Here is a 128,561-nt window from a genome sequence, read left to right on the forward strand (position 1 = left end):
TCTATAAACTCAGGGTGGAAAATAAATGCATCATTGAGCAGCAAGACCTGGACCTCCAGGAGGGGCAGGCAAATGCAGAGGGCAGTGCTTGGCTCTGTGTCAAGCGGGCCTGCCGTGACCTCAGCCGGGGTCCCTGCCTCCTGCCTCAGTCTGCTCCTCCAGGAAGTGGGCTGAACGCTAGTGTCTGTTATGCAGGGAGGTTGTAAGCCGTTTTTTTTTGGTTGTTGTTGGATTTTTTGCGGTACACAGGCCTCTCACTGTCATGGCCTCTTCCGTTGCAGAGCACAGGCTCTGGACACACAGGCTCAGTGACCATGGCTCACGGTCCTAGCTGCTCCGCGGCATGTGGGATCTTCCCGGACCGGGGCACGAACCCGCGTCCCCTGCATCGGCAGGCGAACTCTCAACCACTGCGCCACCAGGGAAGCCCTGTAAGCCGTTTTGAGGTCACACAAGGAACGGGCCTACCGTGGTGTTTGGCATGTGAGGCTCGCAATACTTACTAATTACCAAAATAAGGAAGCAAGAGAGAACCTAAAGTGAAATACGGTAGCGTAAACCTCCGCGATGTTAGTTTCTTCCTCTCTCTGGATCGTCAGCCCTTAACTTGGTTCCATGTCCCCCGCCCTCACCGCCACCAGCTCCCATCGCCCCGTCCTACACGGCAGGAAAGTCTGCCCTGTCTGGTTGGGTTTTAGCTTGTCCTTCACCCCAGCCAGACGCTTGCTGCAAAACACAGCTTCCACAGTGATGCCCGCCCCAGCGGCCCTGACTGCTGCAGCCCCACCTGGTCAGCATCAAGACCAGGTGTAAATGGATTTGTATGTTTCGTTCTCTAATCAACTGGTCTCACTCTCTGCCAGTAGGTAATTGCTTTCAGTGCTTCATTTCCCGCCAAGTCCCCAGTTTAAAAGGCCTCCCTGGGGCCTGGGATCTTTGCCAGAGAACCACACAGACAGGCCTTCGAATTCGCCTCACAAAACCTAACCAAAAATTCCTGCTGGTGGGGGTCTGTGTGTCTGCTGGAGCACAGCCCTGCATGAGCTGGGAACATGGCAGCTTCTAGAAAGAATGGCATCAGCTGGAGGGGCCGTCGCGTTGCCTGCATTAAAACCTTACAGCAGTTTTTATCATAAATGGGGGTTGAATTTTGTCAAAAGCTTTTTCTGCATCTACTGAGATTATCGTATGGTTTTTTATCCTTCAATTTGTTAGTATGGTGTATCACATTGATTGATCCAGATATACTGCAGAATCCTAAAGTAGGCATAGAGGGAAACTACCTCAACATAATAAAGGCCATATATAACAAACCCACAGCCAACATCGTCCTCAATGGTGAAAAACCGAAACCATTTCCTCTAAGATCAGGAACGAGACAAGGTTGCTCACTCTCACCACTATTATTTAACATAGTTTTGGAAGTTTTTGCTATGGCAATCAGAGAAGAAAAAGAAATAAAAGGAATCCAAATCTGAAAAGAAGTAAAATGGTCACTGTTTGCAGATGACATGATACTATACATAGAGAATCCTAAAGATGCTATCAGAAAACTACTAGAGCTAATCAGTGAATTTGGTAGAGTAGCAGGATACAAAATTAATGCACAGAAATCTCTTGCATTCCTATACACTTATGATAAAAAATCTGAAAGGGAAATTAAGGAAACACTCCCATTTACCATTGCAACAAAAAGAATACAATACCTAGGAATAAACCTACCTAAGGAGGCAAAAGACCTGTATGCAGAAAACTATAAGACACTGATGAAAGAAATTAAAGATGATACAGAGAGATATACCATGTTCTTGGATTGGAAGAATCAATATTGTGAAAACGACTATACTACCCAAAGCAATCTACAGATTCAATGCAATCCCTATGAAACTACCAATGGCATTTTTCACAGAACTAGAACAAAAAATTTCACAATTTGTATGGAAACATAAAAGACCCCAAATAGCCAAAGCAGTCTTGAGAAAGAAAAACAGAGCTGGAGGAATCAGGCTCCCTGACTTCAGAGTACACAACAAAGCTACAGTAATCAAGACAGTATGGTACTGGCACAAAACCAGAAATATAGATCAATGGAACAGGATAAAAATCCCAGAGATAAACCCATGCACATATGGTCGCCCTATCTTTGATAAAGGAGGTAAGAGTATACAATGGTGAAAAGACAGCCTCTTCAATAAGTGGTGCTGGGAAAACTGGACCGCTATATGTAAAAGAATGAAATTAGAACATTTCCTAACACTATACACAAAATAAACTCAAAATGGATTAAAGACCTAAATGTAAGGCTAGACACTATAAAACTCTTAGAGGAAAACATAGGCAGATCACTTCATGACATAAATCACAGCAAGATCTTTTTTGACCCACCTCCTAGAGAAAGGGAAAATAAAAACAAAAATAAACAAATGGGACCTAATGAAACTTAAAAGCTTTTGCATAGCAAAGGAAACCATAAACAAAATGAAAAACAACACTCAGAATGGGAGAAAATATTTGCAAATGAAGCAACTGACAAAGGATTAATCTTCAAAATATATAAGCAGCTCATGCAGCTCAATATCAAAAAAAAAAAAACAACCAACCAACCCAATCCAAAGACGGGCAGAAGACCTAAATAGACATTTCTCCAAAGAAGATATACAGATTGCCAACAAACACATGAAAGGATGCTCAATGTCACTAATCATTAGAGAAATGCAAATCAAAACTACAATGAGGTATCACCTCACACCAGTCAGAATGGCCATCACCAAAAAATCTACAAACAAGAAATGCTGGAGAGGGTGTGGAGAAAAGGGAACCCTCTTGCACTGCTGGTGGGAATGTAAATTGATACAAACACTATGGAGAAGTGTATAGAGGTCCCTTAAAAAACTAAAAATAGAACTACCACATGACCCAGCAATCCCACTACTGGGCATATACGCTGAGAAAACCATAATTCAAAAAGAGTCATGTACCACAATGTTCATTGCAGCTCTATTTACAATAGCCAGGACATGGAAGCAACCAAAGTGTCCATCGACAGATGAATGGATAAAGAAGATGTGGCACATATATACAATGGAGTATTACTCATCCATAAAAAGGAATGAAATTGAGTTATTTGTAGTGAGGTGAATGCACCTAGAGTCTGTCATACTGAGTGAAGTAAATTAGAAAGAGAAAAACAAATACCGTATGCTAACACATATATATGGAATCTAAAAAAAAAATGGCTCTGATGAACCCAGGGGCAGGACAGGAATAAAGGCACAGACGTAGAGAATGGACTTGAGGACACGGGGTGGGGGAAGGGTAAGCTGGGACAAAGTGAGAGAGTGGCATGGACATATATACACTACCAAATGTAAAATAGATAGCTAGTGGGAAGCAGCCGCATAGCACAGGGAGATTGACTCCGTGCTTTGTGTCCACCTAGAGGTGTGCGATAGGGAGGGTTGGAGGGAGATGCAAGAAGGAGGGGATATAAGGATATATGTATACGTATAGCTGATTCACTTTGTTATATAGCAGAAACTAACACAACGTTGTAAAGCAATTATACTCCAATAAAGATGTTTAAGAAAAAAGACCTTACGGCAGGAGAAGTGAGGAAGCAGCCGCTCGGAACTCGCTGAGTCCAGGGGCAGGGGGTGTATGGAAACCCTCTGCACCTTCCCCTCAATTTCGCTGTGAATCTAAAGCTGTTCTAAAATATAAAGTCTATTTAAAAGGGGAAGAAAGGCTGGAGATGGATGGTGATAATTGAAGTAGAACAACGTGAATGTATTTAATGCCACTGAACTGTACCCTTAAAATGTTTGAGAGGGAACTCATACAACTCAATAGCAAAAAAACCAGACAATCTGATTTTTAAAATGGGCAGAGGACCTGAATAGACATTTTTCCAATGAAGACATACAGATATCCAACAGGTGTAAAAAAGGTGCTCAATATCACTAATCATCAGGGAAATGCAAATCAAATTCACAATGATATCACCTCACACCTGTCAGAATGGGGATCATCAAAGAGACAAGGGAGAACAAGCATTGGTGAGGATGTGTAGAAAAGCGAACCTTGTACGCTGTTGCTGGGAATGTAAATTGGTTCATCCACTATGGAGAACGGTATGGAGTTCCCTCAAAAAACTAAATACAGCACCATACGTACCAGCAATCCCACTTCTGGGTATTTCTCCCAAGGAAAGGAAAACACGACCTTGAAAAGATACACGCACCCCCATGTTCATTGCAACATTCAAGACGTGGAAACAATCTAAGCGTCCGTCAGTGGATGAATGGAGGAAGAAACGTATCTATCCTTCTATCTATAGATATGTACAGAGATGGTACCCAACTCTACTTAAAAGTTTTTGACTTTACGATGTTGCAATAGCCATAGGTATTGAGCACAAACCGTACCTCGTATTTTGAACTGTAGTCTTTTCCCAGGCGAATGATAAGCTGTCCGATAACCTCTTATGACCCCCGGCATCACCAATTAGTCACTAAGAATAACTATTTCGTCCTAATGATGACAGCATCTGTGAGAATAAAGGAGTTAAGGCATCAGACTGAATTGTGGTTTTAAAAATCTGTTTGACGAGAAGAATTCTAACGGGATTGGCAAATCACAGTTTTCCTGGCAGGTGAGGGACATGTGTTGACTCTGAAACAGGGAGAGAAGAGTGTGTGAAGAAGTGAGATAATGGATAGTGCGTGTGAGAGTGACTGGGAGTGTGTCTGTGTGTGTACATGTTAGTGTGTGCATGAGAGTGTGTGTGTGTGTGTGAGTGTGTGTGGCGGAGATAGTCCAAAGCACAGCCCAACGATGAGTGAACAGGAGGGACTGATTTTTTTTTAACTTTTATTTTATATTGGGATAGAGGTGATTAACAATGTTGTGTTAGTTTCAGGTGTATAGCAAAGTGATTCAGTTATACATATACATGTATCTATTCTTTTTCAGATTCGTTTGCCATTTAGGTTATTACAGAATATTGAGCAGAGTCCCCTGTGCTACATAACCAACAAGGAGGGACTGATTTTTTTTTAATTTTTATTTTTTAAAATTTATTGGAATAGAGTTGATTTACAATGTTGTGTTAGTTTCAGTTATACGGCAAAATGAATCAGTTATACATAAACATATATCTGCTCTTTTTTAGATTCTTTTCCCATATAGGTCATTACAGATTATTGAGTAGAGTTCCCTGTGCTATGCAGCAAGTCCTTCTTAGTTATCTATTTTGTATATAGTAGTGTGTATGTATCAATCCCAATCTAAGGAGGGACTGGTTTTTGAAGGAAGACGGAGTGACTAGATCTGCAGAATTTCACTACACTGGGACTGAGGGGGCAGGGCATGTGCTAACAGCCCACAGATATGGGAAAGGTGTAGCAAGCGGGAGGCATCGCTGTACAAGGAGCTGGAAGCAGGAGTAAGGAGTGTCCTCAAGGAGAAAACTTCCTGCCAGCATCACACCTGCCCACTGGCCGGCATGTGGGCTGCAGAGGAAGACAGGGCTGGAGACCATGTGCTCATCCCAGCACTACCCAGGGCCGTGGTGGTCCCGCTTCTCTCCTGAGGCCAAGAACACAGGGTGAGAGGGATGGGACTGAGGGATGCCGGGGCCGTGCGGGCGCTCATGAAGTGGGCGCTGGTGACCCCAGAGTCCACCCTCCGGAGCCAACAGAGACTGGAGCTGACCTTCCGGAGGACCCCAGCCTGTGACTGAACCTGAACCTGGCCACACGGGTCCTGGAGGCTCAACGGTCCCCAGGGGAGAGACAGCTGGGAGGGAAGAGACCCCACAGACCTCCCTGCTCCACCCACCTGCCACTGAACTCGGGGTGGTCCCTTCCCGAAGCAAAACTAGGTGAACTTCAGCCAAGTCCGCCAGTCATTTGTACCATTTACATCTCACCTCAGAGCCAATGTGGAAAATTACTAGGCTGGAGAAAAATTTCCTATATTACTGCTTTTGTGTTTGATAGAGAAGACCAGGGTGTGCACATAATAGCGATCGTGGGGAGACCACTGCTTCACCTGAGAACTAGGTCATCACTACCCACTAACACCCATCCCACTGCCCCCCACCCACACAGGACTCCACTCACAAATGCTGGGTTTATCATTCTCTTGCTTTGCATCTGTTTCTAGTTTCACGAGCTAAAGTCATTTCTAAGGAAAAAGCATTGTTTATAAATGGCAAGTTGACTAGTAACTATACGTGATGATTTGTGAAAAGGATGACATACCCTAGAGCCCTTGGTCCTGGGGTGAGTGAGGTCTTTAAGGAAGATACACCACAGCCAAGAGGTGGAAACAACTCAAGCGTCCACCAAACGATGGGCAGATGAACGAATATGGTCTATCCATACACTACAATATTAATGAGGCTTAAAGAGGAAGAAGATTCTCACCCACGCTACAACACGGATGAACCTCGAGGGCATTAAGCTAAATGAAATAAGCCAGACAGAAAAGGACAAATACTGTATGATGCTACTTATGAGAGGTCCCGAGAGGAATCAGATGCACAGGGACAGGAAGCAGAGTGGTGGGGGCCAGGGGCTGGGGGAGGGGGAGGGCAGTTCGTGTTTCATGGGGACAGAGATTCTGTTCGGGAAGATGAAAAAGTTCTGGAGAGGGATGGTGGTGGTGATGGTCACACAACAATGTGAATCTAACTGATGCCACTGAGCTGTACACTTAGAAATGGTTAAAAGAGTGAATCTTATGTTATGTATGTCTTACCATAATTTATTTCAAGTAAGTAAGGAAAGAAAGGTACATGGTTACTGGTCTTTGGGGAAGGCCTCCTCCCATTCCCAGAGCAGGTACCACAGGCGGAAGGCTGTGCAAAGTTCAAAGTGGTACCAGCCCCAGCTCACCGCACACCACCCTCTACCTGGCTCTGGGTACCACGCCTCCCCCGGGCGGGTGTATGCCCTGTGGTCCCTCCCCTCCCAACCCCCTTCCTCCCTACTGAGCCATTCCTCCCCGCCCCGGGAAACGGAGCAAAGAGGGGGACACTGGAAGCTTTATTCAGGGTATGCACTAGATGCCAGCCGGCTCTGCACACCGCTGCCTGAGGTCTGTGCAACAGTGGTTTCTGAGTCCTTTCTACCACCCTCTCCGGACAAATGCTTTTAGGTATATGGTTGGATGTGAGTTGGGGTAAAAACTGGGAAATTGTTTCACCTGTTACCCTCCCTTTACACTAAAATGCAAAGGGCTTTGGCAGCTCCAAGAGTTGGTAACAGTGTGATTCTGTGCAAGGTCTTTAATCTCTCACAGCTTCTCTGATGTCATTTACTTAAAACAGTGGGGGGAGGGGGAAATGAGGTGCTGGCCAAGGGGTACAAAGTTTCAGTTATGCAGGGGGAAGGAGTTATGCAGGGGGAAGGAGTTCTTGAGATCCTCCAGCATGGTGACAATGGTTAGGATGGACCTTACATCATCTCACCTCACGCGCACACACACACGGTAACTATGCAGAGGTGATGGATAAATTATTTAGCCAATTTCGAACGTTTTCAAAATTCATACATATGTCAAAACATCAAGTTGTACACCTTAAATATTCACAATTTTTATATGTAAATGACATGTCAATAGAGTTCTTTAACAATAAAGTAATAAAATAAAAACGATGGGGGAAAGAGTAACAAATACTAAGGTAATTGAATGAGATAACCTATACCACTTGCGGGGAGCGCTAAAGAAATGAGTTTTTAAAAAAGTTTCTGCTGTTGTGTGAAGTCCAGTCTATCCTCTGTACGCTGGCTTATATCATAAGAAAATATGATCTCCTTTGGGTCAAAACAGCAGCATCAAAAGGCACATCAAGATGGTCCTGGAAGCAACATGGCAGGGTCTCTATAGCACTCAAGACACCAGGAGACCTGCTTCCAAGAGAGCTGGACCCCAGCCTTGTCTCAGCTTCCATCAGCTTCTCTCTGAGAAAGTTTCCTGCACGGAGCAACATTCCTGTCACCCTCCAGGATGGCACTATCTCTCTGATCTTCCTCTAGACCATCTTTCCATAACAGTTGCATCTCCTCCGGAGCCACCTCATAAAAAAATGTTGTGGCCTTTGGTGCCTTCCTTGGGAGACAAGTAGTCTGGAAGCAGTTTGACAAGCCTCTTCCGACACTTAGAGAACCTTGCCAGACACCTTTGGGGGACCCCGTAAGGGGTTCCATTTTTCTTCATCCAGACAGAATTATTTAAGGTGGTGAGTGGAGAACTTGAGGAAAGAACATCTCTGCTGAAGCTGGCTGGTCCAGAGTGGGCAGGCAACTCAGTGGCCAAAAGACAGTTCACTCTTGTCCACAGGTGCCCAGCAAGGACTTCCTCCGTGCTGACGAAGAGAAAGAAATCATCTGATGGTAAGGAAGTATCAGGCACAACAGAGAAATTGCTTAAGAAATGCCAACTGGATGGATGGATGGATGGATGGATGGATGGATGGATGGGTGGATGGATGGATGGATGGATGGATGGATGGATGGATAAACTGATGGATGGATGGATGGATGGATGAGTGGATGAGTGGATGAATGTCAGGTGAACATATCAATAGACTCACATCATTAGCAACTTCCCAAAGCAGAGACAGTATGGCTTTCCACCCCAAATCCTCTCCTAGTGTTTGCTCAGTTATTAGCACATGACGCAGGTGGAAAGAGCAGACATCTGGCTTCATAATCTTCTCTTTCAACTTTTCTCTCCACGTGGACACAGATAAGAACAGGCAAGGCTGAGTCTCCTCAGTTTGCTTTAGACGACGAAAAAGAAATGGACGCATCGTGATCACTTCTGTCTCCAGGTATGGAACCACTTCACAGCCTGTACAAAGCACGCTTGCGATCTGGGGGCAGGGGGGCTACTTCCAAGGGGTTTCCTGCTACACGTTGGCAAATTCTGGTCTAGCACAAGGATCCTGTGTTCACAGAAAAAGTCATAACTGGGTGATAAAGCGTTCTGTTCTCTGCGATTTATAGGAAAGGATTCAACACGCCAGCTGGAAGTTCAAGCAGTTCTACTGCCTGTCCTAATGTAATTTCTTCTCAGGCTGTATCAAATGCTTTTAAAAATGAAGTTTTATGATTATTGGTACTCGTAATAACTGGCACAATTACATGTTTCCTGAGATAAACACTTAATAGATACTGAAAAATTTAGAGTTACCATATTGAGTGATTTCTGCTTTTTTCTCTAGATGAGAGCAGGTGGAAGAGTCCCCAGACACATTTGAGGGCTACAACAGATCCCTGCTGCACTGAATCACTGATATCCAGCACTTAATATACTAGACATGTACCACAATGTCCATTGCAGCTCTATTTACAATAGCCAGGACATGGAAGCAACCTAAGTGCCCATCGACAGCTGAATGGATAAAGAAGATGTGGCACATATATACAGTGGGATATTACTCAGCCATAAAAAGGAACGAAATTGAGTTATTTGTAATGAGGTAGATGGACCTAGAGTCTGTCATACAGAGTGAGGTTAAGTTAGAAAGAGAAAAACAAATACCGTATGCTAACACATATATATGGAATCTAAAAAACAAAGAAAAAAAACAGGTTCTGAAGAACCTAAGGGCAGGACAGGAATAAAGATGCAGACGTAGAGAATGGACTCGAGGACACTCAAGTGTATGGGGAGGGGGAAGGGTAAGCTGGGACGAAGTGAGAGAGTGGCATGGACATATACACACTACCAAACGTAAAATCAATAGCTAGTGGGAAGCAGCCGCATAGCACAGGGAGATCAGCTCAGTGCTTTGTGACCACCTAGAGGGGTGGGATAGGGAGGGTGGGAGGGAGACGCAAGAGGGAGGGGATATGGAGATATATGTATATGTATAGCTGATTCACTTTGTTATACAGCAGAGACTAACACACCACTGTAAAGCAATTATACTCCAATAAAGATGTTAAAAAAATATACTAGACATGCAACCAAAATATTGTATAAAGATAAAATACTATTTGTAACAAGGTAATATTGATTCTTTAGCAAACTTATGTCTAAAGGCATCCTTTATATCTTTTAAGCGGGCTGGCTAGTATTTTGAAAGCAAACAATAATTTTCTAATTTATCAGTTTTACTTCATCTAGAAAACTATGTATGTTCGAATCCTGTCCCCTCATAGATATTGGTCTGCCCAGCCAGCTTGCATGTTTATCTGCGTTTGGAAACTTCACCTGCAAGTAGGGTTAACTGCGTTTGGCAGTCGGTTTTTTCTTTGGTCCAACAACTTTGCTACGTATAAGAATGGTTGATCAGACCCAAGGGAACCTCAACTTCTCCACCTAATTTTATTCTGAGTTAGAATTCCTCATTAAATCAGTTAAACCTCCCACCCCAAACCTGTATGCATTTCCTAGGGCTCCCATAACCAAGAACCACAGACTGGGGGCTTAAACAGGAGAAATGTAGTGTCTCTCAGCTCTGGAGGCTGGACATCCAAACTCAAGGTGTCAGCAGGGCCACGTCCCCTCTGAAACCCCTCCTGAAGGTTTGCTGGTGAGCTCTGGCGTCCCTTGGCTTGTGGATGCCAGTCTCCAACCCTCCGGCTTCACGTGGAGGATCGTGTGTGTCTCCTGTCTGTCTTCACTTCACCCTCCTGCTGCACGTGTTTATCATTATGTACGTGAAATACAATTAGGACTTACATATTTTTCATATATAACATGCATCTAATGTTGCAGAGACTTTTCTGGAAGTCTCCAGGAAACAGACTTCCTCCTCCTGGACCCATACGGACCATGTTGTCTGGTGCTGACCTGTCTTACTGGAAAAATGACTATACGCCTTTGACCTCTAGTTATGAACGTTCTACAAGCTTTTGCTCTTACGGTTTCCACAACCCTCTTAACCTGAGCCCTTCCCCTCCCACATACTCATATTCAACTAATATCTATGCATCGAGCATTGTATAACAAAATGTCACTTCCCTCGGTTTTATTGTTAGATGGTTTAATCACCTCCTTTACCGATGAATACACGGGAGCTGAAAAAGAAGAATTTCTCAAGATCATACAGTTTGTAAGTAACCGTTAGGATTTAAGACTGGATTTGCTGGATCCAGCCCTCTTTCAACGAGCGGCCTGTGCGAAGGCCATTCCTGTTCATACCCTGGGCAGCAGCCCCTGTAGGAATAACGTTAAGGACGCTTCCCAACTTGAGGCAGATGGCTGTGGCTTGGGGAAAACTCTCGTTATATCAGGTGGACTTTCGTGTCTGCAATGGGGTCAATGCCTTCTAGCGGTCGGACTCCAGGGAAATGAGCTAGGAAATGCTTCTGTCCATTGTGAGGTGCAAAGGATTCCGCGACCGTGATGTGATCTCTCCCATTAAATGCGGTTTTTCCATGCGGAAGGAAAGCCATCACCTAGTCACAGGCCTGGTCAGTGGCCGGTGGGAACTGTCCTCACAGCACTGCAGATGGAAAATTGGCCTGCATCATTCTGTCCAGTCCCGGGAAGGGCATTCTCCAATGATTCCATGAGCTGGAGCAATGGAGCAATGGCTTCTCCCCGGCCCCCAGGGAGGGCCTGAAATTTAATGGCTCATGCAGTTGTAAATTTCCTTCAGTTCATTGGCTCATTTAAGTTTGGGGAGAGCTTTTTTTTTACTTTTTTTTCATGAAAAACCAAACCAAAAAAGAAAAATAACACGGTTGTTTTTTTTAGCCTAAAGATGATAGCTTCCCAGTCACCGAAAAACACACCAGCTTAAAATTTACTTTGATTTCCATGAACTTCTTTTAATGTTATACTGTCTTCAGGTCATAATTGCAAACATTTATCAAGCACTTATATGCCAGCCCTGATGCACCGTTTCATCTGATTCTCCCAACAATCCAATGGGGAAGGAACTGTTATCTTCTGCGGTTGCAAATGAGGAAACCAGGCCTCAGAGAGACTCTTCCCCGGAGCCACTCAGTAAGGGCAGGGGGCCCAGGCTTATATGACCACCGGACACTAGACATGGGAGCAAAAGCCCGCACTTCATGACCCTCCTGTCTACGCCAGCTTCATTCAATCTGGAAAGGAACGCATTTCAATAGTAACCCCAAGAATTAGGATCTGTTGCAGATTAGACATGGGGCCCTAAGTATTTTAATAACATTCCACAATGCATTTCTTCCCAAGACCTTCTTCAGACCTTGCCATGTGCATTTAGGGGCAGGATTTTCCACTAGTCTGTGGAAGGGGAATTACCGAGGGGTGTTTCCTCTGTGTCTCCTGGCCTCTGAAATCCCCGAGCACCGCAGGCCTCTGAGGCCAGGCTCTCTGTGATTCCCCTCTCTGCAGCTCTTGGAAGCTGTCCCCTTGCTCTATGCTTGCAGTGAATATCTTTCCTCTGGTGTCCAAAGAGAAAGCAGATATCCCTACTTATAGGTATTCTGCACAGAGGGAAAACCAGTCTCCCCAGCACGTGTTAGCTGGGCCTCCACCACTTACCAGCAACAGCAGCTCTCCTCCTGGGAGAAGGAAGCCCCCAGCCACCCAAAGGTGGGGTTGTATCCTAACTGAAGTGCGGGGCCCGCGTTACTGGTGTGTGAGACTGTGAAAGTGGGAGGTTCCGGCCCAAGGTATGTGGTCCACAGTACACAGGGGAACTTCTGTCCTCGGCGTTTATCATATGAGCCATTTCCCCTCCTCCACGGGCCGCATTCCTACATCCAAAGGCCACCTGTGTCAGAATCGCCCGACAGGTGGTGATCAGAGTGAATTTCTGGGCTTATCTCAGACCTGCTGACCCCGTCTCTGGAGGATGGGCCTGGGAGCTTAAGGACCAGACCTCCCGGGTCCCACCCCACCTCTCCCCACACTGCGAGGCAGGGGTGACTGCTAAGGGCTGGGGAGCTGTCCTGCCAGAAGGTCAGTTCTGTCCTCCCAGCAACTGGGAGGCAGGAGGGAGACGGCGAAAGGACCAGGTCACCCTTGGGGCAAGCGAGGGCCCAGGAGAGAACCCAAGACCTGGGGCGGCTACAGGGTCGCTCCGTGTTAACGGGATGGCCTCTTGTTGTCACTGCTGTTGTTTTGTCCTCTGCAGCTTCGTATTTACCTAACGACTTGGATTCGGGCAGACCTTCCGCCTCGAGGGGCTGAACAGTCGTCTCTCCGCTCGCCACTAGATGGCGCCCCACCCCGGTCTCTGCCCCTCGCCCGCCGGGAGCTGCGGGCCAGCGCCCACCCTGGCTGGGAAGGCAGGTTAGAGGAGAGAAACGGGCAGGGGAGTGAAATCCAGGAGAGAATTTCGAAAGCATCCAGGAAAAAAAGAGACAAAGGCAAATGTGCTGCATCTGGAAGCCCGTCTGGGAAAGAGTATGGAGCCAAAATAATTCCTGGGTCACAGAGGCCGGGATGCTCTCTCCATGGGAAGCATCGTCTCAGGCCCCCAAAGGTGAAAATCTTACATGAAACGGGGGCCCCCCACCGCCAGGAAGCCGCGGGGCCGCCCACGGGCCTCCCTGACTCCCTGTCTCCACCGCAGTTGCGTTCTCCCGGGCTCCGCTCGGAAGCAGGCGGTTGGTTTTGTTTTCCCATCAGCCTGGTCCTTCTAGCCGCTCCATCCCTCTCAGGAAACCAGAGCTGTCGGTGCCTCTGCGTCCACAGGACAGGCTCCGGCCTCCAGTGTTCACCAGGCTGGTTGCGAATCCCTTAGCACCTAGGGCAGGCTCATCCTCTGATGCAGAAAGCTACCACCTTTGTGGCCCGTCCTGTGGAAACTGCCTTTCCGGGCCGTGACTTTTGAGTAGGGCCCTTGGGAGCGGCAGGCGGCAGGGGAACTGGCTCAGGCAGCTGTGACTCCTGCATCCGGTGCCGTCAGCGCCCGCAGGATGCTGCCCTCCCAGGAGAGACAGGAAGGCCTGGGCAGAGGTCTGAAGAAGCAACATTCCCAGCTTCCCTGAACTTCACCTTGATCACCTTTGAGAGTGGTCTTCTTATCACGGAGGGGATAGAGGCTTTTCCTCGCCTCCTAAAACATCACCAGTTTGTTTGCTTCTGCCTCTGAAGTAAAATGAACAGAAACAATGAGGCTCTAAGTTTATATAACATCACCTCCTAAGTTGCTCCAGGCTCTCGGGCGGGATCCCTAGTCCTGGCGACTCATTAATTCACTTCGTGTTAATGGAAATCCTTCCAAGGCCTGTGCCCCATGCAGAGAGGAAAACTGCTTCCCCCCAGGGGTCCCCGTAGACCATCTCAGTCAGCCTGGGCTGCTGTAACAAAATGCAACAACGCACGTTTGTTTCTCCGGGTTCTGGAGGATGGAAGTCTGAGATCAGGTGTCTGGTGAAGGCCTGCTTCCTGGTTCACAGACGGCCGCCTTCTCGCTGTACCCTCACATGGTAGAGAGCGCGCCTGCTCCGGTCTCTTCCTTTAAAGGCACTAATTCCATCTTGAGAGCCCACCCTCTTGACCTCATCTAACCTAATTACCTCCCAAAGGCCCCACCTCCAAATACCATCACATTTCGGGGGGTAGGGGTTTAACATATGAATTTTGGGGGGGACACAAACATTCAGTCCAGAGCAACCTGGACCTGGTTTAACAAGGAGGGATAGTTTTAAGAGGTTTAACAAGGAGGGATAGTTTTAAGAAGGTACTAGTCAACTCAACTTGGGGGAGACAAACCCCTGAGTTGGGTTTTGAGAGACGTGTAGGAGTTTGCCAAGGATATTACAGACCAGGGGACAGGGGATCCCATCCAAGGGTGTAAGTAGTATCAATCTCTCTCAATTGTTCAAAGAGTGAAACAATGAACAAATCCATCCAATAAGTCACTCCTCCAAAAAGCATTTGCCTCAACTCCTCTGGGTGTCCCTCAGAGACCAGCACAGAAGTCAGTCCTTGGAGAACCTCCAGACTGACTGTTCCCCTATAATGGACCTTAAGAGATCTCATGACTGAGAGTTGCTGAGTTGCTTTTAGAATGTCAACAATAAGAAGTTCATAGATCTCAGCAATTTTAGGATGGAAGGGAGACGGAAAAGCCTCAAGGGCATCTCAGTTCACTTCTGTCTAGACAGTTTCTGTGTATTCTTGACCCACCTGAGAGAGTATTCCGGCCCCAGAAGAAGTGGAGCTGGGAGTGGAGCGGCAGAGGGGAGCCCATTGCATTTCTGATGGACCAGGTGTTTCTCAGGTGTCAGTGTCTTCTGCTGGACAGGGAGTCTCTGAGCCCAGCGATGATGTGTTGTTGATCTCTGTGTGCGTTTGCTTGGCTGCCACAACGAAGTACCACAGTCTGGATGACTTAAACAACAGAAATGTACTTCCTCACAGCTCTGGAGGCTGCACGTCCAAGATCAAGGTGTTGGCAGGGAGGGTTTCTCCTGAGTCCTTGGCTTACAGACGTCCGTCTTCTTGCTGTGTCTTCACCTGGCCTCTCCTCTGTGCACATGCATCCCTCTTCTTATAGGAACGCCAGTCCTCTGGGATTAGGGCTCCACCCTAATGACCTCACGCTACCGTAATCACCGCTTTTAAGACCTTATCTCCATTCTGAGGTCCTGGGGGTTAGGCTTAAACATACAAATCCGGGGGGACACAGTTCAGCCCATAACAGTCCCCATGATCCACAATCAAGCACAGACACACGGACAGCCGGCACACCTGTGACGGCGGAGGGGACGGACACATATTCGTTCATTCACGCTGCAGGTCGCTTTGCTTCCACTGGATGCCGATAGGCCCCAGAAAAGAGGGCTGACAGGTCAACAGTGGATTTGCACAGACTGGACACCCCAGGCGTTTTGAGAGCTGGGCTGGGCTGGGCATTTGGGCAGGGTCGAGTGCACGGGAGGGGAGAGTCAGGAGTGCCTCTGGGCCTCTGCAGACGCTCCTTCTTGGGGAAATGCCTACCTGGTGTCCAAAGAGCTGCTTCTCCCCAGGTTTCACCTCGAGCATCCGCACGGAGTGGCACCACCGGGCAGACAGATGCCCAGCGAGCGTGCATGTGGATCTGCTCACCGCCCCCACCCACCCAAGTCGATTCTTCGGCCCTGGTGTCACCTTACTGTCCTCACTTGCTTTCCTCTCTGTACATGCAAACCTCCCCCCGCCCTGCCCCCCAACACACACCCCCATGCACAGCAGGAGCTTGTCCGAAGAAAGCAAACCAAAGCACAGAAAAGCTGAGAAACCCTGAAGGAGAATGTGCACATCGCAGCCTGTCCTCTCTGGGTTTCTGGATGAGTTGGTACAATGAGGTCATGGTGGTCCAAGCCACAGCTCCCCTGAAGGGAGACACTTTGTGAACAGGAAGGACAATGAGAAAGCAGGATGTCTGACATCAGGAAGAATCAGACCCTCGTCAAAGCTGATTTCAGTCCTGCCGGGCAGGTCCATCCTGGAGAAAGGGGAAGAACGCAATCAGAACTGCTCCACTGGGCTTCCCTGGTGGCTCAGGGATTAAGAGTCCGCCTGCCAATGCAGGGGACACGGGTTCGAGCCCTGGTCCGGGAAGATCCCACATGCCGCGGAGCGGCTAAGCCCGTGCGCCACAACAACTAAGCCTGCGCTCTAGAGCCCGCGAGCCACAGCTCCTGAGCCCGCAAGCCACAACTACTGAAGCCCACGCACCTAGAGCCCGTGCTCCGCAACAAGAGAAGCCACCGCGATGAGAAGCCCGCGCACGGCAACAAAGAGCAGCCCCTGCTCGCCACAACTAGAGAAAGCCGGCACGCAGCAACGAAGACCCAACGCAGCGAAAAATAAATAAAAAAACCAAAAAAACAAAACTGCTCCACAATAGCACGTGGGCTATGACCCAGGTCACCTGCCCAGGCTCGCTCTATGGGCAGAGTGCAGTCCACAGCCAAAGAGCTTCTCAATTAGGCATCGGTTGGGATGACTTTTCTAGAAAACTGACCTTTTCTCGAGTCTAAAGTGAAAGTGACCTTGCGGATGATCTCAAGCCACCAACTTTCCCATGGACGAGGGCAACAGCCCAGAGCCACGGGTGCCGGGCCAAGCAGAGCAAAGGCCAGGGCCACACCAGAGCTGCTTCTCCTCATTTCCAGCCGGTGATGGTTCTGGAGGCCTCACAACGGAGCTTCATCAGAGGCTTTGGGGGTGGGGGGAAGCCCTGGTGTTGGGGTCAGACACACCGATTTGGACCTGGCTCAGCCCCTGACTCTTTCAGGAACTTTGCATAAGTTATTTAATCTGTGTGAGCTTCACTTGCCTCAGCTGTTAAAACAGGGCAAACTTCTGTGTCACTGGGGTTTTGTAAGGAATGAGTGGGACAGTGCACAATTAAGTCCCCAGCGCGGCACTGCTGTGTCCCAGGCGTGAGCCGTACATCCTCTCCGTCCCCGCAGCCCCACGTGGTGTCACCGCTACACATGCTGTCCCCACCGGCAGGCCCGGGCCCGACCTCACGTGCTCCCCTTGCCGGAAACGACCTTCCCTTTCCACCTCTCTGCCTCCTAGGGCTTTTCATCTATGACCAGGTCTACAGCCTCGGGCGTGTCCCTTCCCAGCTCTGAGACTTAGTTTTCTCATCTGTAAAGTGGGAACAGTGATGCCTGCTTTATAAAACGGTGAGGATGAAACATGTCAAACAACAGACGTGCGGCTGGCACTCGAGATACGACAGACGCGAGTCGTTTTTGCTGTAATTCCTCGAGTTTAGCTCAAGACCCGGCTGCTCTGCCAGGCCTAAGTGCCCCCTGGAAATGAGAAACAGTTGACACCTCACAGGTCTCGGGTCATTTCCAGGGCTGGTCATGTGTCACCCCTGGGCTGTGTGGTGACGGCACCCGTGGGCCAGAGGTGGCCCAGCGGGACCCGGGAGGACCGAGTGTGACCCTCACTGCTGAGCTGTCGCGGCCGCCGGCCGCCAGCCCGCTCTCCAGCAGTGTCACCAGAGGCGTCACTGTCCCTTCCAGTGAGGCTGGAGTCTCGTGAGGGGCCACCACCCTGTCCCTCCTGTTATTCAGGAACGTGCCTAACACCTGCTCAGCTGCAAATTGGCAGGAGTCTTGCCTGAGGTCCTCCCTCGGGGGGGCGGGGGGACGCGGGCGAGGTCCAGGCTGAGGGCCGCGGAGAATTAGGCGGAACGCACCGTCTCCCCCGCCTTGCTCTCTCCCCATGGAGACGGAGGCGGGGCCCCAGCCTCGGGCCAGGGGCCCGGGGTCCTGCCGCGGAGCGAGGCGCCCCGGGGGGCTCCACGCCTCTGGTCGCTCGGTGCAAAGCGGGGACCGAGGCGCGAGCGCGGGAAGGGCCGGGCTTTGGGCTCAGCGCCCGAACGTTCCCCATCGCTCCTGGGGTGGCCTCGGGCCACACTGCGCCTGGGGGCCGAGCCCTCCCGCCGGGAACACAGGACCTCACCCGCCGCCCGCCGGGGCCGCCGAGGAGAGCCGGCCGGCCCGGCTGCCACCCTGGCGTCCAGGACCCTCGGGCTGAGCGGCTGCCGGCCAGGGCGGCCCGGGGCCGAGGCGACGGCGGCGCCCCACGCCGAGGGGCCCGGAGCCGGCAGACGGAGCCCGAGGGTGCCCCCGGCCCAGGCCCGAGCAGGGCCACAGGTGGGGGTCGTGCTGGGACGCCCTCGCTGTGCCCCTCACCCTGCCACCTGGGTCCAGGAGGACCACTGCCCCGGGACGGCTGTCCCTCGGCCGCTGCGGCATCTGGGGAGACCCGATCGCGGCCCCCCTGCCGGCCAGGCTGAGGCCTCTGTGCCCTCGTCACCGTCCCCGTGGCACACGGGGCGCAGGACAGTCAGGGACGCGGGGTCCAGGGCCCCCGGAGGAGGTGAGCCGGGGAAGGGTCTCACCCACGTGGCCTCCGGCTCTCACCTGAGAGGCACCTCCACTCCGTCTGCCCGGCTCGGAGGCCGCCCCGTGGGGTCCCCGAAGCCTTGGCGGCCAAGTCTATCCACTGGCCGCAGGAGATCACCCCTATCCTAACAGGACCCCAGGTGCTGTCCAAGGCACCCCGACCAAGGCACGGGGCCGCCGCCATTCCTGCCCCGACGTCAGCGTGAATGAGGATGAGGCAAATGCCTCCCCCGAGGCTCCTGCCGGCAAGTGGCCACCAAGGTGGGGGTAGAACAATCATGGAAAAGGGGCTGGAATACAAAGGCCCGAGGGCGGGGTTCCTGCTCACCCTGTCTACACTTGATGCCCGCCTTTTACCCCAAAGTCCGTGAACCTAGAGGAACCCACCACTACCCACAGGGTATCTGGAAGTAGGCTTCAAAGTAACTTGTATCGTGAAAATCTAAGCTATTGTGCAATACTGTCTATGAACTAGGCCATTTCTTTTCTTACATGTTCACGGTTCCAAAAGAAATTATTGGTGACTTCTTTTACCCTGTAAACCCCTGCCCTCCCAGAGGCAGGGGAGGTGTTTTTCCAGCTGGCCTTGTCTCTGCAGACCTGTTTCATCCTCTATGGACATAAGAGCAAATGTCAGGCGTCTCTTAGGACCCAGCTCTGCTTTTGGATGAGATTTTTCAAAGGTAATAAATATTCATTCTTATGACTAGGACATTTTAGGGACCCCTATCTACTTCCCAAGGTTACTGTGAGAATTTAAGTAGAATGTATGAAAAGCACTTAGCACGTTGTCTATCAGATGGTAAATAACGGAGCTATTCTAATTATTATGATGGGGCTTTTATTTGAATATGGGTGTGGCTGATAATTTCAGAATTTTGTCAGCTGTGAAACCCTTTATTGATTAAACATTTTTGCCCTAGTTTAGCGAAGACAGATGCACATGGCATGACTATACATATAAATGTAATATGTTTTAGGAAAGAAAGATTTCTACGAGGTAAGAGAGACAGTAACAGGGCATGGATGGATCTCAGAGAACACAAGAAGTCATGTAGCAAAGTCAGCCGTCTCTGGGACGAAGTGGACATATATACACTACCATGTGTAAAATAGATAGCTAGTGGGAAGCAGCCGCATAGCACAGGGAGATCAGCTCAGTGCTTTGTGACCACCTAGAGGGGTGGGATAGGGAGGGTGGGAGGGAGACGCAAGAGGGAGGGGATATGGAGATATATGTATATGTATAGCTGATTCACTTTGTTATACAGCAGAGACTAACACACCACTGTAAAGCAATTATGCTCCAATAAAGATGTAAAAAAAAAAAAAACAAAGTCAGCTGTCTCCAAATTAACTAGGAGGCTTCAGGACAGAGGTTGGTTAAAGAGTTTATTATGCCATTGAATAGATCACCAGTTCAAAAAGTGTGAAAGGACTCTTCAGAGAAGGTCCCCAAGATTCTGGATTCAACATTAAAGATGTGAAGAGAGGTAATTCAGTATTGCCTGAGAATCCTGACCATCAATTGTAAATCATATTTTTTTATACATGTGCACATATATACACACATACATCTCATTAATATGAACTCAGGTTTCTACATCCTATACATTCTTCTGAACATATTATACTCCTAATAAAGTCCCACCAACATTGATGATTACAGTTCAAACTGGCTCTGGTTGGTATCACCACTCGCCCCTCTGCCTGTGAGATCTGAATCCAGTCCCCATGCTTCCTTGGTCGTCACAGTCATTCCTGTAAAGTGAGCCAGAGTGCTTGACTCTCTCTCTCTCCTTGGCTTTTCCAACTCAAGCTTCCCTATTGTATCACTTCCTTGAGCTATTTAGAAACTGATCTGATATTGGAACTATTAGTCTTAACCTACAGTGGAACATTATTCAGGAGATTACAAGATTGTTCTAACAACTCAGGGGGAATTATCTTGTTTCCAATACGCTGCTGGAAATTAACTGCAACCTTCTTAAAAAGTCTCATTCTTTTGCTGTCAGCATTTTGAATGTGTCTTCTGAGGCCATTATAAACACACTGCCTTTCAACACAATTTATCCCAAGTAATTCCCTCTGGGAAGAATGAAAGGAGCAGACGGAAGTGACAAGATTTTAGCTCTTCATTAGAAGCCGACGCAACAGCACACACCTATTTCCAATAACTACTTGGAAACACTGTACCACATAACATTAACCGATGACATTCATTTAGATACGCCAGATAGAGGATTTTTCAATCCCTGCAGATTTTAAGACTTTACTGATGAGTAATGATGAAAAAGTGTTGACATTTAACTAGTCATCATGATACCATATGGAATCATGTTCAGATAACATTGCTAAACAAAATAACCTATGTGCCTAGTATTGATAAAATTTAACATTTTTTAATTTGGAAAAACTTATAGATTAAAAAAAAAAAATCCCCCTCTCCCTGCACAGAAAATGGTTTGATGTAGCATCCGCTCTAAGCCCAACCCATAATGAACACATTTCAACATTGTCCTGTTTGCCTCAGATTGTTGTTCCTTGGTTGTGCTTTACTGTCTTGAACATCAATTCCTGGATGGTCCTTCCAAATAGTAACTTCCCTATCACTTATTTTTCTTTTTCTTCTTATTTATTTTTTTCTTGGCGGTACGCGGGCCTCTCACTGTTGTGGCCTCTCCCGTTGTGGAGCACAGGCTCCGGACGCACAGGCTCAGCGGCCATGGCTCACGGGCCCAGCTGCTCCGCGGCACGTGGGATCTTCCCGGACCAGGGCACGAACCTGTGTCCCCTGCATCGGCAGACGGACTCTCAACCACTACGCCACCAGGGAAGCCCACTATCACTTACTGAATGTTGGTTATACCATTTACTTTTAAAAAAGAATTTGTTGACTTCAGACTATAAAATTACGATACAATTGCTTTAAAAAACCTTCAGTTGATATTCAATCTGATGTCACGATGATTAACCATAAACTGTCGAGCCTCGGATGTGTACCTATTGAGTGAGTTTAGCAAACCTTGCTGGGTACCTAACGTGCTGGAAACTGGGGTGGGGTCTCAGGACCCACAAGCCCCGGCCTCTGTCATCTTGTCCAAAAGAAACCAACGCCAGACACATACGCACGTTAGAGTGAGGCCGGCAGTCAGTAATAAAATATATCTGGAAAAAAAGTGCCACAATTGATAAAGGTAGAGGACCAGCAGGTAACCAGAGTGAGCGCAGGAAGAAGAGTGTCAAAGACAACCTCAGAGCCAGGAGGTACCCGAGAAAAGGACACATGGAGGTACCCGAGAAAAGGACACTCTGTACTGGATTTATTTCTGATCTAAAATCCTTTATTTATCTCAACTTCTAGAAAGAGAATGGGGAAGGAATACAGAGACCAAAAAAAAAAAAAAAAAAAGAATAAAGACATTAGTGCACAAGAAGAGAGGGATACACTTTTGGGTTGACCTTTTCTATATCCTTTATTTCGTTTCACAATGTGAAGTTTGTGTCTGTCACAGGCCAAATTAGACCAACATACCAAAAACCTGAAACAAGAATGCTATTAGTTCTAGTATAAGGCAGAGCCAGTTATGGACATATATATGGACAAAGAATTCGAGGTAGTTTACAATAAAAGGCACAGGTACACCAGACTTGTATGTAGTTTAGCTACCAATTTAATACTGGGATTCCTGGGCGGAAGGGTGGCTGCCAACCTCATGGCTCTGAATTTTAAGAACACTAGTAATAACAACAGCTAACATCGAGCGCTTAGAACATGACAGGTGTACTTTATCATCCAGGAACTTCATTAATCATTAATTATTCATTAATCCTCACAACCACTCTATGAGGTAGGGACCATTCTCATCATAGCCATTTTATAAGTGAGGAAACGGGGGCACAGAGACTAGGCAGCGGACCAAGGTCGCCCAGCTGGTGCGGAGCTGGAAGGTTCAAACCCCAGAGGCCTGGCTCCGGAGTCCATGCTCTTACAACGGCCTCTCCACTCACTCCCCCCCACCCCCACTCCTCCCCAAATCTCACCAAACAAAAAGCATTAAAAGACAGAATGGATGATAAAGAGCTACACAAAGCCACTCTCTGAAGAGACACGAAGTGTGTAACTGACAGCGTTGGGTGCTGTGACCCCCCCGAGGTGCCAGCATCCTCAAGATCCCCGAGGTCAGAGCAGCAACGGAGCACAGGCTCCGGACGCGCAGGCACAGCGGCCATGGCTCACGGGCCCAGCCGCTCCGCGGCATGTGGGATCTTCCGGGGCTGGGGCACGAACCCGCGTCCCCTGCATCGGCAGGCGGACTCTCAACCACTGCGCCACCAGGGAAGCCCGCAGCAACCGCTTTTACTCTTCCTGGTTCCAGGTGAGTTGCCTCTCGGAAGAACATGCCAGCAATGGATGGCGTCACCAACAGCTGTCATCCGTGTAGGTCCTCGGAGCACCATCGTGCTCTGCGAAAACCTGAACGAGGGGCGTGGCAGGGTGGCCGTGTCCAGTAGTATCACCTACTTCCTAAGATGTCTTTGGCTTTGCCGGATTCTTCACCATCTCTCCTTGCACCCTAAGTAGGCTCCTTTGGAAAGAGCTGTGTCAGCTCAGCCCTCGCAGGTGCTCCGTGATAGTTTGTGAGGTGAATGTGCAATGCTGGCTGCAGCTGTAGAAAATCTGGGGAACAGCAATCACACCCCCGAAATCTTTAAGTGACAGTAACTGTGCTGCTAGCTCTTGAGATCGCCTTTCAGCTAGAAGGTCAAACTGTAACCACCACCACCAAGAATAAAATCAAATCAGCCAAAGCAGGCACGGGACAAAGCCCCGTAGATATTCTTCAGACACCTTCCAGGGTTCCAGAATGTTCTCCGTCAGCTCCCCACACCCCATACACAGCAGCTCGACAGGGAAATGCTCCTTTACTTCTAGTTCTCTTCAGCGGGTCCTCAATTTGAAACTGCTCTTTCTTCTAAGTTGGGTTCTTTCTTTCATCATCCTGGTTTCCATTATACACAGCAAGAAATGATCTCCAAATGTGCTTACTGGTATTCCCCATTCTGAGCAGTGATAAGACACTGGGATGGGGTGGGGAGTGGGAAAAACACAACTTTCTCTGGCACCTTCCCCGAAACGAACTTCCAAAGACCTCGTAAAAGATGGAGACCGTTGTGAACAAATGAAAACTGGCTAATTGTCCTGTGATGCAGATGGAAAGTAACTCCAGGATGCATGGACCGAACACAACATAAACATGATCCTGAATGACTCAAAAATGTTTAGTGATAAATATTTCTATGTGCATCAGAAAATAATTATTTAGTCACACATTATACAGCAAGTAAAGCTGAAATAATTTAGAAGAATTATAATCATCTCACTCATGAACTTTACGTAAGAATGTATTTTTTTTTGGCTGCGCTGTGTAGCAATGCGGGATCTTAGCTCCCTGAACAGGGATTGAACCCGGGCCCCCTGTAGTGGAAGCACAGTCTTAACCACTGAACCGCCAGAGAAGTCCCTGTAAGAATGCATTTTTACAACTATTATCCCATTTGACTCTTACTAAACTCTGTAAGTATTCTCTTCATTTATAGATAAAGGAGGGCTCGAACAGGGAAGGTAATTTTTCTAACATTATAAACATGTAGTGATAAAGCCTAGATTATTGTACAGTTTGTGATTTCCCTTAGTAAGGGGACTTAGGTGGGATCATTTCAAACATTACGCTCCTCTGTGCCACTGTAAGGAAAGCCCTCTGAACCTGCTGTTACACCTCACCTTTACCAACGTGGGAAGGATGCTGTGCTACCAACCTGAAGGACAGGCACCTCCTTGGCTCTCAGGACCAACGTGGAGTCTGTTTGGAGAGACCATGAGACTTCCCTATGAAAATATGGAGAATCTTTCCTTTTATGATCTCTGGATTATTTGATCTAGATTTAAAACAAAACCTGTTATCTTTAAATAACTATGATCATAGTTACGACCATCCACCTTTAAAGGCACTTAAGTAGCTTGAAGTACTGTGTTACATCGTCACTAAGCAGAAAAGAATGGGAGCACTTTTTTCTGCCCGAATTATTAGTTATGTGACTTTGTATTATTTTATTCAAACTCTGAGCTTCAGTTTTCTCATCTGTAAAACCGGAGGCAGGAGGAACCTTCCAAGAACAAGACTTATTTAGCACCGGCTACATTCCACGCACTACACATCGTGCTTCAGATGCACTGACTTACTGAGTCCTCAGCAACTCTTTGAGGTAAACACGATTAGTATCGCTGTTTTACAGATGAAAAAATCGGGTCACAGAAACTTTAACTTGCCCAAGGTCAGATATCAAGTGGTAAAACCAGGACCCAAAACCTGGCAGTCCGCCTACAGACTTGTTACTCTCAAAGGCCAACAGATCCCCACTGCTCGAGATCTATTATGAGGATTAGAGATCATGCCTGTGGGTAAGCACAGCGCCCAACGCACAGTAAGCACTCAACAAGTCTTGGCAAGTATAAAAGCAAAATGAGCTTTTAAAACAATATACAGTATTCTATCGCTACAGGTGTCAATAAAACATACTTACATATCACATATACATGAAGTAACTGTAACCAAATATATCCTTTACCATCCCATATATCACCAGATAACTTTTGAGATTTATATTTTCCTTTTTGTTGAAACAAGGAAACACCAATAAGCCCAAGAATATAAGTCAGAATTTATTCTGAACATACCATAAGGAGACAAGACTGTTAGTAAATATTCTCTCCTGCTGGACACGCGGAAAACATCCACAGCAACTTCTTCCACTTTTTCAGATGTAAAGATTCATAAAACTAAAATGTTAGAACATGTCTCTCTTACATATTCACATATAAGATCATGAATTGTCACTAATTTGGATGAATGACTGACCCGTCTCGTCCCCATCAGTGAACATTTATTGAGAGTTTGCCGCCCACATCAGATTTTCTCCCACACGGTAGAAGGTACTGAGCTTTCTATCTAGAGTGGCCTTCTGAAAAAGTTTTTTGTTTTTTTTTTCTTTCTACTCAGGATAGAAACCAGGAATCTGTCTCTTTGACCTCAGGCATGAATGAGGTCAAAAATGACCCCCCAGTTGGTAGAAGTAATGGATTTACTTTATCATCCACAAATTGGAAAAGGTGTCAATGAAATCTTAGGGATAATGTCAAATCATAACTACTCTAAACGGACATAAATTAGCGACTGCAAACATGGCACTCCAAAATATCTGAATGAAAAGTTTTAGATTCCGTCAATGCAGATTTTACCTATATAACATCAATTATCTGAATATTTCCAATTATCAGTTTGGCCAAGTACCAATTTTCAGTCTAATGCTTAGGTGTTAGGTTAAGTTAGTGTGTTTATAATGCCAGTTATACCAAATGGTAACATAATATTCCAAGTTAGCTAATCTTCAATCTAAAAATATGTGTAATTCATAATAAAAACACGTCCCTACCCAAAAAAGAAAACCTACTTATAAGCAAAGATGACATCTGGAACAGGGGCCAAGGAAACCTCTTCCCCACCTGACGCTTCAAGAACAAATATGATTAAGGTTACAGTTTAATTTTATTTGATGGGCAAATTTTTTATATTATTTCTTTGTTTTAATGGTCAATTTATTCGGATCATTTTATTGACATGGACCTATTCAGTGAACACTAAGTATAAACCACATAATATTACTAAGGAAACGATAAAGTTTACATAATCTGGCTATAAAGGAGAACTGTACCATTCTAAATGAGAAAAAAAATCACACGGAAATGATACATATGAAAGAAATCACTGGTATGTGTGATGTAAGGATTAGTCAGATTCACACTGGACTCACCAACCTGGCTAATTTTAGGCATCTGACATGTTTCTGTGAGGTATCCTAATTACTACCGAATTGTTAAGTAATTAATATTTGCCATACATCTTATAAAGTATATGGATGAGTTAACCAAATATACTGCTTCACAATTTTGAAGATTTTAATGTATTAAAAAAACACTTGCCCAATACTTAAGAAAAATTATTATAGTTTTATATATTCAGAACACAAGGCCAGCCATGAAGCCTATTTTATGGAATAAGAGACTGTTGGTGAATTTTGGGGTCACAAAATAGCACAGACATTAGAGACAGTGAAAGATTTTATTTTTTCTTTTACTTTCATCCCAACACACCCTTCTGCGAAAAACATAAAAGCATGCACATTGATTGCATTCTTTTAAAGATAAACCAAGTACCAACTAAGCTGTAAATCAACAGTAGCACAAACAAAAGCTTAAATGATATTATGTGAAAAGATTTACAGGCATACAGGGCTCTTAATTTCATAAAATAATTCAAGTCATATCAATACATGTTAAAAAGAAGCTTCTAATTTTCCAAATATTTTGATACAAAAAAAATTTTAAACAAATATTTTATAGACCTTTTGCGAGAATATAAGGATAGTTACAAGAAACATGCTGTTCAAGTGATCTTATGCAGGTCACCTGGCCTTCTTCAAATCAGTTATAATCAGCATGATTCCAATGGTATTGCTTCTTAAAATTTAAATTGAGAACATATCCATGACATTCAAAGTAAGTTACACAACTTACATTTATTGTGATCTAATTAGAAATAGTTTCTAAGTTTAGAACTGTTAAAAAGAGTATTTAACGAAGACATGGGGTTGATCTAAATTGCACTTTACAGGGTAAGAGAAAATTGCAGTTTGGCATGAGAACAAGTTTTACCTGCACCCCCATTCATAATGAAGCCAACTGTGTCCTGTGGGAATGTGTGTATCAATACATACACACATACTAACATACACAAACCAATTCACACCACCCAACTCTTCAGAGGGGTTACTTGAAATGGCTTACTCTGGTTCTGGAAAATCAGACCAAATTTCCCTTAATTTGTGTTTCCATTTTGTTTATCATGATTTAAATGGTGATAAAAATCCATTACTCGGAAGCAGAACTGGTATCTTAAATGACCAGCAGGCAATCAAGCTTGAATTGTAACATTAAAAATAGAGCAGATCACACTTTAAGAAAGGTCCTCTTCTAGGGGAGTTATCGTTCCATGACTGAAAATTGTGTGATTTGGTTCCTGAAACAAAGCTCTTCTTTTCAGGTGATACAGATGAATTGTGTGGCCCCATTAATACCAATGGGAATGAAACAAATTCACTCCGTCCTGATGGATTAAGCCTGTACTTCACTGGCTTGAGGAAGGTGATTTCTTGACATAAGACGAACGCAAAATGCCTTTGCTGTGGATGGTGGGCTGCTCACGAGAGCTTACAAGGCTCAACTCCGCATCAGGACCAACGCTGGCTGGCGACACAGCGCTTTCCCGTGAGCCCCTGGGCCAGCCCTGAGCAGCACCCCTGCCAGTGATCCAAAGGAAAAGAACACGAATACAGTGGAAACCGACCACGATGACATAAACAAAATGATTTGGGGATTAAACAGTTTGCTAAACCCAAGAGTAACAGGCAAAAGGCACATGCTAATAAACCTAGTCAGGTGTTTGAGAGCTCCCACCATCTCAAATATCTATGGACTCAGGTCCAACAAAGGTTCACACTGATTATTTCGATATAAAAAATAACAGGAAATCTTAAGGTTTTCAAGTACTTATGGCACAAATGTCATGAAGTGCTAGGAGCTTAGCTTAAATCTTCAAAAAGCTGAGCAATTTAAAGTTCTGCTACAATGAATCAGGATCACAATTTTAACTTAAACTTAATTCTCGTATTTCTATACATTATTCTTTTGTATAGAGTACAGGGTGTGCAAATGAAGCTGTTTCAGTAAATACCAGAGATGCTAATCACTTTGCCAACATAAAGTGAACTCGGCTAACAACACAATACAATACAAGTCCTCGCTAACCAGAGCTCCCCTCACCAGCATTCCTCAGCCTCTCCTCGTGTCCTTCTCCATACTTAACTACAATTTCTTTCATCGACTTGGAGAAATTAAACACAAGGCAGAATATTACACAGCTGCAAGACACTAAATATTTCCGTGATAAGAGTTTGGACCAGTCAAGTTGTAAAAAACTGAAGATAACAAATACAGTGACATGTACTGCAAATTAATGTTCATGAATGCAGCTATCGGAATTACAAAACAGTAACAAAATAGATAATCCTAACAGTCTTCTGGAGTTGACATTAGTTCATAGGAAATGCCAACTATAACATAAACTCTGTTTATCTTTTCCCTTTCCAGCAGCTTCTGGACTAAAGTTGTAAAACCATGTATGTTTGCCCAAGACCAACTGCATATCGGCTTTAGTCAGAAATTCTGTTTCATCCAATGTTCAATCAACAAGGCTTTATTTACACTTCTTATTAAATTCAGGAACAATCGGATGTAATGTGCAGCCGCCAGTAATAAACAACGTAGCACATCCCACTGCCTGGAGACAGCTACGCGTTTACGCTTTAATACTAACCCACAAGCAGCCAATTAAGGTTCCATAAATCCACGTTTTTACATATAGTTTCCTTCCAGCCTCGGTCATAAGCATTCCAGCAGTCAAACCACTTAAGATCAAGAATGATGGTAAGGTCTTCTTGAGACTTAGTTTAGAATTAACACTTTCTCCGGGAAATTTGTTTCTTCTTTCTGGATCCAGTGAATCATAAAATTCTATAAGCAATCTATGGCCAGAATGAAAAAAAAAGGAGTGTTAACTTTCAGGTTTAGCCATTTCAATATTGTAATTCAACAAATATTTATTGGCTGCCTATTATATGCTGGAGAAGTTATAGGTCCTTATAGGAAACACCCAGAGAGTTGGTTTAATTGGAGTTTCTAGACACTAAAAATATCTTTAATATGCTCTATGATTAATGTATAGGAATTATATGTAATATGTAAAGACAGATGGTTTCAAGTAACTTTATGGGGATGTTTTTTAAACTTTAGATCTTTAAAACTTCACAGGGACCTGACACGCACGCGGGCTATTTCTCTGCCTCCCCCGTCTTTACCCCTCCAGACACTCCTCAGCGCAGCTCCTATTCTACCACAAGTCAGAGAAAAGACCAGCAGCTCTTATAGATGGAGAGTTACCCCCCCAGCGCCCCTATTCGCATGGAATTACAACGGCAGGTAAAAGAAGGAAAAGTAGCATAGCTAATGCAGTTTCCTTATTTTAAAAATGTAAAGTTATAATAGCAGAATACACTCAACATAAAAATCTGAAACACAAAGTACAAAAAGGGAAAGTCTTTCTGTTGCCTTTCAACTCACACTCCCTAGAGAAAATCACTGTTTTAAAACGTCCAGACTCATTCTAAATATACATATAAACACCTATAACACAAAATACATAGGATATTAATCATATTGTTCAGGGGTTTTTTTCTGATAACAGATTTTCATGTCAAAACACATAAATCGTACTTTTAAAATTTCTTCCATATCCAAAGTGGGTAGCGCTGATTAATTGGTTTAACACATTGTCATGCACAATTGAGAGTCAATGAAATACAGAAATTTGTTTATAAACTTCATATAGTTTCATTTTCAACACAGTACATTTTTAATAGCTTTCACTTGTTAAAGTTAATCTAGGAGGGTTAATTAGGAAATATTTTACTGCCATACAACAAGGAGAGGAGAAACAATGGCAGTTTCCTGAGAAGAAGCATTTTAGGAGACTAAAACACAGGTAAAATTTCTGAACATAAACAGAATTTTGGAAGTATTTTTTTCTTGCGGCTGCATTGGGTCTTTGTAGCTGCACGCGGGCTTTCTCTAGTTGCAGCGAGCGGGGGCTACTCTTCGTTGCAATGCATGGGCTTCTCATTGCGGTGGCTTCTCTTGTTGGGGAGTATGGGCTCTAGGTGCGTGGGCTTCAGTAGCTGTGGCTCGTGGGCTCAGTAGTTGTGGCTTGCAGGATCTAGAGCGCAGGCTCAGTAGTTGTGGCGCACGGGCTTAGTTGCTCCGCGGCATGTGGGATCTTCTCAGAACAGGGCTCAAACCCGAGTCCCCTGCATTAGCAGGCGGATTCTTAACCACTGCGCCACCAGGGAAGCCCTGGAAGTATTTTCTAAAGCCTTTAAAAACCATTCTTTTCAATGTGGTCTTAATAAATTTAAATGGTGCATCCTATAACTCACAGAGCCATTTCTTTCAGAAAGAGGAAAAAAACTATAGATGTTTAAAACACATCTTTCAAAAAACAAAAAGGATAAAATTTCCACTGAAAACAAAACGAATAGTAAATAAATAATATATGCTGAAATTTTCATCCACGGAAATTCAATTTCTAAGTATTATATCTAAACCTAAGAACCCAGTTTTTATCTTCCTGAAAAGAGAAGAAAATTCTAAAATTTCTACCTTTAGAAATCTGTGTAAATCACAGGGAGACTAACAGGCGCACCCTCATCTGAACTCGAGCTCCACCTTCGCCAGAGGCATCCAGAGGCCCCGCCTGGAACTTAACTCACAGCAACTCTCAGCCAGGGGCCAACACTGCACTAGCTCCCAAGTCATGTTATTGGTGGGAGAAACTCAAGGCCAACCCCAGAAACGGTTTAGGCCCCAAAATACTAAAAGCAAAAGGACACTTATTTCGTGAAAACGTCAGCTGCCCCTTCTTCTTCCAACAAATACACTGGAGTCAGTTCCACATACACGTGAGACACCATCCTCCACCCCACAGCCCGATTCTCTACACACCGCCGGCCTGCCCTCAGCACGCACACACTCCCCTGGACCCGGGAGGGCGGGCCTGGGGCAGCTCAACAGTACAAAGCTTTCTGTGTGTCTCTCTCTTCTTTAAAAAATTTTATATCTTTATACACAAATTACTGAAATGCAGTAAATAACAAAGGACAGCCCCCATAACAAGATCTTTCACAGTGACCTGTAACAGTCAAGTTTAAAACATGGACAGAGGAGGCATGGAATGAGACCTGACTTGAGTTCATGAAAGGCTTTCTTAAGATAATAAAACTGTTTACATTCGCCTCACGCTGTTTACTATAGTGACTGTTGAGCCACTGTTTCTGAAGGGCTAGAACTGTCGTTACTCACTTGTCTTTTATTTCAAAACGTTCGTGAAGCCATCTTTTCATGTATACTTGTTCTTCTGGGACATCTTTTTTGTCTATACGATCGATGTGAATATGAATTTTTGGACATTCTTTGCAGAGAAATTCTAACAAGAAACAAAAATATTTCATTTTTATTATTTTAGAATTCACAGTTACATAAAACGATAAAAAGGAGCTTTAAAAAAGTTTAAAAACAATGAAGACCAGATTTTTTCTTTAGCCAAAAAAAAAAAAGAAGAAGAAAACAAAGATCATAAACTGGTGGTTTTGGGTTTCAAGCTGAAGTAGTAATAACTTCCAAGTCTTCCACAGTTAACTAGGTCATGAGTTAAATCAACCAAATTTGACTTTCCATACAACAACCTTTAGGGTCAGGAGGCTGGCCTCTACCAGAAGCACGGACCCACCCTCCGAAGGGATCCCCAGATGCCAACCACCATCAGACCCACCAATCCCCTTCACGGGGCCACCAGCCTCCGGTCCCAAGCCTAGGGCTTGTCGTGCGTCCCCGCTGCTCCCACTGGGCGGTGAGCCCCACAGGGCAGGGATGGGTGTCGCTGGCAGCACTGGGCGCACAGGGGCACTTAACCCCTCAGTCCTAGTGCTGGGCTGGCCCGGGCCCTGCCTCCACGGCTCCACAGTCCTCCCCGCTCCTGTGACTTGCCAGTGGTTTCTACTCACTGGTACTCCTTGCTTTCCTGATCCTTGCTGTATTTTAACGTATTCTACGTGGTTCGGGAACCAAATTTCTTTCCGTGGAATAGCTATGAGCCCTTCAATAATTACAGCTCCCAAAACATGCTAATTTGAAAAAAGCAGATGGTCCTTTTTGCAGCCCACATGGCACAAGGGATAAGGTCAGGATTTATTCCAAGATAAGACAGAACTTTGAGTCCGGAAATACCCTTTTCTGCAGGTGGCTTTCTGTGGAGACATGAGCATATTAACATACTTAAATTCCTGGAGAACAAGGAAATATTGCTACGAGATTTAAGAGAAGACTATGTTCCCTGGGTGGGTCGCAAGTAGGAGGCCGAGACCTTTTATCTCAAGCCGATATGTGTCCAAAGACGTGTTCTGAGAAGCGGTGACTAGTGTGCTGCAGAGTTTGCGGAAGACTTTAAGCTAACCCTTAAAGAAGGTTCCGCCTCTGGACCACACACACCTCTTTCTGCTAAGTGCTCGCTACAACTGCTCTGAGTAACATGCTGCTGCACTTAGGTCGTCAAAAATTCTCTCATTTTTTCTACACTTTTAGGAGTGAATTGGCTTTGATGATAAATGTGCAAAAACACTGCCACAGGGAAGATTTTACTTTTTCAATATTTTTCTCTTAATTTTCCTCAAGTTCCATTTCCCTTTAAATCAAAGACTGGCTTAAGAAGTGCCTTCAGGAGCAGAACTGGGCATGGGCCAAGAGCACAGCCAGTGAGCCAGCGGCCTGGGTTCTGAGCCCTCCACCAGCCCTGCGCATACCTGTCAGCCTCTCTGTGCCTGTTTCCACGTCCGTACGAGGGAGGTGACAGCAGCAGCCCCTGCCTGAGAGGTTGTCATGAGCTATGTTATTATGAAGGGAAACAAGACGTAGCCGACCACGGAAAGCCACCTCCTCTGATTCCTCTTTGCAACGTGAGGGTGTTGGGAGCACGTGGGACAGGACCCCACACACGCGTACGCTGCAGGTGACTGACCAGAATCTGTTGGCTGCACGTGACTTCTCACCTCACCTTCCTATTTCTATTTCTGATACATAAAAACGCAGATGCCGACACCAACTTTCCTACCTTCACTTAATTACCTACGCCTGCCCCTCAACACTTCTGTTAATTAAGTGGTCATCCAACTGACACTGCGTTTATCCTTGATATTCCAAGTCCTGTGCACAGACGTACAGAGTCCGCAAGGAAACGAAACCGACTGCACTTCCAGCATCAGGAACGAATGCTTGTGAACTCAAGTGTTTGGGACATGTCAGCAAGGCCTCTAGTAAGATGCTGGCGTGAGGAAAGGGCCCTGAAGTTCGCATGGGTGCTTTTAGGTTTTCCCGCCTAAAATGTACACGGTACTGTGGTATTTACACCACGCTTTCGTGCACGTCACTTCATTGGACCTTCGTGCACCTCTCTAGGCAAGGACTGCTGTCTCCCCGTGGGGATGAATGAACCAAGGCCCAGTGTCGTCAGCAGTGGAGACAGGCTGGCCCAGTCCCTGTGGTCAGGCGTCCAGATACAGACCATACAAGCACCAGATCAACTCTCAGCGCACCCAGGAGGTTCTCCCACCAAAGGTAAGAAATGAATAACGAATACTTTCCTCGATAGTCAATAAAGCTTTTGTGTCTATAATAGTAAAAACGCTTTTAGTTGGGGCACATTTCATAGGGCATGAGCAACAATTATCCATAATATTTAGGGAATGTAGGAAAGTACTCAAATTAAGGTGTAATTGTTTTCTAACTATAGCTTTTCCAGCAGGTCCCTAGAGTATATTGATACGCTAGGGCCAAACAGAAAGTCTTCCAAGTATCCGCACATGTCACAAGGTCTAGTCTCTCAGAGACCGAGTCCCGAGTGCTCTGTGCCTGGAGAGCCTAGCGAGAAAGGCAGAGCACAGACAGTGTGTGCGGGCTGAGCTGTGCGCCTCTGCACACTGGGCCCGCAGGTGGTGCCCATACTGCTTACCGTCCGCCTTACAACCTGCCCCCTTCCCTCTGAAAACAAAAACAAAAACCCAATATGACCTAAATCCAACAAAAACTGGATAGATACATTGTTGTATATTCACACCAATGAACACTACGTAGCCTTATACAAAAATTACATAAGTGTATATACTGACATGTAAAGATGTTCATGACACACTATTAAGGGGGAAAAAAGCAGGATATGAAGATATATATACATATATAAAATCTCATTTAAAAGAATACATAAAGGCACATCACGCCAACATACAGACATTACAGAAAAGAAGACTTTGAGGGAAACATCTGAACTGTTGTCTGGGGCTGCATCTGGACAGGTGAGTTTGTAGAGTTTTTTCCCTTCTTTCCCTCTGAATATGTTTTCTTTTTGTATAAGAAAATATTAAGACAAAAAAGTTACCTAGAACCATATAAAACGCTTAAACAGAATATCAATTGTTGTCCTTTAGCTCACAATTTCTTCTAGTACACCACCCATTTTAAAAACAGGATTTATAAATCAATTACAATCAAACTGCCCTGTCTCACCTCTGCCCAATGGACGCTGTCCACGAAAGCGCTCAGACTTTGCTGAAAAGACCGGATGAACCACAAGAGGACGCCCAGATGGCTCTGAGCCATACCCACATTCTAATGAAACAGACCACGAAACGGGAAGGACACGGTTCGCTACCTGCCGTCGCCCTCTCTGACACGAGGCCTCATGAGACCCACGCTACCAGACGCTGGCCACTGCAAGGACCCCTGCAGGGCCACCAGCACGCAGCTTCAGCCCCGCTGCAGCGAGCCTGTCAGCAGTCTGCAGTGCAGCTGAGGCCACCCAGGTAACTCTGATGGAACCTCGATCCTCCTACAGGGCTTTGAGAAACACCGGTCTACGGCATATCTATGAACAATCTAGCAACTTTATGGAAAAAAATTTTTAATTGGGCTATCAAATATGAATATTAAATAACAGCCCACTGTGTATGGAGATAACATTTAATACTTATTCAACTCAGCCACAAGGTACCTACAATATTCCAAGTTATGGAATTTTATACTTAACCCTACTTACATCTAAATTTAAAGTGAATCTTAATTTATACTAGACTAAGTAGAGCAGCGTATCAATCAGTTTACGTAATAATGAGAGTTTTTCAAGCTACAGGTCTCAACTCACAATCAAAATCAACACACAACAGATGTCATCTCTTACGTGCACAGGTATATTTGTAGAATAATGTCTCAGCAGTGGGAATGTAAATGCTTTTGTAACTTTGATAGACATTGTCTGGCCAACTTCTACAGAGGTTGTACTGTATTGTACTCCTATCAGCAAAGTATGAAAGTCTCTGAGATACTTTAATCTCACCCACAGGGCCCGTTATCTAACCTGTTAATGGGGATTTTTGCCAGTCTGATAGTAAAAAAATGGTATCTCATTATACGTTTTAATTTTTCTTATTATGAATGAGATTGAACAATTTTTTTCTGTGAACTGTCTGTTCTTGTCCTTTACCCATTTTTCTACTGAGTTACTACTGATAATATCAATTTATAGGAACACTTTGTACATTAAGGAAATCAGCCTTTTTCTCTGCAACCCTCCGCTTGTCTTTTGCTTTTACTCTGCTGTAGTCTTCCTTGCGGAAATATTTACTCTTAATTGACGAAATGACACATTTTGTTTTCCACATGGCTTCTGAGTGTGACAGCTAGGAAAGCCAGCCTTTTCAAAAACAGAGACCCTCCGTCATGAATACACAAAGCCCCGTCGGCTACGGTGCAGAGCAAGTGGAGCAACGGGATGGGGCGCCGGGTCTGGAGCCCGGGAGACACAGCTGAAAATGGTTTGCCTCCAAAGGTACTTCTGATCTACCTGGGTGGGGGCAGATTAGCCACATGCCAAGTGCTAACCTTACGTGCACTTTGTGCCACGGGAGTGGAGAGCAAGAGGAAGCTTCGTGAGCTAGCAAGCAGAGGAGCGAGGGAAGCCTTCGTGGGGACAAGGCTGCAGACTTGGATGAGAGCAACAGAGGGGAAGGTGGCCTGGCCAACACACGGCCCTCGGTCAGAGCCCGCATGGAGGTGCAGGAGGGTTTCAGTGACAGCGAGGAAAGCGGTCCCACCCAGCGAGCAGCACAGAGTAGGAGGAAACGATGTGAAGGAGGGGCTTAGGGACCAGGATGCTGAGTCCCGGGACGCCAGCGCTGATCCTGTGGGCGCGGCCCAGCCCACGAGTTCCTAGGACTGGATGGTGACATGACAAAGCAGCATTTTTAAAAGGTTATTACGGGAATTAGATCTGGTTTTCATAAACAATAAAAATGTGTTTAATCTTACTTTTTGAACAACGTTTGATAAACGGATGGCAATACTGCTGAATAACTAAATGCACTGTCCTCAAATGTAGAACTGGGTGAATGACTCCTTCCATGGTTAAAAAAGAAAGAAAAGTATTATATGTTGCCTTTTCTGTAAGAGGGATGGACAGTAAATTTGTACACACGATACACAAGAAAGGAAGAAAAGTGGTTACCGCTGCGGAGGGGAAGGGGGAGACCAGGTGGATGGGGACAGGGTAGAAACAGGCCGTTTCACTGTACACTTTATATACTTTTGATTTTTAAACTGTATGATGTATAATATATGCCAAAGAATTACACTTAAAATCAAATTTAAAAAGCGTGAGCTTCCGGCTTTACTCGGAGTTGAAGGCGGTCACGAGAGCGGTCGGTCGGTCTTGCTTTAGGTGCAGCCGCCCCAGGTCTGACCTCCTCCCGCCACCATCAAATTTGCCACCTTTTAGTCCCTTCCTGCCTCAGCCGTCTGTCCTCTCTCCCAACGTCTGGGAGCTGCCCTCTGTGCCCCTGAACACGTTCTGAACAGTCGCCTTCAAGAGCTGCTACGGAGAGAAGCACGTGACAAGCAAGCTAGCCGCATGGCTGCCAGCTGCCAAGGCGAAGCGTGAGGCCCCAGCCTGACACCCCGAGGAGGGGATGGCGGCTCCACACGCGTCCTGTGCCCACCCCACGTCCCAACGGCGACAGCAATCACGAGTGTCTGTGGGTATGTCTAACTAAAACATTCTGCTTGCTTACAATTCTAGTTTTTTCTGGTTATTCTGACATAAACAGTAGCTCAAAGGTCCCTAATACCTAGCACACGGCTGAAAAAAAAGAAAAAGTCACATAACTGTCAGTGACACTAGATGTCACCGATGTTATATGAAAAACACATACAAAGATAGACACTGAGCATCAGTGCACACCTCGGCGCTGCTAGGTTGCACTCTCCCGCCTCGCTCCTTCCTTAGCTTCACCTCGGCGCTGCTAGGTTCCACTCTCCTGCCTCACTCCTTCCTTAGATTTATGTAACTTTTCCATTTCTTGGTGTAAACCTTGGGAGGAAAGAGGCTGAGTTAATGATATTGGGCAAGTTCAAGGACTAACAGGACAGCCAAGAAGTACCAAACTTAGCAGGACTAATGAAATTTCAACTGTTACAGATTAATAAAAAATATGTGAGAAATACAAGTATATATACTTGGAAACCATATCAGTGTAATGTAGTAGAACACACCTACCTTTTTAAAAAATAAACTCTATCTGGGTAAACATACATGACTCACTCGAAACCAACTTACCAGCCATGGACGGCGCTTCTTTCCGCTGCCCTTTATCATCCACAGTCCCCTCAAAAGCCACTGTAACATCATAAATTGCATCTAAGTAATTCTTCATAGAATCAAAAGCAACATGAGTTGCCTTTATTCTTGGTGTCAGCACATGTTTTAATACTGGAAGGCCTAGAAAAGAAGTTGATTCAGTGTGGCCATACATCAGTCACAAAACACCTTGGAAATAGAACATAACATCTAAATTGGTTTTAAGTTTCCACTAATAGACCAGCATATACTTTCGGTTAAATCTCATACCTACAGGACGTTAAGAAAGTTTAGACAGCACTCTCACATGACTTTCTCAATTTAAATCAACATTCATTTAATACACATTTATTAAACATCTACATGTATAAGACCCGGTGGGAAGCTGTTGGAAAACCTGCCCTCAAGAAGCTTATGGCCTCTCAGAAACCCTTTGATTTGGAAAACTCTGACAAGAGTAAACATATGATCCTCATTTCTGGCAACAGAATAAAGGTGGTAGCACCTTGCCCATGGTCACTCAAGACTCAGGAACAATTCCCTAATTTCTGACTCCAAGTCCCTGATTCTTTCAGTTCTATTTCTACTCAAATAGAGATGCGGTGGGAACCTAAATGACCCCCACTGTGTACAATATTTGAACTAAGAGCTGATGTGGTCTATATAACATGAAATACTGGCCTGACTTTTGGGGTAACCAAAGAATCTAATTCCTCGGTAAACTTTTTAAAAAATCTGAACTCTAATTCACATACCATAAAATTCACCATTGTAAAGCATACAATTCAATGGTTTTTAGTTTATTCAAAGAGCTATACAACCCTCACCACTAACAAATCCCAGACCATTTTCACCACTCCGAAAACACCTTTCAGCCACGGCAGACACTGCACACTATCCTCCCCGGCACACACCCACCCCACTACCACAAATCTACTCTCAGTCTCTATGGATTTCCCGATTATGAACGTTTCACGTAAATGAAATCACAGCATGTGGACGTGTGTGTCCGGCACATACATCAGTACTTCATTACTTTTTCTGGCTGAATAATGTTCCATCATATGGATATGCCACATTTTGTAAATCCACTGACCAGCTGACAGACATGTGGGTTGTTTTCACCCTCTGGCTGTTGTGAGCAATGCAGCTATGAACACTCATATAAACTGCATATGAATGCTGCACATGGACAAGTCCTGGTAGGAACATACGATTTCAATTCTCTTGAGTATATTATTTATATATATACACACACATATACTTTTATTTTTTTTAATTTTTATTGGACTATAGTTGATCCACAGTGTTGTGTTAGTTTCAGGGGTCCAGCAAACTGAATCAGTTATATACCACACCTACTTTCAAAAGCTTCTTTAAGTGAGACAATATTGCAATTTATATAGAATAATTCATCACACATTCATTAGTGTGCCTGCTAATGCTAAGAATTTGTTCCTTTCCCCTTCCTATTTCCTACTGTCCCCCTTTTCCTGGATTAGAATATTTATTGACAATTTAACAGAAAAGTGTAGCTCTCCGAAGAAGTGACATGAAAATAGACTAGAAAAAAACCTGATTTGGGTTTTCTACGGCTTCTCTCCAGGGAAAATTAGCTGCATAAGAAAGAACAGCTATAGTATGTTGGGATCTTCCCGCAGAAGAATTTTTAAAATGCAGAGTGGTGTGGGAAAGACAAAGATTCCCACAACCACATGTCTGACTTGAGTCCCTAGGGCAGAAACAGTTTAATTTATTCACAAACTTATAACAAAAATCTGAATAGTATACCAGGCTGGGAAACATTGGTTTGTCAATTAAATTAGTTAATACTTCCTTCTTTGCTATTGGAACTCACCCAGTTTTATTACGTCCATAGTTCTACAGAATCACACTGTGGTATTCAGTAAGAACAATTATTAGAATCTAAGTTAAGTCAGTAAGAAGATAAGAAGACAGAAAAGTAATACTTCCCTAAAAATGAGTTATAGTGAAGGTTTGGAAAAATCAACTTTGTGGCAGATGAATAAGAAATACCTATCACTAGTATGTAGACAAAGTGAAGGCAAAGTCTTCTCACTGAGGAATGTACTAGGGGCCGCTCCAAACCTTGGGTCATTATTATAAAACCAATTTCATAGGGACTTCCCTGGTGGCGCAGTGGTTAAGAATCAGCCTGCCAATGCAGGGGACACGGGTTCCAGCCCTGGTCCGGGAAGATCCCACATGCCAAGGAGCAACTGAGCCCATGCGTCACAACTACTGAGCCTGCGCTCTAGAGCATGTGAGCCACAACTACTGAGCCCGCGTGCCACAACTACTGAAGCCCACGTGCCTAGAGCCCGTGCTCCGCAGCAAGAGAAGCCACCGCAGTGAGAAGCCCGCGCACCGCAACGAAGGGTAGCCCCCGCTCGCCACAGCTAGAGAAAATCCGCGCATAGCAATGAAGACCCAACACGACCAAAAATAAATAAATAAAAAATAAAACCAATTTCATAATAACACTATAGAGACCAATTAGAGTTTCAGTACAGAGAGAGCCAGATAACAGGCATTTGTAAGTAACTGCTTGGGCTCGAGCTCACCACACTGAGGACTGCCTCTGCCTCTACGGAAAAGAAAACCCCTGAGCCCTAAATAGGAAAATGGTAGCTAATTAAATTGTTTCTGGTCAATATCTAGCCTGTTTCAGTATCTGCTGTGCCTTGTTTCCATCTCTAGATCTCCTGAACTTCTAGTTGGTACTAACGATACTCTACCTTACCTTTTGACCAAGCTTCTCCCCGAGGGCCATTATAGTGATGCTTGGTATAACTGAAATTGTGTTGTTAGTATTATATATTGGAAACATAAATGAATGATACTCATTGGACAGAAAATCTTTATTGATCCATGCAGGGGATTCTACATTTTATATATATATATATCTCTCTATATATAATATATATATACATGCACACACACATACGTATTATCATCTCACTTTACTCCCACAAATTAAGTAACCAAGGTTCAGAGGGATAAAATCATTTGCTCAAAGTCACACAGCTCACAAGACTTTATAATGTCTTGTTCAGTACTTTCTTATTCAGTAATTATTAACAAGATACTACTCTAAAACTATAAACATGTAGGTTAGAGGTTAATGAGACAATAAAATAAATAGCTATAGTACATGGTAGAATGTCTTAAGAGATTAAAAATATCCTCAGAATATAAAAATATTACACTTAAAGATACTGTCACTCATAACTTACTGGTAAAGGCTTCAGGAAAAACAGCACGTTGGAGCGAGGCCAGGATGGAGGCTAGTAGGGTAGAAAGTGGGGGAAAGCCTAGCGGATGAATGAAGGAAGAGAGGCAGGATGTGGAAGGTCTGTGGAGCACATGTCCAGAGCCAGTAAGGAGTTAAGACTGCTAAGTGCACCGGGCGACACTGCTGAAGGCTTTAGAACGATGGGCGGATGTACTTATGTTGGTCTGTGGGACTCCATGGATTTTAGGCCAAAGGAGAAATAATATCTAGGTGCTAAGAAGCACGGTTTAGGTTTCAGAAATAGTTTAGGACATCAGGTCATAGACAATGAGGTCCTGAATTAGGACTGAAGTAGTGCAACTGGAAAGAGAAAATGTAGTCATGTGATGTTCAAAAAACCAAATATACATCGATTCAGCAAAAATTAAATGTGGCAGTTAAAATAAAAAAACGGAGTAAAAAGTAACGAGGCTTCTGCCCTAGCAGACGTGGACGAGGCTGGGCCATCAATAGGAAGAGATGGGCATGAGGAAGCGCGGCGGAGGGTGTGTGTGTGTCAGCGTGTGTGCGGATACCCATCGTGCAGAAAGAGCACAAGTGGCAGAGCACGAGGCGGCTAACAAGGAAAAGGTGAGTCAAGTTGGGGCGCTGAAGCTGAAGTTGGAGAGAACCCTCTACAAGTAGTTGAAAATGTGGTCTATAAAATGGCAGAAGTAAACATTTGGGAATCATCTGACTAGACATGCCAACTGAAGTAACGGCAGTGACTGAGAATACTAAAGGGAGAGATGACAAGGCGGGCATAAGTAATGACTTTGTATGTTACGTGCACATTAACAAATACGACAAGTGACCAAAGTGACGTGACAGTCCGTTGAGTCAGAGCTCACTGGGATTAGCTTCTGGAGGCTGGGTGGAGTAAATGTGAGCATGCATGGGGCCCACACTTCTCTAGCGCCAAAGAAAAGGACAGAGACAACAGCAAAGCCTAGGTGGGGTATATGTGCACACTCTCACACACACACGATCCATCCACGTGAGAAACAGGCTGTGCTTGTGAACCGGGGGAACAGTGTGGAGGTAAGGCGAGCAAAAGGCAACTGCTGAAGCAGCAACATTAAGATTTTGAAACAGAGATAAATATGACTGTATGATACAATCTTGTCAGAGAAACATAACTTCTTCAAGGCAGAGAAACCCTGAGATGTGAGGGGGGAAATCTGAAACACAGAACAGATAGTCAAAAAGAGAAAAATAAAGAATCGCTAAACACAGCGTAATTGGCTCAGCTGAGATTTGATGGTGTGGATTGGTTGCAGACGGCAATCAGCATGGATTTTTATCACGTTCCCAGTTGCTGAGAAGGTAGAAAAGGCCAGGTTACTGACAGCTAAGGACTGTCAAAAGGCCAGGGGACGGGAAGTACAAGGTGGGGGGAGCAGAGTGCAGGGCCAGGAGACACAGGAGAGCTCCCGAAGGCCTTCAGAGTTACAGCAGGGCCAAGGAAAGACAGGTCAGAATTAAGCCAAAAAAGAAAAAGGTTCAGAGGAAGGAACAGCAAGGAGGAGGTAGAGGCAGAACCAGCTACATAATCTGCAGGACCCAGTGCAGTTTCAAGACTATAAACGCAGAGCATTAAACCATCACTGGATCCTGTGCAAGAAAACGGACTTTCACTGAGAGCCTACGAACAGAACTAGTTATGCCCACACTGATTTCAGCCTGTAAGACCCATTTCACACTCCCGGCTGCCGGCACTGTAAGAGGACACATCTGTGGGAATTTGTTACAGCACCACGGGAAACAAGTATGTCGTCTTAGCACCCAGCAGAAAGAGAAGTGTGTCTTTTCCACCAAACCTGGGCCCATACTGGGCAGTAACTTTCTTTTTTAATGTTTGCCAGGTTGGCCTTCAAAAGCTGGTCTCACAATGCGTATTTAATTTGTATTACTTTGATTATTAGGGAGGAAGGACATTTGTTCACTGGTGTGGATCATTCATATCCCTTAAATTTCCTATTCATGTCCTTTTCCCCATTATTTCATTTGTCTTTTTCTTACTAATTAGCAAGATCTCTTTCTATACTAAGTTTATTAATATGCCATATATTACAAATATTATTGCCATTTGCCACTTAAATTTGTTTATATGATGTTCCAGATATACTAATAACTTCTACTGAGTGAAGTCTACCAAAAAAAATCCTTTTGCTTTTATGTTTTGAAAGGACCCTTAAACCTATACAATAGGCAGTGTTATTCAAAGGATGAAAGCTGAATTCCACAAATCCTAAAGAGTTTTAAAACTACAAAGATCTTGATCAATAATATAACTTGCTCAATAACATGAAAATTCTAGGTATCCGTTTTGCCATTATAGGTGTGTCACTAAAATTTCTGTCTTCTACTACTAGAGTTCTAAAAGTTTATGTCTATCATCCTGCTGGCTGCTGTGGTAAAAACCACTTCTGAGCTCACTTTAATAGCTGCAGGGGGAAGATTAAGATACATAAGATGCCAATTTTCCTAGCAAAATATCTAAAACGCTTCTAAGGAAAATGAGTTCAAATGAAACACCTCACATAACTGAGAAAGATTTAAATTAGGAAAGCAGTACCTGAAGTTTACAGGACCCAGATGGAAAGCCCCTTCCCTATTCCCCATGTCTGTTCCCTACAATGGGTAAGTAACTGCTATTATTTTTTTCTTTTTCTTAATGAAACAAGAATAAAATGAAAGTTTACCAATAAATAATAGATCTACATGTTCTAGTTAAAACACCAGAATCTGACCCAACTAGCCTGTTGAGCACACAGCTAATCTCACTTGGACCAGTGGTTCTAAAACTTTGGGATGCCTCAGGGTCATCTGCAAGGCTGAGCCTCAGCCCCAGAGCTTCTGAGGCAGTGGGTCTGGGGTGGATCCTGAGAATGTGGATTTCACGCCAGTTTCTGGACAGTGCTGATGTTGCTGGTTCCGGCACCAATCTGAGAACTGCTGACTGAGAGTTCAGACCAGGCTTGAGTGGATCAAGAATTCGCAAACGGGCAGCTGAAAGGACTGTGAAAAGGCAGGAGGAGTAAACAGCAATATTTATTCTGGTAAAATTTTTAAGTAGGGCTTCCCTGGTGGCGCAGTGGTTGACAGTCTGCCTGCCGATGCAGGGGACACGGGTTCGTGCCCCGATCCGGGAAGATCCCACATGCCGCGGAGCGGCTGGGCCCGTGAGCCATGGCCGCTGAGTCTGCGCGTCCGGAGCCTGTGCTCCGCAACGGGAGAGGCCACAACAGTGAGAGGCCTGCGTACCGCAAAAAAAAAAAAAAAAAAAAAAAAAAAAAAAATTTAAGTAAATGGTATGGAAATGACCTCAAAGAGGCAAACCAAAGCTCTCAAAATCCCTGAATGTTTGCGATGGCCAAAGCCCCACAGGAATGTTGTGACAGGTGACCTGGTCTCCCCACCCCCCACCCCACCGAGTTCTTCCAGATCTACAAGCACTGCTCCCTGCTGCCGCCGTTCCCCTGAGACTGCGACCTGAGCGGGTGCCAGCGGGAGCCACGCTACAGAAAAAGGAAGCAAGAGGCCAGAGGATCGAGAAGTGAAATAACTACGGCTGCGATTTAGACGGTGGAGGAGGATGGTGACTATATCACTACAAATATAATTTGAAAGCCTTCTCAAGTCCCTTTGTTCACTCCTGTCCTTTTCCAAAATGACCAGCATACAAGAACAAAACATTCTAGACTGGGAATATAAGGTTCGAGTGTGGTTTTCCAATATAATTCTTTTCTGTTTGTATATCCCGAACCATCTATGATCTCTGACTCAACAGTAACTGAGATCCATGAGATTTACTTTGTGGCCTTTCTAGGAACAAGAGCATTCTACAAATCGCTGCAAGGATTAACAGATGCGCAACGACACAAAACAGCAATAACGCTCAACAACGGGCCGAAAATGAACTTCCTCGGGACGTCAGAAGAGGAAGAGGTCACTGTGTGATAGGCTGTTGGATTTAAATTAAAATAATCTATTTGGTTACTTAACAAAATAAACAATTTAGAAACACAAAAAGATCATTTTTACCTGCCATATTATTTTCTTTATATTTATTTAATACTATTATACTGTATAGTACTCTTTTATACTATTTTATTTACATTTCTATAATACTGTTATACCATATAATTCTATTATATTTACATATTATGTTGAAGCTTTCCTTACTAAATGTTTTACCATAGTTTTCTGAAATGACAAGTTCTACGTTAGCATTTCTGAAAAAACAACTCTCTTTTCCCTAAATGTAGGGGATTGAGGGACTGCTCAATTCCCAAAATTGAGCAGCCTTCAATATATACCTTGCTTAGTAGTTTCTTGAAGACTCTACCGATATTTCAAACTTCTCAAAATCTTAATTTTTGTCCCGGAGAGGTTGGTTGTAGTTAAACAAAATCTTGACTAATTTATTTGGAAATATGAGTAAGTCTTTTTTAAAGGAATGACTAACATTTAGTTTCAAGTGAGAATGGAATTTAGAGATCATTAATCTGACAACCTTTGAAGTGGACAATATTAAAAATTCATGACGCTCTAACACAGACATACCTTAAACAACAACTCTAATAATAAATGAACATATTTTGTGGTTAATATTTTTTTGAAGCAACATATACTTCTAGGAAATAGTGTTATCCAGGGGCTTGAAATATTTAGGGTTTATAAGACAGACAAACAGACACACCCACACCCACCACTCCTCCCTCTTAAACCGGCCATCACCGTCAGTGGTATATGGTATAATGACTTAAACATGTAAACAAGTATCAAATTTTAAAAATCTAAATTAAAAAGGTTCATTTTGCTTTGTTTTTCTATTTGTTTATCAAGTCAGATTCAAATGAAGGTGTACTTTAGGAGCAAAATTAATAATGTTTTGAAGCAAAACATATCACAGACTAACAAGTCCTACTAAGTTTCAATTTTCCTGAAGAAAAATTAGCTTAACAGCTGGATAAACAAGTTCATTTGTTTTTATTTTCAAGCAATGTCATTTAGTTGTGACCTAAGAGGAAAGAAAACAGGAAACACTTTTTCTACCTATACTGTTCACAAATCAATTTCCTTTATGTGTGGTGGGAAATAATTACCTTTATAGTTACAAGAAAATATATTTCTAATAGATAGCAAGTTTTCCCAGTTACAAAATTTAAAGAAAGAATACTTAGCAGTTAAAAATTATATCCATGAGACAAATTATTCATTCTTTTCCCCCTTTTGGTAACTTTGAGAAAGATCTACAACTCATAGAAAAATGACAGATCAATAATGGTCAGTTACTGGTGACTAGGGTACTATTAGATTTAAAAAGCTACAGTATATATCATTATTATGCTATTTTAAGAATTACTTAAAAGTACTTGTTTTAGGGCTTCCCTGGTGGCACAGCGGTTGAGAGTCCGCCTGCCGATGCAGGGGACACGGGTTTATGCCCTGGTCCGGGAGGATCCCACATGCCGTGTGGCGGCTGGGCCTGTGAGCCATGGCCATGGCCGCTGAGCCTGCGCATCCGGAGCCTGTGCTCCGCAACGGGAGAGGCCACAACAGTGAGAGGCCCGCATACAGCAAAAAAAAAAAAGTACTTGTTTTAGCATTACAAAATTAGTGTGCATTTTTAAAAATAAGTAACTTTTAGTAGCTATATATGAGCTATTAAATTTATAAGGTAATAATATTTATATAATGTATTTATATACATTGTTTTTAAAATGATAAATTAAGAAATATTAGTATTAAATGTAATTACATATAGAAAAATAATTTAAGGCCCTGTTATGGACTGAATTGTCTGTCCCTGTCCCCACCCCACCCCTGCCCCACTAATTCATTTTGAAGCCCTAACCCCAAAGGGTCTTTAGGGAGGTAATTCAGGTTAAATGAGGTTATAAAGGTGGGGCTCTAGTCCAACAGGACTGATGTCCTTATAAAAAGAGGAAGAGATGCCTGAGACCGCGCTCTGTGAGCGAGCCCACAGAGGAAAGGTCATGTGAGGACACAGCAAGACGGTGGCTGCCCCCAAGCCAGGAAGAGAGGCCTCAAGAGAAACCAGCCCTGCTGGTACCTTGATCTTGGACATCCAGCCTCCAGAACTGGGAGAAAATAAATGTCTGCTGTTTAAGCCACTCAGTCTGTGGTGGCTTGTTACGGCAGCCCGAGGTGACTAACACAGGCCCTAAAAGCTGGACTGAAACGACAAATCTGCGTAAACATAACACAGTAAATAAATCTATTTGCAAATAACCATTTGTCTTACCCAACTGAAAAAAGTACACCAATATTTAAATAGGAATACACACACACACACACGTAAATTGTACAAAAGAAATCATTAGTCCTTCAAAGCCAAAACACACAATAATTCTATGTTATTCTCCACACAGACAGTAATCTGGGATTATACTCATTCCATCATGCAAACTTATTATACCTCAACAACAACTAGTGATCTGACCCGTGACAAGATACAATAAAATGTCCAGGGCTAATTCTGACTTGCTTAATATATTTAATGAATTAGTCCATCACACATTATAAAAGGGTTGTAAGAGGCGAAGGTGTTGAAAACAGCGAACTAGTTTCTGGACATCTGGTTACTACTGTGAGGACCTCAACTGCCCCTGCAGAGCCGCGCTCAGGCCTTTTTGCCAGTAGCGGGAACCCCCCCAGGCTCTCACTCTGCCCTACGCCCCACACACTGACTGTGCATTGAGACAGCAGAGAGCTCTCAGCGCTCCTGGGCTCGTGCCACCCTTTCCTACTGAAAGGCAGCCTCCCCACGACCAACGCCTCTTCCAGCGAGGCTCTTTACAGCCGCCCAGATGCTTCCTCTCCCAGGAAGCCTCACCGAACCCGCATCTGGAACTGAGTTAACCTCAAGTGCACTCTGCTCATCGGTGTCTCATCACAGTCTAGCGCGATGTCACTATTTACGCAAAACTCCTACTTGAGCACCACTGAGGTCGGCAGCCTCTAGCACGGCCCTCTTTGCAGTCACACCCCTGTACAGTCTCCCCTGGGGTGTGGGCTGGACCCAGTGAACTGTTTCTAACGAAGAGTATATGGCAAAAGCGACGGGGTGTCACTTCTGAGGTTAGGTTCTGAGAAGACCATGCTTGTCTCGCTCACCCTCCCCTATGCTCCCACTGTCACTACCTCTCCGTCTTCCTGCCCCTGCCCCTCCCTGATCCAGCGCTCTAGAGGAGCAAGCTGTCCTGTTGTGAGGAGCTCTGTGAAGAGGCTCAAGTGTCAAGAAACGGACCTGCAGCCAACAGCCACGGAGGGCCCGAGGCCTGTTGACAGCCGTGTGATGAGCGCGGGGGCAGCTCCTCCCCAGGGAAGCCAGGATGTGACCACGGCCCCGGCGAACACCTTGACTGCAGCCTCAGACCGACCCTGAGCGCGAAGCCACCAGCTAAACACATCTGACCCACAGAGACCGTGAGATAATAAATGTTTGTCCTTTTAAGCCATTAAGGTACGGAATAATATGTTTCACCTCAACAGATCACAAATACAATCATGTTTATCTCTCCTATTAAATTATAAACTCCTAGAAGACATTATGGCTAGTTGTACCACCTTAGCAGAATGGGTTACATGTTAGAAATCAAAAATGAAATCAGCACAGTCTGTGAGGACTTAAAGCACTCTAGGTCAACTTCTCCAGAGTTCAGCTCTCCGTTCAACTCATTGAAAACACGTGTTCCAAGATGCAGTTGATTATTTAATGACAACAAAATGCATCAGATTTTACAAGACACATGAAAAGTAACAGGAAAAAAATCCCCAAATATTAAGTTTATTGTTTCCCTTTCATCTCATCTAACATAAAATTGTAATTCCTAAACAGAATTAAAGTGGATATAAGAGGTGACACACAAGTGTAACTGAAAATTTATATAGTTTATGGCCTTCATAACTCAAGTTTTTATGAAGAGTCTCAAACTAATTCATCTATAAACTATTTTAAGCTTCAAAGAGTAAAATATATATTTTGTTAAAGTCAGGGCTCAGCAACCTAGAATCATTAGAGAAGGAATAATTCAGGAGAGCCGCAATTTTCTGAAACCATAAAAATTTACTTCATGAAAACCCCAAATTTTGTGTAACCATTTTAGATCATTGTTTTCTTATACAAATCTAGAAAACAGTTCCTTAAACAAAATAAGACATTTTCACAACAGTACTTTTCTGAGACTAATACACAAACGTGAACTATAACTCCCTAAGGAAAGGATATAAAATGCAACCTTTTCTAAACCCGTTTGGACATGAAACCCTTTTTTTCCCCAAAATATCTTGTGGGCTCAGTTATAGAACATGCTTTTAGAAAAATGGAATTAAGACTGTGATTTCTTAAATAAAACATAATGAACTAATTACAAAGAATACTGTTCAATGACTTCCATTCAACTCTGCAGTGACGTCCAGACCATGAAGCCTAAAATTCGCCGCCTTCCGTGACTGATACTCACGCCAGCCTGACGCACTGAACTCACACAGCTCTCCTTCACTCATCTTTTGCTTGAAGACATCAAACTCTTTGCTCTTAACTCCATGTCTTTGCTATTGTTATTTCTTATACCTAGAATTCCCTCCCTTCCCCACACGTGTCGGCCCTAATTCTACATTTCCGACGTCACCTCCTCTTGGCAGTCAGCCAGACACCCTGTGTGTTACTAGTTCTCTTTTCCTTCAACTCCCACGGAGTGTTATCTGTACTTCTCACATCTTATCTCTTTGTACATCATATACGTGTGTTCTTATCTATCCTCGATTGGATAAGGACTCATATCTGCTTTGTAATAAATATTTCTTAAAGGAATGTGGTTACAAGACATAGCCTTGCTTGCCTTTTACATAATAGCTCCAAATGGTAATGATTGGAGTTCTTACATCCAATTTTATTAGCCCTTCTGTTTTATCCCTCAGGATCGGCTATCAATTTTTGCCATTATTAATAGATTTACCTATGGTGGTACCTCTCCTCCATTTTCTAAGTTAGCAGTAATGACTTAGTAAATATATATTACATACCAGGCTTTCTATAAACATTATGTCACTGAATCTCACAAAAGCCCTATGAAGGAGATATTATGATTCCTGATTTACAAATAAGGAAATAGACCAAAAAAATAAAGTAACCTGCCTAAGGTTATATGAATTAATATGTGCTTGGGAATGCAGCCCAAAGCTAGTGGTAATGTTCATCTAAGACTAAATACTAGTTCAAGAGGGATACGTGTATATTCTGTAAAGAAAAGCGGAAGGAACCTTGAAGAGAGAGGCCCAGCTGATAGAGCGTATGAGTGGAAAGGTAAATACTGTATTTGACACACCAAGTTTGGGACATGCCTTTGAGTCAGTCAGGTGAAGCTCTCCGCTGGGCCACTGTGAATACAGGTCTTGAGTCAGGCAGAGAGGTGCGGATGGGAGAAAGCTTTTTGTGAGTCATCTGCAGTGAAATAAATGGTGGCGACAGCTCTGGATTTTAGATGAAGGCCACCATGAAAAACACAGAAAGTGAAATAAATGAAAAAGACCAAAGTCAGACACCAGAAATAACATGAAACAGGAAAGAATGAAGCAGAAGAGGAGGCTAGAAAGGAGACTAAGCGGGAAGCACCAGAGGGTAGGAGGAAAATGGAGACTAGCCAGATGGAAGTCTAGGGGGAGAATTCCGTCTCAGATCATGATGAGTTGACTCAAACCAGCTAGAATTAAACATGCATTTCCTCTGATGCACCAGCCACATTTCGAATGATCACTACCACATGGGTCAGAGCAGACACAGAACAGTACCACCCTTGCAGCAGGCTCTCATAACCTCAGAGGCCCTGGCAGAACGCTGCAACAAGGCATCTGTTCAGGTAGCGCTGCTGATCAAAGTAGGCAGACCACGTGCTAATCCACGGTCAATCTTTAGAGACCCTTTGAGAACAGAGCCAATTTGGTTAAACTGTATAGCTTATTGGTGTATCAGTTATCCAATTTTCTAAAATATGATGTTAAGAACATTCTCATTATTGGGGACATTAATAGCTTTTAAGAACTGTGAACTAACTGTGTGTAATATTCTCCAGTAGGAACTTCACATATCTTCTACTTTAATTCTTACACAGACTTAGGCATACCCCTTGGTATCCACAGGAGATTGCTTCTAAGACTAGCCCCAATCCCAACTCCACCCCTTGGATACCAAAATCCACAGATGCTCAAGCCCCTTCTATAAAATGGCTTAGTATTTGCACATATCCTCCTGTATGCTCTAAATCAGCCCTGGATTTCTTCTAATAACCGATACAACACAAATGCTACGTAAATAGTTGTAAGTGCAACGTAAATGCTTTGTAAATAGTTGCCAGCATGGCAATTTCAAGTTTTGCTTTTTGGAACTTCCTGAAAAAAATGTATTTCAGATATTTTCCATCTGTGGTTGATTGGATCCATGGATGCAGAATCCACAGATCTTTTTTAAGAGACGAGCAAACTCATGCTCAGTCACACCAGGCAGCTTGCAGCCACACTGCTAATAAATGTCAGAATCTGGATTCCAATCTAAGTCTGTCAACCTACAAAATAGAAACTCTGTCCATCACACAGAACCCAGACTGCAGAAAAAGGTTCCATCTAAATAATCATGTGCCCAGATAGATTTTGCCTAAATCCACGGCACCAAAATACGTACTGTAGGAAGCACTTGAATTTAATCTCTCAGACATATGGAATAACATACATATGAATTAATGAGAAGAAACTTCATTTCCTAAGAAATAATACAGACATTCATTCAAGGAATAAAAACATTCATTCATTTCATCTGTCGTAAAACATAAATATCTTCTCTAGGAACAAAAATTTAAAAGGTCATTATCTTTAGAAATTTTATTTTCAAATACAGGTAATGTTTTACTTACCTTCTTGAGCAGCAAATGTCTGACTAGCTGAAATGACCTTTGTTAGTTCTGGATTATACCTTGTTCCCTCTGGAAAAATCACAAGATACATCTGTGAAGCCATAAAGAAAATTTGGTTTGTTTTATGTGAGTGTTTTTATTGTTGCTGTTAACTTATCAATGCTAACCCTATTAATCCTAAGAGTATTTCCCATGGTGGGGAAAAAAAAAAGTATATTCAATTACCTATGACCTTCATCTCAAGCAGAACAACTAAAATGCACAAATTCAATTAAGTCTTAATATTAACATAGACTATATGTGAAATACAGTCCTACATTCATTTGTAGGTCAGTCATTAAGAATCCAACATTTCTAATTACATGCAAATATTCACTAATTTAAAAACTGGCCATAAATGACTCATACAAAGCCTCAATTCATCAATGAAAGAGGTTTTTTCCCCTAAGATTCTGCAAAATGACTTTTGAAAAGGTGTACATTTTAGGGCTTCCCTGGTGGCGCAGTGGTTAAGAATCTGCCTGCCGATGCACGGGACATGGGTTCAAGCCCTGGTCCAGGAAGATCCCACATGCCGCGGAGCAACTAAGCCCGTGTGCCACAACTACTGAGCCTGCACTCTAGAGCCCCCGAGCAACAACTACTGAGCCCGTGCGTGCGCCACAACTACTGAAGCCCATGCGCCTAGAGCCCATGCTCTGCAACAAGAGAAGCCACCGCGATGAGAAGCTTGCACACCGCAACGAAGAGTAGCCCCTGCTCGCCGCAACTAGAGAAAAGCCCACACGTGGCAATGAACATCCAGAGCAGCCAAAATAAATAAATAAAATGAATAAATAAATAAAAAGAAAACGTGTAAATTTTAGACATCAGGGTCCCTAAGTACATCTCATTTGAGGGATGAGATATATAGTTATATACATAACTATATAAATTTCCACAATATAAAAGGTAATAGATGTTCATATTTCAAAAGATTCACACAGTATTCTTATTTTATAAGACTCCCTTAATGAATTTAAATGACTCAATTTACAAGTGGCCTCATAAATTAAAACAATGCAATTATAAATGAGTTATAAATCAAGCTGGATGTTTACTAAGTAATCAATTAGTCTAAACTTAAGGAGCTCATGAGAGAAAAGTATGCTCATTTTATCCATCCTTACCAGATCCCAGGTAAGACCATCTACCTAGATGTCCAGCACAGAAATATTCTTTTATCTGAATGATCTATGATTTTCACATAGATATAAATGAACCTATGTGAAAATCTGAATTTTTTCATTAGATAAACATATGATCATTCTCTTCCAAAGTTTAACCTGAAAAGCTGGTATAATGGTGGCTCTGCCATTTTGTGTTTTCAACTTCCATGCAAATGCAGAAGCTTTTTATCCATCTGCATATATAATTTTTAGAAGCTACTATCTTTGCCTAACTTAGAAATTAATAGGTTGTGTTTGGTTATCTTCTCAGAGTGGTCAAAAAATGTAGAAAACTGGGTAAAAAAATTTTTTTAATTAAGAATTCCTTATTATGTTCCAGGAGCCAGAAGGAAAAACCAGAAGAAAAATACTAAAATTAGTTCCCAAAACCACAAATTCATTCTCATGAGAAAACATTTTAAATTAGTGAAGTTTGTATTCAAAGCCATGAAAGCAATTAGTGAAGGTTATTAGCTTTTCACTCAATCATTTATAAATAAAACAATTCATGATTGGAATGGTTAATAACTCATGTGGTATTATTTTCTGTCTCTCAGATGTTTTACTTAAAAAACACTGACGGGGGCTTCCCTGGTGGCGCAGTGGTTGGGAGTCCGCCTGCTGATGCAGGGGACACGGGTTCGTGCCCCAGTCCGGGAAGATCCCACATGCCGTGGAGCGGCTGGGCCCGTGAGCCATGGCCGCTGAGCCTGCGCGTCTGGAGCCTGTGCTCCGCAGCAGGACAGGCCACAGCAGTGAGAGGCCCGCGTACCGCAAAAAAAAACAACAACAAAACACTGACGGTTAGCAAGAAAGTAAGAAGGAACTATTCATGCAGGGTTCATTCAAGAAATATTTCTTGTACACCTATTATGTGCCAGGTGCTATATACAGAGTAACAAAACAATACGGTCTTTGGAGACAAGTGAGAAAAAAGTACACTAAACAAATACAAATATATAATTACACACTATGTGACTACGAAGAAAAAGAACAAGGTGATATGAAAGAAAATGACACGAGGGAAACTAGAATGGATGATGGGTCTAAGGCCTAAAGAATGATAAAAGAACAGGTGCTTTCCCCAGCAGACAAGGAACAAGGCAAGGACGCCCACCCTCACCAGTTCTATTCAAGGCTGCTCAGCAGCGGTAAAAAGAAACAAGCTATTGACTGGAGGATACATACAATGACTGGAGGAATCTCAAAATGATTATGCTAAGTGGAAGAAGCCAAACTCACTCCCAAACAAAGAGTACAAACTGTATGATTCCATTTATATAAAATTCTAAAAAGTACAAACTAATCCATAGTGACAGAAAGCAGCTCAGTGACTGCCTTGAGACGGAACAGGCACAAAGAGGCACAAGGACACCTTTGGAGCTTGTGGATATGGGCAGTATCTCGACTGTGGCAATGGTTTGTATACAGACACCAAAACTCATCAAATTCTGCACAGTAACCGTCTGAAGCCTACTGCACGTCAATCACACCTCACCAACAGTACTTCAGTAAAAGAGAGCGAGGGAGCCACCAGACAGAAGACGCACTGTGTGCAGACTCTCAGGTGGGGAAGAGCTGGGGCGCTGCAGGACTAGGAAAAAGCCAATGTAACTCAATGTGGAAGTGGAAGAATGGCATGAAGCAAAATTAGACCACACAAGTTGTACAGATTTTCTAGGCGCAGGATGGGAAGAGGAGCAAGCAGGGAGCGACTGCTAAGAGGCACAGGCTCCTTGGGGTGATGAAGATGTTCTGGAATTACATAGTGGTGACGGCTGCACAACTTGGCCAACACGTGGAAAACCACTGAATGACGTGCTTTAGGATGGTGAACTTCACAGTATGTGAATTACATCTCAATAAACAAATAAACAGGCCAAAGCCCATTACTATCTTCCATAAGTCAGCGAATGGGTTCCAAACTTTAAAAGAAACTAATCATTACACAGAATAAAAGTTACATTAAAAAAGTAAAATGTGACAGTCACACAATGAATTATTATTAAATTATTAAGGTCACTGGCTAAACAATGAATAAAGCTATTTTATGGCCATTACGCCACAGAGTAGGTGGTCTTCTATGGAAAATTGTATTTACAAAGACTGTCACTAGAGAAAGCACAGAGCACTATGAATAACTGACTTCAATCCCGACTCTCCCCTCACAGGCCCTGTGGCCCTGGATGACCTCCTCCTCTCTGCACCTAAGTTTCCTCATCTATAAAATGAAGCAACAGTGGCACCTACGCCTCACTGGGATGTTACAACGACAGAAGGTGGTAAGTCGACACGCCGCCGGGACCTGCCATGTCCAAGGCCTGGAGCTGCCGTGACCGTGGCGTCAGTCATTACCACTGCGGACACGCCCCATGAGGGCGTGATTTCCGCAGGCTTCTGGAGCAGCCCTCCCTCTGCAGCGAGATGCCCAGGCGGACCACCGCGGCACCCGCCGGGCAACCTGCTCATCTGACGACAGGCCCGTCAAGACCTTCGACGTGCTCAGCGGAGGAAAGATCCTCGTCGCCGACCTCAGGCGTCATGAGGGTCCTGTGTGGCGAGTGGCCTGGGCCCACCCCATGCATGGCAATGTCCTGGCATCCTGCTCCTACGACCGGAAAGAGGAAAATGGCACCTGGGAGAAGACGCATGAGCTCACGGGACACGACTCCTCAGTAAACTCTGTGTGCTGGGCCCCCCATGACTACGGCCCGATCCTAGCCTGTGGGAGCTCGGATGGGGCCATTTCTCTGCTGACTTACACCAGGTTGGGCCGGTGGCAAGTGAAGAAGACCAACAGTGCTCACACTATTGGCTGCAATGCCGTCTGCTGGGCCCCTGCTGTCAGACCTGGAAGCCTCACAGACCAGCCATCTGGGCAGAAGCCCAACTACATCAAGAAGTTTGCATTAGCTGGCTGTGACAACCTCATCAAACCGTGGACGGAGGAGGAGGGCGGCAGTGGAAGGAAGGGCAGAAGTTGGAAGCGCACACTGACTGGGTTTGAGATGTGGCCTGGGCCCCCTCCATCGGCCTGCCCACCAGCACCATTGCCAGCTGCTCCCAGGATAGTCCAGTGTTCATCTGGGCCTGTGATGGTGCCTCGGGCAGTGCGTGGTCCCCCAAACTGCTGCACAAGTTCAGTGATGTTGTATGGCACGGGAGCCAGCCCATCACAGCCAACATCCTGGCCGCCTCAAGGGGAGACAACAGGGTGACCCTGTGGAAGGAGTCGGTCGACGGGCAGTGGGTGTGCATCAGTGATGTCAACAAGGGCCAGGGCGCTGTGTCCACTTCAGTCACAGAGGGTCAGCAGGACGAGCAGTGGCCAGACAGGCAGGGCCTGGTCTCCACCTGCTGCCTCCAGGGCTGCCCCGTCCTGGGCCGACTGACCACACAGCTGGGAGGAAGAACGCCCCGCTCCCACAAGGTCACTTGCCTGGGAGTCATAACAAATGCAACCAGATTTATCATCTGCCTTAACATGGTTTGACATGGTTTGTAATTTACTGTCCAGCTGAACACACACTTGCTCTGAGGGAAAAACGACAATTAACCTTCAGCTCTATTATTTTAAGATATTTTTGGTCATTTTTATGTACCTTTCAGGTTCAGGCATCATTTGGGGGGTGACTGTTTCCAGAGTAATTAAACTCATTGTTTCTTAAGAAAAAAAAAAAAAAAGGTGGTAAGTCATATAATCTACTCAATACGGTGCCTGGTGCAAAATAACGTTGCAATTTGCTGTTACAGTGAAAACAGATCTGCTTTAGAAATCTGCAATGGTGCATCTGGTGGGAAGAAGAACAACGTGACATGAGTAGCTAATCACCCTGACCGAGGGGACCTGCCTTCCCTGCCACCAGCTTGGTGTGTTGCCTTCTCAATAACTCCCTCCAAAGGCCATGAGACAAAGCAGTTCTGCTTCTCTCAGGAATGAGAGCCCAGGACAACAGAGGTGTTCTCATCTGATAACTTCTTTGCTACGGCTTTCAAATTGCTGACCAAAAGGCTGCTCCCTTCTTTAGTTCCCCTGGAAATAGAGAAGGTGACAGCAGAGGAAGTGGAGGGACTAAAAGTAGAGCACTAGGGCAAGAGAAGAATGGCCACAGGGACTGACATTTCTGGACCTGCTTCTCAATTAAGGAAAATATAAGTGAAATCCCTGCTCAAGGACAGGGAAGCAATGAGGAGGACAGGAAAAAACTGACAAACTGTCACAAACCAATCAAATTATGCAAAGGATTTTTGCTACTGTTCATATAACTCTTTTATTCTGCTAAATTTTCATTTGGAAGGAACCAGAGTCTGTTTTTCTTTAGTGATGAACTTCCACATAAGAAAAATCTATATTCAAGATGTGACATACCACTTTAAACACACGCACTTTGGCCCCTACTGGAAAATTAGCAGGCTATATTTCACATTAACAGTCTACTCGAAAAGAAAAGAGCTATTTAAGAGTTTAAAATATATTCAAATTGTAACCAACTATTGAACTGATGATTTTCTACTAAAAACAGCCTTTTCTCCATGCTTAGGAAAAGTTAATTTACTTTTTAAGTGAACCTCAGTTTCTCACTCCCAAATGAAGACTCAGGGTTGCTATGAGGATTAAAGGAAATATGTGAGAATATCAAGCCCTGTGTGGCAGCTCTTCAAACATATTGTTTCCTCTCCCGCTGGTTTTTAAAAATTCTACTAGTTTACTGAAGAGTTCCAAAGCAGGCGCATTTATACAGAAATAATATCTCAGAACGTAATAAGTTTTGATTAGCTAGACATCTTTTAATTACTTGCTTTCTCTTTAAATAAAAAGCTATTTCATACTGAGATGCACAGAATATAAATAAGATGGTTCCTCTCTGCCTTCTGTCTCCCAAATTAAACCAATCTAGCACAGTATAACTTCTTTACAAAGTTTTCTACATTTATAATCAGAAACATTCAACCCATTAAAAATTCCATTGCACATTTACAGAGGAAAGAATACAAAAATGTGGAAGATACAAAGTATCTCTTTCCTCAAAGAGTATATTATTTAATTATGCAAGTGCCCTATGTATGATCAGAAAACAGTGATAAAATCACACAGATGCACACGGGCGTGGCAGGCAGAATAACAGCCCCTCCCCCAAACGTCCAGCTCCTAATGCTCGGAACCTGTGAATAGGGCAGGTTACGGCAAAGGGGGATTTAAGACTACCAGCCACTGGACCTCAGGGTAAGGGCTGATCGCAGAACGCCAGGTGGGGGGGTGGGGGCAATGCGATCACGTGATAACAAGGACAGGAAAGAGGGAGGCAGAAGAGTCAGAACCACAGACATGGCCAGCACGAAGGAGACAGACCGGCCACTGCTGGCCTTGCAGACAGAAAGAAGTCGTGAGCTAGGAGGGCAGTAAACCTCCAGAAACTGGAAAAGGCAAGAGAATGGATTCTCCCTCGGAATCTCCCTAAGGACCTCAGTGCACTGCCACCTTGACTTTAGTCCAGTGAGACCCATTTTGAACTGCTGGCCTCCAGAATGATTTAGATAATAAATTAGTATTATTTTGTTTTCTGGCTTTATTGAGGTATGATTGACAAATAAAAACTGTATATATTTAAGGTGTACAATGCGATGCCTTACTATACGTGTACAGCACATAGTTACCGTATTCTTTTTATGGTAGAACACTTAAAATCTACTCTTTCAGCAAATTTCAAGTACGCAATATGTTAGTATTAAGTATAGTCACCATACTGTACACTACATCTCCAGAATTTATTCATCTTGTAACTGAATCTCCCCATTTCCCCCAACTCCCAGCCCTGGGAACTACCACTCTACCCTCTGGTTCTATGAATTCAGCCTTTTTAGATTCCACATATAAGTGAGACCATGCAGTGTTTGTCTTTCTGTGTCAAGCGTATTTCACTTAGCATAATGCCCTTGAGGTTCATCCATGTTGTTGCAAAGAACAGGATTTCCTTCTTTTTTAAGGCTGAAAAAATTCCATTTTGTGTGTGTGTGTGTCTGTGTACACCACATTTTCTTTATCTATTCATCTGTCAACGCACACTTAGGTTGTTTCCATATCTTGGCTGCTGTGAATGAACATGGGAATGCAGATGTCTCCTCAAGATAGTAATTTTATTTTTTTGGATATATACCCAGGAGTGGGATTGCTCGATCATACGGTAGTTCTTTTTTAATCTTTTGAGGTACCTCCATTCTGTTTTCCATAATGGCTGTACCACTATGGAATTCTTATATTCCCACCAACATTGGCTAACTTTTCTATATCTTTACAAACACTTCCATCTTCTGACTTTGTGATAACAGCCATCCTAACAGGTGTGAGGTGATAACTCACTGTGGTTGTGACTGGCATTTTCCTGATGATAAGCGATGCTGAGCACCTTTCATGCACCTGTTGGCTATTTGTATGTCTTCTTTGGAGAAATGTCTTTTCAAGTCCCTTGCCCATTTTCAATTGAGTTATTTGTTTTTTTGCTAGTGAGTTGCATGAGTTCCTCAAATATTTTGGAAATTAACACCTTATTGGATAGGATATGTGGTTTGCAAGTATTCTCTCCCATTCTGTAGGCTGCTTTTTCATTTTGTTGATTATTTCCTTTGCTGTGCAGAAACTTTTTAGTTTGATGTAGTCCCATTTGTTTATCTTTGTTTTTGTTATCTGTGCTTTTGCTGTTATATCCAATATTTGTGTTATTTTAAGCTGGTAAGTTTGTGGTACTTTGTTACAGCAGCAATAGGAAAATACAATAAGCATAATTTTCAAACATGTTATTTAATCTTATCTACCAAATTAAGTAAATATTAACAAATTTACCATATAAGGAAACTAAAGCTTAGAGAAGTTAAGTGATGTACAAAGTAACAAAGTTTAAATGGCAGATCTGGAATTTAAACTCAAATCTGATATCAAAGCCAATACTCTTATGCACTAGGTTGCCTCACATTTGAAAAGGAACTTGAGTTAAATTTGGGAAGAAACAAAGCACAAGATTCCATATTTGTGCTGTAAACTGCATGGCTCCAATGCTGACTAAGTGACTTCTATAGATGAAGTAGTTATTTTTGTCATAAATGTTTCATTTGTACCCCCAACTGATAAGTACCTTATAAAAATATTGTCTCAGCAATATTTATTGAGAAGATGTATTTCTTAGTAATTGATAATTCAGACATATTTTTGGAAACAAAATTCTGCAGTCTCTCAAATAATACTAGTAGTGAATAATAAGAGCTAATTTAATGATTAACCATAGATTTCTTTGAGGAAAATTAAGCCATATGGAAGTTGACTTGATAAATATATTCCACCCTGTCAATTATGTGATTAACTTTCAGAAACAGAAGAGCATAATGAAGAGTCTGAGATTATGTATGTTTCATAGCCTTTAATATTAAAAAATGAAGGGCTTCCCTGGTGGCGCAGTGGTTGAGAGTCCGCCTGCCGATGCAGGGGACACGGGTTCGTGCCCCGGTCCGGGAAGATCCCACATACCGCGGAGCGGCTGGGCCCGTGAGCCATGGCCTCTGAGCCTGCGCGTCCGGAGCCTGTGCTCCGCAACAGGAGAGGCCACAACAGTGAGAGGCCCGCGTACCGCAAAAAAAAAAAAAAAAAAAAAAAAGACGATTCATCCAGATTCTAAGAAACCGGCCTCAGACCTGTAGTGACCTGAAGTGACAGCGGCTCACAGCACTGCCTCACGAGCCTGCCATTCAGCATCACTGCATGAACATCAAAACACTAGACTCTTGCCCTTGAAAAACAGAAAAGTTCTCCGGTGGCCCAAGATTAGGTTATTTGAACTGACTTTCCTACTGAAAACAACTTAAAAAGCTGGATATAACATCATCTTAAAAGTATCCAAGAGCTGACAAGATGGTAAGACCAAGATTAAAGCAAACACAGTAAGGCAGAAGTAAGCCCAGAAAAGAACTTTCGTTCTAAGAGATTCAAAAGGTGAGGGGAACCGAAATCAAAGGCCACAGACCTCCTGTTGGAAACAGTGAGAGTGAACCAGAAGTGGAGGGAACGCCACGGGCTTCACTCCTGGTGCAAAAGTAAAGCAGGTAATCCAGGCCTCACGTGCACTTGCCACCTTGGTTGCGTCACCTGGGTGGTCCAGTCAGCCTCAAGCTCAGCGTTTGGTCTGGGTGGGCCCGGACGGGAGTCGAGGGGCCCAGCTAAAACAAATGCCACCGTTCTCTGGGGGAAGGCAGTTTCATCTTACGCTTGAGCTGATTTCTGCCAATAATTTTCCAGGTACAATCAGGAGCAGACAAAGATCACCAAGCACACAAGGAAAGAAGGCACCATGAGCAAGAGAAGACGCGGAAGGTGGAGAGAGGGGGCAACTGGGCGGGGGGAGGAGAGCGGGAAGGAAAGAAGAAAGAAGAAAAGAACCGGTAACTGGGAGCTAAGCCCCTGAGCACCGGGACAGAAAAGCATGCCATGCACTGGGGAATAAAGCTCAGGAGGTCACTGCAGTCATGGTGCTCTGTCCTCGGAGAGCGCCGGGGAAAAGCTATAGGGCAGCAATCGGCATTCTTCAAAGAGAATATTGAGATTCCTTCTGGGCGGAGCAAGGTTTTATAAGTAACATTTACACTCAATGATTCTTCATTTGTAGATGTTCATACTTTTCCTGACTTTTCAAATAACTCAACAGATACAAGAAATCCAAATTTATACCGACAGAAAACAGCTGTTCTAAAACTCCATGTGACTGAAGAAGCGGAGTTGGAGGAGCTCTGAAGTGCCTGAAGCTAAGGTTACAAGCGCAGTTCTGTTTTCTATTTATAGACTGAAGACAGCAAATGTTGTTACTCCTCTTTAAGGTCAATACTGACAACTACCAGCAAAGGATCCAATCGCCTGCCGCAATCTTTCTGGTGGCCAAAAATAACTGCTTACCTATATTTAGAGGGTTTTTGTTGCCTTGAAAACTCTGAATTATTTATTACACACAGGATACTATATTTTCAAAACAATTCTTAAATGCTAATTTAATGTTTAAGTTAAAGAATGAGAGATGATAAGAAAATTAATGAAAATGAGCGTAATCTTACTGGAGCTCCTGCATTGATGTAGCTCTGCAGCTTTTTTCTCATCTCCTTTTCATTGAATTTGGCACTTCTCTTTACATAGATCCCTCCATGCTGCCACATAAAAAAGAAAAAAAAGGAAAAAAAGAGGGGAAAAACGTATTTACTATTAAAATATCCAACGGCCAGTCATCAAAAGGGTTAACTTTATTCCCAAAGAGTGAAGAATAAAATTACATTTTAGGAATTAAATTATATTTAATACATTCATCTGTTAGCATCTAGAGAACACTAGCTGAAAATTTTCCTACGTTTTTAATACAATTCAAATAAAACTGTGTGCGACATTTTACTGGAAAACACATGAATATTTAGTTCTCTTGGCAGTTAAAAATGCTTTCTTTCTTAAAAATACATTTTTTTAAAATCAAAAATTCAATCAGATGGATCTTAGCTCTCAATTTCTCCAATGACTTATTATGGAATAACTAAAAATTCTCCTTTCAACAAATACTATCTTCGAAATTTTAGAAACTGACCCTGCTACATATTTATGTCGTACTGTCATTGACCGAATTCTGTTCTCCCCCCCGAGATTCTTATGTTAAAGCCCTAACCCCCAATGTGACTGTATTTGGAGATGGGGCTTTTAGGAAAATAAATGAGGTCATAAGAGTGGGCCCTGATCCAACAGGAATGGAGCCTTATAAGGAGAGATTAGGACACAGACAAGTGCATGCAAAGGAGAGACACAGGGAGAAGGCAGCTGTCTACAAGCCAAAGAAAGAGACCTCAAGAGAAACCAACCCTGCTGACACCAGGACTTGATCTTGGACTTCCAGCCTCCAGAACTGTGAGCAAATAAATTTCTGTTGTTTAAGCCACAAAGTGTGATACTTTATTATGAGAGCCCTAGCAGGCTAATACAGGCACCTTCATAAAAATTAAGGTAACCTTAATTAAACCTCATAAGTGCACTTCATTGAAACTTTGCATCAGGTCAGCTATTTTTTTGTACTCCTTTCTACTAATTTGAACGCATCTGTAAAATTAACCGACTGGATGAATTTGATTTTGTCTTAATCAAGAATATGAGTCAAAGGAAATAAAGAGAAGCAAGGAGGGGATAGGATAAAGAGGAGAGGAAGGATGGTCTTAGATTCTGGTCATGGTTCCTTCCACATATGAACTGGCTTGCCTGAGTACAGAGAAGAAACTCAAAATGCTCTACAGAATGTATGTCACTATTTACCCAAACTAAGAGGACTGATGAGAATAAATTCATTCTTCACTAACTCTTTAGAATTAAAGCCAAAGAATGCATATATTGCAGTGTGAAACTTTCCCAAGCTTTCAATGCCATGACATCTGTTCTTCACATACTATTTCTTCCCAGTCATTTAATTTGCTTATTGAAGTTTTTTTTTTTTTTTTAGAGAACTAGGAGCATCTTTTGTTCTTTTTTTTAATATATATATTTATTTATTTATTTTTGGCTGTGTTGGGTCTTCATTGCTGCATGCAGGCTTTCTCTAGTTGCGGTGAGCGGGGGCTACTCTTCGCTGCGGTGCGCAGGCTTCTCATTGCAGTGCCTTCTCTTGTTGCGGAGCACAGGCTCTAGGCGCACAGGCTTCAGTAGTTGTGGCTCGTGGGCTCAGTAGTTGTGGCGCATGGGCTTAGTTGCTCCGCGGCATGTGGGATCTTCCCAGACCAGAGATCAAACCCATGTCCCCTGCACTGGCAGGCGGATTCCCAACCACTGCGCCACCAGGGAAGTCCCTTAAAGTCTGTTTTAATTAAAAAACATCTGAGTTCTTTCCCAGGTATATGGAAGCCACGGAAGTGAAGACCAGGTATCTTTCCTTAGGAACTCCCTGATTAGTGAGGAAGCAAAATATGTATACGTGTGTGATATAAAGAAAATTGATAAGTGTTATAATAAAGATAGCCAGAAACGAAAGCAGAGTGGAGGAAAGAGAGTGGAGGTCAATCACAGCTGTCATACATATCTCTAGTTATACTCACAGGGCTTAAATGAGCAAAAGCTCGCTATTGCCCTTTTTATTTATTTATTTTTTAATTTAACCCAACAGTAAGGTTCCCAAAACACCTGCTTTTGGTTGGGATGAGGGAGCAAAGAGATCTCTGTTCTGAATGCTACAGTTAATCTGCACCTTATAATGCTCACAAGTTGGCAGTTTGGAAATATTTAGTTTTCTGAATGTCTATATATTAATATGCATTTTTCTACACATATAAAATACTTAATATTTTATAAATACAATAATTATAAGAAATATAAAACTGGAGAGTCTGTTTCCTCGTATTTTGCTTGTAAATAACTATTTTTGAATAGCATTATTTCTGTTTCATACAAACTGTAAAAAAAAAATCCTTTTAAAAGAAAATTTTACTTCGTGGCATAAATTCCACTACTTATTAATCTATTCCCGTTTATACATGCACCCAGTAGTTTAAAATACTTTTTGTCAAAATATATATGAATTTTATTTCCCTTTAAAAGACTCAGGAAAAGAGGAAAGGAGACGGGCAGTAAGTACACTAACCTCCAACACCACAGGGTCACTGATCATGGGACTTGGGGCAGCACGGATCGGTGGTACCACTGTCTTGTGTCCAGCGGATGACTTTCAGATTTATATATTTTCAGAGCTCACCATAACTTTAGCTTTTCTTCTTTAATCGATTATTAAAGTCTTATTAACAAGTCTGTCTTCCATACAAATTTCATTCTTAATATTTAGAAAATTACATATCAAATAATATATTCAGAAAAGGCATAGAAAAATGCTAGTAATCCCCTTCTGAATATCAAAGAGCCTGTTATATAGTTCCATGACCTGATGGTTATTATGTAATTTTAAAGGATTTGCATAAAGTAACATATATTGAATATTTATTATGTACTTGACACTCATGCTAGGCACTTTACATATATAGCTCACTGTTTTTTTATATCCTACAGATAATTACTTTTTAGTTTCTTAAGGTAAGTGTCCATCAAGTTCTAGGTCTTTAAATTTTTCTATTTATTTGGTTTTTGTACATTGGCATTTTTTTCTATTTAATTTAACAATCTGGGTAACATATATATATATATAAACACACACCATTAAAAATGCCAGACAAAATCATGTTAATTTAGAATAAGCTATTAAACCCATAAAAATAAACCAAAAAACCTCATACATTCATATTAAATGTATGTAAAATTTTAAAATCTAAAATTTTCATAAGCTACATATATGTAAAGAAAGAAGCATGGGAAAGTTACCTGAGAAAAATAACACCCATACAATGGAAGCCATTTGAGCCCATCTTTCAGCACATAGCGCACGTGTCCGAGAGCGTTCTGCCTGATGGCCAACATATCAGCAACGATCCAGTCAACTGCAAAGACAGAATCAATTAGTGCATAAGCGGCCCTGGCTGAACGCCAGCATCCCCTCCACAGAAACACAAAATGCCTCTTCACAAGACTGTATGAGGATATGCTTTGAAAAATATTAGGGTTGGAATTGTTAAATTACTTTAAAACAACCTCAGACATTTGCAAAATATAAATTCTGTGGAGTTTTTTAGTTGGTTTTTGTTTTTTTTGTTTTTACGGTTCTTGAAAAGCTTCTCGTCTCAGGGATAAAATGCAAAAGTCACAAACCATCAGAGTAATCCAAAAGCAGCATGAACAAAATAAAATAGGCTTCTCTCATTCTTGACGTCTAGAAAACATGAAATTATAAGCAAAAAAATGGCTAAATGAAGCTGTCATGTGCAAGTAAATATTCTGTATATACCAATATGTTCAACAAGAGGCAAGGACATTTTATCTTTTTTTTTTTTTTTTGCGGTACGCGGGCCTCTCACTGCCGTGGCCTCTCCTGTTGCGGAGCACAGGCTCCGGACGCGCAGGCTCAGCGGCCATGGCTCACGGGCCCAGCCGCTCCGCGGCATGTGGGATCTTCCCGGACCGGGGCACGAATCTGTGTCCCCTGCATCAGCAGGCGGACTCCCAACCACTGCGCCACCAGGGAAGCCCGGACATTTTATCTTGACCAATGACTTTCAGGACACAATAATAGGTTATAATGGAATTCAAAACAAAGATCTCTCAAAGCTTACAACTATGCTGGGCACATATGTGTTCTTTACATAATCAAAGGACACGTAGCCAGGCTGCTAATGACTCTAATTCCATAGATATGTTATGACTAAAAGTTCAAAAAAAACAAAAATAAGAAGGCACAAGTGAGGTGCCAACAAAGAACTCAAAAAACCTATAGGAAGAAACAGGTTGTTAATTGATCTTTCAAGCAGAGCAAATTCTGAACAGAAGTAGCCCTTCCTTGGGACTAGCCTTCCTGCCAAAGCAAAGAAGCGGAGACCAGCAAACTGTACAGAAGATGGCAAACAGAAGAGATGATTTAAAGAGATCAAGAGGAAATAAAATGAAGTTAAGCCAGCAAATGGTAAAGGGTCTGGAGGACCAGAGAGATCTGGATTTGAAAATAAATGGCTGCCAACTACCCTCTTTCTTCATAAGAATGAAAATGATAAAAATGAAATGTGAGGGCTTCCCTGGTGGCGCAGTGGTTGAGAGTCCGCCTGCCAATGCAGGGGATACGGGTTCGTGCCACGGTCCGGGAAGATCCCACATGCCGTGGAGCGGCTGGGCCCGTGAGCCATGGCCGCTGGGCCTGCGCGTCCGGCGCCTGTGCTCCGCAACGGGAGGGCCCACAGCAGTGAGAGGCCCGCATACGACAAAAAAAAAAAAAAAAAGAGAAATGTGAGGGAGACTTTTCTCGTATCTACAGATGAACTGGAAGATGGGATACTTGAAAAAAAATTAATAAGAATCTGTGAAAGGATTCAGTCATCGGATCACAAGTGTATTCAGGGCCAGGGAAATGAAAACAAAAGGAGCAAATTCGAGAGGAAATTTTTTTTTTTTTAATAAAAACCCGGTAGGAAATAAAAACCAAGATTTTGTTATATTGTTACTCCGTTAACAATAAAATTTCAACCAAAAGGGACAGTTTTCCACAGGATTACAGGAAGATTAACTCTTAGCTGTGTGATATTCTTTAGGCAATGCACCATACTGGACAGAATATCCTAAAGAAGTATATTAGCCAAGTTAAACATTAAAAATTATCCTTTTGCAAAAATGTTTTATCAATTATTATAAATCTTTCTTTTTAATCTTTTTTATCATTCATAATTAACTCTTTCTTGATGATTTAAGAGGTACAATGATTACATCTGTAATTCCTATTATGGCTCCTTTAAATAGAGTGATGCAAAGATTTTCCCCTGTAGTAAATGATCCCCAGCAGTGGTGTCTACCAGTTGGTGACGCCTACTCTATGGAACTATCAATTATCACTTTTCTCTAAAGTATGTACCTCCCTATTGAAGCCCTCTCCCTATCCCCTTCCCTGTAATTCAGATCAATTAAACAGTCACTGATAAACACATTTCTTTCCAACCATGTCTTGGGAACTAAATAATCAAGCTAATGTTATAACTATACCTAATGTAAAAGTAAACAGACTCAGAATAAATTCAGAGAACTTAGCGTATGGTTTCCAGGCTACAGTATATTCTGGAACATATTTGGGATACAAGGCTAAAAACAAGATTTGGTATCTTTTCCTGAAACAATCATTTTTTAAAATGTGGAAGAATTTGAAAATTCATTTTTATATTAAAACACACATGGTTATATGGTAGGCTAGGATACATCTTCCAATAACTTTTAAGAGAAAGTGTAAAATTTACAAAGTATGTCATGTTGTAACGGACTGTCCTGGCTATACCCTTAGATTTCTGAAATATTTAGTGGAAAAATTTTAAGAACTAATTTAGCAGTCAAGAGACACAAGCTTTGTGCCATCATTTTTTGCTACTCAATTATCTTTTTTACTTTTTTAAATTCTCAACTAGGTTTCAGATAGGAGACACTAGACTACAGCTGAGTTACTGACGGCTGAGATGCTAATGTATTACCTTTATAATAACTATTCACACATTTTGTGTTCTGGCATGAGATCAAGAAATGCAGCTGCGTAAGAATTCTTCTATGGTGATCCGGCCCAAGCCGTTGTTCCCATTAACTGGGAAGTGAGGAGGGGAGGGCAGTGAGGAGAGGCAGCAAGAGAAGATGACAGCTTTTTCATCTGTGTTATCAGGTGACAACAGCTCCCAACGCATAAGGGCATAGCGCGGTCTGAAGGAGATCCTGCATGTGAGCACTCGCCCAACACGGATCCGGCGTGCCCTCGGGATTAGCTGTCATCATCACCACCCCTACTGTTCGCTGCCCGTGTGAGCCGGGCTCTCTGTGAGATTACGAGCTAGCCTATGGAAACTGCCTAAAAGCCTTGACCAGTAGATGACTCACACCTGACCAATAAGGCTCAGGGAGGCTAAGTCATTTGCCCACAGTCACACAGCCTATTGCAGAACAGCTTATGAATTGGGCTCTGACTCCACAGCCCAGGCCTCCCCATACATGTTGTTAGTCAAGACAAATGTCACCTAAACCAAGAAAAGGGAACCTTCGTGAGATTAAAAAGGTACAGAGTGTCCAAAGCAGAGAGCTAAAGAAGGCCGAGAGGAAGGAATAGTGGTCACTGCAGCCTTGCTGACTCTGGAGATAAATAAGTTAACAGAGACTAAGAATGCAGAGACAGCAAGGGCACATCAAGTGAAAACAGGGGACCAGAGGGGCGAATTCAAATGCCAATTCTTTGGCTGCCCGGCCAGGGAAAGACTCTTGTATTCTGGCAGGCCTCGCAGAGGGAGAGCAAGGAAGCCTAAGCTGAACAGCAGTCCTTGACGTGTTCTTTCTCCTACTGACATTTTCAGATTACTCGGTTGTGGTTTTTAATACCTCAAAAGGGTTTTAAAAGCGGTACCTAGACATAGCAGGCCAACGAGCCATGTCCCTGGATAAGCTTTAGGGACCTCTGGAACCTCAAACTCTAGGCAAAGTTTTATGTGCCCATTTTTCTGGGAAAAGGCTACGTATCTTCTATCATATTCTAACGGAAGCCTATAATTCTAAAGTAATTTAAAGTCACTATCTAGTTATGTTCCTAAATTATGGATTTTTTAAAGCATTCAAAAAGCAACCTTCTTAACCCCTAATGACGGACTGGTATGGGGCTGGTACTAAAAGTCCAGGCACTCAGAGGTCGGGTGAGAGGACGGGAATGCAGACTGGTTCTCTGTGATGAGACAGGTAACGTTTTCACGTCAGCCGTGGGCTGCCTAAGGAGCTCACACTTCCCATTTTACCCTTCCAGGTCCAAGCACAGAATCGTGAAAACTCTGTGTCCTTCCAAATGTTTTCCCAGAAGTCCTCACTCTGAAGTAATGGATATAAAGGCCAACACATAGTAAGCAGACAAATGACAGCAGTGGCTATAATTTTTGTATTATTATTTTTATTGCTACTACTCCCACCTCCAGGAATGTTCAGGGAGTACTTATTCCACAGGTTTGTGCTAGTACCAAAGCTCTGTTAGCAGAACACTATTTCCATTGAAACCTGGAAAAAGGAAAGTTGGCATGGAACCTGAACAAGGAATTTTAAGAGAGAATTCTTTAAACAGAAAGAAAACTCTAAATGAAATTAACCAGGGGCTCAATATAAAGGAAATTGGGCTATCATGAGCCACTCCCTGCCCTAGACCCACAAATCCTTTTTATTTGGATATTGGAACCCTGGTAGACATATGCCATCAGCAGCAGAACAGGAATAGCAAGACTGTGTTAGCAGTAAAAAGCCCGATATGACTGGAGAAACAGTCAAAATAAAGAGGAAGTCAGGCTGCTTTATAGGTCAGAGTTAGAAGTAGACCCTGACCACAGGGCTGGTTGCTTTGCTAAAGTCAAATGTAATTAAATCAAATAGTCTTAGCAGTCATGGTAATAAAGCCAGGGAAATACAGATACATCAAATTCCTATTCACCCTTCAGAGCATCAGCTCTTGACCTAGAAAACTGAGTGTAATCAGTAACAAGGTAAGTTGAGAAAGATGCACCTCAACTTCTTTACCTTTCTTTACCTTCCAGAAGGTATATGTAGTAATAAAAGTAACCGTGAAGAAACACAGCTGACAGGAGGAAGATAAAGGACAGCCACAGGCATTAGTGATTTCTCAATCAGGTGTTATCATTCATTAGCTTGTTTTTAGCTTTGAACTTCCGGGTAATACATTTTTTAAAGTAATAAAAATAGAATTTAGGAAGTGTGTATCAAAAGCAGTTACAGCTTTGAAAAAATATGAAGTGGAATGTTTCTTGGACTGAATTATTTGGAGAACTGAAAAGTACCTTAACCACTGTTAATTTCTTAGTTTGGTTACTGTATAAGATGCCGTCATTGGGACAGACTTGGTGGAGTCAATGGACTCTACATAGTATTTTTGTAAATCCTTATGAATCTACAATTATTTCAATATAAAAAGTGTTCTTTTTAAGTACCTTGAGCTAATTTAACGTATATACTGCGCTACACTGGAGAGCAGAGTCTTCTGTGATTCCTCTGATAGAAGAGCAAGATATAATTAAACCCAAACATTTGAAGAAGCAAAAGGAACTGCAGGCATTAGTAATTAATACTGTGTTTAAGGAAATGAGTACTCACAAATCAGTACAACCTTTCTGCAGCTTAACAATCAAAAATATAAAATGTTTATACAGTATGATCCACAAATTCCACTTCCAAGAACAAAACTTAAAAACGAAGAATATTCAAAGAAAGAGAAAAAAAGGAAAGAAAATAGCTTATATACACCCAGCAGAGGGAAAAGGAAAATTCATAGCTTTCACATTCCTGATTTTCCAAAAAACTAAAATCACAAAAATACGAGGTCACATATAATATCTGCATTGAAAATTCATGTTTTACCAACAACAACAAATCCATTTAAAAATATCAGAACATTACTTTGAATTACTTTCCTACTGTGCGTAGAGAAACCTGTTTCATGCAAATGAAATACAAACCTGTGCTTTGATGATTTGCCAAATATATTATATTTTCTTTGTTTTTTGGCAAATCTCCATACAGCAATATCTAAAAGATAAAATAAAGAGAGACATTACTTTGATATTTTAAAACATGTACTACTGTAACATACAAAATATGACAATGTCAAAAAATTGACAAATACGTGATGTCATGAATAGTCCCACCCATGATTAACAACTATTAGACTTCTCTTAGGAGTCTCAGAGGCCATAAACAGCACATGTCCATAAAGCAGTTGAGCGCAGGGCAGGTTAATGGTCATAAAGTAAAGCAATGATCAGTATCCTCCTGAGTTTTTACTGACTGCTCACAACATCTGAAACACTGTTCATAAGGTACGGCGTCCTTCAAAGAGTCTACAGTGCAGTGGAAGAGACAGGCGTGCATACAATAACTGTGATGAGACATAATGCAGATATTATGAAAATACAGTCTATTTTAAAGAACTGTCAACTGCAGGCAGTAGTAGCATTCATTAGGTGTGGTTTCAGCAGAGAAGGTTCATGAAGAGAGGAACAAAGGAATGGAAGCAGCAGCATCTGAGGCCAGTAAGGGTGCACCTGGCAGGGTGCCGGCACACCCAGGCTGCACCTAGAGACGGTGAGGGGTGCAGGCGGACCGGAGGAGATCTGAACCAGAACGTACAGTCTTCTGAATACCAAGCTAAAGATGAAAATTTTATTCTGTAAGTAATGGGGAAACTTGGTCCCATGACTGGGACTCTTTACATCTCTACACAGAGCACAGGGAGTTCAGGATCAGTGGCTTCTAGGAAGGGGAAGCTGCACAACAGGGCGGGGTGTACACAGCAGGCTGCAACTCCAGCTGTCGTGCTTCCTTTCTTTAGCTGGGTGGTGGGTACACAGGTGCTCCTTATGAGTCTTTCTGTAGTTCTGTCTCAAATATTTCATAATAAATTATTTAAAGAAATTGGAAGTACATTTTTAAAGACTTCAAACGAAATCACTCCTAACAGTGGTATTTTTTTATTCAGGGCGTTTTTGTTTCTGTATCTTGTCATCACAGATTATTCAAGATTATGAATTAGCTACAGATCTATCTTTTTAGATAGCCACAGAGATTATCTTTTGATCACACCATTACTCATCTATATCTTAACAACAGAACAAAGAAAAAGACATTAAGCCAACCTCTCTGTAGATAAACGGAGTTAGATGACAAAGTTCTGGAGACCAGGGACTCAGACTGAGATTTCTTATATCTTCCCCAGAAAACTATACAGTGCGATGCAGGTAATATGAGTTTAGATTTCTCCTCAATAGTTTTTCATTAAGAAAGCTTATCAGTGCCAAAACAAAAGGACGAAATCAATCACTTGATCCACGCAGGGTTAAAAGTGGAGTCCTGGTGTGTGAGCAATGCCCCTTCCTACCAACGAGCCAGAATTGCTTTGAGACCATTGGGTGGCACGCACTGGGTTTAAAGTACTGCAGCTACACGACAGAGTATTTCTGGCTTGACTTCCGTGGATGAGACATTCACAATGGAAGGCTGTGGTTTAACGGATTCAATCTGAATACCACTCTTTGGAGACCTGTCTGCCCCCAGGCTGAAGACAGAACTTGAACCACTAGGAGACTCTCCCTTTTCTTGCTCTGAGCTTCATTTAGAGACTACAGCCCTTTCAGGTAAATGGCATACAAGCTATTAAAAGGCATTTTTTTTAGTTTCATTGTGGTAATCATTTCATAATGCATACGTATATCAAAACATCACATTGAACACCTAAATATGTATAATTTTATATTTTTGAAAAATAAACCAAAAATTTAAACAATGGGTGAGCTCCCAGGCCGATCCCCTGCCCTCCAAAGTGCCCTCCAGGCTGCGTGGGTCCTGGGGGCACAGGATGGAGGCCGGGCAGATCAGGAGAGGCAGGTGGAAGGGGCCCCCCCAGACCGCAGGAGCCGGAGAGGAGAGGAGGGTGTTTGCCCCGCCCACTGGAGCCCAGAAAGCCTGCTGGGCTCCCAGGTGAGATCCCCTGCCCTCTGAGACCAGGGATGGGGGGCACGCCTGGGCCCCTTTGTTCCTTGAGCTCAAGCCCCACTGCCCACAGCCCCCAGGGCCTTTTCCAGCCCTGTGGGTCCTGAGCATTGACCCCGCCCACCACCCAAAGCTTGCCCCTGCTTAGGCCCCGCCCTCCACAGCCAAGGCCTCCCCCCGCCCCCTTTTTTTCTTTTCCCTCCTCCTCTTTTTTACTATTGTGGTACTAATGTACCTTCCGGTTGTCGATTCAGCTATATTTTTATTTTTATATTCTTCCTAACATACCTGTTAGTTTCCTAGTCTAATTTTATTTTTTACTTTGCTATTTTTTTATTGTTTTTTTTGTTTTTTGGGTTTTTTTGCTGCCTCAGATGCCTTGCGGGATCTTGGTTCACGAGCCCCTTGTCGGACCAGAGCTCCTGCAGTGGGAGCTCCGAGTCTGAACCACTGGACTAACAGAGAACCTCAGACGCCAGGGAATATTCATCAGAGTGAGGTCTCATGGAGGTCCTCATCTCAGCACCAAGACCCAGCCCTACCCAACAGCCTACAAACCCCAGTGTAGGAAACCTCAGGCCAAACAACCAGTAAGACAGGAACACAGCCCCACTCATTAAAAAAAAAAAAGAGAGAGATGGCAAAAAAAATATGTCACAGATGAAGGAGCAGGGTAAAAACCTACAAGACCAAATAAAGGAAGAGGAAATAGGCAATCTACATGAAAAAGAATTCAGAGTAATGATAGTAAAGATGATCCAGAATCTCAGAAATAGAATGGAGGCATGGATTGAGAAAATATAAGAAATGTTTATCAAAGATCTAGAAGAACTAAAGAACAAAAAAACAGATATGAAGAACACAATAACTGAAATGAAAAATACACTAGAAAGAATCAGTAACAGAATAACTGAAACAGAAGACAAATAAGCGAGCTGGAAGACAGAATGGTGGAAATAACTGCCGAGGAGCAGAATAAAGAAAAAAGAATGAAAAGAATTGAGGACAGTCTCAGAGACCCATGGGACAACACTAAATGTGCCAACATTCGAATTATAGGGGTCCCAGAAGAAGAAGAGAAAAAGAAAGGATCTGAGAAAATATTTGAAGACATTATAGTTGAAAACGTCCCTAACGTGGGAAAGGAAATAGTCACCCAAGGCCAGGAAGCACAGAGAGTCCCATACAGGATAAACCCTAGGAAAAACACACCAAGACACATATTAATCAAAATAACAAAAATTAAATTCCAAGAAAAAATATTAAAAGCAGCAAGGGAAAGACAAAAAATACCATACAAAGGAATCCCCATAAGGTTATCAGCTGATTTTTCAGTGGAAACTCTGCAGGCCAGAAGGGAGTGGCAGGATACACTTAAGGTGATGAAAGAGAAAAACCTACAACCAAGATTACTCTACCCAGCAAGGATCTCATTCATACTCGATGGAGGAGTCAAAAGCTTTTCAGACAAGCAAAAACTAAGAGAATTCAGCACCACCAAACCAGCTTTACAAGAAATGCTAAAGAAACTTCTCTAAGCCGGGAAACACAAGAGAAGAAAAAGACCCACAAAAACAAACCCAAAACAACTAAGAAAATGGTAATAGGAATACACATATTGATAATAACCTTGAATGTAAATGGACTAAATACCCCAACCAAAAGACACAGACTGGCTGAATGGTTACAAAAACAAGACCCATCTATATGCTGTGTACAAGAGACCCACTTCAGACCTAGGGACACATACAGACTGAAAGTGAGGGGATGGAAAAAGATATTCCATGCAAATGGAAATCAAAAGAAAACTGGAATAGCAATAGTCATATCAGATAAAACAGACTTTAAAATAAAGACTGTTACAAGAGGTAAGGAGGGACACTATATAATGATCAAAGGATCAACCCAAGAAGAAGATATAACAATTATAAATGTTTATGCACCCAACATAGGAGCACCTCAATACATAAGGCGAATGCTAACAATCATGAAAGAAGAAATCGACAGTAACACAATAATAGTAGGGGACTTTAACACCCCACTTACACCAACGGACAGATCATACAAACAGAAAATAAATAAAGAAACACAAGCTTTAAATGACACAATAGACCAGATAGATCTAATTGATATTTATAGAACATTCCACCCAAAAGTGGCAGAATACACTTTCTTCTCAAGTGCACATGGAACATTCTCCAGGATAGATCACATCCTGGGTCATAAATCAAGCCTTAGAAAATTTAAGAAAATTGAAATCATATCAAGCATCTTTTCTGACCACAATGCTATGAAACTGGAAATCAGTTTACAGGAAAAAAACTGTAAAAAACCACAAATACATGGAGGCTAAACAGTGCGCTACTAAATAACCAAGAGATCACTGAAGAAATCAAAGAAGAAATTAAAAAATACATAGAAACAAATGACAATGAAACCACGACAACCCAAAACTGATGGGACACAGCAAAAGCAGTTCTAACAGGGAAGTTTATAGCAATACAATCTCACCTCAAGAAACAAGAAAAGTCTCAAAGAAACAATCTAACCCTACATTTAAAACAACTAGAGGGGACTTCCGGGAAGATGGCGGAAGAGTAAGACGCGGAGATCACCTTCCTCCCCACAGATACACCAGAAATACATCTACGCGTGGAACAACTCCTACGGAGCACCTATTGAACGCTGGCAGAAGACCTCAGACCTCCCAAAAGGCAAGGAACCCCCCACGTACCTGGTTAGGGCAAAAGAAAAAACTAAACAGAGACAAAAGGATAGGGACGGGTCCTGCACCAGCGGGAAAGAGCTGTGAAGGAGGAAAAGTGTCCACACACTAGGAAGCCCCTTCGCGGGTGGAGACTTCGGGAGGCGGAGTGGGGAGCTTGGGAGCCGCGGAGGAGAGCACAGCAACAGGGGTGCGGAGGGCAAAGCGGACAGATTCCAGCGCAGAGGATCGGGCCGACCGGCACTCACCAGCCGAGAGGCTTGTCTGCTCCCCCGCCGGGGCGGGCGGGACTGGGAGCTGAGGCTCCAGCTTTTGTCGGAGCGCCGGGAGAGGACTGAGGTTGGCGGCGTGAACACAGCCTGCAGGGCGTTGGTGCGCCGCGGCTGGCCGGAGAGAGTCCGGGGAGGGGTCTGGACCTGACGAAGAGGCAAGAGACTTTTACGTCCCTCTTTGTTTCCTGGTGCACGAGGAGAGGGGATTAAGAACGCTGCTTGAGAGAGCTCCGGGGACGGGCGCGAGCCGCGGCTAAAAGTGCGGAGCCCAGAGACAGACATGAGACGCTAAGGCCGCTGCTGCCGCCACAGGAGGCCTGTGTGCGAACACAGGTCACTAGCCACACGCCCTTCCGGGGAGCCTGTGCAGCCCGCCACTGCCAGGGTCCCAGGATCCAGGGACAACTCCCCCGGGAGAACGCACTGCGCGCCTCAGGCTGCAACGTCATGCCGGCCTCTGCCGCGGCAGGCCCGCCCCGCACTCCGTGCCCCTCCCTCCCCCCCGGCCTGAGTGAGCCGGAGCCCCCGAGTCAGCGGCTCCTTTAACCCCGTCCTGTCTGAGCAAAGAACAGACGCCCTCCGGCGACCTACACGCACAGGCGGGGCCAAATCCAAAGCTGAGCCCCTGGGAACTGTGAGAACAAAGAAGAGAAAGGGAAATCTCTCCCAGCAGCCTGAGGAGCAGCGGATTAAAGCTCCACAATCAACTTGATGTACCTGCATCTGTGGAATACCTGAATAGACAACGAATCATCCCAAATTAAGGAGCCCTGTGGATGAAAGGCTCTTGGTGCTGCAGCCAGGAGTCAGTGCTGTGCCTCTGAGGTGGGAGAGCCAACTTCAGGACACTGGTCCACAAGAGGCCTCCCAGCTGCACATAATATCAAACAGCAAAAATCTCCGAGAGATCTCCATCTCAAGGCCAGCACCCAGCTTCACTCAACGACCAGCAAGCTACAGTGCTGGACATCCTATGCCAAACAACTACCAAGACAGGAACACAACCCCACCCATTAGCAGAGAGGCTGCCCAAAATCATAATAAGTCTACAGACACCCCAAAACACACCACCAGACGTGGACCTGCCCACCAGAAAGACAAGATCCAGCCTCATCCACCAGAACACAGGCACTAGTACCCTCCACCAGGAAGCCTACACAACCCACTGAACCAACCTTAGCCACTGGGGACAGACACAAAAAACAACAGGAACTACGAACCTTCAGCCTGCAAAAAAGGAGACCCCAAACACAGTAAGATAAGCAAAATGAAAAGACAGAAAAACACACAGCAGATGAAGGAGCAAGATAAAAACCCACCAGACCTAACAAATGAAGAGGAAATAGGCAGTCTACCTGAAAAAGAATTCAGAATAATGATAGTAAGGTTGATCCGAAATCTTGGAGATAGAATGGACAATAGAATGGACAAAATGCAAGAATCAGTTAACAAGGACCTAGAAGAACTAAAGATGAAACAAGCAACGATGAACAACACAATAAATGAAATTAAAAGTACTCTAGATGGGATCAATAGCAGAATAACTGAGGCAGAAGAACGGATAAGTGACCTGGAAGATAAAATAGTGGAAATAACTACTGCAGAGCAGAATAAAGAAAAAAGAATGAAAAGAACTGAGGACAGTCTCAGAGACCTCTGGGACAACATTAAACGCACTAACATTCGAATTATAGGGGTTCCAGAAAGAGAAGAGAAAAAGAAAGGGACTGAGAAAATATTTGAAGAGATTATAGTTGAAAACTTCCCTAATATGGGAAAGGAAATAGTTAATCAAGTCCAGGAAGCACAGAGAGTCCCATACAGGATAAATCCAAGGAGAAATACGCCAAGACACATATTAATCAAACTGTCAAAAATTAAATACAAAGAAAGCATATTAAAAGCAGCAAGGGAAAAACAACAAATAACACATAAGGGAATCCCCATAAGGTTAACAGCTGATCTTTCAGCAGAAACTCTGCAAGCCAGAAGGGAGTGGCAGGACATATTGAAAGTGTTGAAGGAGAAAAACCTGCAACCAAGATTACTCTACCCAGCAAGGATCTCATTCAGATTTGATGGAGAAATTAAAACCTTTACAGACAAGCAAAAGCTGAGAGAGTTCAGCACCACCAAACCAGCTCTACAACAACTGCTAAAGGAACTTCTCTAGGCAAGAAACACAAAAGAAGGAAAAGACCTACAATAACAAACCCAAAACAGTTAAGAAAATGGGAATGGGAACACACACATCGATAATTACCTTAAATGTAAATGGACTAAATGCTCCCACCAAAAGACACAGATTGGCTGAATGGATACAAAAACAAGACCCATATATTTGCTGTCTACAACAGACCCACTTCAGACCTAGAGACACATACAGACTGAAAGTAAGGGGATGGAAAAAGGTATTTCATGCAAATGGAAACCAAAAGAAAGCTGGAGTAGCAATTCTCATATCAGACAAAATAGACTTTAAAACAAAGACTATTAGAAGAGACAAAGAAGGACACTACATAATGATCAAGGGATCGATCCAAGAGGAAGATATAACAATTGTAAATATTTATGCACCCAACATAGGTGCACCTCAATACATAAGGCAAATACTGACAACCATAAAAGGGGAAATCAACAGTAACACATTCATAGTAGGGGACTTTAACACCCCACTTTCACCAATGGACAGATCATCCAAAATGAAAATAAATAAGGAAACACAAGCTTTAAATGATACATTAAACGAGATGGAGTTAATTGATATTTATAGGACATTCCATCCAAAAACAACAGAATACACATTTTTCTCAAGTGCTCATGGAACATTTTCCAGGATAGATCATATCTTGGGTCACAAATCAAGCCTGGGTAAATTTAAGAAAATTGAAATTGTATCAAGTATCTTTTCCGACCACAACGCTATGAGACTCGATATCAATTACAGGAGAAGATCTGTAAAAAATACAAACACATGGAGGCTAAACAATACACTACTTAATAACGAAGTGATCACTGAAGAAATCAAAGAGGAAATCAAAAAATACCTAGAAACAAATGACAATGGAGACACGACGACTCAAAATCTATGGGATGCAGCAAAAGCAGTTCTAAGAGGGAAGTTTATAGCAATACAATCTTACCTTAAGAAACAGGAAACATCTCGAATAAACAACCTAACCTTGCACCTAAAGCAATTAGAGAAAGAAGAACAAAAAAACCCCAAAGTTAGCAGGAGGAAAGAAATCATAAATATCAGATCAGAAATAAATGAAAAAGAAATGAAGGAAACGATAGCAAAGATCAATAAAACTAAAAGCTGGTTCTTTGAAAGGATAAACAAAATTGATAAACCATTAGCCAGACTCATCAAGAAAAAAAGGGAGAAGACTCAAATCAATAGAATTAGAAATGAAAAAGGAGAAGTAACAACTGACACTGCAGAAATACAAAAGATCATGAGAGACTACTACAAGCAACTCTATGCCAATAAAATGGACAACCTGGAAGAAATGGACAAATTCTTAGAAAGGCACAACCTGCCAAGACTGAATCAGGAAGAAATAGAAAATATGAACAGACCAATCACAAGCACTGAAATTGAAACTGTGATTAAAAATCTTCCAACAAGCAAAAGCCCAGGACCAGATGGCTTCACAGGCGAATTCTATCAAACATTTAGAGAAGAGCTATCACCTATCCTTCTCAGACTCTTCCAAAATATAGCAGAGGGAGGAACACTCCCCAACTCATTCTACGAGGCCACCATCACCCTGATACCAAAACCAGACAAGGATGTCACAAAGAAAGAAAACTACAGGCCAATATCACTGATGAACATAGATGCAAAGATCCTCAACAAAATACTAGCAAACAGAATCCAACAGCACATTAAACGGGTCATACACCATGATCAAGTGGGGTTTATTCCAGGAATGCAAGGATTCTTCAATATACGCAAATTAATCAACGTGATACACCATATTAACAAATTGAAGGAGAAAAACGATATGATCATCTCAATAGATGCAGAGAAAGCTTTTGACAAAATTCAACACCCATTTATGATAAAAACCCTGCAGAAAGTAGGCATAGAGGGAACTTTCCTCAACATAATAAAGGCCATATATGACAAACCCACAGCCAACATCGTCCTCAATGGTGAAAAACTGAAAGCATTTCCACTAAGATCAGGAACAAGACAAGGTTGCCCACTCTCACCACTCTTATTCAACATAGTTTTGGAAGTTTTAGCCACAGCAATCAGAGAAGAAAAGGAAATAAAAGGAATCCAAATCGGAAAAGAAGAAGTAAAGCTGTCACTGTTTGCAGATGACATGATACTATACATAGAGAATCCTAAAGATGCTACCAGAAAACTACTAGAGCTAATCAATGAATTTGGTAAAGTAGCAGGATACAAAATTAATGCACAGAAATCTCTGGCATTCCTATACACTAAGGATGAAAAATCTGAAAGTGAAATCAAGAAAACACTCCCATTTACCATTGCAACAAAAAGAATAAAATACCTAGGAATAAACCTACCTAAGGAGACAAAAGACCTGTATGCAGAAAATTATAAGACACTGATGAAAGAAATTAAAGATGATACAAATAGATGGAGAGATATACCATGTTCTTGGATTGGAAGAATCAACATTGTGAAAATGACTCTACTACCCAAAGCAATCTACAGATTCAATGCAATCCCTATGAAACTACCACTGGCATTTTTCACAGAACTAGAACAAAAAATCTCACAATTTGTATGGAAACACAAAAGACCCCGAATAGCCAAAGCAATCTTGAGAACGAAAAATGGAGCTGGAGGAATCAGGCTTCCTGACTTCAGACTATACTACAAAGCTACAGTAATCAAGACAGTATGGTACTGGCACAAAAACAGAAATATAGATCAATGGAACAGGATAGAAAGCCCAGAGATAAACCCACGCACATATGGTCACCTTATCTTTGACAAAGGAGGCAGAAATGTACAGTGGAGAAAGGACAGCCTATTCAATAAGTGGTGCTGGGAAAACTGGACAGCTACATGTAAAAGTATGAGATTAGATCACTCCCTAACACCATACACAAAAATAAGCTCAAAATGGATTAAAGACCTAAATGTAAGGCCAGAAACTATCAAACTCTTAGAGGAAAACATAGGCAGAACACTCTATGACATAAATCACAGCAAGGTCCTTTTTGACACACCTCCTAGAGAAATGGAAATAAAAACAAAAGTAAACAAATGGGACCTAATGAAACTTAAAAGCTTTTGCACAGCAAAGGAAACCATAAAGAAGACCAAAAGACAACCCTCAGAATGGGAGAAAATATTTGCAAATGAAGCAACTGACAAAGGATTAATCTCCAAAATTTATAAGCAGCTCATGCAGCTTAATAACAAAAAACCAAACAACCCAATCCAAAAATGGGCAGAAGACCTAAATAGACATTTCTCCAAAGAAGATATACAGAGTGCCAACAAACACATGAAAGAATGCTCAACATCACTAATCATGAGAGAAATGCAAATCAAAACTACAATGAGATATCATCTCACACCAGTCAGAATGGCCATCATCAAAAAATCTAGAAACAATAAATGCTGGAGAGGGTGTGGAGAAAAGGGAACCCTCTTACACTGTTGGTGGGAATGTAAATTGATACAGCCACTGTGGAGAACAGTATGGAGATTCCTTAAAAAGCTACAAATAGAACTACCATATGACCCAGCAATCCCACTACTGGGCATATACCCTGAGAAAACCATAATTCAAAAAGAGTCATGTACCAAAATGTTCATTGCAGCTCTATTTACAATAGCCCAGAGATGGAAACAACCTAAGTGTCCATCGTCGGATGAATGGATAAAGAAGATGTGGCACATATATACAATGGAATATTACTCAGCCATAAAAAGAGACGAAATTGAGCTATTTGTAATGAGGTGGATAGACCTAGAGTCTGTCATACAGAGTGAAGTAAGTCAGAAAGAGAGAGACAAATAGCATATGCTAACACATATATATGGAATTTAAGAAAAAAAAAATGTCATGAAAAACCTACGGGTGAAACAGGAATAAAGACACAGACTTACTAGAGAATCGACTTGAGGCTATGGGGAGGGGGAAGGGTAAACGGTGACAAAGCGATAAAGAGGCATGGACATATATACACTACCAAACGTAAGGTAGATAGCTAGTGGGAAGCAGCCGCATAGCACAGGGAGATCAGCTCGATGCTTTGTGACCGCCTGGAGGGGTGGGATAGGGAGGGTGGGAGGGAGGGAGATGCAAGCGGGAAGAGATATGGGAACATATGTATATATAGAACTGATTCATTTTGTTGTGAAGCTGAAACTAACATACCATTGTAAAGCAAATTATACTCCAATAAAGATGTTTAAAAAAAAAAAAACAACTAGAAAAAGAAGAACAAAGAAAACCCAAAGTCAGTAGAAGGAAAGAAATCATAAAGATCAGAGCAGAAATAAATGAAATAGAAATGAAGAAAACAATAGCAAAGATCAATAAAAGCTGGTTATTTGAGAAGATAAAGCCAGACTCATCAAGAAAAAAGGGAGACGATGCAAATCAATCAAATTAGAAATGAAAACGGAGAAATCACACTTGACACTGCAGAAATACAAAGGATTATACGAGACTGCTACAAACAACTATATACCAATAAAATGGACAACCATGAAGAAATGCACAAATTCTTGGAAAGGCACAACTTTCCAAGACTGAACCAGGAAGAATTAGAAAATATAAACAGACCTATCACAAGTAATGAAATTCAAACCATAATTAAAAATCTTCCAACAAACAGAAGTCCAGGACCAGATGGCTTCACAGGTGAATTCTATCAAACACTTAGAGAAGAGCTAACACCTATCCTTCTCAAACTCTCCCAAAAAATTGCAAAGGGAGAAACACTCCCAAATTCATTCTACGAAGCCACCATCACCCTGCTACCAAAACCAGAAAAAGATATCACAAAAAAAGAAAATTATAGACCAATATCACTGATGAACATAGATGCAAAAATCCTGAACAAAATACTAGCAAACAGAATCCAACAGCACACTGTAAGGATCATACACCATGATCAAGTGTGATTTATCCCAGGGATGCAAGGATTCTTCAATATATGCAAATCAATCAATGTGATACACCATATTAACAAATCAAGGAATAAAAACCATATGATCATCTCAATAAATGCAGAAAAAACTTCTGACAAAATTCAACACCCATTTATGAAACAAACTCTCCAGAAAATGGGCATAGACGGAACCTACCTCAACATAATAAAGGCCATATATGACAAACCCACAGGAAGCATCATACTCAATGGTGAAAAACTGAAAGCATTTCCACTAAGATCAGGAACATGACAAGGATGTCCACTCTCACCACTCTTATTCAACATAGTTTTGGAAGTCCTAACCACAGCAATCAGAGAAGAAAAAGAAATAAAAGGAATACAAATTGGAAAAGAAGAAGTAAAACTCTACTGTTTGCCTATGACATGATACTATACATAGAGAATCCTAAAGATACCACCAGAAAACTACTAGAACTAATCAATGAATTTGGTAAGGCTGCAGGATACAAAATTAATGCACAGAAATCTCTAGCATTCCTATACACCAACAACGAAAAATCAGAAGGAGAAATTAAGGAAACACTCCCATTTACCACTGCAACAAAAAGAATAAAATACCTAGGAATAAACCTGCCTAAGGAGGTGAAAGACTTGTACTCAGAAAACTATAAAACACTGATGAAAGAAATCAAAGATGACATAAACAGATGGAAAAATTTATCATGCTCTTGGATTGGAAGAATCAATATCGTGAAAATGACTATACTAACCAAAGCAATATACAGGTTCAATGCAATCCCCATCAAACTATCAATGGCATTCTTCACAGAATTAGAACAAAAAATTTAACAATTCGTATGGAAACACAAAGACCCCGAATAGCCAAAACAATTTTGAGAAAGAAAAAGGGAGCTAGAGGAATCAGGTTCCCCAGCTTCAAACTATACCAGAAAGCTACAGCAATCAAGACAGTACAGTACTAGCACAAAAACAGAAATACAGATCAGTGGTACAGGATAGAATGGCCAGAGATAAACCCACACACATATGGGCACCTAATTTACGACAAAGAAGGCAAGAACATACAGTGGAGAAAAGACAGCCTCTTCAATAAGTGGTGCTGGGAAAACTGGACAGCTACATGTCAAAGAATGAAATTAGAACACTACCTAACACCATACACAAACGTAAACTCCAAATGGATTAAAAACTTAAATGTAAGACCAGACACTATAAAACTTTTAGAGGAAAACACTCTATGACATAAACCACAGCAAGATCTTCTTTGACCCACCTCCTAGAGTAGGAAATAAAAACAAAAATAAACAAATGGGACTTAATTAAACTTAAAAGCTCTTGTACAGCAAAGGAAACCATAAACAAGACAAAAAGACAACCTTCAGAATGAGAGAAAACATTTGCAAATGAAACAACAAAGGATTAATCTCCAAAATATACAAACAGCTCATGGAGCTCAATATCAAAAAAACAAACAATCCAGTTAAAAAATGGGCGGAAGATCAACATCACTAATTATTAGAGAAATGCAAGTCAAAACTGCAATGAGGTATCACCTCACACCAGTCAGAATGGCCACTGTCAAAAAATCTAGAAACAATAAATGACGGAAAGGGTGTGGTGAAAAGGGAACCCTCCTGCGCTGTTGGTGGGAATGTAAACTGATACAGCCACTATGGAGAACAGTATGGAGGTTCCTTAAAAAACTAAAAATAGAACTACCATATGACCCAGCAATCCCACCCCTGGGCATATACCCAGAGAAAACCATAGTTCAAAAAGACACATGCACCTCAATGTTCACTGCAGCAGTATTTACAATAGCCTGGACATGGAACCAACCTAAGTGTCCATTGACAGATGAATGGATACAGAAGATGTGGCACATATATACAATGGAATATTACTCAGCCATAAAAAGAAACGAAATTGAGTTATTTGTAGTGAGGTGGATGGACCTAGAGTCTGTCATACAGAGTGAAGTAAGTCAGAAAGAGAAAACAAATACCATATGCTAACACATATATATGGAATCTAAAAAAAGACGGTATTGATGAACCTAGTTGCAGGGCAGGAATAAAGAGGTAGACATAGAGAATGGACTTGAGGACACGGGGAGGGAGGGCGAAGCTGGGGAGAAGCGAGAGTAGCATGGACATATATACACTACCGAGTGTAAAATAGTTGGCTGGTGGGAAGCAGCAGCATAGCTCAGGGAGATCAGCTCGGTGCTTTGTGATGACCTACGCGGGTGGGAAACGGAGAATGGGAGGGAGGCTCAAGAGGGAGGGGATATGGGGACATGTGTGTGCATATGGCTGATTCGCTTTGTTGTGCAACAGAAACCAACACAGTACTGTGAAGCAATTATACTCCAATAAAGATCTATTTTTAAAAAAATTTAAATAATGGGCATGTCTCACAAGATTTACAGTGTCAATCATACAGAAAACAGCACTGCAAACTTTATCTCCTATAAAACCCAATATATCCCACTTTAAAATAAAACAAGCATGTTGAGGGTGAAAAGGAAACCACAAAAATAAGCACAGTCATCTAATGTCATGACAAACAATTCCCAACAGTGAATATAGTCAGTACATGCATTGCCACCAGAACAACGTCTGGCCGCTATCTGGTCCAGCTCTCTGATTTCACGCTTTAGCAGGCTGAGGCACAGAACCCCCAAGTTGCCTTGTTCAGTGACCCATGCTCAGTTAATGGGCACCACCAGTTTAAGATGCCATACCTCCACTACTTGGGCTTAGTCCATATACTATATACCAAGCTGGCCTTAAAATGCCACAGTTTTTCACTTTGTTTACAGACACAAACATGAACTGAAAAGCTTTGCAGGAAAGCCATCTCTGCAATCCCTGTAAAACTCACTAATTTTCCCCATCCCTAAATGGCTTCCAAACAATCGACATTTTCTATATTTAGCTTATCTCAGTAACAAAGTTAAACATGCCCAGTGTTTAAAAATAGATCTTCAGTGGTTATCTAGAGAAAGTAAGATAAGTAATGAATTCTGGTGGGCAAAACAGATGGGCGAAATGTGAAAGGAACAAAATCTTAATTCCTAGCCATTGAAGGGAAAATAATAAATACATAGTTCATACTTATTAACGTTTATTTTTCAGTATGCATCTCACTGAAATAAAAGCTATTTCCAATTAAGATGCAAAAGAAGACGGTAAGCCTCTGACATAACATAATTTAGGATCTCAAAGTAGATATTTGGATGGATTGCCTCTTAAGTTGTTTCTTTTTTATTTGTCATTATCACTTGTTTGGAATTCAACAGAAATAAAAAGTTACAAAGAATAGCCCTTCATATTTAAACATTTACAAGCTCTAAAAGCAAAGTAAATGAAATGATGAACTGTAAATCTTATTGCAATAGACGCAAATTATTAAGTACTTCAAATAAATGTGGATTATCCAAAGAAAGGAATGCATGGTTACAATGTTTATGTTCCACATATATGCAGTTTTTAAGGCCCTTCACTTAATTTATTTCCGAGGCTTCAATGAAAAAGCATTTCACTCCAACTTAAAATTATCAAACTTCTTCTGTTCATTGAAGTGAAAAGGTTATTTGCTTTTAAATTTACTAACATGGAGGGCAAGTAAAAGTTTTCATTTAAGAGTACAGATTCTCAAAATACTTAATAAGACAGTTACTACTATCTTACTAACAAGTATATAATTAATAAGATAACTGTAGTGTTTTCCGAATTTAAAATTTAATAATAACTTACAAAATGCCCCTACAAATAAATTCTTAAACGACTCTCTGATTACCTAAAAGCCCCCTGTGCTCTCTCATTGTAGTCATCTTAGATCAGCTTTTCCGCTTGTTTACCTCCTCACGAAGCCCCCCTGCCTTCTAACCCAGACCTCAGAATTAATCTCTCCCCCTTTTGCATTACAACGAACCCGGTCACGCTGTGCATCTTTATTTCCAACTCACATCACATCCCCCTCAAGGCCCAAAGGCTCCTCAGGGGCAAGGACTGCATCCTTGTTCGACCCAGAGCCCAGCACTCAAATGCTTTTCAACAGATGTTCACTGAATCAAGAAGCTGCACATTTATTTTTCACAAGTGGATAAGCTAAACCTCATTTTCAACAGTAAAGAGGCGGGGAATAAACAAATACTTTAAATGCACCAGTGACGTTTTAAAGGCACCATTCTGTGAATCTTCTAGTACATGTATTTCAAATTACAATCACTTTCTGGCAGGTAATTTGTTCCTTCGAACAAGCCATGTGAAAAACACGGCTTTTTGGTTCTTCCTCATTCTCTAAGTAATTTTAAGTCATCATAATTGTTCAAGTTGGGGGTCCTCCATTTTTAAAACACTCATGTAAAGTCCCTCTAGAGAAAAATAACAATGTTCTCTCTTCATTTTATTAATTCAGTAAAAATGCTCTTTGAATGATTATCTTCATTGCGACTGACACACTAGTTACAATGCTGCTTTAGTCAAACAAGCTTGTTTATCTTGGACACAGCGCCTTTCAGAAGCCTTGGATTTAAATGTGGACACTCTCCTCTCGCGTGGCTGGCATCTTCGCCTTGTGTTTAATTTGCTCCCATGAGTTGATAGGCTCCCTCTTTTGTGTCCTGAGAGAGGTGGTAAAGTGGGCGCTGAAGTAACCGCGTGTCTAACACGGTGGACTGTCTAGCCAACACCGCCTTGGGCACATAAGGTACAGCACTCTTCCTCTTCAAAAAAAGAAAAAAAATTGAGATATTATTTATCTCAATAATATTCATTTCCTTTCCACATGCACATTGAAATTTTTTAAAAAAAACTTCTTTCACTGTCCTTAGATACAGATGATGCTGTAGAAGGGGATCAGAACACGCCGCCCCAAAACATGCCACTTTGACATGAGGATTATTTTGAGCTGAGGGCAACTGAGAAGCAGCACACACAGCTCTCTGCCCTCCCCTTTTCCGCCTAAAGGAGGCCTAAACTTCACTTTGTAACAGTGACATCAAAAACACTCGTAAAGCTTTTCCTTCCTAGAGGACCTGGAAGATCAGAGACAGCACGGAGATGAGTCAGCAAGCCTTACTTAACAGTCCTCATCTACCATACATTTCCTAGGGACCTTCCCACAATGTACCAGCCCTAGGAGCCCAAACCCACCTTTCCTGCACCTAGCTGTGCCTCCACAGGTTACTGCCTTGAGCTGACTCTAACCGCCTCTTTTAGTTTCCCCTTCTTTTCTGAGAGGGGCCAGTAAAAACCCTAGCGTGTAAAATATTAAACTACACGTAAAGTATCAACGCCCGTTAAATCTGTGTGCCTCTTCTCCTGCGGATCTGGCCTTGTCAGTTTGATCTGCGGGCCCAGCTACAGACAGCTCTATCTCCTCTATGCACAGCACACCAGTCACTAAGGGCCCGGGCAGAAACCCTGGGTTTAAACTGAGCCTCGGACCTGAGCACTAGCCCATCCCCTCACCAACTACGTGAACTGCAGCAGAAGTCCCTAACCTCCCCATGCCTATTTTTCCTTACCTGTAGAGTGAATGTAATAATGGTAACTACTCACCACAGGTGTGGTGAGGTAAACAAGACCATGTAAGCTACCTGCCACAACTCCTGGATCATAGGAACTGTCCCCCAAAATGTTAGCTGTTGCTCTTATTATTATCCAACAAAGTCAGATTGTTTACTCAAAATCGTGTTAAATGATGAATGGATAGGAGAAACATCTATATAATTTCTCTTCCTTAAAAAAAGGTCTCTGATTACATACAAATGCAGCCATAAAGAAATGCAGCATAAATAAGTTTGCAGATATAATTTACACTCTATGACGTTTATAATTATTTGAAATGATTTTTAAATGTATTTCTGTGCCAATGAAATACATCATTTCAAGATCAAGTACAAGACTTCTACTGTAATACACACAAAACTATGGTCTTTTTCTGCCCAATTTGAAACCTTTCCCTGAATAGGAAAAGTATGACGCCCCTCCGAAACAATGTTAAAATATAAACATAGTCATTTGTCTAATAATCAGTACACAAAAATAATTATTATGCAACATTTAAATGGAACAAACTTCCTTTTATACATTCGTCATATCTGTCTCTCTGTATTGTCCTCATTTACAGGGCGTGTTTTTCCTGAGCATCTATGATGTCACTGAGCTCAGCAGTTTCACATATTATCTCATTTAGTCTTCACAAAATAACATGACAATAAGTATTCCATTTAAGAATGAGAATGCTGAGTTGAAAAGTTGATTTATTCAAGCTGACAGAGAATAGCAAAGAACTAGGAATTACACCCAGGTTTCTCACCCAAGATCCAAAAATCTTTTGACTACAACAAAATTATTATCTGCAAAAATTCCAAATAAAAAATGTCAAATGAGGCTTCCCATAAATTAGAAGCTTATGCAATTCTTTCACTTTGAACATTAACCACAAGGAGATAAGAAACTCGAGAAAAACTGACATAAAATACTTTCCTACAGAAAAATACAAATTAAGAATGAGAGCAAAGCAACACGTAAGCACACGAAGAGCTGGCATTCAGTGCATCGCATCTAACGTGGAAGAATCATTTCCTTATATTCACACACCTCCCTCAGTTAAGCAACCACTTGCATTCAGTTGTAGTACTCCTGTATTTCCTCAGCTCTTTGCTCATTTTGTCATTTCGTAACATCTCATTATACCTTCAGTTAAAAAAAAAAAAGGGTACTTCCCTGGTGGTGCAATGGTTAAGACTCAGCGCTCCCAATGCAGGGGGCCCAGGTTCGATCCCTGGCTAGGGAACTAGATCTCACATGCATGCCACAACTAAGGAGCCCATGTGCCGCAACTAAGGAGCCCGTGAGCCACAACTAAAGGAGCCCATGAGCCGCAACTAAGACCTGGCACAACCAAATAAATAAATAAATATATATTTTTTAAAAAACTGACCTCTTTCTAACTGCTAAACTGTGCGCTGAGCGTAGAGACTAATTTATCAATGGAAATGCTAGTGCCTCACATGTGGTTAGCACTTAACATAACTCCCCTTTCCAGGTACCACCCGCCTCATTTCTTTCTGCCTCCAACTATCACTTACACTTACACACACATACAGCCCTCTAAATCCCCATGCAACACTGCTTATTTGGGGTTTTCACTGCTAGACCATGCAAAGAAGCAGAGGAAACAAAGCTTACAGAATTGCTTACCTTTAAAACTTGCAAAAAGTACAAGTTTTTACTGACAAGTAAACAAAGCCTTCTCTGCATTGCTAGCTGTTCCAGAATCCCCTCTTTTATAAGGTCTCTGACCTTATTCTCAGTCTTACTTCTGTGGGTAGAGTGCATGTTTTCTCCCCCCATCTATTAAGTAAAGAAAGCAAATTGACTCAGTCCACCTGTTGACCCTGTTAGATCAAAACTTGTCAACTAGAGGGCCATTCAAGAGCCCCCATGCCTTAAAAGTGAGATTCTCATCCACATTTCCACAGAAACACAGACCACTGTTCCCTGCAGAGTGCTCTGCCCTTTTGTTAAAAGGGAACAATCAAGGCAAGTCACTCTCCACTTTATTGCCACCTCCGTGGGGCTACAATCTTGTAAAGGGGATAACATATATATTAAAATAAGCTAATGCTATGTTAATATGACATATAAGTGATCCTGACATGGAGATGGGGTGAGATCATGACAGATGAGGAAAAGCTGCCCGAGTTGGAAGGAAGTGTACAGAGGAGTCCAAAAGCACATTCTTGAGAATGCACTGGTAATTTAGGGGAGGGACTGGTGAGGAAGCAGTAGTTGGGCTACAGTGAAATCAGTGAATGGGAAAGCTGGCCAGGGAAGAATTCAGACAGCCTTGAATGCCATGCTTAGGAGTATTCATCTTCATTCAGTTATCAGTTGAGAACCTCTTTTCCCTTAACACACCATGCTACTCCTGCTTGAAGTAAAAACTCACAGAGGTTCATAACAATTGATATGGCTTCTTGAATAACCCAGCAGTCACATTCCCTTTGCAGCACAAAGCTAATAAACACAAAAACTCTACTTTCAGTATTATCCTCTACTGTAACTGTTTGCCAGTTACAGTAGAAGGCACTCCTAGAAGGCACACCTTGAGAGTGGGGCTGTTCTCTCAACAAATATAACCACACCACCTAGCAAAGCATCTTTGGAAAATGGACCCTGAAGCTAGACTGCCTTGGACTAAATCCTGGCTTGACCATTACAAGTCCGGGTGCCTTAGTTGTCTAATCTGTAAAATGGGAAAAATTGCACCTATCTGGTAAGGATGAGATGACTCACATAAGACAACAGTACCTGGCACACAGTCAGTGCTCACTAAATGCTAGGTGTGTTGCTAACACAATCCTCTCCTTTCCACTCCGTATCCAACTACAAAGCCCCATCAGCTACCTTAAAATACTTCTGGGATTTTTTCCATTCTCTCCGTGCCCACTCTTTCCACGACTCTGACCATAATCTCTCACCTGGATTACTACAATACTTCCCAAACTGGCCCTTTTCAGAGCTCAATGCATATGTTACTTGCTCAGGGACATTTCCCCAAACCCCCAACCTCTACCCACTAGGTTAACAAAGTCACAGAACACAGTGCATTTTAACTTTCTTCTTATATTTCATGTCCCACTAGAATGTGAGTTCCATGAGGGCAGGGACCTTGTCTATGTTTTCCTTCATTCCATCCCATATAGTCCAGCACAGGACCTGGAATTCAGGGCACACTCCAATATCAGATGAATGAATAAAGAGCGGGTTCTGAGACGTTACTACTTAGTTTTGGATCGTCTAACCACTAATATTAACCTCTGTTTAAAAAACCATAATGAGAAAATATCAAAGGAAAAATTAACTTATAATTCCATTTAAGAAGAGCCCACTCTCAGTGTATTCAGTTCTACAAAATTAGACAAATTTACGAAAGAGGGAAAGTAAATTGTGTATAGAGAGTCATATTTTCTTTTGCTTTCTGTAACAATGGCACAGAGGTGTTCCCATAGGTTATGGTATATTTGGTGTTACTATAAAACCCATCCAAGAAGTTAATTTAATGGAGAAGGAGTCTTCCCACAATTCATACATTTATATAAAAGCCCTTGGCAGAAATCCAAAGTTACACACCAAACTGTTGCAGGCCTAGGAAAGGTGTGTGTAGGTAAGGGGAACTTTAACTTTCTCAATATATTTTTGCAGTGTTTGAATATTTTATTGTACCTGTGACTCATAACAGAAAAATAAGGTATTTTAAAAAATCTTGCACAAATGCAAACTAAAATAACTGTCTTGCGCAGTCCAGGATTTATATTTATAGAAAGTATAGAAACAAGGTTCTAATTACATTTCTCTAAGAGTTTCTTATAAGTCTATTCCCTGGCCAGACTTAAATTGTGTTAGACTAGAATCACATTTGATTGAGAAATGTTTAATTTCCTCTTAAAGGTTTGTGTCATTCTACTTAAGCAAACCCAGAAGCACATCCAGATCTCCCTGGCTCTGTTACTCCCAGTTAAACTGTAGGAAGGTCTTTAAAGGTCTTAACATGAATGATAAATAAACAGAGAAAAAAAAATTAAGGACACAAGCAACAATTTATATTCTATCTAGAACTACTGATATTTGAGAAGAATCTGGGCAACATTTTAGCAGAAATGCAGAAAGAATCCAGACTTGGAAAAAAAAAGGTGTTGGACTTGTGAGGTCCCTTCTCTGATTCTAAATAAACATGTTTCATTCAAATACAACAGTTTAGCTGCTTTTTCAACAAGATACAAAATACAAATTTAATTCATTAAGAGTTTAGGACTATTTTTGAGGACACAGTGCTACCAAAAGAAAGAACTAGTTATAAATGGCCTCTAGACATGAAGGCCTTGAGGGTTTCTGAGGAAACTGAAACAATCTTTCAAGTAAATGTATAAATTATTAGAGAAGTTAAGGGTATTCTAACTGAACACAATATATATATAAAACGTTAAAATCTTAGACTTAAATTCTATGTTTTTCTTCCAGTGTTATTTGAACTAATTTATACTTGAAGCAGGTCAGCTGAAAAACTAAATTTATTTTATATCAAATTTTACTTTTGATTGTTATAATGTATCATGTTAGCATTTGGGGAAGTGGGGATTAGCAGACAGAGCCATTAGTGTAAAATATATTTTAAAGTACTGATTTCAGCAGGAAGAAAATGGTGACTAAAATATTTAGAGGGTGTTAATGACGAGGCATGTTGCATATGCCTAGAAATAAATATCACTAGATATTTTGGCCTGCAAATATCAATGATCAGTTTTTGGTGTATTCCAGTAGAAGGAGGGGAAAGAGCAACAAAAAAAATTTTTTTAATAAAGAAAAATGAATTCTGACATTTAGAAGATTATAACTGAATACTGGTTCTTCATGTATTTATAAAAGGATGTCTGATGGCCCTCAATTATAATTCAAAATTTTATTTCACGCAGGTTCCTTGATGAAGTTTGTTAGGAATCCTAGAACTGAGTGTCCGTTGATCATCATCAGATTAAACTTTTTAAAAACCATGTGCTGAGAACTCAAACAATAAATTGGAGGTCTATACGGAACAAATATAAGGTAAGATATACAATTTGAGAAATACTGTGAAATTTTACAGTCATTTTTTTAAAATAAGAAACTCGGTAAACACAAATTACTTCAATGGTATATGTTACATTGCATGGGACATATTATATGCTTTTTAACGAAAATTTTAAAACCCACCATAGGTAGAATTACTTTTCTAAGAGGTAAATGACTGTCGTATATTCTGATCCTGTATCCTAGCCCAGGCCAGTTGTCATATGATGTGAAATTGAATACTTATCATGATAAAACCATACATTTAGACAAACGTGGTGAGGTAAGAACAGAGTGGGGAAATGACTGGTCTGAATTAGTGAAAATTTTAAATGTGGCCCATTGAAAAAGTCAATTATCAGGAAACCAGTATCTGGAAAAGTGATCTTTCTTTCTTTCCTAGGAAACACTTATAGATACTGATTTAAACACAGTCCCTGGCTTCTAGTTCCCTTCCCCCAAACCTCCAACTGGGGCAAACGCATAGAGTCATCAGGAATCAACAGCAATGCAACTATAAATTCAAAATGGTAGCTGGTGGACAAAAGGCTGAAAGCAGCTGCTCTAGGGGGAGAAAAGAAAGACAAAAAGACAAAATAATGCCACCCCATTCACTCCAACCCATCCCCACCAAGAAAAGAAAAGAAGAGGACTAACTGAATATAAGGAAAACCAAGAATTAAGCTCTCTTTTTTTTTTTTCAAATTGGGGAACAGAAGGAAAACACAACTGTTATTCCTGTGTAAGAGACTTCAAATAATTAAATGGAGTTAAAAGGGCCTTCTACTTTTGTTTGTTTTACAAATTTAATCTACAAATCCAATCTCTACAGAGAAAGAAAATAACAGAAAGTAAGCAGACAAAAGATTAGCCACACATGTAAGCCTAGTCAAAGTTGGCAAGAATTTTATCTCCGGTAAGGCTTCTACAGTAACAAATGGATTAATTTCCTTGCCCAGCTTTCACTTGCACTGCGGAAGAATGCAAAACAAAGTTGTACTTCTCGCCCAAACAGTAACACCAATCTGTTTCAAGAAAAGGTGTCCGATTTTTAAAAGCGCACTGTTGAGTTCAACCATTACCATCTTCTTAGACCAAACGCCAGAAGCTGTCAACTGCTTGCCCTATTTAAACGTTCATCTGCACCTACTTCTCCCAGCAAGACAGGCAGTTGCAAGAGAGGGGGAGGGCGGGCGGTGGATCCTGCTTGGGGCCGCAGAGCAGCGTTACCGCAGCTACCTAGTAATCCTGGAGTACCCGCAAGGAAGCACCTGGCCAAACCCTAAGCGAGAACGTGAAACTGCCCCCACGGTGGGAGGACGGCGTAATGGCACGTGTTCCCGGGGCCGGATCTGCCCGCCACGGCGGGGCGAGCCTACACTACCTGGACGGACGCTGGGTGGGTGGCAGCTGGGGGATGCGCCTGCGACCCCCCCAGGGCCCCAGACGCAGGGAGGGGCTGCAGGTGCGGCGGGCGGGGCCTCACCTGCACGCCGGTGCAGTTCTCGAAAAAGAAGAGCACCATGCTCTGATAGATGCAGTAGAGCCGGTCGTCCACCGCCTGGTAGAAGCGCGAGGGCAGGAAGGCGGAGAGCAGCCGCCAGGCCCCCCAGGCCAGCACGTAGGTGGGAGCCGTGCCCAGGAGCACGGCGGCCGGCAGCACGCAGCACATCGAGTACATGTGGAGCACCAGGGACAGCAGCATCTTCCCGGCTCCGCACGAGGAAGGCTCCGCCGGCTCTTCCCCGCCCCGCCGCCGCCGGCCGCCCGGCGGCCTTCAGTCGGCGGCCAATCACCGGGCTGGGCCGGGCCCCGCCGCCGCCCCCTCACCTCGCCGGGCCGCCGGCCGCCCCTGAGACGCCCAGCCCGCGCCGGATCCGGCCTCCGCCCCCAGCCGCATGGGCCGCGTCGCCGCTGGACGGTGGGCGGGCTGGCGAATGAGGGGCCCGGCGCGCTGCTCCAGGCCACGGGGCAAGAGGAAGACGCGGCCCTCGGGGGGTCGAGAGCTCAGGATCACTCACACCCCATGACCCTCGCCCGTCACCCTATGCCCCTACCGGGGGCGGGGCTCCGCGCCAACAACACGACTCCTGATTGGCCGCCCGTTACCATAGTCCCCCTCCGCGGGCGGGGCTCAGCGGCAAGAACTCGTCTCCCGATTGGTCGAGTCGTGCTGACAGTCGACTCGCAACTGCCGCCCGGACGCGTGGACTGCCCGCTCTGGCTACTACGCATGCTCCAAAGCTTGCCCTCCCCCCCAGCCCCTCCCCAAAGGGAAGCGGCGACTTCCGGGCGGAGCGGGTTGAAGGTGGGTGTTGGCCGAGGAGGGGCCCGGGCGGCCTTGTGCCCCTTGGTCCGGCTCTGGGCGCAGATTGACTTGAGGGAACGCCCCACCTCCTGCTTGCACACCTGAGGGCCCCTGGACCCCGGGATGGACCCTTAAGCCGAGATGTCCCTTTCCGAGGGGCGCACCGGTGACCAGCGGTACCTCGCAGGTGCTGCAGACCTTGGCTTCGGGCGGCTAAGAGGACTCCTGCTGGCAACGGAGACTGGTCAGGCCTGCTGTGGGAAGGCCCGCAGTGACAGCAGTGCGATAAGCGCTGTCAGGGCGTCAGCCCTGGGTTATCGGGCCAGGCTCACCTTCCTCTCCACGGTGGCTCTCACCCCCTCCGCCTTCCTGGCTTCCTCCTCTTCTCCCAGCCGGGTGCACAGGGTCTCCTCTCCTGCCCTTCACTCGCCCACCTGCATGTTTCTGAGTCAGGCCCCTGCCTTCCCATCGCTACAAGTTTACGCACAGCTGGACAGCCTGTTTACAAGGTGCTTGACACACTGGTTTGTTCTATCAGGCCTTGTATCAAATTCACTCTTGCTTCACCTCCCCAGGCCTGGCGCTTTAACTTCTGATAGTTTATGATGAGCCTGTTTTTGAGTAGTTCTTGAAGGTACTTGAGTGCACATGTGGGATAAAGTACTAACATACTTTTGTGACCTTCACAAAAATCTGGGAAATCAGGGCAGCCGTTTTATTGATGTCAAAACAGACTCTGAGGCCTTCTGAATCCTTCTACTGCCCTTTGGCTACAGTGAGTGTGGTTTACTGTGTAATCCTTTCCAGGGATATTTGCACTTCAGAAGAATGCCGAATGATTTAAGTGGGAAAAAAAATTTTTTTTTTTTGCCTGAATGCAAGCCTGTGCGTAGCTTTATGCAGGAAGACATTTTAGCGGAAAATTCTAATCAGGGCCAGGACGGTGGCTGCTTGATTTGACTGTCTCTACATGATTGACATCATGTAACGTGATTGGTAAATGGTGACCTTGAGGGACAAGTCCAGGTGAATAGAGATTGCTCAAGGAACAATTATTTGGACAGGTATATTGCCACCAGGAAGCATTAAACACTCAAAAGATTTTCAACGCGGTTTCCCCTCTTTCTGTGGAAAGTAATGCCCTGTGAGAGCTAGACTCATTCCGGAGGGAAAAAGTCGGGTATGGATACTGTGCACAACCAATGCTAATCACGCTTCCTTTAACTAACTGAGACCAGACATCCCTACAATTAGGAAAATGTATGAAGAGATAACGCTGGTTCAGTGTTAATGTTACAGTCTGTACACATGCAGTCAGTAAATGTTGTGATGTGTAAGTATGTTACTTCCTGTGAATTACCCCCATATTACTGTTAGTCACCTGGTTGTAGAGTTTTGTGCCAGGTTCTGACATGGGGACACTGAGAACGTGAGCCTCTCTCGTCTCCTGTTTATATCCAAACCCAGCCCGACACACTCACTTATCCCCCGTGCTCTTCAGCCTCCTCTCTCCCTGCTGGTCACAGATTTACCCTCCTTTCTGCCTTCCCCTCTCTCAAGCTGTACTCAGCGTGCACCCTCTGCCTCTACTTCCTTACGGTGTACATTTTTTAACCCCTTGCAGTCTGACTTCCTTTTCCACCACTCTACTGAAACGGTTCCTTGTAAAGAGCGCGTCTAACCCAGCCTGCATACAGTGGCTCTGGGATATAACAGTGAAAAGACTGATTGCATTTAGCAGGGACTTAGGTGTGGGGTGAGCTTTACGTAAAGGGGGATATTCAGGATACACTGGGGACGTATACCAACGAGATCTCATTTAATCGGGGCACATAGAAGGCTTCTCAGGTAGAGAGAGATTTGAGATGAAGTTTGAGGGTGGAGTTAGATGAGAGCTAGAGAAGGGAAGGAAGGTGAACGAGCCTTCCAAGTGAGAGCAGCGAGTCTCAAGGACTGAAGCTAAGAGCCCACAGATTCTCAAGGCTGAAGAGACCTGTGTGCAGCATGGTAATGAGCCGCTCTTCTCTGTTTTTTATTCGGTTGCCCCCTAGGAGTGTGCTGTGTATTTCCCTCACACATTTGTAAGTTAATAGCTAAAATTATTTTTATCATAAGTTTAATTAGTTACAAAAGAAATAAGTTCTGATGAGTTATAAGTGAAATTTTAAAATTAATTACAGAATTAAAAAATAGTTAAAATTACAGAAATCTTTTAAGTGGACCCCATGGGTTATAAATACCATAGTGATTTAATACCAACATTCTCCATGTAAAAAAGATTTTTACTAAATAGAATTTTACATTGATCCTTTGTCTCCTTGAAAACATTTTCATTCCACTTCTGCCACATAATTTTATCTTAATGGAATATATTTTATGCTTCCAAGTCTTTTATTGATCAGACTATGTCATCAGGGTCCTAAGAGTTAAAATTTCTTCTGGATTGAGCTATGACTCGTTAGCAATATACAAATTAATCAATGTATATCACAAAATCTGATAATTATTGTAAATAAAGGTAAAGTTTGATTGGAAATGCTTGTCTTAATGGTACCTTAATTAAAAGAAATTGGCGAATTATCCTCTGGTGTCCTAAAGTTATTACACCCTTCCCACCTCACTGCAGAACAGTGTGGTAAGGTTGGGGGCTGGGGAGCAAGTGGGCAGGACGGTTGTGAAATGCAAGGTGGTCTGTACTCCATGAATCTTCTCAGGCATATCAAATGGACAGATACTTCGGAATCAAGAAATCTACTTAAATGAACAGTCAGTAGCAGAGTGGTTACACGAATACACAAAGATGACACATGAAATGTTACGCAGCAGTTAGAAAAAGACCAAGTAGACCCAAATGTACCTAAATGTACCCAAATGATCTGCACGTTAGGTGAAAAAAGCAAGTTGCTGGATAATACATGCACTATTACCTCATTTCTGTAAAAAATAAAACAATGTATTTCTAGATGCAAATGTCTAAAAAGTGATGACGGCGGTCTTCTCAGGGGAGGGGAAGTAAGATTAGATGAAGTTCAGCTGGACTTCTGTATTGTTTCAAGTTTTTACAAAGAAATATTGATTCAACAAATATGTATCCAGTTTTCCATATCCCACTTCATGCTGGGTGTCAGGTAAAGAGAGAGAACAGATAAAGGCCCTAAGGTCATGACCCTTGCGGTCTGGGGTGGGGCAGTGGGATTAATTTATTTCAGAGGCAAATAAAAATAAAGGAGAAAAATAAGGGATGACTTTTGCAGGAGATAACTAGAAGGTGGGATCCACGGGAGTCTTGACCTTGGTGATAAGGAGGGGCAGGGAGGGTGAAGAACGCCTCCCCAGCTGCAGGCTTGAGTAACCGGGTGGCGTTTGCTTTCATCTACGAGGAGTGGAAACAGGTTCTGCGGAGCACAGAGCTTCCAATCAGCCTGTGCTGCAGAGAGCACTTCAAGGAAAAGAACACAAGTTTACAAATAAAAAATTGGATTTGAACATGGATATTTACTTAGAATGAGAAAAATAATTTTTAAGTATATAAATTTTTACAAGCTGACATCACAAAAATAAAATATTCAGAAAAATAACTTTTATTATGTAACTATCATAGATCAGTGATAAAGTATACCTTTGTTTTGACTGTGAAAACCATTTTGCATTTTCTCTACAGAAAAGTAATTGCCTTTCTAGCATGATAAATGTAAACTTGGTTTTTATCATTCATTGTCAGGATGCATGATATTCAACCTCACACTATGTCTTTAGTACATTTTCAGTAAAACTAGGTTTATTTTGTGAAGAGGGGGAGGTGCGAAGGAGAGGGAACTTGACAAACGCATTGTAAAATTCATGTAGGGAAACAACTCAACAATTTTTGAAGAGGAGGGCTACCGAGCATGGCAGTCGGAGTGACGGGCATCCGAAGACATCCCTGTAATTTCTGGAACCCATGAATACGTTAATTTGCTTGGCAAAGGAGAATTTAGGGCACAGGTGGATTTAGGATTGCCAATGCATGACCTTACGGAGCGAACGCCGGGTTTTCCAGGTGGGCCCAATGTAGTCACGAGGGGCCTGAAAAGTGGGAGGGGGCAGTTAAGGAGCTGAGAGCGACGTGCTGGGGGCAGGGCTCGCTCGCTCGCCCTCGCTGGCTTCCTAGACGGAGGAAGGGGGCCGGCGAGGGAAGGCAGGCTCCAGAGCCTGGAAGGGACGCGGGCGCGGACTGTCCCCCGGAGCCCCAGGAGGACACAGCCCTGCTCGGTACCTTGCCGACTCCAGTGACACCTGCTTTGAGCTTCTGACCTCAAAACCGTAAGATACGTTGGTTTTATTTAAGTTTCTAAGTAGGTGGTGATTTTTGATAGCAACAATAGGAAGCGGGTCCATGGAGGGAGGGATTTTTCCGGTAGGTACCGACACATAGTGTAACGCTACAGTAACAGTGTCTTGCTAGTGTGGAAGCGGACGGCTCAGCGGGGCAAAAGGAAGAGTCTAGAGACACAGGTGCTGCTGTGTATGTGTGTTTTGTATTGTGTCTCATGAAAGTGGCGTTTAAAATCTGAGGGAAAAGAATGAATTAGTCAAAAAATGCTAGTACCTCTGTACATTTGGGGAAAATGTTATATAAACAAACTCGACAACCTACACCCAAATAAAAGCCAGACGGGAGGATTTAAACATAAAACTTCATCTAAAAAGTTAAAAACAGGCTTCCCTGGTGGTGCAGTAGTTAAGAATCTGCCTGCCAGTGCAGGGGACACGAGTTCGAGCCCTGGTCCGGGAAGATCCCATATGCCGCGGAGCAGCTAAGCCCGTGCACCACAGCTACTGAGCCTGCGCTCTAGAGCCCACAAGCCACAGTTACTGAAGCCCACACGCCTAAAGCCCGTGCTCCGCAACAAGAGAAGCCACCGCAATGAGAAGCCCACGCACCGCAACGAAGAGTAGCCCCCGCTCGCAGCAACTAGAGAAAGCCCTCACGCAGCAACGAAGACCCAACGCAGCCAAAAATAAATAAATAAATTTTGAAACTAAAAAAATACTAGAAAAGATACAGGGTAATCATTTTATAAACTTCACGAGGAGGAGATTTTACTTGGCATGATACTAAGACAAAGTATTGAGTCTCATGTGATCTTGGCGTCTCCACGGAGCAATCTGACAGCAGAATTGAATAAACTTGTGTCTCTGAAAAACCACGAACGTTCACCCTGAATGCTGTGAGGTCTTAGTGTGTGTGAGGGCCTTGGAACACCCAAATTGATCCTACCTGAACACAGGTGTGGAATGTAATTAAAGAAAGCTGTAACATGATCAGCTGTACTGTAAACTGACTACCGTTAAGTGGGAACAGAAGGGTGCTATCTGAATGTAGAAGCAAAGGGAAGCTTGTCTCGGTGTGAAGGAAGGGCACAAGAGTACCTTCTCTTCACTAACAACTTAGAATGTAGCCCAGCACTGCCTGTGTTTGTTCAGCCTCCATTCGAGCTTTCATTTACTTTTATCTGTAAAACTAAAACGAAAACGCATTTTTTTTTTTTTTTTTTTTTTTTGCGGTACGCGGGCCTCTCACCGCAGTGGCCTCTCCCGTTGCGGAGCGCAGGCTCCGGACGCGCAGGCTCAGCGGCCATGGCTCACGGGCCCAGCCGCTCCGCGGCATGTGGGATCTTCCCGGACCAGGGCACGAACCCGTGTCCCCTGCATCAGCAGGCGGACTCTCAACCACTGCGCCACCAGGGAAGCGCAAGAGAAGGCATTCTTGTTCTAAAAGATTTAAACACTGTTTTGAATATTGAATGAAGTTCTTGCTGCTGTCTCGAATCCGACTTACTCACCTAGAGGTTATGGTTGTAATGAACACCTAGAGGTTATGGTTGTAATAAACATAACTTTCTAGTTATTTTCTTGTGCTTCCGTCAGTGAATGTTTGTGCGTGCCCTGCCCTGTTCCGCTCTTGAGCCCTAAGATTTCCATTTGGATCAGATATCCACCGCTCCCCAACAGAACTCATGTGCTTTGGGGAAAGTTGATTCCATCCACTGTCTCAGGAGAGGCCATGATCCATGTAAGGCAGTGGTTTCTTGTGGGTTTTCTTGTTTTCATTTTGAAGTCTGGACATTGATCCCTTGAAGCTCCTGAAGACCTTTACAGGTGGTCCAAAGTCAAAAGTATATTTACAATGACACTGAAACATTATTTGCATTGAATTTGGAGTAATGTTGGTGGGTAAACCTGCTAGCACCTTGGCATCAAGGCAGTGATACCAAAGTGCATGGTGGCCACGCATTCATCGCCATGGACTCTCGGTGAAAAACCACTCATTTCACTTAAGAATACCCCTTGACAAAACAATAAACATGAATTCTATTAAATCCTGACCCTTGAGTACACATCCTTTTAACATGTGTGAGTAAAAGGTAAGTGTGTGTGAAGCATGTTTGCACCCTGATTAATGTATAGTAGTTCTCTAGAGGAAAAACATGGATTTGTGAGCTCAACTAGCTAGTTTTTTCATAGAACATAATTTTACTTGAATAACAGATAAGCTATGGTTATTCTGGTAGATATTTTATCAAAAATGAATAAACCGTCTCTGTCACTTCAAAGAAAAACAACTGATAGTATTGCTGATAATAACCTCGAGCTTTTCAATGCACATTAGAATTTTGGAAAACCCAGATTTGCTCTCATGAACTTGGCATGTTCTCAGTAGCTGGACTTCTTTAGTTCTGTGGTGATATTACTTATTGTGCTTTCAGTATTGTATGTCAACATTTAGAAGATCTGCATAACTCAGTGAACCAATATTTTATAAATCAGTGCTTGGACTCTAAAAATCACGTGTGGGTAAATGGTTACTTCAAAGTGCAAGACAGACCAATGGATTTTAATGTAACAGGGTACAAAAATTCGATATGTCAAATTTCACATTGCTAACAACCTTTAAGAAATGACCAGTTCCTGAGTTTTAGTATAATACGAAGGCTATTAAAACTCCTTCCCTTTTCTAATCACATATCTGATTGAGGCTGGATTTTCTTCAGATGCCTCAACCAAAAAATCATGGCAGCAGATGGAATGCAGAGAATCCAGCTGTATTCAATTAAGCCAGACATTAAAGAGATTTAACAAAAAATGTAAAACAATGCCACTCCTCTAAATTCTTTGTTTTGAATTTTTTCCATAAATATTAACATACAATGGACTTTACTGTTCTCTAAAAGGACTTACTAAATATTTTAAACTTTCCACTTCAATTTCCAGTATAGTAAATAGCAGGAAGTATAACCTGGGTTTAAAAAAACAAGGTAAAAAACGGGTAATGGGTTCCTGAACCACTCCTCTAGGACAATCAAAGCAGCCCTACTTCTGTTTCCACACAAAAATTGTTTAGGGATGAACTTAACCCCCTTAGGGCTTCTGAGACTCAAGTGGAGGTTATTGTGGGTCCTGGAAATGAAGCGTGTTGATTCTGCCAAAGATGCTACCAGAAATGTTCCTTCCTCTCTTTGGGCTGATGAATTAATATTAGGGTGAAACTTGGCACTCTACAGCCAGGAAGTCAGCTCCAACCTGAAGGCAGAGCTAAGAAATAGGACATGAAGGCTTTGAAATCCTTAGGGTGTGTTTCACAGCTGATCTGATTCAACAGCGCATCTCTCAGCGTTCTAGTTAACGAACAAAGAAGTCTCTATTAAAGCCAGGTTGAGATGGGTTTCGTCTCATCTACTCAGTCCTCCCTGCTGGAAACCTAGAGGTTATTCTGTTTCCCTGCTCCTCTCCTGCCACACCCATTGGCACTAGGTCATTCATTCATTTGCTCACTCATTCAATCAATTATTGAGTGCTTGTTATGTACCAGGCCCTGGTCTAGGACCTGGTCATATAGGCAGATAAGGTCCCTGTCTCAATGTCAGCAGTGAGAGATGGATCCAGTTACAAGGGCAAGCAGTGAATTAAAATAGGGAGGTGTGAGAGAGAGTTGTGAAGTAGTTCCTTTAAATCATAAGGTCAGCAAGTGCCTCTGTACGGAGGAGACATTTAAGTTAAAACTGGAATGATGAGCAGAAGGAAGATGAGAGCATTTCAGGCTGAGGGAACAAGTGCAAAGGTCCTGAGGCAGGAAGGAAGGAGCTCAGTAAGCAGTTCTAATCTACTGGTGGCTAAAATCCTCAGTCATTTTTTTTTTTTTTTTTTTTTGGCTGCGTTGCGTCTTCCTCGCTGTGTGCAGGCTTTCTCTAGTTGCAGCGAGAGAGGCTTCTCATTGCGGTGGCTTCTCTTGTTGCGGAGCATGGGCTCTAGGCATGCGGGCTTCAGTAGTTGGGACTCGCAGGCTCTAGAGCGCAGGCTCAGTAGTTGTGGCACACAGGCGTAGTTGCTCTGTGACGTGGGATCTTCCCAGACCAGGGACTGAACCAGTGTCTCCGGCATTGGCAGGCAAATTCTTAACCACCGTGCCACCAGGGAAGTCCCCTTAATCATTCTTAACTCTGCTCTATCCACCCCACATCCAATCCCTCAGTAAACTATTAGTTTGACCATCACAGTCACCCAGACCCCCCCCCCCATCCAGGTGCTGTCATGTCTCACCTGTACGAATGTAGCCTCCCTATTTCCATCCTCGAGCCCCCTCCCCCTTCCCAGTCACTGTATCTTCTGCAAGTAGCTGTTGTGGGTGAACTTTGTCCCCTTGAAAATCCATGTGGCGAAGTCCTAGCCGGCCCCCACCTCGGGATGTGACTGTATTTGGAGATAAGGTCTTAAAAGTGGCAGGTGGGGTAAGATGAGGTCCTGAGGGTGGGCTTTAATCCAGCATGACTGGCATCCTTGGAAGAAGGGGAAACTGGGACACAGACACACAAAGGGAAGATGATGGGAAGGAGCACAGGGAGGAGACGGCCATCTCCAAGCCCAGGAGAGAGGCCTGGGGCAGATCCTTCCTCACAGCTCTCAGGGGGACCCAACCCTGCCAACATCTTGCTTTTGGATTTCTAGCCCCCAGAACTGAGGGACAATTTCTGTTGTTTAAGCCCTCGGTCTGTGGGGCTTTGTTAGATCAACCTGAGCGAACAAAAACGGCAGCCAAGGCCGTCTTTCTGTTAATTCTCTGCTCGAGGTGGTTGACCTTAAACCACTTGGGGCTAGGGGCTCTGGGGCTCCACACCATCAAAAATTCGAGTGTAACGTAAAGGTGGTTCCTCCAGTACTGTAGTGTTTACCATTGAAAAAAGTCCAAGAACAAGTGGACCCTTGCAGTTCAAACCTGTGCTGTTCAAGGGTCAACTGCACTCGCATCTCGGAGTCAAATCCAAATTAAGCCCTGCCTATGATGCTTCCCTGACTCCAGGCCTTACCGGGAACACCCTCCCCACTGTGTGCACCACAGCCGTGCCTGGGACTCCCAGCTTCAGCTGTGCAGTGGCCGTCAGGACGGAGCCCTCCTCAAACCCAGACCCCCCAAACCCATAAATGCTCTCTCTTCTCCCATCTGGGTGACATTTTTTACTGCAGTAAGGAACTGGTTTCAGTTGATCCGTGAGTTACTCTGGTCATTCTAAAGCGTCAGCCACCCTGACCTCTTGCTGTCTTTCCTGTGCATCAAGCAGGACAGGCCTTCCCAGAACCTGGAATTTTCCTCCCCATGTATGGACATGCTTGTCCTCTCTCTGCCAGTCTCGGTTAAATGTCATCAAAGAAACTCTCTTAACCACGTGTGCCCTTTTGTTATTACTTGTTTACCTTGCAACAGACATTGCTAGTTTTTCCCCAATACCCACCTCCCATTTTATAGTAATTAGATCCCTAATTTTTACCTAGGTACATGGCTGCCTAAAATAAAGACTGTTTCCCAGCTTTTCTTCCTCCTAGATGGGTTCACTATCCAATGAAAGGTAAAAGGAAGTGGTGTATGTGAGGTATAAGATGCGCTGTGTACTCTTCTTTCTTACTGAGTAAAATCGGATGTAATGGCTGGAGCATCAGCCACATTGGCAGGCGCACATGGCAGAACAATCATATGAAAATAGCTGGAATTCCTGACACTATGGCGCATCATACCAGCATTGAGTTTATTACCTCCAGACTTCTTGAAAGCAAAAAAACCAAAACTACAAAAGCCTTTTAACTTGTTTAAGCTTGTTTTAGGTTTTTGTTATTTGCAGCAAATCTGATCCTAATATAATCCCTCTTACTCCGCTTGATGTCATATTACATTTATTTCTATGTGACACAGTATGCATTACCTGTGTCCCCCTTGCTGTAATAAGGTAGGCTCCTGGAGAGGTAGGACTTTGTGTTTTTACTTCATTCGCTGGGCATTGATCAGGCTATAGAAATGATCAAAAGCTGATGAATTAAAGAGGAAATCTGCACTCCAGGAAGACATGCCGTGTGTTTTCTCTAGGATTTACTGAATACCCCCAGCACACTCCTGCTACGTAGAAACATGGGGGGTGCTTTCCTACTCTATGCCCCCTTCTTTGGCAGTGCTCCCCAGAGGCAAGACTAAGTGAGACAGATCTATAAGATCAGGTTTGTACAAGGGAATCCCTCTCTCCAGCCTCCAGTGTTGGATCCTAGGCAATGAAGTTACAGACCATCAGGCACAGATTATGAGCCAGACAGGACTAAACACTAGAGCATAGGAGTCATGAGGAATTGCAGTCATAATTGGTGCTATGGAAACCCCAAACACACGTGTTGATGCTTTGGGAGAAGAACAAATGAACGTGCAGAGATATGAGTGCAAGTTGCACGCAGCTCATGTGCCCTGAAAGAAGGGGAGCGAAGGAAGGCAAGCTGCCCACGGACTCTCCCATGATCTCCAGCTGACTTCCAGCACCTGGCTTCATGCAAGTTCCTTGATTCTTCAGGATAAATTCCCTTTTACCTAATCCACTCTGAGTAGGTTTGCGTTCGTTGTTTAGGAACAATCCTGCTAAGACTTCTTACGTCTCTTTGGGGTACGTGCTCTTAAGGACACCTGTAAAGCTCTTCCCAGTCTGGTCCAGACCTGCCTTTCTGCCAATGTTTACCATTGCTTGCCGCCTTCTAAACTAAGCTGCATTCCCACAGACCCCTTTCATGGTTTAAAACAGCCATGCTGTTTGGTATCTTAGCATTTTTGTAAGCACCATTGTTTCTGCTGGAATGTTCTTCCTCTCTAATTTACCCATCCGGACCTAGCTCAAGTTTTCTTTCTGCTGAAAGAGCCCCCAGACCGTAGTAAATGCCCCTTGACCTTCAACACTCCCTTGAAGGTGCCTCTGTTACAGAACTTACCCTAAGTTATTGCAATTTGTCAAAATACCCATTGGTGCTTCTCTTACCCGAGAAGGTGCCTTTGACACCATCTCTTCCTCCTCTTTGTGGCCTCCGCCCAGACCATTGTCCCCATGTCAGATGCTCAGTCCTTCACTCAACCTTTTTAAGCCTGTCTGTGATCAGCCTTTGCCTACTGAAAATGCGTCTCTGCCCTCAACCACTCTAGTTCCCCAGACGTCCTTGAGTTTCCTTCTATGGGTTTGGCTCATCCACTCTTTGCTAATGGCCCCCAAATCCACAGATTACTTCTCCCAAGCTACAACCATTTTTTAAGAAACCTGCTTTCTTGGACTTCCCTGGTAGCCCAGTGGTTAAGAATCCGCCTGCCAATGCAGGAGACACGGGTTTGAGCCCTGGTCCGGGAAGATCCCACATGCCGTGGAGTGACTAAGCCCATGCGCCCCAACTACTGAGCCTGTGCTCTAGAGCCTGTGAGCCACAACTACTGAACTCACGCGCCTAGAACCCGTGCTCTGCAACGAGAGAAGCCACCGCAAGGAGAAGGCCGTGCACCGCAATGAAGAGAAGCCCCCGCTCGCCGCAACTAGAGAAAACCGACACGCAGCAACGCAGACCCAACGCAGCCAAAAATAAATTTTTAAAAAAATCTGCTTTCTCGACATCCGAGCTTAAAAATTCTACAAGAATTTTAAATGTTCTTAGCAGAAAGTATCTCCACCACCACCACCCCACTCTTCCCTGAATCCTCTCAGTTTGCTGCTAAAAGACTTGACGTCACCCTTCCATCTTCCCTCAGTTTCATCCGTGCACACCCTACCCTATATATTATCCAGCTGGCTGGCGGGCTTCCTTTATTCCAGTTCCTTTTTTAGGAGATGCCTTTTGACTTCTCCTGTCTTCTGGTAGCAGGGACTTTGCTGAGCCCTTGACCTCCTCTCATCTGGACCGCTGTGCTGCTGCCCTACTTCAAATCCTCCCCACGCTGCTGCCACTGCCACCTCGCTAAAACAGTCTGATCTCACTCTTCCCCGTCTGGAAAGCCTTCAGTGACTCCTCTTTTCTAAGCTTAAAATCACACTCTTCATGGGCTCCTAGGCCTTTCGCAGTCTGGCCCCGCTTGCTCTGCAGCTGTACCAAGCACCATGTAAGTCTCTGGCTCTACACCCAAGCGCTGGCCTGACTTACAGCCACCTTCCAGCTGCCCTGCTAGCAGCAACCCTTCTGCAGACGCTAACGTCCGGCCACCTGTTTCTCCTGGACCCCGTTTCAGATATGACTCATGCTTTTGGCGGGACGCTGCAGTCGTGACTTTTCTAATTTTGTCTGTTAGTGAAATATTTAATCTTGACATATGGTGATAACTTTTCATTAGTTGTGTGTACATTTCAGTCTGTTACAAATAAACTGTGCGGCAGCTTACAATGATGCCTGTAGAACAGAACAAGTAATAAAATGAGAACACTGAGGAGAGGTGGGTACCTGATAGCAAGATGAGGTTGGTGCCCTGCAGACCTCTTCGTGACGAGACGACAGCTTTATCCTGAAGTAGGCTCTCAGCTTTTGGAGCCAAGAGTACAGAGAAGTACAAGTCGTCTTTACGTTTAACACTAGAGAATGACAATAATAAATATGTAACAAGTAACACAGCAACAATTGCCCTTGATATACACAGTTTATGGTCACCATGCACAGCACAGGGTGGTGACTGAGTAGAAGGCTTTTTAATGGTCTTGCCAAATCCAGGTGTACAGTAAGTCCCCTACAGACGAACCTTCAAGTTGCAAACTTTCAAAGATGCAAACGTGCGTGCTAGTCCCTGTATATCAGCTGCTGTACTGTACTACTGTACTTTTCAAGGTACTGTACTGTTAGATTAAAAGTGTTTTCTTTATTTTTTGTTTGTGTTTTATGTATGTATTTGTGTGAAAAGTATTATAAACCTATCACAGTACCGTATTATATAGCCAATTGTGTTAGTTGGGTACCTAGGTTAACATTGTGGGACTTATAAACAAATTGGACTTACGAACACCCCCTCAGAACGGAACTCATTTGTATGTAGGGGACTTGTAACTAGGTATCTGAGCCAGCTGAGCTGTGATTTACACGTCGATAAGGTAGACAACCATTTTTCTTCTCCCACTCCCAGGAAGAGGAAACACACACACACGCACACACACAAGCAGCTGCAGTATAACAATTGCTGGCATCTACTGATAGGCTTGGAAACATTATTTTTGGGTTAGAGGTAGTAGCGGAGATCCCTGATATCAGTTCTCCTTTTCTTTATAGAAAGAATCCAGAGTCAATCTAGGAAGATTGCCATGCAGCTAGATGACTGCCTTTCCTAACTTCCACTTGTAGCCAAGTGTGGCCACGTTGACTACATTTCAGTCAATGAGACATAAGCATAGTTATTGTGAGACCACTGGGAAATGGTCTTAGAAAAAAAGGGGTGTTTCCCTTCTCTCCCACTTATCTCTTCTGGGTGGTGGAATGAAAAAGTGATGGCTGGAGCTTGAAGAGCTACTTTGGGCCACGTGGCAGAGGAGTGAGATGGAAAGAGCTGGGATCTTGGAGCTTCTAGGGCCATTGCTGAGTGTGATGTGCATGAGAATTATAGCTAAAGCTAATCTTAACTGAGAAAAAGGGGATGTTGTTTGGAAGCTGGAGTCCATGGGCCCCGGTGGGTGACTGTGAAAGATTACGGTCAATGGAGGGGGATGATTTGACATGTTTCCCACCTGGCACCTTGGAGGAGGTTGAGTCCTCAAAGTTAGAATTCTCTCAGAAGCTAAAAGAACCTTTTTAGTGAGAGACTTTATAAAAGTTTGGGCTAAATCAGAGGTCTTTTGGGTCCTGAGAGATGGTGTCACACATCTAGGGGAGAACCGCTCTCTGCATCCTCAGAACTATTAGATGGAGAGAGGCCAGAGTAAGTACCCTTCACACAGATGTTATTGCTCTGCTGGTGGGGACGTTCTCATTCTACGGATCAGTACTTCTTTCATTTTAATTGTGGTGTAGTAATTTATTATATGCATAGAGTACAATTTATTTACCTATTGTGTGGATGGGCATTTGTATTGTGTCCAGATTTGAACTGTCATGAATACAGTTGAACAGTCTTATACTTGCCCTCTGGTGGACATATACAATACCATTTTGTTCACTGTTTTCTGGCTGTTCTATAATTCCTTTGTTCCTTTCTTCTCTTGCTCTCTTTGTGATTTGATGATTTTCTGTAGTGGTAATGCTTAGGTTCCTTTCTGTTCAGCTTTTGTGTATCTATTATGGATTTTTGTTTTGTGGTTACCATGAGGTTTATATAAAATATCGTATATCTATAATCGTTTATTTTCAGCTAACAATCTAAATTTGAACGCATACAAAAGTTCTACATTTTTACTCTAATCCATTTTCTTTTTGATATCCCAATTTACATCTTATTTTATTGTGTGTCCCTTAACAAGTTGTTTATAGTTATTTTTAAGACATTTTTGTCTTTTAACTTTTATTCTCACTTTGAGTAATTTACCCACTACCATTAAAACATTAGAGTATTCTGAACTTAACTATACATTTGCCTTTACCTGTGAGATTTATACTTTCATAGTAATTGGCACCTTTAATTGCAGCTTGAAGAAATCCATTTACCATTTCTTGTAAGGCAGGTCTAATGGTAATGAACTCCTTCAGCTTTTGCTTTTCTGGAAAACACTTTATCTCTCCATTTCTGAAGGACAGTTTTGCCAGGTGGAGTATTCTTGATTGCCAATATTTTTCTTTCAGCACTTTACATACATCATGCTACTCACTTCTGGCCTGCAAAGTTTCTTCTGAAAACTCTGCTGATGGTCTTACAGAGGTCCCCTTATATGTAACACGTTGTTTTCCTGCTTTTAAGATTTCTCTCCTTGTCTTTAACTTTTGACATTTTAATTATAACGTGTCTCAGTATGAGTCTCTTTGGATTCATCTTCTTTGGAACTCTAGAATTCCTGGATGTAGATGTCTGTTTCTTTTCCCAGTTTAGAGAAGTTTTCAGCCATTATTTCTCTGAATAATCTTGCTATTCCTTTCTCTCTTCGCTTCTGGTATCTCTGCAATGCAAATGTGGGTGCCCTTGGTGAAGTCCTGTAAGATTAAGCTGTCTTCATTGTTTTTCTTTTCTTTTCTTTTTGCTCTTTGGACAAATTCTACTGCCCTTTCTTGGAGTTTGCTGACCGATTCTTCCTTTGCTTCATCTATTCTGCTATTGAACCCCTCTGTGGACTTTTTCAGTTCAGTTATTGAATTCTTCAATTCTGTGATTTCTGTTTGGTACTTTCTTGTACTTTCTATCTCTTTGTTGAAATTCTCACTTTGTTCATGCATTTTTTTCCCTCCTGACCTCGGTGAGGACAATTTTGAACTGTTTACCAGGTAAATGACTTATCTGTTTCATGAAGGTCTGTGCTGGAGTTTTATCTTTTTGTTTGGAACATAGTCCTCTGTTTCTTCATCCTTCTTGACCATCTGTTGTAGTTTCTGTGCGTTAGATAAACAGCCACCTCTCTCAGTCTTGAGGGAGTGGTCTTGTGTAAGAAATGAAACTTATCCTTCCTCCCAACCCCACCTCTTGATTCCTTCATACCTGTGTGAGTGACCAAGCTTTCTTCTTTGTGTTTGGGGGCATGGGGGGCAGAAGGTGTTGTTTGTTGTTTCTGGCTCCCAGTACTTGAGGGTTTTTGAAGAACTGTAAGCGTCCCAAAGGAGAAGCCAGCCCCTCAGGCAGCAGCTTTTAAAGAATGCAGATAGACCTCTTTAAGGGAAAGACCGGGAAGTGGGCCTTTCCGTCTCCTCCCTCTGGACTGAGCCCTGGGGAATACTCGGTTAAGAACTGCTTTGTCGTTTGTTACAGTCCTGTGGGACCGGTGAACGTAAGCTCTCTTGGCCACCACAGCCAGGGGGCGTGACCCCAGGGTGGCAGCTGCAGAAGCCAGCGCATCAGACATGTGCACAAGCTCCTTTCAGGGAGACACTGGTGACCTGGATTCGGGAGAAGGAGAGTGGCAAGATGGTGCCGTCAGCCTTGCTGGTCTGCAGAGAAGGGCCCGTTCAGCCCTACATGTGTGTTAAATAGAAGCCTGACCATCAGACTGCGGCTTTTAAGATACATAAATAGGCCTAGCTCACGGAAAGACCGTGAGATGGACGTGCCAGTCTGCGGCCTCTGTGCTGACACTTGGGGGTTCACCACTGAGTCCTGCGAGCCCATTGGTTTCCCATACGTTGTGGGTCTCGTGGACGCAAGCCCCGTTGGCCTTCAGAGCTAGGTATTTGGGGGCTTGTCCCTTGGGTGGAAATTTAAAAGCTGGGCTGCGAAATTTTGAGTTCAGACTGAACCCACATTCCTCCTTGGATGGGACTTGAACCCACCATCCCTGACTTAGGAGGGGACTCAAAACCACTGTCTTTTAATTAAAACCATTCACCTGGTCTGAAACCGCAGAACTCAACTCAGGACTTAATGAAGTCCAGGTTCTTCTGTCTCAGTGCAGAAAGAATTCACCAAGAGGCAAATTGACAGGCAACAGAAGTCATTTATTAGTATAGGATGCTTGTGAGAGATACAGGTGGGCAGGCAAGAGGGTACCGTCCTGAGAACTTAGTGGGCTACAGTTTTAGAACCGAAGGAAAAGTGGGGAGGGGGAAAAGACCACCTTCTTCCTTGTTCTTTGAGTCTTCCATCATTAACTCCTCCTACACTTTGGGTTGGGGAGTTTTTGACCCTATATGGCCCAACCGGGACAGTCATGGTGCTATGGAAATAAGCAAAAAGGTGGTAACATATACTAAAATATGGTAAATCATCTCAGGTTTCAGTATAATGTCACCTTTCCCCTGTCTTTTTATTTTTAGTGTGCATAGAGTGACCTCAACCAGCAGGGTGCAGGTGTCATTGCCTTGATTTACAGTTTCGTTAGTTTTGTTGTTAAGCAAGCCTGCTTTCTTGAGTGATCATTAACTTACAGGGGTCTCCCAAAGTTCCCTCTCTACTTATGATCCCCTCATGGGATTAAGTATTTAATCACCTACTTTGTCCCTTTACTCCGTCCCTCTCAGAGCCCTTCACTCTTCAGAAAGGAGCTGGGAGTTGTGAGTTCCTCCTGAATGTATGTCACTATGCGAGGGCATTTCTGGACTTCTTTCAGAGGGAATTCTTTCCATCTGTAGCTGTAGATTCAGTGTGTTCCCGGGAGAGAGTGAGTTCAGGAGTCTCCTACGTGACCATCTTGAACCAGAATCCACCTACGTTTAATTTTTCAAGGAAACTCCATATTGTCTTTCATAGCGGCTGTACCAATTTACATCCCCCAAAACAGTGCATGAGGGTTCCCTTTTCTCCACATCCTTACTAGCATTTCTTACGTTTTATCTTTTTAAAGATAGTCACTCATGGAAATTCCCTGGCGGTCCAGTGGTTAGCACTCTGCGCTTCCACTGCAGGGGCACAGGTTGGATTCCTGGTTGGGAAACTGAGATCCTGCATGCCGTGTGGTGAAGCCAAAAATGAAAACAAAAAATATAGTCATTCAGCAGGTCGAAGGTGATGTCTCATTCTGGTTTTGACTTGGAGACTTTAGGAATATGAATATATATATGCATATGTATATAAAATTATGTTATCAAATATAGAAAACTTAAATTATTTCTTTCCAATTCTTATGCCTTTCATTATTCTTTTTTTTTTTTCTTGTGGTACGAGGGCCTCTCACTGTTGTGGCCCCTCCCGTTGCGGCGCACAGGCTCCGGATGCGCAGGCTCAGCAGCCATGGCTCACGGGCCCAGCCGCTCCGCGGCACGTGGGATCTTCCCGGACCGGGGCACGAACCCGCGTCCCCTGCATCGGCAGGCGGACTCTCAACCACTGCGCCACCAGGGAAGCCCTTTTATTCTTTTTTTTTTTTTTTTTACCTCATTACTCTGGTTAGGACTTTCGGTGCGATGATGAACAGCAGTGGTAGGGGTGAGCAACGTTGTCGTGTTCCTGATCTTAGGGGAAAAGCTTTCGGCTTTCCATTGAGTATGGCGTTAGCTATGGGTTGGCATGTATGGTTTTATTATGTCGAGGTACATTCCCTCAATACCCACTTGTTGAGACTTGTTATTATAAACATATGTTGAATTTTGTCAATTGATTTTCTGCATCTATTAAAATGATCATATGATTTTTTTTCTGGTACACAACAGTGATTTGGTATCTCTATACATTACAAAATCATCGCCACAATAAATCTAGTTACCATCTGTCACCACACAGACATATTACGTTATCATTGGCTGTATCCTACAACTGTACATTACACCCCCATGACTCGTTTATTTTGTATCCCTAATCTCCCTCACTTATTTCATTCATCTCCCCTCTGGCAACCGCCTGTTCTATGTATCTATGAGTCTGTTTCTGTTTTGTTATGTTTGTTTACTTGTGTTTTTAGATTCCACTTGTAAGTGAAATCATACAGTATTTGTCTTTCTGTCTCTGACTTATTTCACTTAACATAATACCATCGAGATCCAGTCATGTTGTTGCAAATGGCTTTTTATGGCTGAGTAATATCCCATTGTATATACATAAATATATATATCACATCTTTATCCATTCATCTGCTGATGGACACCAGATTGTTTCCGTATCTGGGCTATCGTAAATAATGCTGCAATGAGCCTAACGGTGCATGTACCTTTTCAAATTAGTGTTTGCGTTTTTTTTTTCCAGAAAAATACCCAGAAGTGGAATTGCTGGATCATATGGTAGTTCTATTTTTAATTTTTTAAGGAGCCTCCCTACTGCTTTCCATAGTGACTGCAGCAATTTTACATTAATTTTGTAAATCATATTGATCATATAACTTTTATCCTTCATTTTTTTAAATGAAGTTGTATATCACCTTGATTTCACAGATATTGAACCATCATTGTATCCCTTGAGTAAATTGCACTGACAATGGTGTATGATCCTTTTAATGTTGAGTTTGGTAATATTTTGTTGAGGGTTTTACCAACTATGTTTATCAGGGATATTGGCCTGTAATTTGCTAGTGTCATCCTTGTCTGGTTTTGGTATCAGGGTGATGCTGGCCTTGAAGATGAACTTAGAAGTGTTCCCTCCTCTTCCGTTTTTTGGATGAGTTTTAGAGGATTGATTGGTATTAATCCTCCTTTTAATGTTTGGTAGAATTCGCCAGTAAAGGCTGAACTTTGTTTGGAGGTTTTGTTACTGATTCAATTCTCCTTACCAGTAATCTTCCTGTTCATACTGTATATTTCTTTCTAATTCAGTCTTCGTAAGTCATATGTTTCTAGGAATTTTCCCATTTCTTCTAAATATCATATTTGTTGGTGTATAACGCTTTTTATAGTAGTCTCTTAATCTTTTGCATTTTAATGTTATCAATAGTAACATCTCCTCTCTCAGGTCTGTTTTTTTCATTTAAGTCCTCTCTATTTTTCTTGGTGAGTCCAGCTACTCATTTGTCAATTTTATCTTTTCAAGGAACCAGTTCTCAGTTTCATTGATCTTTTCTATCGTCTTTTAAAACACTGTTTTATTTATTTCGTCTCTGATCTTTGTTATTTCCTCCCTTATAACTTTGGCCTTTGTTTAATCTTTTTTTTGCCTTGTTCCTGAGGTATAAAGTTAATTTCAAATTGTTTCTTGATGTAGGTATTTTTGCTATGAACTTCCATCTTAGAACTTGTTTTGTTGCATCACAAAAGTTTCGAAATGCTGTATTTCTAATTTCATTTGTCCCAAAGTATTTTTTTATTCTTTTGATTTCTTCTTAGACCCACTGATTTTTCAAGGAGCTTGTTGTATAATCACATATTGTGAATTTTCCTGTTTCTTTCTGTAATTGATTTCTAGTTTTATACCATTGTAGTTAGACAAGATGCTTGATATGACATGTCTTCTTAAATGTATTAAGACTGGCTTGTCTCCAAACATATGATCTATCCTGGAGAATGTTCCATGTACGCTTGAGAAGAATGTGTATGCTGCTTTTGGATGGACTGTTCTGTATCTATGTGTTAAGTCTAGTCTCTTGTGTCAGTTAAGGCTAATGTTTACTTATTCTCCACTGATGAAAGTGGGGCATTAAACTCACCTACTATTATTGTGTTGCTGTCTGTTTCTCCCTTCTGGTCTGTTAACGTTTGCTTTATATATTTAGATGCTGCTCTGCTGGGTGCCTAAGTATTTACAGTTATATCCTCTTGTTGGATTGACCCTTGTATTATTTTGTAATGCCCTTTTTTGTCTCTTATTACAGTCTTTATCTGAAGGTCTATTTTGTCTGATATAAGTATAGCTACTCCAGCTTTCTTTTGGTTTCCATTTGAATGGAATGTCTTTTTCTGTCCCTTCACTTTCAGTTTGTGTGTGTTCTTACATCTGAAGTGAGTCTCTTGTAGGCAGCATAGAGTCTTGTTTTTAATCATTTAAAAAAAATTTTAATTAAATTTTTAAATTAAATTTTTAATATTTTTTAATCACTTTTTTTCATTCTTCTTTTTGCTGCTCTGAGTTCCACTGCTCTTTGAGTTCACCGATCATTTTTTCTGCCTCATGTAGTTTGCTCTTAGACCCCTCTAGTGTATTTTTCAGGGCAGTCATTGTGTTCTTTAGCTCTTTGACATTTGGTACTTTCTTATATTTTCTCTCTTTGCTGAAGTTCTCATGGTGTTCATCCACTCTTCTCCTGAGTTTGGTGAGCACCTCTGCAACCATTACTTTGAACTCTTTATCGGGTAAATTACTTCTCTCCATTTCATAAAGGTTTTGTTTTTTTTTTAGTGAGATTTTATTATGTTCTTTTGCTTGGAACACACCCTGTGTCTCTTCATTTTTTTCTTGACTCTGTTTTGGTTTCTGTGCATTAGATAAAACAGCTCCCTTTCCCAGTCTTGCAGGAGTGGCTTCATATAGAGATACGCCTTATCGTTCAACACTACCCTCACACTTGGTTGTCTCTCAGACCTTTTGAGGGTCCAACATTCTTTTATTTCTGATGGTTCACTCTGTTTTATTCTTATTTGAGGCTATGCCAAGACCTGTCAGTGTCCCAGGATCTCAGTCAGCACCTAGATTCAGGCTGATTGTAAGCCAGACCCTCCAGCAGCAGTTCTTTAAATATGCAATATGTACAGTCCTGTGGGACCACAACTCTGGCCGCCAGTGCCAGATGAACTAGAAGTGTCCCCTGGGCAGCAGTCACAAAAGTCAGGGCTCTGGTCTGGGGGTACCAATGAGCTGTAGTGAGAGGGAGTGCACAGATGGCATGCACTGGTCTACATCCCCTGAAAACACATCTGCAGTCCCCTGGATGTGTGCTAAACTGGAAGCCTGCCCTGGATTCAGAAGCTACAAGATAAGCAAATAGGCCTCTTTCAAAGAGAGACCAAGGATGTGTTTCAGTCTTGTTTTTCTACAGCGCCCTGGTGGTGGTAGCATGCCAGGAACTATCTTTCAGTTGTTACAGTCCCATGGGACCCAGGATCACAAGGCCCCCTGGCCACCAGTGCCAAAAGATGCTGGGGCATCCTCGGGTAGCAGCTGCAAAGACTGAGGCACCAGATGTAAAAGCCAGGGCACCGTATTAGTGTAAATGCTTCTCTTTAGGAGATATCGGTATTCTGCAGCACAACAGAGAGAGTGTGAAGATAGCACCTGGTCTCTGGGAAGGATTATAGTTAGATGTGTGTTTAATTAATCTAATAAATGCATCTATGATGATAAGCTAATAATCTTTCACAGAAAGACTGAGCTCCTGGGTCTGTTCACTCCTGCCGTGCCACGGAAGTGGTAGCCTTTAAAGAATCCTTTCTCAGTTGGTTACAGTTCTGTGGGACCCCTGAGTGTAAGCCCCGTTGACAAATCAGAGCCAGGCAAAATAGAGATGTCCCATGGTGGCAGCTGCAAAAACTAGGCACCAGGCATAAAACCAGCCCACCAGATTCACGTAAAAGGTCCCCTCTGGGAGTAACTGGTGCTCTGGAGTGCAAAGATGATACCACTGGGTGGAGCAGAGGGTGAGCAACACGATGGCATCTGCTGGGAAACAGAAATGAAAAAAAGAAAAAAGGCCTCCACCAGCTAGTGCACAAGGCAGGGTGATTGTGAAGATGGTGCCCACCGGCTGGAGGAAGTCAAAGAAAGAGTATAGAGATGGTGCCCCCAGGAAAGAAAAGCCTAGAGTTAAAAGACAATAGCACCCACAGCTATAGCAAGGCAGAGGGAGAGCCAGAGCCGGCGCCCAAGAGTCCTCTGTCCCCAGGCAGCCCCCAGGTGTACGTCAGATCAGAAGCCGGCCCTGGGCTGATGCTCCCAGACCAGCAGATGGGTCTCCCCAACACAAAGTCTGGGCACCCCTCGATCAGCCACTTCCACGCTGGGCCCTAGGGCACACGAGTCCGGGTGTGTATGCCCTTTAAGAGCTGTTTCTCAGGTTGTCTATAGCCTTGTTGGGGACACAAGCCCCATTGGTTTTGAAAGCTAGACGGTTTGGGGGCTTGCCTCTCAGGGGCAGGTCTTAAAAGTTGGAGTCCTGCTGTGGGGTTTAAACCCTTCACTCCTCAGGGATTGCTGAGTTCCCTCCTGACCGGGGGTTTCGACTCTGGAGGTGGGACTTTATGGCGAGATCGTGTCCCAGCCCCTCTCACCTGCTTCAGGGTGGGCTGTCTCATTTGTGCAGTGTGTAGGAGTCACTCAGCCAGGTGTTAGGCTTTTTCAGAGGAAGTTGTTCAATAGGTAGCCATAGATTTTGTGTGTTTGTGAGAGGGGGTGAGTTCAGAATCCTCTTACGTCACCATCTTGAAATGGAACTGTCCAGATGATCTTTTTTTACATGGAGATAATAAGATGTTCTACCAGCTTTGTGGATTTGAATGTCCAACTCCTTCCCCAGGTTTGGGAAGTTCTCAGCTATTATTTCTTTAAATAAACTCTCTGCCCTCTTCTCCTTCTGGTACGTCAATTATTCTTAGATTTGCTTTTCTGATTGAATCGCGTCACTCTCAAAGGGTTTCTTCACTTTAAAAAAAATCTTAGTTCTCTTTTCTCTTTTAACTGAATCATTTCTAACTTCACATCCGCTGAGTCTCTCATTCTTTTTTCCATCTGATCTGCGCTCTTATCTATGCTGTCTAATGAATTCTTCTTCTCATTCATTGATTTCTTCGGCTCCAGAATTTGTTGGTTTATTTTTATAATTTTAATGTCTTTGGTAAAGAACTCCTTCTGTACATTTATTTTTGAGTTCATTGAATTGCATTTCTGAGTTTCTTGTAGCTTGTTGCATTTCTTTATGATAGCTATTTTGAATATCTGCTAGATCTCAACGTTCTGTGCCTTTGAGTTCAGTTGCTGTAGAATTATTTTCTTTTTATGATGCCATAATACCATGATGTTTCAAAATGTTTGATGAAATAGTACCTTTGCCTTCACATTTGATGTAGCAAACACTTTTCTTCATTAAGGAATTATTTGTTTACTTTGGCTTTTTGCAGTTCAGCACACTGGCGCTCTATGTATATAGTGTGTGTGTGGTGTCCAGAAAGTTCCGTAGGCTTTCTTCACTTTTTTTCTTTTTGCTCTTCTGACTGAATAATTTTACATGACATATATTCAATATTTGAGTTTGATTCTTTGCGTGGTTGAATCTTCCTTTGAAGCTCTCTGTTGAATTCTTCAGTTCAGTCATTGAATTCTTCATCTCTATAATTTCTGATTTTGTTTCTGTTTCATGGTTGAAATTCTCATTTTGTTCATGCATTGTTTAATTTCTTTGTGTGTCTCTGTGTTCCTGTATTTTACTAAAGTAAGAAGATTATTTTGAGTTCTTAGGCAGTTCATAGATCTCAGTTTCTTCAGGGTCAGTTATGGGCGCTTTGTTAGTTTCATTTGGGGGTGTCATCTTTACCTGATATTGTATGTGTGTGATTCCTGATTCCTTACATTGGTATCTAAGCATCTGAGTAAGCAGTCTCCTCTTCCAGACTTCACAGGTTCACTTGGGCAGAGACAGTTCTTCTCCAGTCCACTCGGCTTGGGTTTTTGAACGGGGCAGCTGGTAGCATCCTCGGGCACATGGCGTTGGCTGTTGGGACCTATTTTTAGGTGAAGCTGCTGCCTGAGCTCTGAGGTCTGGGGGCCGGGGTGGGTGGGGCTGACTGAGCACCGGTAGATAGCACTGCTGGCTTGGTTCCCTGCCCACACACAGGGTGTGGATGGGCCCTGCAGTTGTCTGGGTTCTCTGGTCAGGCTTCCTAGTTGGGTGGGTGTGAATTAGCGTCACTGTTTGGGGGAGGGTGGTAGAAAGGGCCCCAAGGCCAGCATGACTCATTGTCTGGGGACTCAGATCCGGCAGAACGGCACACTGAGCTGCCTGGCCAGATGGGGCTGCCGACTTTGCTCTGCAGACAGACAGAGCTGCTGGCTGGTCTTTGCTCATTTGCCACTTTAAGTGGGGCTGAAGGATGGGCGACTCAGCTTCCTGGGTGCATTGGCTAGTTTCCTTATCAGGCAGGTCTGGGGACAGCAGCAAGCAATAAGTTGGGCTATGAATGAGTTTTCCTGCCTGGGGCGGGCCGGCAGAACAGGCCCCAAGACGGCAGTGGCAATGAACATGCTCCAGGACTGGCAATGCTCATTGTTTAACGTCTCAAATGAGGCAGAACTGTGCGCTGAGTTCCCTTGCCAGACAGGGCCACCATCTTGGCTTTGCTGCCCTGCAGAGCAGCTGGCCGGGCTCTCAGCTTGAGTGCGCTGGGTTACGTAGCTTCTCAGGTGCTCCAACCAGGCTTCCTGGTCGTGTGGGACAGGGAGTGTATAGTTAGCCGTAGATGGGGCTATGAATTAAGTTTCCCTACCTGGGAGAGTCAGCAGAACAGCCTCCAAGACTGGCAAGGCTAGGCATTTGGGGTCCTAAACCAGGCAGGACTGAAGTTCCCTGGTCAGACTGAGGCACTACTTGGGCTGTGTAGATGTGCGGAGCTGCTGGTACACACGACTGCCTGGGCGCAGTGCGTAGGTACTCATTCTGTCAGGATCTGAGAGCCGGTGGCCATAAAGCCCCATCTCCTTCTGCCACAATCTGATCTGCAGTCACCAGGCCTCACAGGACTCCCCTTGAGAGGTGGGCGTGAACGGGCTTCCTGGGAAGCAACTCACAACACTGGGTGTCCAACTTGGGCTTTCTTTTTCCCACTGGGGAACCTGTAGGCCCAGGGATGCCCTCTCGGGGCAGTGCTGCAACGGCCTGGAGGAGGGGCGTCGTGGTCCGAATGTAGCTGCTCTTCTTACCCTTCTAATATGAGCCTTCTTGGTCTCCAAAATTTGTGTCGTTTTTTTCCCTCTTTGTCAAACTTATTTTGTTCTTGTATTTTTAAAATTTAGACGGTTTATCTGTGTTCTCCGTAGCTGTCTGAGCTTCGTTCGATCAATGGTTTTGAACTCTTTACCAGGCACTTGTGCAACTCCATTTTGGGGGGGACGGTCAGTCACTGGTAGTTTATTGTGTTTCTTTGGTGGTGTGTTTCCGTGACTCCTGTGAGCCTGTAGCCCTCCATGGGTATCTGCGCATTTGAAGAAGCAGTCACCTCTTCCAGACTTTATGGGCTGAGTTTAGTGAGGAAAGACCTTCTTCTGCGGGTGGGGACGTGCTTTAGCATACTGTGGCCCTGTGTCGAGCGGCGCGGGTCACCAAGCGTGAGGGCACGCAACAGCGCTGAGTTGGGGGTGGGCGTGGTGTCGCGCTGGCTCAGGCCATCAGGGTCCACGACTTCAGTTGGGGTTTTCAGTGATGCCTCCGGATCAGTGGTGTGGGATCAGGGCAGGTGACTTGTCATGGCAAGGGCTGCTGGCACACAGGCTGTGGTGAGGGCCAGGTCCAGCGGTGAGGCCTGGGGCCAGCTGGAGATGTGAAAGCAGTTGCAGGGGCCGGGGCTGTGAGCGTGCGCTCACACAGCTGGAGGAGCTCGGTGTAGGTGTGTGCGTGACGGTGAGAAGTGGTGACGGGAATCGGGGCTTGCTGCACGCAGGCACAAAGACGCAGGACTTAACTGGGCACACGTGGCAGGGTAGGCCGGTGACAGGATTGCCACTGGGGCTGGATTCAGGTGCGCAGGCAGCTGCTGGGACCCAGGCTGTGCCAGTGTTCACTTGGGCACCTGCAGGGCTAGCTGTGGGTATCTGTGCCAGACGTCAGGGCGGCTGCTTACAAACGGGCGACCGCAGGGCTTCGCCCTGTTCACGTGCCAGTGGTGGTGCGGGCTGAGTCTGGGTGCCCTAGCCGCGGTGGGAGCCTGCGCTGTTGGTGTGCGCTCGTGCAGTTACAGTGCGTGCACCGCTGTGAGGCGGCCACAGGGGACTAGACTGCTGTGAAGCATGCACTCCGCCAGAGGCCGGGGCTGCCTGCTGGCTTGGAGCCTCGCACCCAGGGTGCCCCCCGTGGTGCGACCTGGGTCAGCTCAGGCAGCTGGAGTCTACACATGTGCAGTGCTGTGAGGCCCTCAGAAGCGGACCCTGCAGAGGGTCCACTGCAGTTACGCTGGCCCCTGGTCTGCTCCGCGGTGAAAGCTACTGGGTTTTCTGCACAGCACTGCATTGGGGACTCCATCACTTACACCGCACGGCTGGTAATGGATACCCCTGCCCTTCTTCCCTGTTCCTGGCCATCTCTAGATGTCTCAGCTATGCCAGTCTCTGGGTAGCGACACTGAAGCAGGTCCTTCATGAGGGGCCCTGAAAGGCGGGGAAGCTGGTCCCTGACCCAGCTCTCCCTTTCCCATAGAGGGGAAGCCTTTCCAGCCGGTGAGCTCCCTCGTGGCACTGAGCAGTGACAGCCTGAGGGGTGGGATGACGCAGGCTAAAGGAACTGTTCCTCTTACCCTTTCTGTGCTGTTATTCTCAGGGTTTTTGCTCCACTGTATTGGTGAAGCTTCTTAAGTGAATCCCTGAGCTCTCCCTGAGCGATGTTCATTTGTGGAGAGCATCTAATTGTAGTTTGCTGTGGGAGGACAGAGATGGGGGTCTCCTACTCTGCCATCTTAGTGACGTCACTCATCACCAAGGATAATTTAGAATTGCATTACTTAATTTCCATACATTCAGAAAATTTCTAGCTATTTTCTTTTCTTGATTTCAAACTTACTGTCATGTAAATTATTCTGTATGATAGTGATCTTTTGAATTTGTCGTGATTTGCTTTGTGGTGCAACACGTAATCTATTTAGATAAATGTTCCAAGTAATGGCAAAAATAACGTGTTTTCTTTGGTTGTTGGGTATCATGTTCTGTATATGTCAATTAGGTTAACTAGGGTATCGGGTCAAATATTCTATATCCGTACTGATTCTTTTGTTTCCTCAATTCATGATTTACTAAGAGATGTGTCTTAAAATCTCCAATTATGGTTGCTGATGTATCTATTTCTTTTTTATTCTATTACTTTTTGCTTTATATCTCTTAAAGCTATAGTATTGGTTGCAGTCAAACTGTTTCATCTTCCCATTGAATTTACTCCTCTAATTACTGGGACATCTCTCTATCTCTAGAAATAGTGATACTTCACCTGATATTCATGAAGATCCAGCAGTTTTCTTTTGCTTCATGTTTGCTGATTTTCTTACCTTTTCATTTCAATCCGTCCTTATATTTAGAGTACGTATGTCTCTTATAAAGAGTACATAGTTGAGTCTTTAAAAAAAATTCCCTCTGACAATTCCCTTTTAATTGGAATGTTTAGTCTACCACCTTGCTATTTTTTTAGAAGAAAAATTTCCCATTTATTTGGAATCCTTGATTCTAGAAACAAATTGGGCTTTATAGCATGGATAAAAGGCTCAAGTAATTCCAACAGAAACACACACACACACACACACACACACACACACACCCCAAGTAGCTCTAAATCACAGTTAGAAAAATGAGCATCTATAATTTTAACTTTCAATTACCACTTAATACGTAATGGCATTGCTTTCAAATATGCGTGCCTAACAGCAATGGGTTAATGTTATATCAGGACAGTGATAATGAGATTCTCTGATTCCCTGGTCTGTACCTGGGCTTGGGTGACTGTCAGTCTAAGTGACAATGTATCCTGTGACATATACAAATCAGTTATCACTTTCTGGATAGAAGATGTTTTCTATACTTTGAATTCACTGACAAATTAAAATATTTAATATTAAGTCATGATATATTCTTCTGCAGTGGATGGCTCAGATTACACAGAAAGGTTTTCCTTTCATTCTCCCATTTGTCATTATTTATAGATTATTTACTACCTGGAGAGTCACCTGACATTCCTTTTAAAACCTTTTGCCTTTGGACTTGGCTCAAAATAAGGCAGGACTGAAGGATCATTCCCTGTCTCCCTCCCCTCCCCCAATGTAGATAAATACCTTTGCCCCAAAGTACACTGGTGGAAATTGATTTTCTGCCACATACCATAAAATCACCAGAAAAACACAACATAAAGCAAACATTTACCCCCCGCAGGAGAGAATTCAGCTCAGTTATAAGATGGACATCGGCAAAATTCATGGTTTAGATTTCATTATAGGTTAATAAAGTGTTCGTTATAGGTTAATAAAGCTCAAAATTAAATCATTCCGCCTAAAATCAATCACAGAGACTTACTCTACTTATTGCTCTGACTTCCTAACAGATGTTTAAAGTAGGACTTTACGTGCCTGTGGAGAATGTCTTCGGACCTGTGTGGGCTGAAGGTGGGAGGATATGCACAAGCTGTAAATGTAATTAGAATGAAGAATGCATTTTTTTCAAGGGAAAAATCTTTAACAGCAACAAAACATAGTCACCAGTGCACAAACGATTACCTGAAAAAAGAAATAGTAGGGAATAAAAGATGGGATACATATAAAAGGCACTAGATTCATTGGTCCCCGGGTCATCCTGGAGACACACCACAGAGGAAATCTGGAGTCACCCTTTTATTTTTCATTCAGGTGTAATTGTCATAAAAACTTATACTAGTTTCAGGTGTACAATATAATGATTTGATATTTGTATATATTGCAAAATGATCACCATGATAAGTCTAGTTAACACCTGTCACCATACAGTTACAAATTTTCTTTTTTTGATGAGAACTTTTTTTTTTTTTTGCGTTACGCGGGCCTCTCACTGTTGTGGCCTCTCCCATTGCGGAGCACAGGCTCCAGACGCGCAGGCTCAGCGGCCATGGCTCACGGGCCCAGCCACTCCGCGGCATGTGGGATCTTCCCGGACCAGGGCACGAACCTGTGTCCCCTGCATCGGCAGGGAAGCCCGATGAGAACTTTTAAGAGCCACTCTCAGCAACTTTCAGATATACATTATTATTAACAATAGTCACCTTGCTGTATATTGCATCCCTATGACTTGTTTATTAACTGTAAGCTTGTACCTTTTGACCACCTTCACCCATTTCTCCCAACCCCCAGCCTTACGCCCACCTCTGGCAACCACCAATCTATGTTCTGTCTCTGAGTTCAGTGCTTTTGCCCACAGTCAGTGAGATCATATGGTATTTGCCTGATTTATTTCACTTAGCACATAATGCCCTCAAAGTCCATCCGTATTGTTGCAAATGGCAAGATTTAATTCTTTTTTATGGCTGAATAACACTCCATTTTGTGTGTGTGTGTATGTATGTATATATATGACATTTTTTTAAATTCATCCGTCAGTGGACACTTAGATTGTTTCCATATCTTTGCTGTTATAAATAATGCTACAATGAATGTCGGGGTGCATATATCTTTTCCAGTTAGTGATGTTTTCTTCCGATAAATACCCGGAGTTGCTGGATCATATGATAGTTCAATTTTTAATTTTTTGAGGATCTTTCATGCTGTTCTCCACGGCGGCTGCACCAACTTACCTTCCCACTAAGAGCTCACAAGTGGTCCCCTTTCTCCACTTCCTTGTCGACACTTGTTATCTCCTGTCTCTTGGATGATAGACATTCTAACAGATGTCAGACGATATCTTATGGTGGTTTTGATTTGTATTTCCCTGATGATTATGATGTTTAAGATCTTTTCATTTACGTTTTGGCCATCAGTACATCTATAAGAAAAATGAGGCTCTGCCCATTTTTTAAATATATTAAAAAATAGGGCTTCGCTGGTGGCGCAGTGGTTGAGAGTCCGCCTGCTGCTGCAGGGGACGCGGGTTCGTGCCCCGGTCCGGGAGGATCCCACGTGCCGCGGAGCGGCTGGGCCCGTGAGCCATGCCGCTGGGCCTGCGTGTCCGGAGCCTGTGCTCCACAACGGGAGAGGCCACAACAGTGAGAGGCCCGCGTACCGCAAAAAAAAAAAAAAAAAAAAAAAAAAAAAAAAAACACGATAGTAATAGGGTTTTTATTTGCTATTGAGTTGTATGAGTTCTTAATATACCTTAGATATTAACCTTAGATATTAATCTTATTAGCTATATAATTGGAAAATATTTTCTCCCATTCTTTGGACTGCCTATTCTTTTTGTTTATATTTGTTTTCTTTGTCTTCTTTTGCTGTGAAGAAGCTTTTTAGTTTGAGGTGGTCCCTCTTGTTTATTTTTGCTTTTGTTGCCTTTGCTTTAGGTGTCGATTAAAAGAAAATTATTGCAAGACTGACATCAAGAAACTTATCCCTATGTTTTCTTCTACAAGTTTTATGGTTTCAAGTCTTACATTCAAGTCCTTAACCCATTTTGAGTTAATCTTCTTTTTTTATTATCATTTATTTATTCATTTATTTTTGGCTGCGTTGGATCTTTGCCGCGCGTGGGCTTCTCTAGTTGCAGCGAGCAGTGGCTACCCTTCATTGCGGCGTGCAGGCTTACATTCTGGTGGCTTCTCTTGTTGTGGAGCACGGGCTCTAGGCGCGAGGGCTTCAGTAGTTGTGGCACACGGGCTTCAGTAGTTGTGGCTCACGGGCTCTAGAGCGCAGGCTCAGTAGTTGTGGTGCACGGGCTTAGTTGCTCCGCGGCATGTGGGACCTTCCCGGACCAGGGCTCAAACCCGTGTCCCCTGTGTTGGCAGGAGGATTCTTAACCACTGTGCCACCAGGAAAGTCCTTGAGTTAATTTTTGTGTTTAAAGTTTGTTTAAATTACTATTGAGTTTCATTCTTTTGCATGTGGCTGTCCAGGTTTCCCATTACTATTATTGAACAGACTGTCCTTTCCCCATTGTATATTCTTGGCTCCTTTGTCTTAAATTAATTGACCACAGATGCATGGGTTTATTTCTGGACTCTACATTCTGTTCCATTGATCTATGTGTCTATTTTTATGCCAATACAATGTCTCTAGCTTTGTAATA

At 43.2% G+C, this 128,561-nt stretch overlaps 1 protein-coding gene and 1 pseudogene across 3 annotated transcripts; one reads left to right on the forward strand and one right to left on the reverse strand.

The window, feature by feature from the left end:
* Positions 1-26,999: 26,999 nt before the first annotated feature.
* Positions 27,000-96,664, reverse strand: AGPAT5 (1-acylglycerol-3-phosphate O-acyltransferase 5). Of its 2 annotated transcripts, XM_082863933.1 has the most exons (8): positions 96,104-96,664; positions 71,824-71,893; positions 66,083-66,198; positions 62,812-62,901; positions 52,517-52,607; positions 38,264-38,425; positions 31,912-32,035; positions 27,000-29,522 (listed from the first exon to the last, which is right to left on the reverse strand). In XM_082863933.1, the coding sequence occupies exons 1-8, from the start codon at positions 96,320-96,322 to the stop codon at positions 29,297-29,299; spliced, it is 1,098 nt and encodes a 365-aa protein (XP_082720059.1). In that variant the 5' UTR covers positions 96,323-96,664; the 3' UTR covers positions 27,000-29,296. The 2 variants fall into 2 exon arrangements, with proteins under 2 accessions (XP_082720059.1, XP_082720060.1); XM_082863934.1 differs by lacking the exon at positions 38,264-38,425.
* LOC309977640 (protein SEC13 homolog) lies at positions 55,911-62,152 on the forward strand (annotated as a pseudogene). The gene is made up of 3 exons: positions 55,911-56,006; positions 56,118-57,154; positions 62,006-62,152. The product of its transcript is annotated as a protein SEC13 homolog (transcript).
* Positions 96,665-128,561: the final 31,897 nt, after the last annotated feature.

The sequence above is a fragment of the Leucopleurus acutus genome (assembly GCF_964270905.1).
Source record: "Leucopleurus acutus genome assembly, chromosome: 21".
NCBI lineage: Eukaryota > Metazoa > Chordata > Mammalia > Artiodactyla > Delphinidae > Leucopleurus > Leucopleurus acutus.

Coding starts and splice junctions, on each gene's coding strand:
- AGPAT5 (XM_082863933.1), bottom strand. CDS start 96,322: ATGCTGCTGTCCCTGGTGCTCCACATGTACTCGATGTGCTGCGTGCTG. Junction 66,199..71,823: donor GGCAAATCATCAAAGCACAG/GTTTGTATTTCA, acceptor CTGTCTTTGCAG/TTGACTGGATCGTTGCTGAT. Junction 29,523..31,911: donor CGTTTTGAAATAAAAGACAA/GTGAGTAACGAC, acceptor TTCTGGCCATAG/ATTGCTTATAGAATTTTATG.